Here is a 118,570-nt window from a genome sequence, read left to right on the forward strand (position 1 = left end):
CCTCCACCATGTAAGGTCCTCCACAGGACCCTCTTGGGGTGCTCCACCCTCCCAGAGGGACCCCCCCTTGCTCAGGGTCCTCCTTGCTGGGGGGGTCTCAGGGTGCCCCACTGATTGTGGCCCCAACCCCCCCCCGAGTCTCCCCTTGCCCAAAGCCCCCCTTTGTGTGGTCTCAGCAGCCACAGAGACCCCTTTCCTGTGCTCCCTCAGGGCTGCCCCCGAGCTCAGGACCCCTCCCTGTGCTCCTGGGACCCCTTTGCTCGGGACCCCCCCGTGACCCAACTGCTCAGGACCCCCAAATCCCGTCCCCCCTCCCCCCGGAGCCTCCCCATCGCCCCCCCATGGGCACCCGTTGCCATGGCAGCGGGGACACTCCAGGCTTGCTCCGCCCCTGTTGCCATGGCAGCGGGAACGCCCTCCAATTAGGACACGCCCCTGTTGCCATGGCAACCAGGATGCTCCAGACAGGCCCCATCTCTGTTGCTCCAACAGCAGGATGCTCCCGTGGAGCCCTCCTGGTTGCCATGGCAGCGGGGATGCTTTGGGCAGCCCCCACCCTTGTTGCCATGGCAGCGGGATGCTGTGGTTTAGCCCCGCCCCCGTTGCCATGGCAGCAGGCTGCTCCTGATTGGCCCCACTCCCGTTGCCATGGCAGCAAGATGCTCTGGTTTTGGCCCTGCCCCCGTTGCCATGACAGCAGGATGCTATGGTTTGGCTCCACCCTTGTTGCCATGGCAGCAGGACGCTCCTGTTTAGCCCCGCCCCCGTTACCATGGCAGCAGGACGCCCCGGTTAGGTCCCGCCCCCGTTGCCATGGCAGCAGGACGCCCGGTTAGGTCCCGCCCCCGTTGCCATGGCAGCAGGACGCTCCGGTTTGGCCCCGCCCCCGTTGCCATGGCAGCAGGACTCTGTGTTTTAGCCCCGCCCCCGTTGCCATGGCAGCAGGACGCTCCGGGTTGGCCCCGCCCCTGTTGCGATGGCAGCAGGACGCTCCGTTTTGGCCCCGCCCCGTTGCCATGGCAGCAGGACTCTGTGTTTTAGCCCCGCCCCTGTTGCGATGGCAGCAGGACGCTCCGGGTTGGCCCCGCCCCTGTTGCGATGGCAGCAGGACGCTCCATTTTGGTCCCGCCCCGTTGCCATGGCAGCAGGACGCTATAGTTAGGCCCCGCCCCGTTGCCATGGCAGCAGGACGCTGTGGTTAGGCCCGCCCCCGTTGCCATGGCAGCAGAGGCCGATGGCGGCCCCGGGCCCGGCGCTGCAGGCCCTGTACCGCTGGCTGGACTCGGTGCCGCTGTCCCGGCCCCGCAGGAACATCGCCCGCGACTTCAGCGACGGGGGTGGGCCGGGGGGGCCCGGGAGGGGCCGGGGGTGCCCCGGGAGGGTTCGGGGGTGCCCGGGGTGCCCGGACTCCGGGCAGGGTTCGGGGGTGCCGGTGTCCCCCCCAGCCCCGCCCGCTGTCCCCCGCAGTGCTCGCGGCCGAGGTGGTGAAGTTCTTCTTCCCCGCCATGGTGGAGCTGCACAGCTTCGTCCCCGCCAGCTCCACCGCCCAGAAACTCGCCAACTGGGGGCACCTCAACAGGTACTGCCGGGCCGCCCCGCACCCAGCCTGGTGCCACCCACCCCGGGGGCACCGGGCTGGGGGCACCTCAACAGGTACGGCCGGGCCACCCCTCACCCAGCCCGGTCACCCCGTGCCACCCACCCGGGGGTCTCTGGGGGCACCTCAACAGGTACGGCCCGGCCACCCCGAACCCAGCCCAGTGCCCCCCCGGTGCCACCCACCCCGGGGCCCTCTGGGGGCACCTCAACAGGTACTGCCGGGCAACCCCGACCCAGCCCGGTCACCCCGGTTCACCCACCCCGGGGGCCTCTGGGGGCACCTCAACAGGTACGGCCGGGCCTCACCCCAGCCCGGTCACCCGTTCCACACACCCCGGGGCACTCTGAGGGCACCTCAACAGGTACAACCGGCAACCCCCTCACCCAGCCGGTGCCCCCCCGGTGCCACCCGCCCCGGGGGTCTCTGAGGGCACCTCAACAGGTACGGCCGGGCCTCACCCCAGCCCGGTCACCCCGGTTCACCCACCCCGGGGCCCTCTGGGGGCACCTCAACAGGTACAGCCCGGGCAACCCCTCACCCAGCCCGCTGCCCCGGTTCACCCACCCCGGGGGCCCTCGGAGGGTCCCCCCCGCCCCGGGAGCTCCGTGCCCGCCCCCTCAGGGGACCCATCCTGGGGGGCGGTGGGCACAGGGGAATGGCCTTAAAATCTGTGTTATAAATAATAGAGATCATCTGTATAATCTAGTATATAATATATGAAAGTATAGTATATGATAAAATATAATGTAATATATAAAATATAAATAGAAACGTAAATATTTTATAAATGTAAATAAATAATATGTAAATATATAAATATGAATAAATATATAAATATAATAAATTTATAAATACATATAAATATATAAAAATATATATTATAGATGTAAATAAATAATATATAAACATATAAATAAAAATAATTATATAAATATAACAAATATACAAATATATAATTTTTATAAATGTAAATAAATAATATATAAATATATGAATATAAATAATTATATAAATATTATAAATATATAAATATATAAATATATAATTTTTAAATGTAAATGTTTTATAAATGTAAATAAATAATATATAAATATATAAATAAAAATAAATGTATAATATAATAAAATAAATATATAAATATAATAAATATATGAATATATATAAATATAAATAAATATATAAATATAATAAATGTATAAATACATATAAATATATAAATATATAATTTTTAAATGTAAATGTTTTATAAATGTAAATAAATAATATATAAATATATAAACAGAAATAAATATACAAGTAAAATAAATATATAAATATTATTAATATATGAATATATAAATATATAAATATATAAACATTATAAATATATAAATATATATAAAATATATAAATATATGAATTTTATAAATGTAAATATTTTATATTATATAAAATAGAATATATGATATACATATTAATATTGATACATTACATTACGTATTAATATCTATAAACACTTTGTTTTATATTAATATCTTATATATTATGTCGTGTTCATCTACGATACAATGCTGTATTATATACAACATACTGCATTATAATACTGATATATTATAATATATAGTAGTCAGTCATTATAATGTATAATAGTATTATACTGCAATATAATAGTGATACATTATAATATATATTTTATCTGTATCAGCCAGTCAGCATTATAATGCATTATGTTGTATATTATACAACATTGTATCATAGATGAACACAACATAATATATAGATATAAGATATAAGATAAAGATATATAATATATAATATATAATATATAATATATAATATATAATATATAATATATAATATATAATATATAATATATAATATATAATATATAATATATAATATATAATAAAACAGAGTGTATTAGAGATGTTAATACACAATATAATATATTAATATTAATACATATATTATATATTAATACATATTTTACATATTATATTTTAGATATTTTATATTGTTATATAGGTATATTTTTTTATCTGCATCATATACTTTATATCTATCAAACCTGCGCAATGATTTTTTTATATATATATATATAAATTTATATATATAATATTTATATAATATTTATGAAATATTTATAAAATATTTTATTTTATAAATATTTATGAAATATTTATAAAATATTTTATTTATAAAATTTATAAATTTATAACATAAATAAAATTTATAAAATAAAATAAATGTATAAATTTATAAATTTATAAAATATTTATAAAATTTATAAAATATTTACAAAACAGCTGATCTACATTCTATATAACCCACACTGCATATAACGTATCAAAAGCAGTCCAGAGAGTTATTTCTGTGATTTTAGGCACTGAGTACCTGCCCCCTGTGCCCCCCTCCCCCAGGAAGGTGCTGAGCAAGCTGAATTTGCGGGTGCCCGAGGAGCTGCTCCGGGAGCTGGCACAGGCCCGGCCGGGCAGGGCCGAGCAGCTGCTGCTGCTGCTGCGGGACAGGATCCAGGAGCGCCGGGGACGGACAGACGGCACGGGAGGGGCCGGGCAGGTGGGCACTGCCAGGGACGGACAAACGGCACGGGAGGGGCCGGGCAGGTGGGCACTGCCAGGGACGGACACACGGCACGGAGGGGCCGGGCAGGTGGGCACTGCCAGGGACGGACAGACGGCACGGGAGGGGATGGCAGGTGGGCACTGCCAGGGACGGACACACGGCACGGGAGGGGCCGGGCAGGTGGGCACTGCCAGGGACGGACAGACGGCACGGGAGGGGCCGGGCAGGTGGGCACTGCCAGGGACGGACAGACGGCACGGCCGGGCCGGGCAGGTGGGCACTGCCAGGGGGGGACACCGGGGGGACACCAGGGGGGACAGCAGGGGGGGCACCGCGGGGGACACCGGGGGGGGACAAACGGACCAACGGCACGGGAGGGGCCGGCAGGTGGGCACTGCCAGGGGGGGACACCAGGGGGGACACGAGGTGGGCACTGCCACGGGGGACACCGGGGGGGACACCAGGGGGACACGGGGGGACAAACGGACAAACGGCACGGGAGGGGCGGGCAGGTGGCAGTGCCAGGGGGACACCGGGGGGACATCAGGTGAGCAGTGCCAGGGGGACACCGGGGGGACAAACGGACCAATGGCACAGGAGAGGCTGGGCAGGTGGGCACTGCCGGAGGGGGGGGGGACACCGGGGGGACACAGGGGGACAGCAGGTGGCAGTGCCAGGGGGGACAGCAGGGGGGACACCGGGGGGGACAGCAGGGGGGACACCGGGGGACACCAGGGGGGACACCGGGGGGACAGCAGGGGGGACACTGGGGGGACACCAAGGGGGACACCAGGGGGACAGCAGGGGGACAGCAGGGGGACACCAGGGGGACACCAGGTGGGCAGTGCCAGGGGGGACACCAAGGGGGACACCAGGGGGACACCAGGGGGGACACTGGGGGGACACCGGGGGACACCGGGGGACACTGGGGGGACACCGGGGGGACAGCAGGGGGACACAGGGGGACACCAGGTGGGCAGTGCCAGGGGGGACACCGGGGGGGACACCGGGGGGACACCAGGGGAACACCAGGGGGGACAGCAGGGGGGGACAGCAGGGGGACACCGGGGGGGACACCGGGGGGACACCAGGGGGGGACATCAGGGGGGACACCGGGGGGACACCAGAGGGACACCAGGGGGGACACCGGGGGGACACCAGGTGGGTAGTGCCAGGAGGGACGCCGGGGGGACACCGGGGGGGGGACACCAGGGGGGACACCAGGGGGGCCTGGGCCACCTCCTGACATCCCCGGGAGTGTCCAGGCCGGGCTGGACAGGGCGGGGAGCAACCCGGGATAGTGGGAGATGTCCCTGCCCAGGGCAGGGGCTGGGAGTCAGTGGGATGTGGAATCCCTCCCAACCCAACCCAACCCAGGATCCTGGAGCCCCTCTGCTCTGGAGCCAGGCTGGGAGAGCTGGGGGGGGTCATCTGGAGGAGAGAAGGCTCCAGGGAGAGCTGAGAGCCCCTGGCAGGGCCTGAAGGGGCTCCAGGAGAGCTGGAGAGGGACTGGGGACAAGGCAGGGAGGGACAGCACACAGGGAATGGCTTCCCGCTGGAAAAGTAAAGATTTAAATGGGATATTGGGAAGGAATTGCTGGCTGGGAGGGTGGTGAAGCTCTGGAATGGATTTCCCAGAGAAGCTGTGGCTGCCCCTGGATCCCTGGGAGTGTCCAAGGCCAGGCTGGAGCCACCTGGGACAGTGGAGGTGTCCCTGCCCCTGGCAGGGGTGGGTGTCCCCAGGGCCCCCCCAGCTCCTGGCCGGGTGTGCCGGGTGTTTTCCCTCCTCTCCCAGTTTTCCCGTCTCCCTGCAGCCCCCGGGAGCTCCGGCAGTGCCAGAGGAGGGCGGATACCTGGACACAGGTGAGGAGGGCGGATACCTGGACACAGGTGAGGAGGGTGGATACCTGGACACAGGTGAGGAGGGCGGATACCTGGACACAGGTAGGGCTGCGGGAAAGGGGGTCCCAAATCCCCCTGGCCGTGATGTTTGTGGTCCCCAGGAGGGGACACAACCGGCCCTGGGACACCCCAAAAGCACCCCCGGGGAGCCCTGAGGGGGCAGGGGAGGGGACAGAGGGGTTTGGGTGGGTGACAAACTCCCTGCTGGGTTTTCCAGGCCATTCCCAGGGCAGGAGCGACGTGGGAGGGGGCTGCTCCTGGGAGGGGGCTGCCAGGTAAGGGCTGGGCAGGGGACGTGCCCCTCCTGGGGCCCTGGGGGTCACTCTGTGGGTCAGGGGGTCCCCAGGGGGGGCCTGGGGGTCCCTGTGAGGGTCTGGGGGGTCCTTGTGGGGTTTGGGTGGTCTCTGTGGGGCTCTGAGTGGCCCCGTGGGGGTCAGAGGGTCCCTGTGGGGGTCAGAGGGTCCCTGTGGGGCTCTGGGGGACCCATGTGGCTTTGGGGGACCCCGTAGGGATTTGGGGGTCACTGTGGGGGCCAAGGGGTCCCCATGTGGTTCTGGGGGTCCACGGGTGTCTCTGGAAGCCCCATGTGGCCCTGGGGGTCCCCATGGGGGTCAGGGGAGTCCCTATAGGATCAGGGGCCCCCCATGTGGCCCTGGGGGTCCCCGTGGGGGTCAGGGGAGTCCCTATAGGGATCAGGGGGTCTCCATGTGGCCCTGGGGGTCCCCGTGGGGGTCATGGGATCCCTGTGTGGATCAGGGGGTCTCCATGCAGCCCTGGGGGTACCCATGGCACCTGGGGGGTTCCCGTGGGGGTCTGGGGGTCCCCGTGTGTCCCTGGGGGTCCCCATGGGGGTCAGGGGATCCCTGTGTGGGTCAGAGGGTCTCCGTACAACTCGGGGGTCCCCATGGGGGTCTGGGTGTCCCCGTGTGTCCCTGGGGGTCCCCGTGGGGGTCAGGGTAATCCTGTGTGGGTCAGAGGGTCTCCATACAGCTTGGGGGTCCCCGTGGGGGTCAGGGGGGTCCCCGTGGGGGTCTAGGTGTCCCCGTGTGGCCCTGGGGGTCCCCATGGGGGTCAGGGGATCCCTGTGTGGGTCAGAGGGTCTCCATACAGTTTGGGGGTCCCCGTGGGGGTCTGGGGGTCCCCGTGTGTCCCTGGGGGTCCCCGTGGGGGTCAGGGAAGTGCTGAGCCATGGGGAGGGGGCAGCAGGACGTGGGGACCCCCCCCCCCCCAGCCCGTTGCAGCTCCGGGGCCGCGGGAGGGGCCGGTGCTTGTCCCCCCACAGCCTGTCCCGCGCCAGGGGGGTGCCGAAGCCCCCGGGGGGGTGCCGGGGGACGCTGCCATGCGCCTGCAGCTGGTGGAGCGGGAGCAGGCGCTGCGCCCTGGCACGGGAGACCATCCAGGTGAGCCGATCCCGGCGGGACGGGCACGGGGGGCACGGGGGGGCACGGCCGGCCCGCTGCGACCCCTCCTCCCGCCGCGCCAGACGGCGCTTTCCCCGGCGTTTATCCCGCGAAATCCCTCGGAAAGTCTCTCCCTCCCCGCGGATCGCTCCCCTCTGGGAGCAGCTTTTCCCTTTCCATCCCTCGCTCCCGGCCGTGCCCTCGTTCCCTGTTCCCAGCGCACCCACAGCCCCTCCCCGCGGCTCCAGGAACCCCCCTGGGTGGGTTTGGGGGCGGCTTCACCCCGAAAACTGCCTAAAATCGTGGGGTTTTTTTCCCCGCTGGAAAACATCCGGGATGTAAAATGCAGGAATTCTGTGGGATGTCTGGAGTGGGGGGAAGTTTTCCCCGGGGCCTGGGAGGGGCTGGGACTCCTGATCTGGGGGGGTTATATCGATGTGGCGTGTGAGGGCTGCGATTGGGACCCCAAATCTGCCTCTGCTCCTCCCCAGTAAAGGTGAAACCTCCGTGTCCCCACATTCCCTGTCCCCACATTCCCTGTCCCCACATTCCCTGTCCCCACATTCCCTGTCCCATCATTCCCTGTCCCCACATTCCCTGTCCCTCATTCCCTGCCCCACATTCCCTGTCCCCACATTCCCTGTCCCAGCGTTCCCTGTCCCCACATTCCCTGTCCCACATTCCCTGTCCCACATTCCCTGTCCCCACATTCCCAGTCCCCTCATTCCCTGTCCCCACATTCCCAGTCCCCCCATTCCCTGTCCCAGCGTTCCCAGTCCCCACATTCCCTGCCCCACATTCCCTGTCCCTCATTCCCTGCCCCACATTCCCTGTCCCAGCGTTCCCAGTCCCCGCATTCTCTGTCCCACATTCCCTGTCCCCACATTCCCTGTCCCAGCGTTCCCAGTCCCCTGTCCCAGACAGACCCCCCGGGATGGGTCTGGGGTGGGTGGAGGTGCCTCCCACCGCCCCCCCAAACCCCCCCGGGGGTTCCCCCAGATCCTGCAGGCGAAGGTGGAGCGGCTGGAGCAGCTCCTGCTCCTCAAGAACCTGCGGATCGACGACCTGAGCCGGCGGCTGCAGCAGGGACGGGGACAGGGACAGGGAGACGGGGACGGGGACAGGGACCGGGACAGGGACCGGGACAGCAGCGCTGAGGGGCTCTCGGGACACCTCCCACCACCGAACGGCCTCCCAGTGCCTCCCAGTGCCCTCCAGTGCCTCCCAGTGCCTCCCAGTGCCCTCCAGTGCCTCCCAGCGCCTCCCAGTGCCTCCCAGTGCTTCCCAGTGCCCTCCAGTGCCTCCCAGCGCCTCCCAGTGCTTCCCAGTGCCTCCCAGTGCCTTCCAGTCCCTCCCAGTGCCCTCCAGTGCCTTCCAGTCCCTCCCAGTGCCCTCCAGTGCCTTCCAGTCCCTCCCAGTGCCCTCCAGTGCCTCCCAGTGCCCTCCAGTGCCTTCCAGTGCTTCCCAGTGCCTCCCAGCACCTCCCAGTGCTTCCCAGTGCCTCCCAGTGCCCTCCAGTGCTTCCCAGTGCCATCCAGGGCCTCCCAGTGCCTCCCAGTTCCCACCACGGGCTCCCGCTCCGTTCTCCTCCCACGTTGGGAATTAAAGTCCTGGATGGTCGCTGGGATGAGCTGGAAGTGCTGTGGGGTGGGTTTGTCGCCAGAGGGAGTGTGGGGACACTGTGGGGTGGGGACATCACTGTGGGGTGGGGACATCACTGTGGGGACACTGTGGGGTGGGGACATCACTGTGGGGACACTGTGGGGTGGGGACATCAGTGGGGGGACAATGTGGGGTGGGGACATCAGTGGGGGGACACTGTGGGGTGGGGACATCAGTGTGGGGACACTGTGGGGTGGGGACATCACTGTGGGGACACTGTGGGGTGGGGACATCAGTGTGGGGTGGGGACATCAGTGTGGGGTGGGGACATCAGTGTGGGGACACTGTGGGGTGGGGACATCAGCGTGGGGACAATGTGGGGACAGCGGGGTGGGGACATCAGAATGGGAGGAGGGACAGCAGGATGGGGATGGCAGTGTGGGGACACTGTGGGGACAGCGGGGTGGGGACATCAGTGGGGGGACACTGTGGGGGCAGCGGGGTGGGGACATCAGAGCAAGGGCAGAGGTGTGGGGACACCGTGAGGACATCAGAATGGGAGGGGGGACGTCAGTGTGGGGACACTGTGGGGGCATCAGCGTGAGGACAGCAGGGTGGGGACATCATTGTGGGGACATCAGCGAGGGAGGGGACATCTGTGTGGGGCTGGCAGTGTGGGGACACCAGTGTGGGGACACTGGTATGGGGCCAGCAGCGTGGGGACCCTGTGGGGACAGCAGGCAAGGGCCAGCAGCGTGGGGACAGCAGTGTGGGGACAGCAGTGTGGGGACAGCAGTGTGGGGACAGCAGTGTGGGGACAGCAGGCAAGGGCCAGCAGTGTGGGGACAGCAGTGTGGGGACAGCAGACAAGGGCCAGCAGTGTGGGGACCCCGTGGGGACAGCAGGCAGGGGCCAGCAGTGTGGGGACCCCGCGGGGACAGCAGACAAGGGCCAGCAGCGTGGGGACCCCGCGGGGACGCCGTTGGCTGCTCAGCCCGACGGACGCTGGGATTTAATCCCTTCCCAAATCCGTTTGTTGTTGTAATCCCGGAGCAAATCCGACCCGGCACATGGAGCTGGGGGGGACAGGGACCCCAACACATGGGGATGGGGGGATAGGGACCCCAATACACAGGGATGGGGGGGACAGGGACCCCAACACACCGAGCAGGGGGGACAGGGACCCCAACACATGGGGCTAGGGGGGACAGGGACCCCAACACACAGAGATGGGGGGACAGGGACCCCTACACACAGAGATGGGGGGACAGAGACCCCTACACAGGAAGCTGGGGGGGACAGGGACCCCAACACACTGAGCAGGGGGGACAGGGACCCCAATACACAGAGATGGGGGGAAAGGGACCCCAACACACGGGGATGGAGGGACAAGGACCCCAACACACAGGGCTGGGGGGACAGGGATCCCAACATACGGGGATGGGGAGACAGGGACCCTGGGGGGGGTGACAGGGCCCCCACAGCTCAGCCTGGCACTGAGGGACCCCCCCGTGTCCCCCATTCCACCTCTTGTCCCCCCCAGGTGACATCCCCGGCCGTGGGGACGTGCCTGGGGGTGGCTCTGGGACCGTCCCTGTGCCAGGGGCACTTTTTAGGGCAAACCCGGTGGGTTTGGCCGATGTGGGTGTGGGGTGTCCTGGCAGGGGACGAGCCAGGCCCTGTGTCCCCTGCTGTGTGTGGTGTCCCCGTGCCAGTGGTGAGGACACAGCTGGGGCTCTGGGAGCCCCGGGAATGTGGATCCCGGAGTTTTAAGCTTTCTGGCAGCTGGAGCTGCCGGGCTGGGGGGTCAGCTCGGCCCCCTGGGGTGACATGGACCCCCTGTCCCTCACGTGTCCCCTGTCCCTCACGTGTCCCCTGTCCCTCATGTGTCCCCTGTCCTTCACTGTATCCGGGATCCACATTCCCAGGAATCCACGGACATCCTGGGGGAGCTGGGCCAGGGCTCACACTGAGGTCCCTCCCTGGGACCCCACTGTCCCCCTGGGGTGTCCCCTCTCCCCTGTCCCTCACGGTGACCCCTGGCCCCGTTCCCCCAGGATGTCCGTGGATCCCTGGGAATGTGGATCCCGGTGTTTTAAGTGGTCTGGCAGCTGGAGCTGCCGGGCTGAGGGGTCAGCTCAGCCCCCTGGGAGTGACATGTCCCCCCTGTCCCTCGTGTTCCCTGTCCCTCATGTCCCCCCATCCCTCATGTCCCCCCCATCCCTCATGTCCCCTGTCCCTCACGTCCCCCCCTGTCCCTCATGTCCCCCTGTCCCTCATGTCCCCCCCTGTCCCTCATGTCCCCCTGTCCCTCATGTCCCCTGTCCCTCATGTCCCCCTGTCCCTCATGTCCCCCCATCCCTCATGTCCCCCCCTGTCCCTCGTGTCCCCCTGTCCCTCATGTCCCCTGTCCCTCATGTCCCCCTGTCCCTCATGTCCCCCCATCCCTCACGTCCCCCCCTGTCCCTCATGTCCCCTGTCCCTCATGTCCCCCCCTGTCCCTCATGTCCCCCCCTGTCCCTCATGTCCCCCCGTCCCTCATGTCCCCCTGTCCCTCATCTCCCCCCATCCCTCATGTCCCCCCTCCATGACGTGTCCCCCTGTCCCTCATGTCCCCTGTCCCTCATGTCCCCCTGTCCCTCATGTCCCCCATCCCTCATGTCCCCCCTGTCCCTCATGTCCCCTGTCCCTCATGTCCCCCCATGTTCCTCATGTCCCCCCCTGTCCCTCATGTCCCCCCTGTCCCTCATGTCCCCCCTGTCCCTCATGTCCCCCCATCCCTCATGTCCCCCCCTGTCCCTCATGTCCCCTGTCCCTCATGTCCCCCCATGTTCCTCATGTCCCCCCGTCCCTCACGTCCCCCCGTCCCTCACGTCCCTCTGTCCCTCATGTCCTCCTGTCCCTCATGTCCCCCCATCCCTCATGTCCCCCGTCCCTCACGTCCCCCTGTCCCTCATGTCCCCCTGTCCCTCATGTCCCCCTGTCCCTCATGTCCCCCGTCCCTCATGTCCCCCCCTGTCCCTCATGTCCCCCTGTCCCTGATGTCCCCCGTCCCTCACGTCCCCCCCTGTCCCTCATGTCCCCCTGTCCCTCATGTCCCCCTGTCCCTCCTGTCCCCTGTCCCTCATGTCCCCCTGTCCCTCATGTCCCCCTGTCCCTCACGTCCCCCCCTGTCCCTCCTGTCCCCTGTCCCTCACGTCCCCCCCTGTCCCTCATGTCCCCCTCCATGACGTGTCCCCTGAGCCAGCAGGGAGGGACAGGAGGTCAGCACGGAGCCAGCCAGGCCCTGGGACATCCCTCGGGATGGGACTGGTTGTTCCCAGGCTCAGCTGTGTCCAGGGGTGGGGTGGGATGGGGTAGGATGGGATGGAACTGAGATTAAATGGGGTGGGAGGGAGTGGGGATGGAATGGCGTGGAATGGAGGGGGACAGGAAGGGGTGGGATGGGATGGGATGGGATGGGATGGGATGGGGTGGGATGGGATGGGATGGGATGGGATGAAATGTGATGGAATTGGGATTAAATGGGATGGGGTGGGGATGGAATGGGATGGAGTGGGGTGGGATGACAAGGGACAGGGTGGGGATGGGATGGGACAAGATGGGATGGAATTGGAATTAAGATGGAGTGGGGATGGGATGGGAGGGGAGGGAGGGGAGTGGAGGGAGGGGAGGGGAGGGGAGGGGAGGAGAGGAGATAGGATGGGATGGGGATGGGATGGAAGAGGATGGGATGGGATTTGATGGGACGGGATGGGATGGGATTTGATGGGATGGGAGGGGAGGACAGGAGATAGGATGGGATGGGGATGGGATGGGATTTGATGGGATGGGATGAAATGGACTGAGATGGATTGGGATGGGATGGATTGGGATGGGGTGGGGTGGGGTGGGATGGGGTGGGATGGGGTGGGGTGGGATGAAATGGACTGAGATGGATTGGGATGGGATGGGATGGGATGGGATGGGATGGGATGGGATGGATTGGGATGGGGTGGGGTGGATTGGGATGGGGTGGGATGGGGTGGGGTGGGATGGATTGGGATGGGATGGGGTGGGGTGGGGTGGGGTGGGATGGGATGGGATGGGATGGGATGGGATGGGATGGGATGGGATGGGGTGGGGTGGGATGGATTGGGATGGGATGGATTGGGATGGGGTGGGGTGGGGTGGGGTGGGACGGGCCCTCCCCGCGGTGTCGCGGCGCTGTCGCGATCGGTGTCGGAGCCCCCCGACCCCGGGCCATCGCCCCGTTTCCATGGCAACGGCCCCGCGCGCCGGGGGTCCCGCCCACCCCCCGCAGTTCCCCCTCCGCCCGCAGGGGGCGCCCTCGCCGCGCGCGCCCGCCTCCCATTGGCTGCCGCGGCCCCGGCCCCGCCCCCAGCAACGGTCCCGCCCCCCGCAACGCTCGGGGAAGGCCGTTGGGGGGCGGGGCCCGGGGGCGTGACCGGCGGGGCCGCCGACCAATGGGAGCGGCGCTGGGGGAGCGCTGGCCAATGGGAGCGAGGGGGCGGGGCCCGGCAGCGGGAAGCGGGGACCGGGAGCGGAGCGGCCGCGGAGGGGACGGAACGGGGGTGAGAGGGGATGGGGGATACGGGGGGATACGGGGGAATACGGGAGGTGAGAGGGGACACCGGGGGGGTGAGAGGGGATGGGGGAAACGGGGGGAAACGGGGGGTGAGAGGGGAGGGGGGAAACGGGGGTATACGGGGGGTGAGAGGGGCCACCGGGGGGTGAGAGGGGATGGGGGATACGGGGGGATACGGGGGGTAAGAGGGGACACCGGGAGGTGAGAGGGGACGGGGAGGAACGAAGGGACAGGGGGGGACACGGGGAGTGAGAGGGCATGGGGGGAATCCCTGCCCTTTCCCAGAGCCACGGGGGGAGTTCCCTGCCCCTTCCCTGCCCTTTCCCTGCTCATTCCCTGCCCGCTCCCTGCCCATTCCCTGCTCATTCCCTGCCCTTTCCCTGCCCCTTCCCTGCCCTTTCCCTGCTCATTCCCTGCCCGCTCCCTGCCCATTCCCTGCTCATTCCCTGCCCTTTCCCTGCCCATTCCCTGCCCTTTCCCTGCTCATTCCCTGCCCATTCCCTGCCCTTTCCCTGCTCATTCCCTGCCCTTTCCCTGCTCCAGCTCCGTTCCCGGACGATGCGCCCCTGCTCCAGCAGCTGAAGTTGGACACACGGACAGCAGGGGGGACACCAGGGGACACACATGGCGACGGCCGGCAGGGGTGAGTCCGGGTCCCGTGTCCCCTGCCGGGATCCCTGCCCGGATCCAGGGCCAGGCTCGTGCTTTGCTGTCCCTTCCCCAGGCTCCCCCCTGGCCGTGGCCTTCCCGGGGTTTCCCTCTGCCCCATAATCCTGCTGGGGGGTCCCTCTTCCATATCCAGGAGTTCAAGAGCTGCCTGGAGCTTTTGGGGTCCCCTCTGCCCTGCTGGGGGGGTCCCCTCTGTCCCTATCCAGGGATTCAGGGGCTACCTGGAACTTTTGGGGTCCCCTCTGCCCATAATCCTGCTGGGAGGTCCTTTGGCCCTGCCAGGGGGTTCCATTGTCCATATGCAGGGGTGTGAGGGGCTACCTGGAGCTTTTGGGGTCCCCTGGCCCTGTCTGTGCCAGGGGGTCCCTCTGCCTGTATCCAGGGATTCAGGTTTCCCTGGAACAGCCCATGGAGGGGATGAGCAGGTCGGTGGCCATGGGGGTCCCTGCTCCCCGCTCCAGTGACAGGCACAGCCCTGGCACCCCCCCACCCCCGGGATGCTCCTGGATCCCAGTGCCTCCCAAAAGGCTCTGGCAGTGCCAGACTGGGGGGTCTGGAGGGGCCCCCCAAAGGCCCTTGGTGACACAAAGCCCGAGGGGGCTCTTTGTGCCATTCCCAGGTGGGATTTGGCTCCTCTGTGCTCCCAACAGCCCGGGGGGAGCAGGGCTGGGGCAGGGCTGGGGCAGATCCCTCCTGAGGGCTTCCCTCTGCAGCCTCCTCCGGATTCCCGGCAGGATGAGGCTGGAGAGCAACAGGAGAGGGGCTGGGGGGGGTCCCTGAGCCCCTGGGGACACCTGGGTGTGTCACTTCAGGGGACACGGTGAGTCCGAGGGTCCGACAGGTCCCAGGGACCCTCCTGCCGTGGGCACAGGGGGGAAATGCCAGATCCAGGGGATTTCCTGCCCGGCCCCCCTGGCCTGGGACCCCTCCAGTGCCACTGTCACCCCCCCAGGCTCTTCCAGGGCTGTCCCCACCTACCAGGTCCCCTCCGGAGCCAGGACAGGGCCGTGGCAGGGGCAGCCAGCCGAGGTCACCGGGGTGGGACCCCGGGATGTCCCCGGTGCCAGCTCCAACTCCTGCAGCTCCAACTCCTGCAGCTCCAACTCCTGCAGCTCCATCCTCCTGCAGCTCCATCCTCCTGCAGCTCCATCCTCCTGCAGCCTCCCCGTGCCGGGGGCTCCCTGGCCGTGCCAGCCCGGAATGGGGTGGCCGTGCCCCTGTGGCCCCCCCCGGGTGCTGTCCCCAGGTGTGCCCCGTCCTCCCGTGTGACAAAGGCTCCTTTGGGATTATCCCTGCCTCGAGCCGGGACTCGGCACCGGCGTTCCGGGAGCTCCCCCGTCCCCGCCGGGATGGGGACGTGGGATCCGCCGGGATCCGCCGGGATCCGCCGGGATCCGCCGGGATCCGCCGGGATCCGCCGGGATGGTGGCGCCCGGGCGGGGTCGGCGGGGCGGGGGGTGGCCGTGCCCTGTCCCAGGGGGTCCCCCGCGCGTCCCCGTGTGTGGCCGCGTCCCTCGCGTGTCCCTCCCGTCCCTGCGTGCGGAGGGGATTTCGGCCGCGCTGTTCCGGCTGAACAATGCCGGGTCATTAAATCCCGGGATTCCCGGCGCTTCCAGCACAAAGAGCCTTTTCTTCAGGCAAGGAGGCGACAATCTGCTGCCGGCGCTGCCAGATGGAGGCAGCGGGGCCGGGGGCTCGGGGGGAGGAGGAGGAGGAGGAGGAGGAGGAGGAGGAGGAGGAGGAAGAGGAGGAGGAAGAGAGGCTGCTTTTCCTGGGAAGCTCCCACAGAGCCTGATGGAACCGAGCACGTGCAAATCCCCCCGGGGGCTGTGCCCGGGGGTCCTGCGTCACCTCCCAGGGCCCGGGGGTCCTGTGTCACCTCCCAGGGCCCGGGGCCGTGGGGGCTGCTCCCCAGAACCCTGGCCCTGGGCTGTGGGGGAGCCCGTCCTGCCCCCCGGCCTTGTCCCACCCGTGTCCCCTTCCCCAGGAGGGCCTGGCTGGGGGCAGAGCCGATGCTGCCGAACCCGGGGGACCCTTGGGGACCCTCTGAGCATCAGCTGGTGGCAGGTCCCTGCTCGGAGAGGAGCTCCCTGTGTCCCCTGTGTCCCCGTGTCCCTGTGTCCCCGTGTCCCAGCCTGTGTCACCGCCTGTCCTAAGGCAGTCACAGCAGAGAGCAGATGCTGCCGAGCCCGGGGGACACCTGGGGACCCTTGGGGACCCTCTGGGCATCGGGTGGTGGCAGGTCCCTGCTCCCTGTGTCCCCGTGTCCCCGTGTCCCTGGCACAGGGAGTGGGGGGACGGGGAAGCCCCCCCGTGTCCGGGGACACTCCGGCCTCGGTCCCTGTCCCCCCCCGGCCCCCGGTGGGGGGTCCCGGCCCCGGGGACACGGGGGGGGGGCCGTGACCGGGGGCTCTGTGACCCGCAGGCAGCAAAGGCAAGGGGGGCTCGGTGCGCTTCGCCCCCAGCCCCCCCCCCGAGGGGGCCCACGTGCACTTCCAGGAGCAGCTCCACGACTCGGCCGTGATGGTGACCCAGGAGAAGGACGGCGGCTTCCTGGTCAAGGTGGGCACGGGGGCGGGCACGGGGGCGGGCACGGGGGCGGGCACGGGGGGGGCCGGCTCACCCCGGGCTCATCCAGAGGGGCCGGGGCCATCCCGGGGGGCTCCGGGGGGTGTTCCCATCGCTCCGGTGTCCTCACGGTCCCCAGCCCTGGGGGGGGATGTTCACACCCCCCGAGCTCCCCGTCACACCCCGGGGGGGCCCGGGAGCCCCCCAACCCCCGCGAGCTCCCCCGGGGGTGGCCGTGACGCTCCCGAGGGCACCGCCGGGGGCTAGGGGCTGGATTCTCCCGTTTTCCCCCGGATCCATCCCCGGGAGCAGATTTGGGAGCTGCTCTGGGGACCCACTGGGTGACATTTGGGACACGTGGCACCGTCCCCTCTGCCCCGTTCGGGGGGGATGAGCCGGGTCCCACCATCGCTCCCTCTGGGATCGTCCTGGCTCGTCCGGGGGCGGGGACAGGGAGGGGACAGGGGACAGCGAGCCCCCCGGCTAGGGATGGACACAGGGAGGGGACAGCGAGCCCCCCGGGTGGGGATGGACACAGGGAGGGGACAGGGGACAGCGAGCCCCCCTGGTAGAGATGGACACAGGGAGGGGACAGGGGACAGCGAGCCCCCCGCCATGGGGGAGGTGACAGGGAGGGGACAGCGAGCCCCCCGGGTGGGGATGGACACAGGGAGGGGGCAGCGAGCCCTCCGTGATGGGGGCGGTGACAGGGAGGGGACAGCGAGCCCCCCGCGGTGGGGGAGGTGACAGGGAGGTGACAGGGAGGGGACAGGGGGGGGACAGCAGGAGGCCCCCGCGGTGGGGGAGGTGACAGGGGGGGACAGCAGGAGCCCCCGCGGTGGCACCTCGTGCTCCGCCCGCGGCTGCCGGGGCTGAGTCAGCGCTGTGCAGGGGTGGCTCCCGAGCAGGGGGGGCTCCTGAGCAGGGGGGGCTCCCGTGCCGGGGGGGCTCCCGAACAGGGGGGGGCTGCTCCTGTTCCCCCCGCACGGCGCGTGACGGACACCCCGTGACGGGTCCCTGATGGGGTTATGGGGTCCCTGATGGGGATATGGGGTCCCTGATGGGGATATGGGGTCCCTGGTGGGGCCATGGGGGTCCCTGATGGGGTTATGGGGTCCCTGATGGGGATATGGGGTCCCCGGTGGGGCCATGGGGGTCCCTGATGGGGTTATGGGGTGTCTGATGGGGTTATGGAGGTCCCTGATGGGGATATGGGGTCCTGGTGGGGTTATGGGGTCCTGATGGGGATATGGGGTCCCTGATGGGGATATGGGGTCCCTGGTGGGGCCATGGGGGTCCCTGATGGGGTTATGGGGTGTCTGATGGGGCCATGGGGGTCCCTGATTGGGATATGGGGTCCTGGTGGGGTTATGGGATCCTGATGGGGTTATGGGGTCCTTGATGGGGTTATGGGGTCCTGATAGGGCTATGGGGTCCCTGATGGGACCATGGGGGTCCCTGATGGGGTTATGGGGTGTCTGATGGGGTTATGGAGGTTCCTGATGGGGACATGGGGTCCCTGGTGGAGTTATAGGGTCCCTGATGGGGATATGGGGTCCTGGTGGGGTTATGGGGTCCTGATGGGGACATGGGGTCCCTGGTGGAGTTATAGGGTCCCTGATGGGGATATGGGGTCCTGGTGGGGTTATGGGGTCCTGATGGGGATATGGGGTCCCGGTGGGGTTATGGGGTCCTGATGGGGATATGGGGTCCTGATGGGGATATGGGGTCCCTGATGGGACCATGGGGGTCCCTGATGGGGTTATGGGGTCCCTGATGGGGTTATGGGGTGTCTGATGGGGTTATGGGGTGTCTGATGTGGCCATGAGGGTCCAGGACAGGGCCAGCAGGTCTGGGGTGCTCCCGGCCCTCCAGAGAAAAGGCTCCTTAGGGCTGGTGCCAAATGGTTTCCCATGGTTTGAAATGGATAAGTCATGGAATGGTGTGGGACCTAAAGCCTGCTCAGAGACACCTCCCACCAGCCCAGGAGGCTCCCAGCCCTGTCCAGCCTGGCCTTGTACACTCCCAGGGATCCAGGGGCAGCCACAGCTTCTCTGCCCAACCTGGGACAGGGCCCCACCACCCTCCCAGCCAGGAATTCCTTCCCAATATCCTACCTATCCCTGCCCTCTGGCACTGGGAAGCCATTCCCTGTGTGCTGTCCCTCCCTGCCTTGTCCCCAGTCCCTCTCCAGCTCTCCTGGAGCCCCTTCAGGCCCTGCCAGGGGCTCTCAGCTCTCCCTGGAGCCTTCTCTTCTCCAGGTGCAGGGGCTGAGCCCAGGACGGGGGTTTTGGGGGGATTCCCAGTGCCGGATCCCGGCCCTGCTCCGGGCCCTCCCTCAGGAATGGGTTGTGTCACACCCAGAGCTCGCTGCTCCCTTCCCAAAATGGCCTTTTCCGAGGCCCCTGGAGGGCTCTGCTTTTTGTCAGGGCAGGGCAGGAATTCCATGGGAGACACTCCTGCTTTTCCAGCCCAGGAACGGCTCGTGCTGGAAAACTGCTCCCGTGACACCCCTGGGTTGTTGTTCCCAGGGTTTGACACCCTCGGGTTGTTGTTCCCAGGGTTTGTCACCCTCGGGTTGTTGTTCCCAGGGTTTGTCACCCTCGGGTTGTTGTTCCCAGGGTTTGACACCCTCGGGTTGTTTGTTGTTCCCAGAGTTTTGCCCCAACCCGGGTGGTTTTGCCCCTTTTTTTGTCCCAAACGATCACATTTGTTACGTTTTCCCAACTATTTAGGGCAGGAATTCCCCCCCCCCCAGGATTAATCAGGGGGATATTTAGGACACAACGACCCCCCAGGATTAATCAGGGGGATATTTAGGACACAACGACCCCCCAGGATTAATCAGGGGGATATTTAGGACACAACGACCCCCCAGGTGCCCCCCCCCCCTTTCCTGGGGACAATCCAGGATGGTGCCAGTGTGGGGCCACCCCTGGTGCCGTGGGGTGACCCCCCCGTGCGCCCCGTTCCAGGTGGGATTCCTGAAGATCCTGCACAAGTACGAGATCACCTTCCTGCTGCCCCTGGAGCAGAGGGGGGCGGGGGACGTCTGTGCCCTCCCCGTCCCCAACCCCAACCTGCGGGTCCTCAGCGTCACCCCCCTGCCAGAAGGTAACGTGGCCCCCCCTTGTCCCTCCCCCTTCGTCCCCTCCTGGCCCCACAGCAGCCCCTGTGCCCCTCCCGAGGTGGGCACAGCCAGAGTCGGGGGGTCCAGAGCCCCCCAAATTCCTCCCTCCTGGAGCCCCCCACATTCCACGGGGATGGATTGGATTGTTGGAATGTTCCCTTCCCGGGGGTGGGGTCTCCAAATCCCAAGGCCTTGTCCTTTCCTGGCTCACAGGGACGGGGGTGTGCCCAGCCTGGGGGTGGCACGGGGTGCTGGCAGTGCCCGGGGTGGTTGTGCCCCCACTGGGACCGTGTCCCCGTGGCCTGGGGGAATGGGAATGGGGGGTCCCTGGGATTTATCACCTGGAACTGGGGGGTAAAACCCTCTTTAGGACCAAAATGGGGCTGCTCCAGGTGGGTTTGGGTCAGAGCCCAAGGACTGGGGGGACAGGGATGGGGTTTGGGACAGGGACAGGGGACAGGGATGGGGTTTGGGACAGGGGGGATAAGGACAGGGTTTGGGACAAGGAAGCAAGGACAGGGACAGGGTTTGCTCCAGGAGGGCAGGGACAGGAATAGGGGTTGGGACAGGGGGAACAGGGACGGGAGTTGGGACAGGGACAGGGTTTGGGACAGGGGGAACAGGGACAGGGGTTGGGACAGGGACAGGGATGGGGTTTGGGCACAGTTTGGTGCTGGCACACCCCTGGGAGACGAGAGTGGGACTGTGTGTGGTGGCACTGGGCCAGCTCAGTGTCACCCTGGGCTGGGGGGCAGCTCTTTGGGGCCACGGGGTGTGCTCTGAGGACACAGCAGGTCCCTTGGGCCACCTCTGCGGTCCCATCCAGCTGTGACACAGCCAGGAGCTGCTCTCTCACTCATCCCTGTCCCTGGGTGTCCCTCCTTCCCACATCCCTGTCCCTGGGTGTCCCCTCTTTCCCACATCCCTGTCTGGGTGTCCCTTTTCCCACATCCCTGTCTGGGTGTCCCTCTCTCCCACATCCCTCTCCCTGGGTGTCCCCTCCTGGCCGTGGGCTCAGGGCTGGGCTGTGTCTCTCCCCACAGTCCTCTGGCCCCATCCCAGGAGAGCTGTGCAGCTCTGGTTGGAGCTGGCACCCCGGGCTGGCACGGCCAGGAGCCCCCGGGGACCCCCGGCAGCTCCGGGGGCCCTGGGGGGGTGGGCACTCCCTGTGGTGCCTGTCCCCCAGGCCCTGGGGACACCAGGGCTCTGCTCCAGGCTCTGCTTCCCGGATCCTGGGCTGGAGCAGTGCCAGGAGTGCCCGGCCAGGGGCCAGACCCCGTCCTGGGATCTGGGTGGGGCACGGGAGGGGTGGGATGGGCACAGGAGGGGTGGGATGGGCACAGGAGGGGTGGGAAGGGCTTGGGAAGGGTGGGATGGGCATGGGAGGGGTGGGAAGGGCTTGGGAAGGGTGGGATGGGCATGGGAGGGGTGGGAAGGGCTTGGGAAGGGTGGGATGGGCATGGGAGGGGTGGGAAGGGCTTGGGAAGGGTGGGATGGGCATAGGAGGGGTGGGAAGGGCACGGGAAGGGTGGGATGGGCACAGGAGGGGTGGGATGGGCTTGGGAAGGGTGGGATGGGCACGGGAAGGGTGGGATGGGCATAGGAGGGGTGGGATGGGCACGGGAAGGGTGGGATGGGCATAGGAGGGGTGGGATGGGCATAGGAGGGGTGGGATGGGCACGGAAACGGTGGGATGGGCACAGGAGGGGTGGGATGAGCACGGGAAGGGTGGGATGGGCACGGGAAGGGTACAGGGGACATCCTGGGAGGATGGAAAGGGTGCAGGGTAGGGCAGGTACAGGCAGGGTGGGAAGGGTGCAGGCAGGGCACAGGCAGGGCGGGGAAGGTGCAGGAAGGGCAGGGAAGGGTCAGGCAAGGCAGAGCAGGCGCAGGCAGGGCAGGGAAGGGTCAGGCAGGGCAGGGAAGGTGCAGGCAGGGCGGGGAAGGTGCAGGCAGGGCAGGGAAGGTGCAGGCAGGGCAGTGAAGGGTCAGGCAGGGCGGGGAAGGTGCAGGCAGGGCGGGGAAGGTGCAGGCAGGGCAGGGCAGGGTCAGGCAGGGCAGGGAAGGTGCAGGCAGGGCAGGGAAGGTGCAGGCAGGGCTCAGCCCCCCCTGTGTCCCCAGGGCTGAGCGTGCACTGCGAGTACACGGCGCACAAGGAGGGGGTGCTGAGGGAGGAGCTGCTCTTGGCCACCCCCGGCCACGGCCACGTCAGGGTCACCGTCCAGGCCCGGGTCATGGGTAAGGGGCAGCGCCTCGGGGGGCCTGGGGGGTCCCGGGGCTCTGCCTGTGCCCCCAGCACGGCCCCTCTGCCCCCATTCCCCCAGTGCCAGTGTCCCACCCCTCGGGAAAGGGCCTAAACCGGGGGGTTTTCACCCCAAAATCGCCGCCCTGAGGGCACCCTGGGAAGGGGTGTGGGGAGGGGGGTGTGACCCCAACATCCCCAGTGTCCCCATGCCCGGCCAGGCTGGGGTTCCTCCCCCAGCCCCCCCGTGTCCCCAACCCTCGGGGACTGTCCCCTCCCCTGGGCAGTGCTGAGGAATTGCCTAAACCAGGGGGGTTTCACCCCAAAATCTCCACCCTGGGAAGGGGTGCAGGGAGGGAGGGAGGGGGGTTGGGTGACCCCAGTATCCTCGGGGTTGGGACCCTTTCCAGACTGGGGTTTCCCCACAGCACCCCCAGTCACCCCGTGCCCCCCAACCCTCAGGGGTGTCCCCACCCCTGGGCAGTGCTGAGGAATTGCCTAAACCAGGGGGTTTCACCCCAAAATCCCCACCCTGAGGGTTGAGGAGACCCTGGGAAGGGGTGCAGGGTGACCCCGGGAAGGGGTGCAGGGTGACCCCGGGAAGGGGTGCGGGGTGACCCCGGGAAGGGGTGCAGGGTGACCCCAGGAAGGGGTGCGGGGTGACCCCGGGAAGGGGTGCGGGGTGACCCCGACATCCCCGGGGTTGGGATCCTGCCAGGGCCGGGGTCCCTCCCGTGTCCCCCTGCCCCATATCCCGGCCACCCCCAGTGCCCCCCGTGCCCCCCGACCCTCGGGGGTGTCCCCACAGTCCCCGGCAGTGACACAGGGACGGGACTCGGTGTCCCCTCCCGGGGCCAGCACCGCCCGTGGGCGTCCCTTGGGACGGGGGGCGAGCCCCAAAACTGCCCCGCCCCGCCCCAAAAAGGGGTGTTCCCCCCCCACCTCTGTGCAGCGGCCCCCGCGGTGTCCCCGGGGCTGTCCCCAAGGCCGGGGCTGTCCCCAAGGCTGTCCCCAGGGCTGTCCCCTGTCCCCAAGGCTGTCCCCAAGGCTGTCCCCAAGGCTGTCCCCAGGGCTGTCCCCAAGGCTGTCCCCTGTCCCCAGGGCTGTCCCCAGGGCTGTCCCCTGTCCCCAAGGCCGTCCCCTGTCCCCAAGGCTGTCCCCATGGCTGTCCCCTGTCCCCAGGGCTGTCCCCAAGGCTGTCCCCTGTCCCCAAGGCTGGGGCTGTCCCCCAGGCCGGGGTGTCCCCAAGGCCGGGGCTGTCCCCAAAGCTGTCCCCAAGGCTGTCCCCTGTCCCCAAGGCCGGGGCTGTCCCCAGGGCTGTCCCTAAGGCTGTCCCTAAGGCTGTCCCCAGGGCTGTCCCCAGGGCTGTCCCTAAGGGTGTCCCCTGTCCCCAAGGCTGTCCCTAAGGCTGTCCCCTGTCCCCAGGGCCGGGGCTGTCCCCTGTCCCCAGGGCTGTCCCCAAGGCTGTCCCCTGTCCCCAAGGCCAGGGCTGTCCCCAGGGCTGTCCCCAAGGCTGTCCCTAAGGGTGTCCCCTGTCCCCAGGGCTGTCCCCAAGGCTGTCCCCTGTCCCCAAGGCCGGGGCTGTCCCCAAGGCTGTCCCCAAGGCTGTCCCTGGGGCTGTCCCCAAGGCTGTCCCCTGTCCCCAGGGCCGGGGCTGTCCCCTGTCCCCAAGGCTGTCCCCAGGGCTGTCCCCAAGGCTGTCCCTGTCCCCAAGGCTGTCCCCAAGGCTGTCCCCAAGGCTGTCCCTGTCCCCAAGGCTGTCCCCGAGGCCATCCCCTGTCCCCAAGGCTGTCCCTGTCCCCAAGGCTGTCCCCAGGGCTGTCCCCAAGGCTGTCCCCACGGCTGTCCCCTGTCCCCACGGCTGTCCCCTGTCCCCAAGGCTGTCCCCAGGGCTGTCCCCAAGGCTGTCCCCACGGCTGTCCCCTGTCCCCACGGCTGTCCCCTGTCCCCAAGGCTGTCCCCAGGGCTGTCCCCACGGCTGTCCCCTGTCCCCAGGGCTGTCCTCAGGGCTGTCCCCAAGGCTGTCCCTGTCCCCAAGGCTGTCCCCAAGGCTGTCCCCAAGGCTGTCCCTGTCCCCAAGGCTGTCCCCATGGCCGGGGGTGTCCCCAGGGCTGTCCCCAAGGCTGTCCGTGTCCCCAGACCGGCACCACGGGACGCCGATGCTGCTGGACGGGGTGCGCTGCGTGGGCGCCGAGCTGGAGTACGACTCGGAGCAGAGCGACTGGCACGGCTTCGACTGAGCCCCCCCCGGCCCCGGCGCGGGGTCGGGGGGTCCCCACAGCGCGGGGGGGGTCCCCACGGCCCGGGGGGGGGACCCCGATTGCTGCCTCCAGCTGCTGCTGCTGCTGCTGCCGCTCCCCCCTCCCCGCCGTGCCCCAAAATCCGGGGGGGATTTTGCCTCCTGGGGTGGGATTTTCCCCCCGGGGAGGGATTTTGCCTCCTGGGGTGGGATTTTACCCCCCCCGGGGAGGGATTTTGCCTCCTGGGGTGGGATTTTCCCCCCGGGGAGGGATTTTGCCTGTGGAATGTGGGGCTGAGCTGGGGCGGCAGTGGGGGAGCCGTGGCCCCCGTGGCTCCGTGGCCCCGTCCGTGTCCCCGTGTCGCTGCCAGCGCCTCGTCTCCCCCCCCCTTCTTCTCCTCCTCCTCCTCCTTCTCCTCCTCCTCGTTCCCCTCCCCTTGGGCTTTTTTCCCCTCCCCTTTTCCTGTTTTCCCGCCTCTTGTTGTTATTTTTTCTGCTCTTTTCCCCCCCCCCCCCCTCTTTTTCTCCTCGTGGTACAAGGACCAGGAGAAGTTTCTGAAGCAACAGGAGGCTTTATGTGCCTATATATATATATATATATATATATATAAATATAGAGTTATCTTACATGCCTGGGGATGCACGAGGGGGGGGCCAAAGTACAAAATGCCACCTTGGGAAATAATAAAACCCCCCTGGGAAGGGGCTGGAGCCCAGTTCCCCTGCATTAACCCCCCCGGGAGCACAGGGTGGGGGGACAGGGGACACCCCCAGGCTGGGGGGGGGGGGGTCAGGGACAGTGATTTGTGCTCCCTGGGGTGTGGGGAGGGGTGTCCAGGGATGATCCCAAACAGTCCTGGGTGGGGTGGGGGGCGAATTCCAGTTAAAGGGGGGCAGGGGGAGGGTGGGGGCCCATGTCCCCCCCGTGTCACTGTCCCTGTCCCGGCTGGGAGTGTGGGGGACATGTAATATATATATATATACAAACACAGCAAGGGGGGCCTGGGGGCTCCATGGTGCTCCTTACCTGTGTTTGGGGCCCCCCCTTGGAGTGCAGCCCCCCCATCAGACCCCACTGGGTGGGAGGTTTCGGTGCTGCGCTCCCCGGCAGCACTTTTGGGGTGTCCCGGGGCAGGGGGGCCCAGGGGGGCCCAGGGCCATCAGTGTCCCCTCTGCCCGGCCCTTTGTGCCCAGGGGGGGCCCAGAGCGGGGCTGGGGGGGTCCAGAGGGGCAGGCAGGTCCTGGGTGTCCCATGGGGACAGGGGGGCTCAGCTGGGGAGGTCCTGGGGTCCCCACAGCTATGGGGGGGCTCAGCTGGGCAGGAGGGTGATGGTGGCACTCCCGGGGGTCTCAGCTGGGCAGGAGGGTGATGGTGGCAGCTCCAGGGGGTCTCAGCTGGGAGGGAAATGGGTGGTAGCAGGTCAGGGCCTGGGGGGTCTCAGCTGGAGTGACCAAGTGGGTGGCAGATCCTCGGGGTGCCCACAGTGACAGGGGGTCTCATTTGGGGAGGAAATCGATGGTGGCAGGTCCTGGGGGGTCTCGGGTGGAGGGGAAGTCCATGCTGGCCCTCATGGTCCCAGGGGTCCCCGTGATGATGGGGGGGGTCTCAATTGGAGAGGAAGTTGAAAGTGGGGGGTGTCCTGGGGGTCTCAGGTGTCAATTGGAGAGGAAGTTGGTGGTGGCAGGTCCTGGTCAATGGTGGCAGTCCCGGGGTGTCTCAGTTGGACAGGAGGTTGATGATGGGGCTCAGTTGGACAGGCAGTTGATAGTGGGGGCTCAGTTGGACAGGAGGTCGATGGTGGCAGTCCCAGGTGTCTCAGTTGGACAGGAAGTCAATGGTGGCAGTTCCAGAATGTCTCAGTTGGACAAGAAGTTGATGGTGACAGGTCCTGGTAGATGGTGACAGGTCCTGGTGGATGGTGGCAGTCCCAGGGCTCTCAGTTGGACAGGAGGTCGATGGTGACAGGTCCTGGTGGATGGTGGCAGTCCTGGGGTGTCTCAGTTGGACAGGAAGTCAATGGTGGCAGTCCCAGGGCTCTCAGTTGGACAGGAAGTTGATGGTGACAGGTCCCGGGGTGTCTCAGTTGGACAGGCAGTCGATGGTGGGGCTCAATTGGACAGGAGGTCAATGGTGGCAGTCCCAGGTGTCTCAGTTGGACAGGAGGTCGATGGTGGCAGGTCCTGGTCAATGGTGGCAGGTCCTGGTAGATGGTGGCAGTCCCAGGGCTCTCAGTTGGACAGGAGGTCGATGGTGGGGCTCAGTTGGACAGGAGGTCGATGGTGGGGCTCAGTTGGACAGGAAGTCGATGGTGGCCCGCACCGTCCGCGCCGTGCGGGTGTCCACGGCGGTGACCTTGATCTCGGTGTCCCCGAACTGCATGCTGGCCCGGATCTCCCTGCGGCCCCGCGCCGGGCCGGCGTCCCCCCCGCGCCCCCCGCGCCCCCCGTCCCCGCCGTCCCCGTCGAGCTGGAGGCTGATGGTGCCGCAGTGGCGCACGCCGGGGTCGGTGATGTAGCGCACGTCGTCGCGGGCGCTGCAGTAGATGTTGATGAGGGTGCGGCGCTGGCCGGGCCGCGCGGGGCAGTAGCTGCGCTGGACCACCTCCCCCAGCGCCACCGACTGGTCCACGGACACGAACTTCTCGAAGACGTCGGTGCACCAGTTGCGGCCCTCCTTGACCAGCAGCTTCTCCCGCGGGTGCTTCCCCTCCACGAACTTGTTGAGGACGCCCACGCCGTAGGTGAGGGGCGAGCGCCGCACCCGCACCACGCCGGGGTCGAGGCCGAAGAGCACGGCGCCCTTGAGGATGGTGAGCCCCACGTCCTGCGGGACGACGAGGCGGCAGCGGGCGCCGAAGGCCGCCTGCACCGCCCGCTGCAGCACCGGGGACTCCGCGAAGCCCCCGACCAGGAACAGGAACTTGACGCCCTCCACCTCCGGCTTCTTCAGCAGGGAGTCTGCAGGGAGAGGGGTTGGGAGCTGAGGGGCCGCCCTGGGGGGGCTGAGGGGTGAGGGGGTACCAAGGATTGGGGGCTGCCAGGGATGGGAGAGGTTCCGGGGACAGGGAGGGGCCCAGGGATGGAAGGGGGTCCCAGAGATGGGAGGGGGTCCCAGAGACAAGGGGTCCCAGGGATGGGAGGGGGTCCCAGAGATAGGGGGTCCCAGGGATGGAAGGGGGTCACAGGGACAAGGGGGGTTCCCAGGGATGGGAGAGGTTCCGGGGATGGAGGAGCTCCCAGGGGTGGAAGGCTCATGGGGACAGGGAAGGTCCCAGGGATGGGGTGCTCCCGGAGACAAGGGGTCCCAGGGATGGGAGAGGTTCCAGGGATGAAGGGCTCACAGGGATAAGGGGGTTCCAGGGATGGGAGAGGTTCCAGGGATGAAGGGCTCAGAGGGACAAGGGGGTTCCAGGGATGGGAGAGGTTCCAGGGATGAAGGGCTCAGAGGGATAAGGGGGTCCCAGGGATAGGAGGGGTCCCAGGGATGGGGGTGGTCCTAGGGGTGGAGTGCTCATAGAGAAGGGTTCCCAAGGACAGGAGGGCTCCCAGTGACAGGGGAGGTTCCAGGGACAGGGGGGGATTCCAGGGATGGGGGTGGTGCAAGGGACAGGGGGGGATTCCAGGGATGGAGGGCTCACAGGGATAGGGAGAGTCCCAGGGATGGAGGGCTCCTGGGGATAGGAGGAGTCCCAGGGATGGGGGTGGTCCCAGGGATGGAGGGCTCCTGGGGATAGGGGGGATCCCAGGGCAAGGGTGGTCCCAGGGACGGAGGGGGGTCCCAGGATCAGGGAGGGGGTCCCATGATCAGGGAGGGGGTCCCAGGATCAAGGAGGGGGGTCCCAGGATCAGGGAGGGGGTCCCAGGATCAGGGAGGGGGTCCCAGGATCAGGGGGGGTCCCCGGGCCACACCGATGTGCTGGATGATGTGGGTGATGGTGGGCTGGAAGAGCTCGTTCATGGCCTCCGGGGACATCCGGAGCATCCCCTGCGACGACCACTTCACAAAGTTCACACTGGGGAGGGACAGGGGGGCTGGGGGCTCCCACCTGGTCCTCCCTTGGCCAGGACCCCTGTCCTTCTGTCACCCCCAATCCACCACCCCTGTCCCTCTGTCACCCCCAACCCAGCACCCCTGTCCTGCCTGACCCCCTCTCCCACCTGAAGTCCCCCAGCCCACCACCCCTGTCCCACCTGAGTCCCTGTCCCACCAGAGACCCCCCAGCCCACCACCCCTGTCCCACCTGAGTCCCTGTCCCATCTTGTCCCCCCAGCCCACCACCCCTGTCCCACCTTATCCCCCCAGTCCATGACCCCTGTCCCGCGTTGGCCCCCCAGCCCAGCCCCCCGCTCTTTCCCTCTCCCCCTTCCCAGTTCGTGCCCCTCCCCGTCCCCGTGGCCCCGGGGGTGTCCCCAAGCCCCTCCTGCCCCTCCCTGCCCCCGGGGGTGTCCCCAAGCCCCTCCTGTCCCTCCCTGTCCCCGGGGGTGTCCCCAAACCCCTCCTGCCCCCGGGGGTGTCCCAAGCCCCTCCTGTTCCCGGGGGTGTCCCCAAGCCCCTCCTGCCCCTCCCTGCCCCCGGGGGTGTCCCCAAGCCCCTTCTGTCCCTCCCTGCCCCCGGGGGTGTCCCCAAGCCCCTCCCTGCCCCAGGGGGTGTCCCCAAGCCCCTCCGTGTCCCCGGGGGTGTCCCCGAGCCCCCCCGCCCCTCTCTCCCCCCTCACTTGCTCTTGCGGAGCGCGGTCTCCACGTTGTGCCCGCGGTGTTTGCGGTAGAAGTCGATGAAGGAGAAGGGCAGGGAGATGTTGAGGGGGCTGGAGCGGGACGGGGCGGCCGCGCGTTTCCGCGCCTCGAAGGCGATGGTCAGGTCCACCCAGGCGGCGGGGCGCCGCGCCTTGAACGTGCCGATGAAATCCTCCCCGAAAATCTGGCACAGCAGCTTCTCGAACGCCAGGTCCACCCCCACGGCCCCGTAGGGACCCCCTGAGCGCGCGGGAGGGGGGGTGCCGGGTCAGGCGATGGCCCCCCTGGCACCCGTGTACCCCATCTCCGTGTCCCCATGTCCCCCGCGTGCCCTACACCCCCCTGTCCCCGTGTCTGCCGTCAGCACGTCCCTGGGACACCCACAGCGCCGTGGCACTTTAGTCCCCTGTCCCTGTGTCCCCCATCCCCCTGTCCCCATGAAACCCCCATCCCCATGTCCTCCATCCCCCTGTCCCCATGGAACCCCCATCCCCGTGTCCCCTCTATCCCCATGTCCCCATGGAACCCCCATCCCCATGTCCCCCATCCCCATGTCCCCATGGAACCCCCATCCCCATGTCCCCCATCCCCATGTCCCCCATCCCCCTGTCCCCATGGAACCCCCATCCCCCTATCCCTTCCATCCCCATGTCCCCCCCATCTCCATGTCCCCATGGAGCCCCCATTCCCATGTCCCCCATCCCCCTGTCCCCATGAAACCCCCATCCCCCTGTCCCCATGGAACCCCAGTCCCCATGGAACCCCCATCTCCATATCCCCCATCCCCATGTCCCCATGAAACCCCCATCCCCATGTCCCCCCCATCCCCATGTCCCCATGGAACCCCCGTCCCCATGTCCCCCCCATCTCCATGCCCCCATGGAACCCCCATCCCCATGTCCCCTCCATCCCCAGGTCCCCTCTATCCCCAGGTCCCCCACACCCCTGTATCCCCCCATCCCGTGTCCCCATGACACTCCCCCATCCCCATATCCACGCTGTCCCCTGTCCCCAGGTCCCCCCTGTCCCCATGTGGCCCATCCCCACGTCCCCAGAGCCCCCCAGCCCCATCTGGCAAACCCTGGGGCCCCTCCCAGGCAGGCCCCCGACCCCCAGTGCCCCCGGGGCTCTGCCCAGGGATCAGGGGGGAGGGACGTGGGGGAGCCCCTGTCCAGGATTCGACCCCGTCACCCTGAGCCCCTCCCAGCCCTAACCCTAACCCAGCCCCCTCGTCCCCCTGTCACCCCATAACCCAGTGCCTTGTCCACCCTAACCCCCCCAATCCAGGTCCCCTGTCCTACCTGAACCCCCCAATCCAGCTCCTTCATCCCACCTGAACCCCCCCAATCCAGCTCCCATCCTACCCAAACCCCCCAATCCAGCTCCCTCATCCCACCTGAACCCCCCCAATCCAGCTCCCCCATCCTACCCAAAACCCCCAATCCAGCTCCCCCATCCCACCTGAACCCCCCCAATCCATGTCCCCTGTCCTACCCGAACCCCCCAATCCAGCTCCCCTGTCCTATCTGACCCCCCCAGTCCAGCTCTCCCATCCTACCCAAACCCCCCAATCCAGCTCCCCTGTCCCACCTGACCCCCCCAATCCAGCTCCCCTGTTCCACTTCCTCCCCTCCCAACCCAGCTCCTCTGTCCCACCTCGTGTCCCCGCCAATCCACCCCCGTCCCCCCCTGTCCCCCCAGTCCACCCCCTTCCCTCTGTCCCCTCCCGTCCCCCCCTGTCCCCCCCGATCCACCCCCTTCCCTCTGTCCCCTCCCACCCCACCCCGTCCCCCCAATCCACCCCCTTCCCCCTGTCCCCTCCCACCCTACCCTGTCCCCCCAGTCCCCCCCGTGTCCCCCCGTCCCCCCCCGTCCCTCTGTCCCCTCCGTCCCCCCCTGCAGTTCCCCCCGTGGCCACAGGATGGTGCCCCATCCCCGGCCACGACCCCCGGCGGCGGGCGGGGGGTCCCGGGGGTGTTTTTGGGGTGGGGTTGGGGGTCCGCGGCCCACCCGAGGCTTTGTACAGCTCCTTCAGCGTCCCCTGCGGCTTCTCGATCTGGTGCACGGTCAGATCCACCGTCCCCCCGCCGCAGTCCGCCACCACGTACCTGTCACCTGCGGGGGGGGACGGCGGCCGGGTGGGGGTCCTGGTCCCCCCCCAGCCCCGGGGATGACCCCCCGGAACACCCCCCCTTGGGCTGGGAGCGGCCCCCGGGACGCGGGGCTGCGCCTCCCCCGGGAAAACGCAGCTTTAACCAAAATATGGGGGTTTGGGGTGGTTTTCCCGCCCCAAAAAACAGCCGGAGGAGTTTGGGGGGGCCGGGCTGGGCTGGTGGCAGAGGGACCCCGCCCTCCCGGCATCATCGGGGGGGTCAAGGGACACACCGGAGCCGTGTCACCCCCGTGGCAGGGGCACCCTCGGGTGCTTGGCGGGGGCTGTGACACAGAGGGGACATCCAGGCCCCCGTCCCCTCGCCCAGGGTGACCCGGGGGTCGGGCAGCACCGGGGGGGGCCCTCTGGTGTCCCCTCGTACCTGCCTGCATCTCCGACCACAGCTCCCCCACGCCCGACTCCACCAGGAACGTGCGGCTGTGCCGGGACCGCCGGAGCTGCTCCCGGGCTGCGGACAGAGCCGGGGGTCGGCAGCGGGGCCGGGAGCGCCCCGGGGATCCCCCCCCGTACCCCGGGAGAACCCCCCTTCCCGGGATCCTCCCCGTACCCCGGGAGCACCCCCCTTCCCGGGATCCCCCCCGTACCCCGGGAGCACCCCCTTTCCCGGGATCCTCCCCCGTACCCCGGGATCACCCCCCTTCCCGGGATCCTCCCCCGTCCCCTGGGAGCACCCCCTTTCCCGGGATCCTCCCCCTTCCCCGGGATCCCTGGAGGGCGCGGGGAGGGGCTGTCCCGGGAGCACCGGCGGCCGCTCCCCTCTGCCGGGACCCCGCCCGGCCCAGCTCCACCCCGGGGCTCCTCCAGCCTTCCCGGGGCTCATCCAGCCTTCCCGGGGCTCCTCCAGCCTTCCCGGGGCTCCTCCAGCCTTCCCGGGGCTCCTCCAGCCTTCCCGGGGCCCTGCCGGCATCCCGCGGGATCCCACCGTGCCCACCCGGGTGCCCCGAGCGATGCCACCCCCCGCCCCCCCAGCCCGGGCGGGGTTTCCTGCGCTGCCCCAGTCCCGGGACATCAAAGCCGCCCGGAAGGGCGAGGTGGCGTTGTCCCGGGATATTTCTGGCACGCCGGGATGGTCACGGCGCTCCAGTTCCTTACCCTCAGCCCCGGGGGCAGCACCAGAAATCTGGCGGGACCCCCAATCTCCGGCCGGGGCCAGGCTGTGGCCACGGAACATCCGGTCCCAACTGGGCAAACTGGAGCTGCCCCAGTAAAGCCCCAGCTCTGGGGAGTGAGGGGACATTCCCCGGAGGTGGCCCGGGGTGGCAGGGGGGACACACGGCCTGGGGGCTTCCCGGGAAAGCCTTCACGTGTGCCCCGGCCGTGGGGATTGGGGGAAGGGGAAAAGGGAATCTGGGGCTTCCCGGGGCTGCCAGGGAGGGGAGGTGCCCCCTGGGCACGGGGTCCTGCCCCTCCGGGCCTCGGTTCACCCCATCCCTGGGTGATGCCGTGGGAGGGAATCCCCGGGCTGGGATCTTGATGGAATTCGATAAAGTACCAGGAAAGGGAAAATGATGGGGAAAAGGAGACGGGAAAGCGGAAAAGAGGGATGGGGAAGGACTCAGACCCTGGTGAGGGGCTGAGGGGCCAGTGCTGGATCCCGGAGAGGACGGGGGGGCTCTGGGGATGGGGGTCTCTGGGGATGGGGGGGGGTCTCTGGGGATGGGGGGGAGTCTCTGGGGATGGGGGGGGTCTCTGGGGATGGGGGGGAGGGTCTCTGGGGATGGGGGTCTCTGGGGATGGGGGTCTCTGGGGATGGGGGGGGTCTCTGGGGATGGGGGGGGTCTCTGGGGATGGGGGGGTCTCTGGGAATGTGGGGGGTCTCTGGGGACTTCCCCAACCGTGGCAGCAGATGGAGCATCCAGACCTGGAATGTGGGGCTGGATCCCTGCCTGCTCCCTGCATCCCTGCCTGCTCCCTGGATGCCTGCTCCCCGGATCCCTGCCTGCTCCCCAGATCGCTGCCTGCTCCCCGGATCCCTGCCTGCTCCCTGTATCCCTGCCTGCTCCCTACATCCCTGCCTGCTCCCTACATCCCTGCCTGCTCCCTACATCCCTGCCTGCTCCCCGGATGCCTGCTCCCCGGATGCCTGCTCCCCGGATCCCTGCCTACTTCTCAGATCCCTCTGCCTGCTCCCTGCATCCCTGCCTGCTCCCCAGATCCCTGCCTACTTCTCGGATCCCTCTGCCTGCTCCCTGCATCCCTGCCTGCTCCCCAGATCCCTGCCTACTTCTCGGATCCCTCTGCCTGCTCCCTGCATCCCTGCCTGCTCCCCGGGTCCCTGCCTGCTCCCCCCTGCTCCCCCAGCCCCAGGGCCCTGCCCGCTCACCCTGCCTGAAGCTGGAGTCGATGTGTGGGGCCTCCAGGCCGTTGCTGGGGGGGCGGCAGCTGAGCTCGACGAGCTGGTGCAGCCGCAGTTTGCGGCAGTAGATGGAGGCGGCCTCGGGCTCCAGCGCGATCAGGAGCTGCTCCGGCTCCTCCGGGGACACCAGCCCGGCCTGGGGACACAGTGGGTCAGGGAAGGGGCACGGGGGGCTCCCAGGGCACGGCCCAGGGACACCAGCCCGGCCTGGGGACACAGTGGGTCAGGGCAGGGGCACAGGGGGCTCCCAGGGCACGGCCCAGGGACACCAGCCCGGCCTGGGGACACGGCGGGTCGGGGAAGGGGCACAGGGGGCTCCCACCCTGGGCACACCCAGCTCGGGAATCGGGGAATCCTGGAGCACCAACGAACCGCGCAGCAGCCGCTCCAAAGGTCACCAACCGCTCAGCTGGACAACTGCTCCAGCAACCAGCACCAACCGACCACCCAACCAAACAACCACCCAACCAAACAACCACACCAAACAACCACCCAACCCAACCAACCACTCACCCAAACAACCACACCAACCGACCACCCACCCAAACAACCACACCAAACAACCACCCAAACAACCACCCAACCAATGACCTGAGCACCAAACCAACCACCCACCCAAACAACCAACCAACCAAACACCCACCCAGCCACCAAACAACCACCCACCCAACAACCTGAGCTCCAAACCAACCACCCACCCACTCAGCCAACCACTCAACCACCCATCAAACAACCAACCACCCAACCACCCACCCACCCATCAAACAACCACCCAACCAATGACCCAACCACTCAACCAATCACCCACCCACCCACTCAACCCCTGCACCGCCCAAACAACAACCAACCAGCCCTCCAAGCACTCGACCACTGACCCAACTGTTCACCCAGCCACTCAACCACCCACCCACTGAACCACTCAACCAACCACCCAACAAACCACTCAACCACCCACCCAACGAACCAACAAACCACCCACCCAACGAACCAACAAACCACCCAACCACCCACCCAACAAACCACCCAACCACCCACCCAACAAACCACTCAACCACCCACCCACTGAACCACTCAACCACCCACCCAACAAACCACTCAACCACCCACCCACCGAACCACTCAACCACCCACCCACCAAACCACTCAACCACCCACCCAACAAACCACCCAACCACCCACCCAACAAACCACTCAACCACCCACCCACTGAACCACTCAACCACCCACCCACCAAACCACCCAACCAACCACCCAACAAACCACCCAACCAACCACCCAACAAACCACTCAACCACCCACCCAACAGATTATCCAGCCACCCAACCAGCCAACAGCTTTGGGGTTGGGTTGGGTTGAAAGGGACCTCAAATCCCACCCCTCTCCCCCCCGTGCCGCGGGCAGGGACCCCTCCCACCGTCCCACCTTGTAGGCCGCCTCCCGCATGAACTGCTTGGCCGGCTGCTTCCAGATGGCGGGCACGGTGAGCACCCAGCGGATGGCACCGCGCTCGGGCAGCGCCGGGCACTGCTCCTGCAGCTCCTGCCGGGACAAGGGGGGTGAGCCCCGGCTGGGGGGGGCTCGTGGGAATCATGGAATGGGTGGGGTTGGGAGGGACCTGAGAGCTCATCGATCCTGCCACGGGCAGGGACACCTCCCACCAGCCCAGGTGGCTCCAACCTGGCCTTGGACACTTCCAGGGATCCAGGGGCAGCCACAGCTTCTCTGCCCAACCTGGGACAGGGCCTCCCCACCCTCACAGCCTGGAATTCCTTCCCAATATCCCACCTAGCCCTGTGCTTTGTCCATGTGAAGCCATTCCCTGTGTGCTGTCCCTCCCTGCCTTGTCCCCAGTCCCTCTCCAGCTCTCCTGGAGCCCCTTTAGGCCCTGCCAGGGGCTCTCAGCTCTCCCTGGAGCCTTCTTTTCTCCAGGGGAACCCCCCCAGCTCTCCCAGCCTGGCTCCAGAATCCCGGAAAGGTTTTGGTTGGGAAGGACGTTACAGCCCACCCCGTGCCACCCCCTGCCCCGGGCAGGGACACCTCCCACTGTCCCAGGTTGCCCCCAGCCCCGTCCAGCCCGGCCCGGTGCCCACCTGCACCGCGTGCTGCTTGAAGAAGCGCAGGGCGTGGGCGAACACCTCCAGCGCCGGCATCTTCTTCCCGTTGACGGCCTCCAGCTCGGTTTTCATGGTCAGATCCTGCCGGGAAGAGCACAGGGGTCACACGAGGCGCTGGGAGGTGGCCGAGTGCACCAGGAAATCTCGGGAAGGTGCCCATTCCCCCGTGCCAGCCGGAGCAGCCGGAGCACCTTCGTGCAGCCGCATCCCCCTTCCCCGGGGGAACCACAACGTCACGCCCTGAAATGGGCTGAAAGGGGGGTTTTGCCGAGGTCACAACCCCCATCCCGGCCGGGGGGACCCCGAGGGGGTGGGGTGGGAGCAGGGACTCACGCTGGTGCTGTGGATCTTCATCTTGAACTTCTCGAAGTAGAGCCACTCGCGGGCCTCCTCGGGGTCCAGGTCGTGGTAGGTGTCGCGGGCGGTGTAGCCGAAGCTGTGGAAGGCGCCCTCCGGGGTCAGCAGCAGGCTGGTGGGGGTCTTCTGGTTGGCCACCCCCGGGTCCCCCCCTTCCCATTTCCTGCAAAGAGGAGCCGGAGCAGGTGAACCCCCAGGTCAGGGAGGTCCTGGAGGGTTTAATTTGTTTATAGGGGCGTGACCTCGAGCGCCTCAGAGGGACGGAGAAGGGAGGGAAGGGGTGGGTATTGCTCCCTCCTCCTGCTCCCTGGGAGGAATTTCGTAGAATTCCACACTGGTTTGGGTTGGGAGGGACCCTAAAGCCCACCCAGTGCCACGCCCTGCCATGGCCAGGGACACCTCCCACTAGCCCAGGCTTCTCCAAGCCCCATCCTTGGACACTCCAAGGGATGGGGCAGCCACAGCTTCTCTGGGAAATTCGTTCCCCACCCTCACAGGGAAGAATTTTGCCTCAATATCCCACCCCTCCTTTTTCCAGTGGGAAGCCATTCCCTGTGTGCTGTCCCTCCAGGCCTTGTCCCCAGTCCCTCTCCAGCTCTCCTGGAGCCCCTTTAGGCCCTTCCAGGGTCTTTCAGGTCTCTCTGGAGAATCCTCTTCTCCAGGCTGGACATTCCCAGCTCTCCCAGTCTGGCTCCAGAGCAGAGGGGCTCCAGCCCTCGGAGCATCCTCCTTCCACAGCAGCCTCTCCCCGTCGCTGCCCGGCAGCGTCGCCGACCTCCCATGGATTTCCCACCCCAGCAACCCAACTTCCACCCATCTGGGGGCCAAAGGAGCCCTTTGGCAGCGCCGGGAGCAGCCCCTCACCTCATCATGTGGATGGCCTCGGGGTCGCTGGTGAAGCTGAAGGCGTAGCCGCTCGACGTGGTGCCGAAGTCGATGGCCACGACCACGGCGAAGGAGGGGCCCTGCTGGGAACGGGCCTCGCTCCTCTGCGGGGCAGGGCCGGCGTCAGGGCCGGGCTGCAGCACCCCCCCGGGGCTGCCCGATCCCAAAAAAGGGGGGAAAACCCCGGCAAGGGGCTCGTTTGGCCGGGATGGAGCCCGCGGGCGCTGAGGTGGCTGCGCGGGTTCGGTGGTTCCCTGGTTTCCTCAACCCCCGGGAATTCCCCTCCCACCCGGGAATTCCCCCTCCCACCCAGCTCCACAGCACTGGGAAAAGGGGCTCCCGGGTCCGTGCCTGGGGTGGCTCCAAGGGGACACAGGGATCTGGGCAGCCCCTGGGAGGGAGGGGTTCCCACAGCCCGGGGGACCCGACTCCCTGCTTTTGTCGTGGTGCTGAGCCCTCCTCACCTGAGCCCTGGAATCCGAGCTGAGCTTGCCCAAAACCTTCCCTGTGCCCCATCTCACTCCAAGGAACTTTGTCCCAGCTGTCCCCAAGGGTCACCCAAACCAGAACCTTCCCTGTGCCCCATCTCACTCCAAGGGACCCTGTCCCAGCTGTCCCCAAGGGTCACCCACCCCAAAACCTTCCCTGTGCCAATCTCACTCCAAGGCAACTTGTCCCAGCCATCCCCAAGGGTCACCCCACCCAAAACCTTCCCTGCTCCCCCTCTCACTCCAAGGCACCCTGTCCCAGCTGTCCCCAAAGGTCACTTAAACCCAAACCCTTCCCTGCTCCCCATCTCATCCCAAGGAACTTTGTCCCAGCCATCCCCAACGATCCCTTAAACCCAAAACCTTCCCTGCTCCCCATCTCACTCCTTGTCCCAGCTGTCCCCAAGAGTCACTTAAACCCAAACCCTTCCCTGTGCCTCCTCTCACTCCAAGGGACCCTGTCCCAGCTGTCCCCAAGGGTCACCCAGGCAAACCCCTTCCCTGTGCCCCATCTCACTCCTTGTCCCAGCTGTCCCCAAGGGTCACCCACCCCAAAACCTTCCCTGTGCCCCATCTCACTCCAAGGAACCCTGTCCCAGCCATCCCCAAGGGTCACCCCACCCAAACCCTTCCCTGCTCCCCATCTCACTCCAAGGCACCTTGTCCCAGCTGTCCCCAAGGGTCACCCAAACCCAAACCCGGGTGTTTTGTGGGGTCCCCGCCGCTGCTCCCCCCGCTGGATTCCCCGTCCCCGCTCCGTGCCGTCCCTCCCCGCCCGGCACGTCCCGGAGGATCCGTGCGGATGCGACAGGCGCCGGATCCGTGTCAGCTCCTGCACGGCGGACACGGGAAGCTAAAAGCCCTCGTTAACATTTAATGCCCGGGATTTGCTAAGTGCAGCCCCTGGAAAAGCGGGATCGGCGGGGCCGAGGCGGCCGCCGCAGGAATGTGCAGGGAGGATCCGGCAGGAACGGGAACGTGCCCTCCCTCCCACCCCGGGCAGGAGCGGCCTGGGGGCAGCGGCTCTGCACCGACACTGATCCCGAGCTGGAAAACCCCTCCAGCCCCGAAATCCCACGGACAAGGGGCCTGGAGAGGGACCGGCCCGGCCTGTGGTACTGGGGGGTGAGGGTGGCCGGACTGGGGGGGGGAGCAGCGGCCAGGGGAGGATCGGGGGGCAAGGACAGGGACACAGACCCCGGCAGCCCCCGGGGACCCCACAGCTGCCTTACTGGGGACCCCATAATGGCCTTACTAGGGGCTCCACAATGGCCTTATTGGAAACCCCAAAACTGCCTTACTGGGGACCTCAACAGCGTTACTGGGAGTCCCACGTCCTTACTGGGGATCCCACAATTGCCTTACTGGGGCAACACAACGACCTTACTGGAGACCCCACAACGCTGTTACTGGAAACCCCACAGTGGCCACACTGGGAAGCCACAACCACCTTACCGGGAACCCCACAATGGCCCTACTGGGACCCCCAATGGCCCTACTGGGGACCCCACAATGGCCCTACTGGGACCCCACAGTGGCCCTACTGGGGACCCCCATGGCCCTACTGGAACCCCACAATGGCCCTACTGGTAACCCCACAATGGCCCTACTGGGACCCCCAATGGCCCTACAGGGGCCCCCCAATGGCCTTACTGGGACGCCCCACTGTCCCTGCTGTGCCCCCCCACTGTCCCTGCTGTGCCCCCCCCGGCCCTGCTGTGCCCCCCCCACTGTCCCTGCTGTGCCCCCCGGCCGTGCTGGTCCCCAGTGACTCACGGGTGACTGGGAGGGCGTCAGGGGGGCGATGCTGCAGCTCTCGTGGGGGGTCCCGGGCGTGCCGGGGGGGGTGGGCGTCGGGCCCCGCTCGCCGTTGGCTCCTGGGGACACAGACGGGGCACTTTGGGGTGGGAAGGGGCCCCAGACCCCCCCGGAGACCCTTCCCCAGGGTGAGGGAGGACCACGGTGGGGTCACCCCCTGGGCTGAGGGGGCACAGTCACTGTGGGGGGGGTTCCCACACCCCGTGACCCCCGTGTGAGGGTCTCATCAGCACCGGGTAATTAGCAAGGTTAGTTACTGATATTGTTAATGATTGTTGATGAGGGATCAGCTCCTGGAGAGGGCAGGGCCGGGTGAGCAGACACGGGTTCAACGTCTCCATCACCGGGGGGGTAAAACCAGCACAGGGGGGAGGAGACCCTCGGCCTCTTCCCCTGCTGGGGAAAATGATTCCGGGGTCCTGCAATCCCAGTTCATCCCCACCGACCCCGGAGACTCCCTGGGTGAGCCAGAGAGGTGGGAGGGAAACGTGAGGGTCACGGGATCGTGGAGTTGTGGGATGGTCGGAGTGGGGAGGAACCCTCACAGGTCACTTTGTTCCACCCCACCACGGGCAGGGACAGCTCCCACCATCCCACATTGCTCCATCCAACCCGGCCTTGGGCACTCCCGGGATGGGGAAGCTGCTCTGGGCAAGCAGCTGGAAGGTTTGTGTCCGGTGGGAATGGGGGAAAACTGGGAAAGAGCCACCACGAGCTGCTGAGTGTCTGTTATAAATCCACAGAGCCCCAGTTCCCGAGAGCCCCAGCCGTGTCCCAGAACATCCCAGTTTGCTGGAGACCCTGGAAGCCGCGGTGATGCCAAGATATGGGGGTTCAGCCTCTGTGGGGGGCTCAGGGGGCTCCTGCTCTCTCCAGGGATCCCTGAGGTGTTGGGCACAGGCTCCTGTTGCCTCCTCCTCTCCCTCCCCCTGGAGCCCCCCCGTCCCCTCCCCATCCCCTCCCCGTCCCCTCCCTGTCCCCTCAGTGACCCCCCGGCTGCTCCGGCAGCAGAATTCCAGCCTGGGGACCCCCCCGCACCCCAGTGCCAGGACGGGGGGAGCCCCGGGGCCACCCTGCCCACGCTCCCCGGGACACAGGGATCCAATTAACAGCCGGGACTAATCACTGCCCACGGCAGGGCCGGACAGGCTCCAGCTGGAGGGGGCGGCCGGGAAGGGGCTGCTGGAGCTGCTGGAGCGGGACCACCTTTCCCGAGGGATTGGCCGGCTCTGGATGGGGGGTGGTGGGAACGGGACACAGGGGAGGTGGAGGGACCATCCACCCCACGGGCACTTTGGGACTGCCCCTCCCGCCAGGATCCTGCCGGGATCCGACCGTGGGAGCCGGGATGAGCAACCCCCACCCACAGCCGGACTCTGGAGGGATTTGGGAACAGAGGAGGCTCCTGGGTCTTTCCTCAGGGAAGCACAAAACTCCATCTCCTTCACCGGAGGGTGTCCAGGCAAACCCACCCTCCCTCCCAGTGCCACCAGTTTGCACCAGGACGCCCCAGGGCAGCTCCTTAAATCCCTCTGGCAGCCCGGGAGCCCCGGGCTCTGCAGAGGGGGTGCTCCAGGACCCCCCAAGAGCAGCCGCCGTGGGGTTGGGGTCAGGCCGATCCCGACTTTCCGGGATCCCGTGTCCGGGAAGAGCCGAGGCAGCGGCACACCGCGGAGTCGAGGACAGGGATTGCCACGTCCCCCCCGGGATTTGGGCCGGGGGGGCTCCGCTCCCCCCCGTGACATGTCTCCCGTCCCTTACACCTGCTCCGAGAGTGCCTTTCCCTGTCTCCCGCGCCCGTGCCATGAATATTTGATCCCGGACAGACCGGGATGTCTCTCCGGTGTCTCCTCGTGCGGCAGAGCCCCGCGGGGAAGGGGCGGGGGGGGGGGGAGCGGTGACCCCCCGGGGGTCCTGGAGCCCTGAACACGAAGGACCGTTCCGGGGGGGGGAGGGCCGAGGTCCGGGGGGCTGGGGGACCCCGCAGGGCGGTAATTCCTGCCGCGGCCCCCGCGCTCCGGCGGCTCCCGGGGTTGGGATGCCGGGATCAGGTTTCCTCCCGCAGCTGGTTCTGGTTACCCCGGGGCGGGAGCGGCTCGGGGGCTGCCGAGGGGGCGGCTCGGGGGGACACCCGAGTGTGGGAGGGACCCCGAGCTCGTCTGGGGAGCCGGGGGGCCCCCCACGCCGCGCCAGCCCCGCCAGGACCCCCCTCGGGCCCATCCTTACCCATCCGCGGGCTCTGCATCCCGGGCTGCAGCAGCATCGCCATCGCCGCGCTCCCGCCTGCAAGAGAGGACGGACGGTGGGACGGGGGGCCGGGGGTCCCCTCGGCACCGGGGGGGTCCTCTCGGCACCGGGGGGGTCCGCGGCGGCCCCTCAGAGCGGGGCTGGGGGAGCACAGACGCGACGCCCCCTCAAAAACCCACCAGGGACGGGGCCAACCCTTCCCAGGACCCCAAAACCCAGGTCCCAGTGGGCTGTGGGAGGGGGGGGGGACAGTTGGCACCGGTCGGGGTGTCACCGACTGCCACGGCCACCCTGGGAGCAGGATTGTCCTCTCGTGGGGCAGGTCAGGAAGATGTGTGGGATACAGATGTGTGGGATACAGATGTGTGGGATACAGATATGTGGGATACAGATGTGTGGGATACAGATATGTGGGATACAGATATGTGGGATACAGATGTGTGGGATACAGATATGTGGGGGGATACAGATGTGTGGGACACAGATATGTGGGATACAGATGTGTGGGATACAGATATGTGGGATACAGATATGTGGGATACAGATATGTGGGATACAGATGTGTGGGATACAGATGTGTGGGATACAGATATGTGGGATACAGATGTGTGGGATACAGATGTGTGGGACACAGCTGTGCGAGATACAGATGTGTGCAAAGTGCTGCTCCAGCACATTTTTAGGCTCCAAGAGGTTATTTTTGGGGTTATTTAGGAAACATTTAGACTTGTTGTCTCGCTGGAAGCGCTGGCTGAGGAGCAGGAACGGCCAAAGGGATCCCGGCTCATCCCAGGGGCTGGGACCCAGCGCCGACCAGCTCCAAAACTGCTTCCCGGGATAATCACCCGGCTCCCGGCTCTCTGCCCGAGGCCAGGGCATCCCAGCACCTCCGGGGCTCCTCTCCAGCCGCTCTCATCCCGCTCTTATCCCCCTCGGATCTCTCTCCCATCCCGCTCTGATCCCGCTCCCATCCCGCGGGCTCGGGACAGGGCTGAGCTCATCGGGAGAGGCCTCGCCCTGAGCCAAAGTCCCCCCCGCGCTGCCCCCCCCGCCTGCTCCGGGCAGCCTCCAGCCCCCAAAAAAGCCTCAGGATGAAAGGGCCGGGTGGGGAGTTTTCCCTGGAATGCGGAGTTCGGCTCCGGGTACCCCGGGGTGGGAGCAGCGGGGGTTGAGGGGCAGAGCACAGCGGGGAACACGGGGCTGGGGGGCCTGGCAGGGCACGGGGGGGGTCCTGGCAGGGCACGGAGGGCGGTCCTGGCAGGGCACGGAGGGGGGTCCTGGTAGGGCATGCAGGGGGGTCCTGGCAGGGCATGGAGGAGGGTCCTGGCAGGGCACGGAGGGGGGTCCTGGCAGGGCACGGAGGGGGGTCCTGGCAGGGCATGGAAGAGGGTCCTGGCAGGGCACGGAGGAGGGTCCTGGCAGGGCATGGAAGAGGGTCCTGGCAGGGCACGGAGGAGGGTCCTGGTAGGGCATGGAAGAGGGTCCTGGCAGGGCACGGAGGGGGGTCCTGGCAGGGCACGGAGGGCGGTCCTGGCAGGGCACGGAGGGGGGTCCTGGTAGGGCATGCAGGGGGGTCCTGGCAGGGCACGGAGGGGGGTCCTGGCAGGGCACGGAGGGGGGTCCTGGCAGGGCATGGAAGAGGGTCCTGGCAGGGCACGGAGGGCGGTCCTGGCAGGGCACGGAGGGGGGGCCTGGCAGGGCATGCAGGGGAGTCCTGGCAGGCTGGCACTGTCACAGGGGCTTCTCCACTTAGATGGGGCTCTCCAGGATGTTGTCCCACAAGGACCCGCTCCAGGGATCGGCCCCCAGCGCTGGGATTTGGGTCCCCTCCGGCAGAAACGCTGCCTGGGGCTTGGACCCCCTCAGGGCTGGGTCGGGGGGTGACCCCAGGAGTGTCCCCCCCCCTCCATGGGGGCTGTGCAGGGATGTCCCGTGTCCCCAGCCCCGGGGCGGAGCTCCCCCGTCCCACGGACAGACGGGGCCATCAGCCCGAGCCGGGGGGACTCTCCAGCCCTCGGTGGCTCTTGGTCCTGTCCCCTGTCCCTCCGTGGCCGGGGGGGGCCCGGGGGGTCTGTCCCAAGCCTGTGCAGCCCCTCAGGCTCCAGTGGCCCAAATCCTCCACCCGGCAAAGCAGGGCTGGCCCCGGTGGGTGGGCACAGGTGGCCCCCCCTCCTCGTGCCCACACCAGCCCTGGTGTCCCCAGCGCTGGCCCCAGGCTGGCCCCGGGCAGTGACCGCGCGGGTGTCACCCCCGGGGGACACAGGGCCGAGCCCCCAGCCCTGGGGGTCCCTGCAGTGCCCCCAGGGCCAGGACCCCTGGAAGATCCCGACCCCCCCGCAGCAGCTTGTGCAGGAGCAGCAATTCGGAGGACTTTCCACCATTTCCGCCTCTGGAGGAAACGGGGAGAGGAAACAAGTTTGGGAAGGGAACAGGGCGGTGGGGCCGGGAATGACAGCGGGGCAGTGGCACCGGGGCCTTGGCACGGCTGAGCACGGCACGGGATCTCTGGGCACGGTGACCCCGCACTCGGGGTGTCCCCGCAATCGGGGTGTCCCCACAACGGGGGGTGTCCCCCGGGGCTGGGGCCCTCGGGGGGGCTGTGGGGCTCAGATCCAGGAGCCGGGGGAGGTGTCTGTCCCCACATCCCTCCTGTGCCAGGGCTGAGCTCGGCTGTGGGGCTGGGGAGCCCCCAGACCCTCCAGGCAGAGCTCTTGGGGTTCCGTGGAGTTTGGGGGATCCTTCCCCGTCCTCTCTGCACGGCTGGGACACGGGAGTCACCGGCTGTCCCTGGCACGGGCTGTCCCTGGCACGTCCCCAGCCCCTGCCCGGCGCTGGCACGTCCCGGTGCTGTCCCTGCGGTGCCCCCGAGGGTCACAGCAGTGTCCCCCAGGACAGGGGACGGGGCGCAGGGGACAGACCCCACTGGGAGCGTCCATCCCCACTGCCACCCGTGCCCACAGCCCCCATCCCCACCGCGGGCAGGCCCGGGAGTCCTGGCACCCCCCAGCACCTCTGTGCTCGCTCCCCAGTGTCCCCAAACCGGGCAGAGCCCCCAGGGGAGGCGTCACCCTCACCTCGAGCAAGGGACGAGGCCGATCCCCTGATCCCCTCGCTGCCCCCCCCCCACTCCCTCCAACCCCCCCGCTTACCGCTAAGGGAGGGGGGACACGGGCCGGGGACCCCTCGGCGCAGCCGCCGCCGTCCCGGGCCGGCTGTGCCCGCGGGGTGGTGGCTCCGGCCCCGTCCTGCCCCCGGGGTGGCCGCTCCGTCCCCGTCCTGCCCGCGGCTCCGTCCCCGCCCGGGCCCCCGCAGCCCCCCGCGCTCCCGCTTCCTCCCCCTCGCAGTCCCGGCCCAGGCAGCGCCTCAAATTGCAATTCCAGCTGCAGATGTGGGAGCGGGAGGAGGAGGAGGAGGAGGAGGAGGCAGGGCCAGCACCGCCGGGCGCGGAACCTCCGCTCCCCGCTCGGGGCACCGCGGCCATCGAGGGGGGACGGACTCCCCCCGAGGGGGGGCAGGGGGGTCCCAAACCGGCCGGGGTGCGGGGACACCCCCGGGGGGGACACCCCCAGCGCCCCCAGCACTCCGGCGCCCCTGCATTTGTCTGAATCGGCGCGTTTCTCTCCCGCTTTTGTCCCTCTCCACCCTGGGGGGGCACCGGCACAGCCCCGCGACTCCGTCCATCTGTTCGTCTGTCCGTCTGTCCTGACATCCAGCCCCAGCCCGGCTCCACAGCCCCCCCGGACCGTGCCCCCCCCAGAGGGGGTCCTGGCTTGGGCTGTGCTGGGGGATCCCGGGGGTGGGGGGCAGCCCAGGGCTCCGTTCTGCCTCTCCCACAGGTCTCTGGGGTGGGAACACACTGGCCGGGGGGGCCCCAAAACACAGGCAGAGCTCCGGGATCATTGGGATCATCCCGGTAACTGAGACACTCGGGAGCATTGGGATCATCCCGATAACTGAGACACTCGAGATCGTTGGGATCATCCCGATAACTGAGGCACTCGGGATCGTTGGGATCATCCCCATAACTGAGACACTCGGGATCGTTGGGATCATCCCGATAACTGAGGCACTCGGGATCGTTGGGATCATCCTGGTAACTGAGACACTCGGGATCATTGGGATCATCCCCATAACTGAGACACTCGGGATCTGAGAGAGCTGAGGTGGTTGGGAACACCGAGATAATTGGGATAGTTGAGATAATTGGGATCACTGAGATAGCTGAGGTTGCTGGGATCATCGAGATAATCGGGATTGTTTAAATCATTAGGATCACTGAGATAACTGGGATCGTTTGGATCGCTGGGATTGTTGGGATCATTGAGAGAGTTGGGATCATTTGGGTTTTTGAGGTCACTGTACCGGGGCTGTACTGGAGCTGTACTGGGGCTGTACTGGAGCTGTACTGGAGCTGTACTGGAGCTGTACTGGGGCTGTACTGGAGCTGTACTGGGGCTGTACCAGGGCTGTACTGGGGCTGTACTGGAGCTGTACTGGGGCTGCTGGGGGTCGAGGTGGCCGGGGGGCGACTCAGCCCCCCCAGCCCTGCCTGGCATCGCCGCCCCGGGGCCGGGGAAGGTTCTGGAGGGGGGGAGGTGGGTGTGGGGGGGTCAGGGCGGGGGCTCCGCCCGTGTTTGCGTCCCCGGCTCCCGCCAGGGATGAGGTAGCGCTTTCCGGGAATTGAGGCCCGGCCCATGGAAATGCCGCCCGGACAGGAAACCTGGGAGAGGACGGGAACGGGGCCGGCAGCGAGCTCCAGAGCCAGCGGGGCCGGCAGGGACAGGCCGGGCTGGTGTGTCCCCACCGCGGTGGCATCGCTGTCCCCGGGCCGGGACAGGCGCCGGGCAGCCCAGTTCGCCCAGTTTGCTGCTCCAAAGGCAGGCAGCTTCTCCCGGGGGCAAACTGGGCCTTCCAGAGCCGGGACCTGCAGCGTGAGGGGGGGAAAATCTTCCTCAGCACCATCTCCAGCACCAGCAGCACCAGCAGCACCATCAGCACCATCTCCCAGCCCAGCACGGAGCTGGAGGGCCGGGGTGGAAGAACTGGTGCCAACGTGGGTGGAGGGCGATGCCCCAAGCAGACCGAGGTCCTTGGTGCCCTCAGTGCCAAGGGGACCCCCCCCGGGGAGGGGCTCCCGCGTGCCCCCGGCCCGCGCTGGCACACCGGGAGCAGGGATGGATCCCACCCAGCCTGGGAAGGGCTGGATCGCTTCCTTCCCACCGCGCAGCCCGGCCGGGGGGGCCCGGCCCAGGGGAGGGGCAGGCGGGGACACGGTGCCAGCACAGAGGGGACACGGTGCCAACGCAGAGGGGACACGGTGCCAGGGCAGTGGGGACACGGTGCCAGGGCAATGGGGACACAGTGCCAGCAGTGGGGACACGGTACCAGAGCAGTGGGGACACGGTGCCAGCAGTGGGGACACGGTGCCAGCGCAGTGGGGACACGGTGCCAGTGCAGAGGGGACACGGTGCCAGCACAGAGGGGACACGGTGCCAGTGCAGAGGGGACACGGTGCCAGCACAGTGGGGACACGATGCCAGTGCAGTAGGGACACGGTGCCAGTGCAGAGGGGACACGGTACCAGCAGTGGGGACACGGTGCCAGCACAGAGGGGACACGGTGCCAGCACGGTGGGGACACGGTGCCAGTGCAGTGGGGACACGGTGCCAGCACAGTGGGGACACGGTGCCAGTGCAGTGGGGACACGGTGCCAGCACAGAGGGGACACGGTGCCAGTGCAGTGGGGACACGGTGCCAGCAGGTACCACCCAAATTCCGCATATTCCCAGCGTTGCCCACTCCCCCATCTCGCCGCTCCAGGCAGAGCTGCAGCCCGCGGGCGCTGCCCGGGTGCCCCCCGAGGTCCTGCCCTGAGCAGTGTCCCACCCCCCCGAGTGCTGCCCACCCCCGGGGGGGCTTTTTGGGATGGAAGCCCCGCTGTGGCTTCCCACGGAAGCGCCGCGGATGCCGCGGAAAGCCCCGGGCCAGCGGGGCCACCCGGGCCAGCGGGGCCACCCGCGGGCACCGGGCACGCGCCTCAGGGGCCCCCCGTGTCGGGGGGGCTCAGGGCTGGCTCTCATCGCCCCAACCCCACAGAGCCGCTCCCCAAAACCCCCCGACCCTGCCCGGGGGGCAACTGAGGGAGGCTCGGGGGGGTCCCAAAGGGGTGACACCCCCCTGTCCCCCCCCGAGGTGTGGGATTGGGCACTGGGGTTCAGGGGAGGGATGGGGGGCTGTGACACCCCCAGCTGTGACCCCCCCAGCTGTGACCTCCCAGCTGTGACCCCCCCAGATGTGACCCTCCCAGATGTGACCCCCCAGCTGTGACCCCCCCAGATGTGACCCCCCCAACTGTGACCCCCCCAGCTGTGACCCCCCAGATGTGACCCCCCAGATGTGACCCCACCCAAGTGTGACCCCCCAGGAGTGATCCCCCAACCCCCCAGCCCCAGGCTGATGATGTGAGAGGGGCGGCCCCACATGTGCTCCTGCACACACACACACACACACACACGTGTTCACACACACACACGTGTGCTCACACACACACACACACGTGTTCTCACACACACACACACGTGTTCACACACACGTGTTCTCACACACACACACGTGTTCTCACACACACACACGTGTTCTCACACACACACGTGTTCACACACACACGTGTTCACACACACACGTGTTCTCACACACACACGTGTTCTCTCTCACACACACACACGTGTTCTCACACACACACTCACGTGTTCTCACACACACACGCACACACATACACACACACGTGTTCTCACACACACACACACGTGTTCTCACACACACACACACATGTTCTCACACACACACACACACACCTGTTCTCACACATACACACGTGTTCTCACACACACACACACATGTTCTCACACACACACACACACACACGTGTTCTCACACACACACGTGTTCTCACACACGCAAACACACACACACACGCACGCTCTTGCACACACGTCTCCATCCCTTTGCACACCCCTTGCCCATCCTCTCAGACACGCCCTTGTCTGCCGCCCCCCAGAGCCGGGTCCCCCCAGAGGCGGGTCCCCCCAGAGCCGTGTCCCCCCCGTGTCCCCCCAGAGCTGTGTCCCCCCGGTGTCCCCCCCGTGTCCCCCCCGTGTCCCCCCAGAACTGTGTCCCCCCCGTGTCCCCCCAGAGCCGTGTCCCCCCAGAGCCGTGTCCCCCCCGTGTCCCCCCCGTGTCCCTGCCCCGGCCCGCTGCCCCTGCAGGAGGAGGAGGAGGGGGGGGCTGAAGGGGGGAGGCAGCAGGGAGGCGTTAGGAGGGCAGGGGGCTGCCCGGGGGTCCCGCCGGGCCCCCCGCTCTGTTCCCTGCGCTGGGGCAGCCGGAGTTCTCCAGGAAAGGGAAACAACCCCCCGAGGGGACGGAACGGGGGGCACGGGCTGGGGGGGCTGCAGCAGCTCCACCTCGGGAATGGAACGGGGGGCACGGGCTGGGGGGGCTGCAGCAGCTCTGCCTCAGGAACTCTGCGGTGTCCCCAGGGCCGGCTCTGGGGTTGTGGATGACCCCCCGTGCCCAGCTGTGCCCAGCTGTGCCCAGCTGTGCCCCGGCCTCCACTTCCACCTCCCTCCAGTGACAGTCCCCAGTCGGGTGGCCCCGGGTCCCCAAGGCCATCCCTGGGCTCTGGGCTGGGTCCCCAACACCCCATTCCTTCCCTGGCCCCCGGGAGCAGGTGGCCACAGGGCTGTGGGGATGGAGGAGCCAGGACAGCTCAGGGCTGTGGGGATGGAGGAGCCAGGACAGCTCAGGGCTGTGGGGATGGAGGAGCCAGGACAGCTCAGGGCTGTGGGGATGGAGGAGCCAGGACAGCTCAGGGCTGTGGGGATGGAGGAGCCAGGACAGCTCAGGGCTGTGGGGATGGAGGAGCCAGGACAGCTCGGGACTGGGGGCCTGCAGCCTGCAGCTGGGTTGTTTTTCACGGGGATTTTTGCCACCACCCCCCCAAAGATCTGGACGTTTAAATCCAGACAATCCCACCACACGGTCGGGATGGGGAGGGTGGGAAGGTGTCTCTCCCTGCCTGGTACCTTTGGGGTGCTGGGAATCCCTCAGGATGTCCCGGGGACCGGGGCTGGGCACCCTCAGCATCCCGGGGAGGAAAACTGAGGATTTGGAACAAAAGTGGCTCTTCCCGCCCCCCCCCCGGCATCCCAGGCACCCGCAGAGGCCTCCAGCTCCCAGAACTGATGTTTCAGGTCCTGAAAACCGTGAAAAGTGCGAAAACGGGTGAGCAAAATGCAAAACGATGTCGCAGAGCGGCCGCCGGCGGGAACACGGGCCGGGAACACGGAACGGGAACACGGAGCGGGCCGGGGGGGCCGGGCTGGAGCCGCCGCCCCCGCCCCCGATCCCGGCGCCGCTGGAAGCGAGAGCCGTGTCGGGGACATCGAGTTGACAGCGGCCGTCCCCGAGCGCTCGGAAACACGTCCTGCGCTCCCGGCTCCGCATCCTGGGCCCGGGCACGGCTGGCAGGGGGTGGGAGGGGGTGGGAGAATCCTGGAACCCCCCCCCCCGGCAGCCGAGCGTGGCCCCGACAGTTCAGCTCCGAGCGCCGGAGGGGGGTTTGAGGAGGGAAAACGTCCCCGTGTCCCTCGCAGGGACAGCCCTGGGGTGTCCCCCCGGGGTCGGGCAGTGCTGGGGTGAGGACACCCTTCAGGGAGCACCGTGGTGGGGGGAGGATGCCCTAAACATCCCCCGGGAAGCTGCTTTCCCGAAACTGCTTTCCCGAAGCTGCTTTCCCGAAGCTGCTTTCCCTGAACTCCCCCGCAAGCGCCGGGAGCTCCGAGCCGCTGCGTCCCTGCCAGCAGTTTTGGCAGGAAGGGCCTTTTCCCTGCCAGGAACCCCACACTGGGATGTTTCCATCCCCAGCTGCTGTTGTTGTTCCTCCCCGAACCTCCCGTGGGTGGGAAAAGCCGTTTCTCGCCCTGCTCTGCTCCGTCCCCCGGTGTCACCGCGCCGGGATGTCCCGGCACCCAGGGGCCCATCCCACAGATCCCGAGCAGCTCCCGGGGCTCCAGGTGGGCACTGAGGGGATGGGAAGAGTGAACACGGCCACAACCCCCGGAGGAGACGAGCTCTTGGGTCTGTGAGATGATTTTCCACCAGGAAAATGCCTTCAGCCCGTCCCAGCCTGAGCACGGCTGGGAGTGAGGGGGAATCCCGGTGGTGCCGGTGGTGCCAGGCAGCTCCAGAGACCAGGAATGGCTCCTGCCTCTGGAGAGAGCCTGGGAATGGCTCCTGCCTCTGGAGGAGTTGGGGACTGAGGGTTTGGCCCCTCGGGATCGTGGCCAGGGTGGAACAAGGGTAGCTCTGCATCCAAGTGCTCTCAGATCCTGGTGCTCGAGCATTCCATGGCCTGTGGGATGCTGGAATGGTGGGACCCCCACGTGCCAGAGCCGGGTCCATCCAGCCCCTCCCTGGGCTTGGAAGAGCCTGGTCCTGCCCGTGGGGACGGAGTGAGGCCTCAGATCCCAGAGCACAACCTTCCCAAGTCCCTTTGTCACCCAGCACGGGACCTGGGGGTGCTCAGGAGCTCCTGGAATGCTGCTGGATGTCCTCGGGAAGCTCCTGGAGCAGCCTGGATGTCCTCGGGAAGCTCCTGGAGCAGCCTGGATGTCCTCGGGAAGCTCCTGGAGCAGCCTGGCTGCCCGTGGGACGGGGCTGCTAAGCCAGGCCCTGCCCCTGCCACGGCGGCAAGGCTGGAGCATCATCCCGAGGAAGGATGGGAATGTTGTGGCTCTGGGATGGGGGACTATCACCCTCAGGAAGGATGGGAATGTTGTGGCTCCAGGGGGGAGGATGGAGCTTCATGCCAAGCCAGGATGGGGCAGCGGTTCCTCCGGGTCTGGGAGGATGATCATTACCCCGAGGAAGGGTGGGAATGTCATGATTCAGGTCCAGGAGGATGGAGCATCATCCGGAGGAAGGACAGGGCTGTGCTGGCTCCAGGTGTGGCAGGACACAGGATGCTCCAGGATGGAGCCCCAGCCCAAGCCAGGGCAGCCTGTCCTGCTGCCAGCTCTGGGAGGGGGGAACAGCAGCCCAGGCCAGGATGGGGCTGTCGTGGCTCCGGGTGGGGGATGAAGGAACATCATCCTGAGCCAGGACAGGGCTGGAGGGATTGGGGTCCCCTCGGGGACAGGGGACCACGTGGGCTCTGGGTGGGAAAAGCAGATTTAGGCTGAGCTGGGTTTGGTGTCCGGACTTGTCTGGACCCACTGGGTTGGGAGCGATGCCGCAGGTCCCTGCAGTGTCCAGGATGTCCCTCCCTGGGTGTCCCAGACCCCTGCAGTGCCCAGGATGTCCCTCCCTGGGTGTCCCAGGTCCCAGCAGTGCCCGGGATGTCCCTCCCTGGATATCCCTGCAGTGTCCAGGATGTCCCTCCCTGGGTGTCCCAGGTCCCTGCAGTGTCAAGGATATCCATCCCTGGATGTCTCAGGTCCCTGCAGTGCCCAGGATGTCCCTCCCTGGATGTCTCAGGTCCCTGCAGTGCCCAGGATGTCCCTCCCTGGATGTCCCAGACCCCTGCAGTGCCCAGGATGTCCCTCTCTGGATGTCCCTGCAGTGTCCAGGATGTCCATCCCTGGATGTCCCAGGTCCCAGCAGTGTCCAGGATGTCCCTCCCTGGGTGTCCCAGCAGTGTCCAGGATGTCCCTCTCTGCATGTCCCAGGTCCCTGCAGTGCCCGGGATGTCCATCCCTGGATGTCTCAGGTTCCTGCAGTGCCCGGCATGTCCCTCCCTGGATGTCCCAGGTCCCTGCAGTGCCCGGGATGTCCCTCCCTAGATGTCCCTGCAGTGCCCGGGATGTCCCTCCCTGGATGTCCCAGGTCCCTGGATGTCCCCGCAGTGCCGGGCTGTCCCTCCCTGGGTGTCCCAGGTCCCTGGATGTCCCTGCAGTGCCGGGCTGTCCCTCCCTGGATGTCCCATGTCCCTGCAGTGCCCGGGATATCCCTCTCTGGATGTCCCCGCAGTGCCGGGCTGTCCCTCCCTGGGTGTCCCAGGTCCCTGGATGTCCCCGCAGTGCCGGGCTGTCCCTCCCTGGGTGTCCCAGGTCCCTGGATGTCCCCGCAGTGCCGGGCTGTCCCTCCCTGGGTGTCCCAGGTCCCTGGATGTCCCCGCAGTGCCGGGCTGTCCCTCCCTGGGTGTCCCAGGTCCCTGGGTGTCCCCGCAGTGCCGGGCTGTCCCTCCCCTCCCCTCGGCGCTCCGGGGCCGGGGGTTTTGCGGGGGGAGCAGGAGCGGGGCCGTGTCATCTCCCATTACCTCGGCCCGTGTCGCCGCTCGTGTCGCAGCAATAATTCAGAGCCCGTCCCTCCCCCGGGGCCGCTGGAGCCCGGCTCGTTCCCGAGCTAATGAGGCGGCCGGGATCGGTGGCTCGGCTCGGCCGCTCCCCGAATGTAAAAGTCAGGTTCGTGCATTAGGAACTGATTTTTCACTTGAAAGCTCACCCCGCTGCCTTCGCGGGAGCGGAGCCGACCCGCCGGGACGTGTTAAACCAACCCAAAATGTTTCCTTGGAGAGGAGCACCAGCTCAGCCCGAAGCTCCTGCGGGCACGACTGTGGGCACCGGTGGCACTGAACCCCCCCCAGGCGCTGGGACAGAGCTGGGGGCTTGTGCACCCCCGGACTTCGGGGGGTCTAAACCCCCCCAGGGTGCTCCAGGGGGAGCTGGGGCTCGTGTACCCCAGATCTGAAGGATCTCAAACACTCCCAGGGCGTTCAGGAGGGGCTGGGGGCTCACACTCCCTTGGGTTTAAGGGGGACCAAACGCCCCCAGAGTGCTGGGCAGGAGCTGGGAGCTCGTGCCACCCCGGATTTGGGGGGCCCAAACATCCCCAGGGTGCTCGGGAGGAGCTGGGGGCTCCTGCACCTCCAGGTCTGAAGGGTCCCAAACATCCCCAGGGTGCTCAGGAGGAGCAGGGGGCTCGACCACCCCTGGATTTGGGGTGGCCCCAACACCCCCAGGGGCTGGGTGGCAGCTGGGGGCTCCTGCACCCCGGATTTGGGGGGGCTGAGTGGGGGGGATGCTCTGCCTGTCAGCTGCAGGGGAGCCGGGGGGAGATGGGGGGAGCAGGAGGAGTCGGGGGGAGATGGGGGGAGATGGGGGAGCAGGAGGAGTCAGGGGGAGATGGGGGGAGATGGGGGAGCAGGAGGAGTCGGGGGAGATGGGGGAGCAGGAGGAGTTGAGGGGAGCCAAGGGGAGCAGGAGGAGTCGGGGGAGATGGAGGGAGCAGGAGGAGTTGAGGGGAGATGGAGGGAGCAGGAGGAGTCGGGGGAGATGGAGGGAGCAGGAGGAGTTGAGGGGAGATGGAGGGAGCAGGAGGAGTCGGGGGGAGCCAAGGGGAGCAGGAGGAGTTGGGGGGAGATGGGGAGAGCAGGAGGAGTTGGGGGGAGATGGGGGAGCAGGAGGAGTCAGGGGGAGCGGGGGGGAGATGGGGGGAGCAGGAGGAGTCAGGGGGAGTCAGGGGGAGCAGGAGGAGTCAGGGGGAGATGGGGGGAGCAGGAGGAGTCAGGGGGAGTCAGGGGGAGCAGGAGTAGTTGGGGGGAGATGGGGGGAGCAGGAGGAGCTGGGGGGAGCCGGGGGGAGATGGGGGACCCCCGAGGGTCCTCACTCCCCTCCCCAAAGCCGGCACCTCCCCGGCGCTGCCCCGGGCCGGGCCACGTTCCCAGGGCTGGGGGGGGGCAGCGGGGGGGACCCGGCGCTGGGGGAGCCCGACCCGGCTCGGGGGGGCCGGGGGAGGATGAAATCATTAAATCTCTGCCCCCCCCCGGTCCCCCCCACATTCCATCCGGGGGGGTCCGGCCGTGCCGCGGGCTGTGCTCTCTGCCGGGGGGGTCCCCAACATCTCTCTGACTCCGAGGGCAGTCCCGGGGGTGTCCCACTGCCCCCGGAGCATCCCAGCCCCGGGAATCCCAGGAGCGCCCCCGGGTTGGACTCGGCGGACCCCCCCGGCCGGGACAGCCCTTCCCAGCTCTTCCCAGCCCTTCCCAGTCCTTCCCAGCCCTTCCCAGCCCTTTCCAGCCCTTCCCAGCCCTTCCCAACCCTTCCCAGCACTTCCCAGCCCTTCCCAGTCCTTCCCAGCCCTTCCCAGCACTTCCCAGCCCTTCCCAGTCCTTCCCAGCGTCCCGGCCAAAGAAAACCAGCGTGTGTTGACTCAGGTGGTGGCTCTGGGCCGGTGCCGCCGGGCGCGGTGTCACCCCCTGTCCCCGCTGTTTGCTTTATTTGCTTTGTTTGCCCTTTTCCTCCAGCCTTTCACCCCAGGAAGGGCCGGGGGGGGCCGTGGGGGCCGCGGGGGGATCAGCCCCGTCCCACAGCGCTGCCTCCCCCTCCTCCTCCTGCTCCCTCCACTTTTTCGGGAGGGTTTTGCCCTTGGGAATTTTGCTCCCCGTTCCCACTGAGGGTCTGGATTTGGGCTGAGGAGGGGGGGTCCCTGGCACAGCCCCCAGCCACGACAGGACGGCTGATTTATTCCCACTCTTCCCATCACTGTTTTTCCCTCTTCCCGACAGCCCCCACCTGGAATTCCTGGTTATCTCTCCCGTGCCCAGCCCACATTCCTCCTGGGCACGGAACGAGCTGCTCCCTTTGGACTGAGCTCCACCCGCCCTGGGAATGAGGGCTGGACACGGGGGGGGTGCTCGGAGACACGGGGGGGACCCCCGGAGCAAGGGGGGAGCTCCGACCCCGGGAGGGGGCTGGTCCCACTGAGGAGGCTGGTTCCCAGCAGGATGCTCGGATGCTCGTTCCCAGCAGGATGCTCATTCCCAGGAGGATGCAGGTTCCTGGGAAGATGCTCATTCCCAGCAGGATGCTTGTCCCCAGGAGGATGCAGGTTCCTGGGAAGATGCTCATTCCCAGGAGGATGCAGGTTCCTGGGAAGATGCTCATTCCCAGCAGGATGTTGGCCTCCAGGAAGGTGCTCATTTCCAAGTGGATGCTGGTCCCCAGGAGGACACAGGTTCCCAGGACAGTCTTCATTCCCAGGAGGATGCTCATTCCCAGGAGGAGGCTCATTCCCAGGAGGAGGCTCATTCCCAGGAGGATGCTCATTCCCAGGAGGAGGCTCATTCCCAGCAGGATGCTCATTCCCAGGAGGAGGCTCATTCCCAGGAGGATGCTCATTCCCAGGAGGAGGCTCATTCCCAGGAGGATGCTCATTCCCAGGAGGAGGCTCATTCCCAGCAGGATGCTCATTCCCAGGAGGAGGCTCATTCCCAGGAGGATGCTCATTCCCAGGAGGAGGCTCATTCCCAGGAGGATGCTCATTCCCAGGAGGATGCTCATTCCCAGGAGGAGGCTCATTCCCAGGAGGATGCTCATTCCCAGGAGGAGGCTCAATCCCAGGAGGAGGCTCATTCCCAGGAGGATGCTCATTCCCAGGAGGAGGCTGACCCCCAGGCTGTGGGACAGCACCCATCCCTCTCCGGGAGTAGCCCCTGGATCTGGTTGTCCCTTTGCTCACTTTCCCTGATTTCCCTGATTTTTTCATCCGTTTTGGCTTCCCTGGCACGTTCCCCTTCGCAGCTGCTCCCCAAGCCTGGGGATGTGCCCCGGGCATGGAAAGAGGAACTGGACAGGGCTGTGCCCTGGGAACTGCCACTGCCCACACACAGCGTGGGCACAGGGCAGACACAGGGTGGGGACAGGGCATAGCCAGCATGGGAACAGGGCACAGAGTGTGGGGACAGGGCACACACAGAGATTGGGGACAGGGCACAGAGTGTGGGGACAGGGTACACACAGAGTGGGGACAGGGCACACACAGGATGGGGACAGAGCACACAGAGCATGGGGACAGGGTACAGAGTGTGGGGACAGGGCACACACAGAGTGGGGACAGGGCACACAGAGCATGGGGACAGGGCACACACAGAGTGGGGACAGGGCACACAGAGCATGGGGACAGGGTACAGAGTGTGGGGACAGGGCACACACAGATTGGGGACAGGGCAGACACAGAGTGGGGACAGGGCACACAGAGATTGGGGACAGGGCACACACAGACTGGGGACAGGGCACACACAGAGATTGGGGACAGGGCACACAGAGTGTGGGGACAGGGCACACACAGGGTGGGGACAGGGCACACACAGAGTGGGGACAGGGCACACCCAGGGCAGGGACAGGGGGTTGTGGAGCTGCCCTGCTGACTCAGCACTGGCCTGGCAGGGCCGGGGAGGGCCCGAGGTCCCCGAGGGCACGTTCCCACACTCCCGGGGCACAAGGTCGAGCGCTGACCCCGAGCTGTCCCCACGTGCCAGCTGCACCCAGCGCCCTTGATGCCACCCCCCCGGCTCTCTTTGCTGTGGGGGAGGTTGGATCTGGACCTGGATCCTGCCCCAGGAGGGTTGGGAAGCTGCTGGGTGCAGCCTCTGGCACAGCCTTGGTGCCCAGCTGGGAATTCCTTCAGGAGGGTTGGCAGAGTCCTCTCCTCGTTTTAGGGACGCCTCCCACTATCCCACATTGCTCCAAGCCCCGTCCAACCTGGCCTTGGACACTTCCAGGGATCCAGGGGCAGCCACAGCTTCTCTGGGCAACCTGGGACAGGGCCTCCCCACCCTCCCAGTCAGGAATTCCTTCCCAATATCCCACCTATCCCTGCCCTCTGGCACTGGGAAGCCATTCCCTGTGTGCTGTCCCTCCCTGCCTTGTCCCCAGTCCCTCTCCAGCTCTCCTGGAGCCCCTTCAGGCCCTGCCAGGGGCTCTCAGCTCTCCCTGGAGCCTTCTCTTCTCCAGGGGAACCCCCCCAGCTCTCCCAGCCTGGCTCCAGAGCAGAGGGGCTCCAGCCCTGGCAGCACCCTGGGCAGGTGTTGGGCACTGCCAGCCGGGACCCACCGGCTGTACCAGTGACCTGGGAGGACAAAAAACATCACCCCCAACGTCCCCCCTTCCTCCTTTCCCAGCTCTCTCTGGGCACAACCCCCCGTGCCCCGGGGTGTCCCTGGGCTGGGCTGTCCCAGCCGTGTCCCCCCAGCCCCGGAGCAGCCCCTCCCTGGCAGGGTGGGAGCAGAGCAGACCTTGGCTGGTGCAGACGCTGCTCAGTGACCCCAAAACTGTCCCTGGATCGTCAGCCCTGATCCAGCACAACCCCCAGGCAGCCCCAGAGCAGTGCTGGGGACAAAGGGGACTCTGCCCCAGCCAGAGCAGCCCAGGGGCCCGGCAGGACCCCGAGCCCAGAGCCCTCCCCCCTGGGGGGCTGCAGAACCTGCCGGGGGGGCCACCCCAAAAGCGCCCACCCCAAAAGCGGCCACCAGCAGGGACAGGCAGGAGGGAGCTGCCCATGTCACCACTTCCCAAAAGCAGGGGCAGGGACGGGGCCCTGAACAGGGAAGTGCTGTGGTTTGGGGCTCCTCACCCCCCCAGCAGATAAAGAGCTGCCCCCGAGGGCAGGGACAGCACCGGCCCAGGGCACCCCCCGGAGCTGGCACGGCCAGGGGCACCCCCAGGTAACAGCTCTGCCCCCAGGGAAGGGCCAGGCTGGGAATGCCGGGCACAGGGAGGGGGGGGCACCCCCTGGGGTGGGATGGGAGCTGGCACGGCCAGGGGCACCCCCAGGTAACAGCTCTGCCCCCAGGGAAGGGCCAGGCTGGGAATGCCGGGCACGGGGAGGGGGGGGCACCCCCTGGGGTGGGATGGGAGCTGGCACGGCCAGGGGCACCCCCAGGTAACAGCTCTGCCCCCAGGGAAGGGCCAGGCTGGGAATGCCGGGCACGGGAGGGGGGGGCACCCCCTGGGGTGGGATGAGACCCCCGGGTGATGCTGTGGGGGGTGGCATTGGGGTGGCAGGGGGGGCAGCAGCCCCTCACGGGGGGTGGGGGGTGCAGAGGTGGAACATCCCCGTGGGCTGAGCCCCCCCTGCCTCCTTCAGGCTCGGGGGAGTTGCTCAGACACCTCCAGGGGTCAGATCCAGGCTGGGGGGGGGGGGGGTGTTAAACCCTGCCCTTATCCCGGGGGAAGGGGATCCCACCCCCCCTTGGGCCCCATTTCTCTCTGTGCTGGGAGGTGGGGGAGGCTGGGGGGTCCCACCCCACGAGTGTCCCCTCCTCCTGCTCATTCCCACCCCACGAGTGTCCCCTCCTCCTGCTCCTTCCTGGGCCAACAGGTGATTTTGAAGCTGCCAGAGGGCAGGATTAGGAGGGATTTTGGGAAGGGATTCCTCCCTGGGAGGGTGGGGAGGCCCTGGCCCAGGTTGCCCAGAGAAGCTGTGGCTGCCCCTGGATCCCTGGGAGTGTCCAAGGCCGGGTTGGAGCAGCCTGGGACAGTGGGAGGTGTCCCTGCCCGTGGCAGGGGGTGAGACTGGGTGGGATTTCAGGTCCCTTCCCACCCAACCCGCCCTTAAATCCCACCTAAGGACCCCGGGGACACCTTCCCCAAGCCCCGGCTGCCCCGTCCAGCCCCTTCCAGCCCAACCCACAGTGGGTTTGTCCATGAACTTTCCCAGCCGCTGGAATTCCCGGCTGAGGAGCAGCAGGACCCACCACAGGGCACTGGCCCGCCCTGGGGAGGGGTGTGTGGGGCCCCCCACCCTGCCCCGAGGGTCCTCCAGAGACCGAAACCGGGACAAACTGGGGAGAAGAAACAAAACTTGGCTCGGGCCGGGCCGGGGCTGGACCCCGGCGCTTCCTTCCCCCCCCCGCCGCCCCCGGGGCCATCCCCGCCGCTCCCGGGGCCATCCCCGCCACCCCCGGGGCCATCCCCGCCGCTCCCGGGGCCATCCAGCCGCTCCCGGGGCCATCCAGCCGCTCCCGGGGCCATCCCCGCCGCCCCCGGGGCCATCCCCGCCACACCCGGGGCCATCCCAGCCCCTCTCGGGGCCATCCCAGCCCCTCTCGGGGCCATCCCCGCCACCCCCGGGGCCATCCCCGCCACCCCCGGGGCCATCCCAGCCCCTCCCGGGGCCATCCCAGCCCCTCTCGGGGCCATCCCCGCCGCCCCCGGGGCCATCCCAGCCCCTCTCGGGGCCATCCCCGCCGCCCCCGGGGCCATCCCAGCCCCTCTCGGGGCCATCCCCGCCACCCCCGGGGCCATCCCCGCCGCTCCCGGAGCCATCCCCGCCACCCCCGGGGCCATCCCAGCCCCTCCCGGGGCCATCCCAGTCCCTCCTGGGGCCATCCCCGCCACCCCCGGGGCCATCCCCGCCGCTCCCGGGGCCATCCCAGTCCCTCCCGGGGCCATCCCAGCCCCTCCCGGGGCCATCCCCGCCACCCCCGGGGCCATCCCCGCCGCTCCCGGGGCCATCCCCGCCGCTCCCGGGGCCATCCCCGCCGCTCCCGGGGCCATCCCAGTCCCTCCCGGGGCCATCCCCGCCACCCCCGGGGCCATCCCTCCCGCTCCCGGGGCCATCCCCGCCACCCCCGGGGCCATCCCCGCCACCCCCGGAGCCATCCCCGCCGCTCCCGGCGCTCCCCCCCCCCAGTTTGGCCGGGAACATCCCAAGAAAAGCTCTCCCGATCGCCCCGGAGCGGGAAATCCCTCCCCGAGCCGAGGAGCGGAGGGGAAATCCAAAGCAGATGTGGGAGAACAAGGTGTGGGCGAAGGAGGGGGGAAAAAAGGGGGGCAGGGAACTGCCTCGGTGCTCCCGGACACGTCCAGGAGGGCCTGGGTAAAGACGGCAATTCCCGTCGATCAGTTCGTTCGTTTCCATGGCAATGCAAAAAAAAAAAAAAAAAAAAAAAGGGAGCAAAAATGTTCTGGTTTATCAGAGAATATCGATTTTTAAATTTAAAAGGAATGGCAGCAGTTTGCTCGGTGTGGAGCTGCAAAAAAACCACGGGACCTTGTAAACTTCTTAAAACTTTTTAAACTTTTTAAAACTTTTTTAAAATTTTTAAAACTTTTTAAACTTTTTAAAACTTTTCTTTTTCTTTTTTCTTTTTAGTTTTTTTTCCTTTTTCTCCTTCCCCCCTTTTTCCTTTTTCCTTTTCTTTTTTCTTTTTTCTTTTTCGTTTTTTTTTCCTTTTTCTCCTTCTCCCCCCCTTTTTCCTTTTTCTTTTCTTTTTTTTCTTTTTTTTTCCTTTGTCTTCTTTTCTGCTTTCCCCTTTACCCTTTTTCTTTTGCCTCCCTTTTCCTTTCCTTCCCTTCCCAAACCTTCCATTCCCAAACCTTCCCAAACCTTCCCAAACCTTCCCTTCCCAAACCTTCCCAAACCTTCCCTTCCCTTTTGTTTTCCTTTGTTCCACTCTTTCTCTTCGTGTTTCTTCGCTTCTCTTCGAGACCCTTTGTTTCGATTCCTGTTCCTTTGCTTTCATCCCAGTAATTTCATTTCCCTTCCCCCCCCGACCCCCCCAGCCCGCATCTGCTGCCTCAGCGTTATCCTTCCTTATCCTTCCTCTTCTCCCCGGGGAAACGCAGGAATAACTTCCCCAAACCCTCTCCCGTCACCGCAAACCCCGGAGCAGCTCCTGAACCCCCCCTGAGCGCTCAGGGGACCGGGGGAGCTCTGGGAGGGGCCCGGGGGGGGTCAGGGGGTGCTGGGGAACCCCCTCAACCCGCCCCCCCCCCCCGGGCTCTGCTGCCCGCGGGTTTTATCCCTCGGGATTTCTCCCGCAGGGACCCATCGCGCTCGTGTCCCGAGCTCCTCGGCCGCCTCTTCTCGTCCCCAGGGTCCCCCCGTGCCCGACGCCCACCCCGAGGAGCGGCCGCCTCCCCCCGCGCCCCCCCGGCGGTGCCACCATGTGCCTGCCCCGCTGCCTGGTGCTGCTGGCCGGCCTCGTGCCCCCGGGTACGGGACCCCCTGCGCGGGCGGAGGGGGGGTGTGCCCCCCGGGATGGGGGGTGTGACCCCCGGGATGGGGGGTGTGACCCCCGGGATGGGGGGTGTGCCTCCCGGGATGGGGGGTGTGACCCCCGGGATGGGGGGTGTGACCCCCGGGATGGGGTGGGAGCCGTGCACGGTGCCAGGGGATGGGCAGGATGTGCCCCAGGATGGGGCTGGGATCTGTGCACGGTACCCATGGGATGGGCAGGATGTGCCCCCCGGGATGGGGGGTGGGAGCTGTGCACGGTACCCATGGGATGGGCAGGGTGTGCCCCCCGGGATGGGGGGAGCGGGATCTGTGTGTGGTGCCAGGGATGGGCAGGATGTGCCCCCCAGGATCGGGTGGGAGCCGCGCACGGTGCCAGGGGATGGGCAGGATGTGCCCCCCGGGATGGGGTGGGAGCCGTGCACGGTGCCCACAGGATGGGCAGGATGTGCCCCCTGGGATGGGGCTGGGATCTGTGCACGGTGCCCATGGGATGGGCAGGATGTGGCCCCCGGGATGGGAGGAGCGGGATCTGTGCATGGTGCCCATGGGATGGGCAGGATGTACCCCCCGGGACGGGGTGGGAGTATTGCACGGTGCCCAGGGGATGGGCGGGATGTGCCCCAGGATGGGGGTGGGAGCCGCGCACGGTGCCAGGGGATGGGCGGGATGTGCCCCCTGGGATGGGAGGAGCGGGATCCGTGCCCAGTGCCCATGGGATGAGCAGGATGTGCCCCCTGGGATGGGGGGAGTGGGATCTGTGCACGGTGCCCGTGGGACGGGCAGAATTTTGGGAGCTCCCGAGGCTTCTCCCGGCTCTCCCGCGGGACACGGCACAGCAGATGTTCCGGGGGGGGTCTGTGTGCCCCCTCCTCCCGCCGGGCAGGGATGAGGTGCCAGGGGACATGAGAGAACAAGGGGCCGGGGGCAGTGGGCTGAGGAAATCAGTTGTGAGGGGCCGGGGGGGGGCAATTTCCCCCCTTTTCCTTGTTATTTAGGCTGTTCAAAGCCAGCCCCCCGAAAGATCCAGCTTTTCTCCATTACCTCCCCCTTCTCCCCCTCAAAATTTCCTCTTGGGGGGGTTTATCCCACCCCCACCCCCTCTCCCACCCCCCCCGAGCCCCCCTGCCCGTCGCCCCCTCAGCAGAGGTGCCGTGGCCCCGGGGGGTCCCGGGAGGGGAGCGGGGCCCCCCCAACCCTCTGACCCCCCTTTCCCCGGCACAGCCCTCGGCTCGTGGGGGGTTTCCTACCCCCAGGCCGTGCGTGGCCTCGGGGGGTCCTGCGTGGTGGTGCCCTGCACCCTGAGCTACCCCGAGGACGTGGCGACCGCCCGGGGCATCGTGGCCATCTGGTACAAGGACTACGACGGCCCCCGGACCCCGGTGTTCCACTCGGCCGCCCCCCAGGAGGTGGACGCCCGGTTCAGGGGCCGCGCCGAGCTGCTGGGGGACCCCTCTGCCCGGAACTGCACCCTGCTGCTGCGGGGGGTCACCCCGGGGGACGGGGGGCCCTACAGGTTCCGCTTCGAGATCGTGGGCGGTGACCGGTGGTCGGCGGCGCGGGACGTGGTGCTGAGCGTGTCGGGTGGGTACGGCCCCCGGGACCCCCCCGCTCCCTTCACGCCCACCCCGCGGGCACATCCCACCCTCCGCTCTCCGTCCCAGAGGAGCCGGAGCCCCCGAGCGCCGCCGCCCCCCCGGAGCTGAGGGAGGGGCAGAACTCCAGCCTGGAGTGCTCCACGCCCTACGCCTGCCCCTGGGGGGACACCGTCCTGCGCTGGGAGGGACACGACCCCCGCGCCGCCACCCTGGCCGGCCGGCTGCGACTGGACACCCGCGGGGTGGGCCGGCAGCTGACCCTCAGCACCTCCTTCTCCTGGAGGGACCACGGCAAGAAGCTGCTCTGCGAGGTCTCCCACGGCTCCGGGAGGGCGAGCACAGAGGTCGTGCTGCGGGTGAGACGTACGTGGGGCAGCTCGGTGAGGGGACAGGGGGCACCTCGGTGGCACCTCGGTGTGGGGACAGGGGGCACCTCTGTGTGGGGACAGGGGACATCTCACTATGGGGACAGGGGACATCTCACTATGGGGACAGGGGGCAGCTCGGTGAGGGGACGGGGGGCAGCTCGGTGAGGGGACGGGGGGCAGCTCAGTGAGGGGACGGGGGGCACCTCGGTGTGGGGATGGGGGGCAGCTCGGTGTGGGGACGGGGGACATCTCACTGTGGGGACGGGGGGCAGCTCGGTGAGGGGACGGGGGGTACCTCAGTGTGGGGACAGGGGACATCTCACTGTGGGGACAGGGGGCAGCTCGGTGTGGGGACAGGGGGCAGCCCGGTGAGGGGACAGGGGGCCGCTCTGTGAGGGGACAGGGGACATCTCACTGTGGGGACAGGGGGCAGCTTGATGTGGGGATGGGGGACATCTCACTGTGGGGACAGGGGGCACCTCTGCCACGCCCAGGCACCCAGGCCCCCCTCCCGGCACCCACCCCCTTCCCCGCGCTCCCTGCAGGAGCCAGAGCAGGTCCCTCCCGCTCCTCCCCCTTCTGCTGCTCCCTGGTCCCTCCGTGGCCGTGTCACCCCACGGATGTCCCAGCTCCTGGCACCTCCTGGCACCCACAGCCGTGCCCTCCCCGCTTTGCTGCCCACGTGGCAGCTTTCCTTCCCTTCCAGCCCCCCTCTTCCCTGCCCCAGGCCCCAAAAAGGGGCTGTGGCAGCGCCCCGTGGGTCCTGCCCACCCTCACCCCCCCCCGCCGTGTCCGTGTGTCCCCCCCGCAGATGCCCCCAAGGACGTCCAGGTGCGGGTCAGTCCCTCCTCGGGGAACATCCACGTGGGTGCCACGGTGTCCCTGAGCTGCGAGGTGGGCAGCAGCCACCCCCCCGTCTCGGGGTACCTCTGGCACAAGGACGGGGCCGCCGTGGGCAGCGAGAGGGTGCTGACCCTGCGGGGGGTGCGGCGGGAGGACCACGGGCGGTACCACTGCCAGGCCCTGAACGCCCTCGGGGCTGGCACAGCGCCCGCCACCACCCTCCACGTGTTCTGTGAGTGCCAGGGCAGCAGGGAGGGGGGAGAGGGGCTGGGTGTGCCCGGCCAGCCCGGACGGGGTGGGCAGTGAGGTGCCAGTGCTGCTGGGGGGTCCCTGGGGCAGGAGGGTGAGGGCTCTGTCCTGCCAGCCCTGCTTCCCTCACCTCGGGGATCCCAAGGACACGGCCCTGCAGGGATTTCCAGCCCAGCACTGGGAAGGGGGTTGGCAGAGCTTGTGGGGATCCAGAGCCAGGGTGGTCTGGTTTGGGTGGAAAGAGACCTTAAAGATCCCCCAGTGCCACCCCATGCCATGGGCAGGGACACCTCCCACCAGCCCAGCTTGCTCCAAGCCCCGTCCAACCTGGCCTGGGACACTTCCAGGGATCCAGGGGCAGCCACAGCTTCTCTGGGCAGCCTGTGCCAGGGCCTGCCCACCCTCCCAGGGGAGGAGGGTCCTCCACCAGATCCTGCAGCAAAGACAAGCCCCAGCCCTGCCTGTCCCTGTTGGAGTCCCACGGGGAGCATCTCCGCCCGGATGGGAGCAGGGGGGGTCACTCTGCTCCCCCCAACCCCCCGTGCACACCCCGAGGGCTGCAGGACCCCACTGTCCCCCCCAGGAGTTTTGTCCCCGGCGCTTTGCACTAAAAGCAGAAGGTGCCCCCCTGCCCAGCTGGGAAGGTGCTGGCGACAGGGGACAAACCCAAACGCCTCCCACCTCTGTCGTCACCCCCGGGGGGGGCAGAGGGGCTCTGGGATGTGGGATTGGGGGCGGGGGTGCCTCTCTCCTGCCCCCCGGCCCGTGCTGACCGTGCTCCCACCCCCCTCAGCCGCAGAGGTCTCGGCGAGCCCCGCGGCCGAGGTGCGGGAGGGGACGGCCACCACCCTGTCCTGCGACGTGCCGGGCCGGGAGGGGCAGGACCTCAACTACACGTGGTACAGGAACGGCGCCTGGCTGCGGGAGGGCACTGCCCACACCCTCCTCTTCCCCGCGGTGGCCGCGGGCGACGCCGGCTACTACTCGTGCCAGGTGGCGAACGCGCAGGGCAGCGACACGGCCCAGCCGCTCCGCCTCAGCGTGACCTGTGAGTGCCCCCCGCCCCTGCCGGGGCCGCCCCTCCCAGGGGCTCAGCGAACCCCCAAACCCTCGGCGAAGCCTCTTCCCGAGTGCCCCGGGGGCAGCTGGGAGGGGCGTTCAGCCCTCGCGGTCGAATCCGCCCTAAATCCCGCGATTCCCGGCCCTGAGCCACGTGGGAAGGGGTTTGGGAGGGGGGTTCAGCCCCCCCGACTGAGTTTGGGGTAAATCCCGCAGTTCCCAGCCCTGAGCCGCGTGGGAAGGGGTTTGGGAGGCGGGTTCAGCCCCCCCGACTGAGTTTGGGGTAAATCCCGCAGTTCCCGGCCCTGAGCCACGTGGGAAGGGGTTTGGGAGGCGGGTTCAGCCCCCCCGACTGAGTTTGGGGTAAATCCCGCGATTCCCGGCCCTAAGCCGCGTGGGAAGGGGCCGTTTGGAGCATCTCCCGCTGATCTGCTCCAGCCGTAAGCTGGGGGGAGTTACTGACGGAGGAGGGGGGGGATAAGAACAGCTCGGGAGGTTTTGCAAGTCAGGGGGGAAATAAAACAGCCCCGGGCTTGGCTTTGCAAGGTCTGGGGTAAAATAACCCGGTGACGCAGGGGGGGGAGCTCCTGAGGGCGGTGAGGGGACGTGTCCCACCCCCGGAGGTGTCCAAGGCCGCGTTGGACGGGGCTTGGGGCAGCCCGGGCCGGGGGAAGGTGGCCCGGGCCGGGGGGAGGTGGCCCGGGGCGGGGGAAGGTGGCCCGGGGCGGGGGAAGGTGGCCCTGCCCGTGGCAGGGGGTGGCACTGGCCGGGGTTTAAGGTCCCTCCCAACCCGAAGCAGTTTGGGATTCCACGTGTGGCCGCCCCACGGGGACCCCCCGAGCTCAGCCCCCTCCCCTGTCCCGCAGATCCCCCCCGGACCCCCACCCTGACGCTCTTCCAGGAGACCCCGGGGGGCCGGCTGGCCATCGTCCGCTGCGCCGTGGACAGCCACCCTCCGGCCACGCTGGCCATCGACCGCGACGGCACCGTGCTGGCCACCAGCGGGCCACAGGTGGCCCCGGCCCAGAGGTTCGGGGTGGCCGCCTCCCGCAACGCCCTGCGGCTGGAAATCCGGGCTGCGGGGCCCCGGGACAGCGGGAGGTACCGCTGCACCGCCAGCAACGCCCTCGGCAGCGCCAGCGCCGCCAAGGACCTGCTCACCCGCGGTGAGGGACGAGCTCTGGGCGGGGATGAACCCCCGCGGCTGCTCCTCGGGGCTGGGGGCACCCCCTGGCACGGGGGGACGTCGGTGCCTCGGGGTCCGTGTGGTGGCAGCGCCCTCCCCGCAGTCCTCCCCCTCCTCGGGGGGCTGGAGCAGCCGGTGGAGCTGGAGATGCTCCCGGGGGTTGTTTTCCAAAGTACCACAAAATCAGGAGCGACTTCGTCCGAACTTTTCTGCCCCGTTGCTCCTCCCCCCCCGCCCCCGGAGGTTCTGGGAGGGTCTGGGCACACGGGGGGGCCCTGCTCTGTCCCCTGAACCCCCAGCATGGATGGTTTGGCATGACAGAGGCAGCAGAGGGAGAGAAAAGCCCCCCAGGGTGCTGGGGCTGGGCTGGGGGGTCCTGGGGCTGCCAGGGGGTCCTGGGGCTGGGCTGAGGGGTCCTGGGGCTGGGCTGGGGGGTCCTGGGGCTTCCAGGGGGTCCTGGGGCTGCCAGGGGGTCCTGGGGCTGGGCTGGGGGGTCCTGGGGCTGCCAGGAGGATGTCCAAGAGGAACATCCCTCTTGGGATGCCAGAAAAACCCAAAACAGACCTCAAGGTCCAATCCCAGAGAAACCAACCCCGGGTTTGGGTGTCCCAGAGGGGAGTTGGGCTCCGTTAGAAGTGGCCAAGGTGCCACCAGCCCAACCTGTCACCTGCCAGAGGGCACCGGGGCTGTCCCGGGAGCGGCTCGGGATGAACCGGGATGCCCTGGGTGAACCGGGATGCCCGGGGTGAACCCGGCACTTGGAGAGAGTTGGGCAGGGTCGGGAAAGGCCCCCCTTGCCTGGCAGAGCTCTGGGGTGATGTCCAGTGTCCCCAGGGAACCCCACCCAGTGAAGAGCCCCAGATCCCACGGGCTCCGGAGCGAGAGGGGGCTGAGGGAAGCTGAGGGCGGGGGGGGGTTTAGCTGGATGGAGCCACGGGAAAGGTGAAGGTCTGCAGCAGGGATTTCCCTCCCTCCCTCCCTCCCTCCCATCCCTCTCCCTCCCCTCCCGCAGCCGCAGAGCTCCGGATCCAGCCCTCGGCGGAGGTGCCGGAGGGGACGGCGGTCACCCTGACCTGCGTGGGGACGGGGGAGGCGGCGGGGGAGCCCCTCTACACGTGGTACCGGAACGGGCAGAGGCTGCGGGAGGGCCCGGCCCCGACCCTGAGCTTCCCCTCCGTGCGCGGGGACGACGCGGGCGCCTTCCAGTGCCGGGTGCGGGGCAGCAACGGCAGCGACAGCGGCGCCTCGGGGGCCGTCCCGCTCCGGGTGCTCTGTGAGTGCTGCCCGGGGCTGCCGGGGGGGCCTGGGGCTGGGCTGGGGGGTCCCGGGGCTGCCGGGGGGTCCTGGGACTACCAGGGGGTCCCGGGCCTGCCAGGGGGTCCTGGGCTGGGCTGGGGGGTCCTGGGGCTGGGCTGGGGGGTCCTGGGGCTGCCAGGGGGTCCTGGGCTGGGCTGGGGGGTCCTGCGCTGCTCCCACCCCGGGGGTTCCCCCCTCACCACCGAACGCAGCCGAGGGGCCCTCGGGCAGGAACGTGGAGAGGATGGAAAATTCCCTCTGGCGGGTAAATCTGGGGGAGGGGAAGTCTGGGGACATCCCGAATTCCCGACATTCGGAGAGTTTTAACAGCAATTAGCGTTTTAAGAACAGTAAACGATCGCGGAACCGTGAATGGTTTGGGTGGGAAGGGATCTCAGATCCCCCCCGGTCCCACCCCGTGCCCCGGGCAGGGACCCCTTCGGCCACCCCAGGCTGCTCCGAGCCCGTCCCACCTGGATGCCCGGGAGCAGCTCACGCGGCACCGGGGAACAGCAACCCCTCGGGTTCTGGGGGTTCTCCCGACCCCGTGGATCCAGAATATTCTCCCCGGCGGTGCTTTCCCCCCGCAGACCCCCCGAGGCCGCCGGTGCTGAGCTCGTTCCTGCAGAGCCGGGGCGGGCGCCGGGGGATCCTGCAGTGCTCCGTGCAGAGCGACCCCGAGGCCAACCTGACCCTGCGCAGGGGGGACGCGCTGCTGGCCTGCACCGGGGGCTGCCCCCCGGCCCCCCGCGTCCGTGTGACCCCCTCCTACAACAGCCTGAGGGTGGAGATCCGGGACGTGGTGCTGGAGGACGAGGGCACCTACGTGTGCCAGGCTGGGAATGTGCTGGGCAGCGCCAGTGCCGCGCTGGAGTTCAGGGCTGACAGTGAGTGGGGACGAGGGACCGGGCACGAGAGGGAGGGCGGTGAGGGCCACACATCCCCACGGCATCTGGGAACGCCCCGGGAAGGGAATGCCAGGGAAGGGGATGAGCCCGGGGGGTGTTGGCAGAAGGACGGGAGGAGCAGAAATGAGCCGCGTGCCCGTGAAATTCAGGGGTCCAGCGGCTTCTGCCTCCAGAAACTGCCATGAGTGGGACCTTTGGGGCAGGGGTGGAGGGTGAGTGGGTTTAAAGAGGGGGCTGTCAGCCCCTCCTGGTGGGTTTGGAGGCTCCCGTGGCCACGGCAATGGTTCCATCCTGGTGGGGATTGTTCCAGCCCCTGGTGGGGATTGTTCCAGCCCCTGGTGGGGATTGTTCCAGCTCCCGGTGGGGATTGTTCCAGCCCCTGGTGGGGGTTCCCTGCCTGTGTGTGACGGGGACACCGAGCAAAACGTGGCCGAGGGAGTTCCCACGGGCCCCCTCCTGCAAGTACCCCCCTCCCTGGGCTGGTGGCACCCCACTGCCAGCTCAGAGCTGTCCCTGGCACGGCACTGCAGGAGCAGCTGGAATTTGCCCTCTGGAGTAGCCACAATGTCCCTCGGTGACATAACCCCCATAACCCCCTCGGTGACACAACCCCCTCGGTGCCATAACCCCCCTGGTGACACACCCCTGGGCTGGCTCTGGGGGGGTTGTTCCTCCCAACGCTGATGCCGGACGCCGTTTCCCCCCCAGCCGCCACCGTCACCGTGTCCCCCTCGTCCCGCCTGCCGGAGGGCGACAGTGCCAACCTCACCTGCCACCTGAGCAGCGACTCCCCAGCCACGCCCAACGTCACCTGGTACCACAACGGGCGGTGGGTGGCCGAGGGCAGCACGCTGGTGCTGGGGCGCGTGGCCAGCGCCCACTCGGGGCTGTACCGGTGCCAGGCCAGCACTGGCAGCGGCACCAGGAGCTCCCCGGACGTGCTCCTGGATGTGCTGTGTACGTACGGGACTCCCCAGCCTGGTGGGGATGGGTGGGGGTGCCCTGGACATGGCACAACCTGTAGATCAGGGTGCCCAGGGGAGCTGGGGCTGCCCCGTCCCTGGAGAGCCCCAGGCCGGGTTGAGTTGGAGCTGGAGCAGCCTGGGACAGTGGGAGGTGTCCCTGGGATAGTGGGAGGTGTCCCTGGGACAGCGGGAGGTGTTCCTGGGATAGTGGGAGGTGTCCCTGGGATAGAGGGAGGTGTCCCTGGGATAGAGGGAGGTGTCCCTGGGACATCGGGAGGTGTTCCTGGGACAGTGGGAGGTGTTCCTGGGACAGTGGGAGGTGTCCCTGGGACAGCGGGAGGTGTCCCTGGGACAGTGGGAGGTGTCCCTGGGACAGCGGGAGGTCCCGGCTCAGCCCGTTCCCCCGCAGTTCCCCCCCGGGCCCCGCTGCTCCGGGCGTTCCTGGATGCGGAGCGGGGCCGCCTGGCCGTGCTGGAGTGCTCGGTGGGCAGCAACCCCCCGGCCCGGCTGGCGCTGCTGCGGGGCCCGGACCCGGTGGCCACGGGCGCGGGGGGGAGCGGCCCCCGGGTGCGGGTCAGGGCCGCCCCCAACTCCCTGCGCGTGGAGATCCGGGAGGTGACGCCGGCGGACGACGGGACCTACCGGTGCTCGGCCAGCAACGCGCTCGGCACCGCCGAGACCGCGCTGTACCTGCGCGTGCAGGGTGAGCGCCGGGGGCGGGAACGGGGTCTGTGCCGGCACCCAGGGCCATCAGATCCCACCCAGGGCCACCAGATCCCACCCAGCACCATCAGATCCCACCCAGCACCATCACATCCCACCCAGTGCCCCTAGATCCTACCCAGTGCCACCAGATCCCACCCAGAAACATCAGATCCCACCCAGTGCCCCTAGATCCTACCCAGTGCCACCAGATCCCACCCAGTGCTCCCAGATTCCACCCAGTGCCCCCAGACCACACCCAGTGCCATCAGATCCCACCCAGTGCCCCTAGATCCTACCCAGTGCCACCAGATCCCACCCAGTGCCACCAGATCCCACCTGGTGCCATCAGATCCCACCCAGTGCCCGCAGATCCCACCCAGTGCCACCAGATCCCACCTGGTGCCATCAGATTTCACCCAGCACCATCAGATCCCACACAGTCCCCCCAGATCCCACTCACAGACACCAGATCCCACCCAGTGTCACCAGATTCCACCCAGTGCCACCAAATCCCACTCGTTGCCACCAGATCCTACCCAGTGCCATCAGATCCCACCCAGTGCCACCAGATCCCACCCAGGCTCCGGCTGCTGCTCCGGAGGTCCTGACTCGCCCCCTCCCCTTGTTCCAACCCCTCAGCCACAGTGACCGGGGGACACACAGAGGGGGACAGGGAGCCCCAGTGCCACCCCAGTGCCACCCCAGGGCTGTGCCAGCTCCCGGGACAGAGCAGGAGCATCCCACCCCACAGGGGGCCATGGGAGTGACGAGGGGACAGGAGAATCCCACCCCACAGGGGTTATGGAAGTGATGAGGGGACAGGAGCATCCCACAGGGGTTATGGAAGTGATGAGGGGACAGGAGCATCCCACAGGGGGTTATGGGAGTGCTGAGGGGACAGGAACATCCCACCCCACAGGGGATCATGGAAGTGATGAGGGGACAGGAGAATCCCACAGGGGTTATGGGAGTGATGAGGGGACAGGAGCATCCCACCCCACAGGGGTTATGGGAGTGATGAGGGGACAGGAGCATCCCACCCCACAGGGGTTATGGGAGTGACGAGGGGACAGGAACATCCCACCCCACAGGGGGCCATGGCAGTGACGAGGGGACAGGAGGGTCCCACCCCACAGGGGATCATGGGAGTGACGAGGGGACACTGGAGGTGCCGAGGGGACACTGGAGGTGCCGAGGGGACAGCGGCAGTGCCAGCTCTGCCCCGGTCCCTCTGAGCCGGCCCCGTGTCCCCGCCCCAGCTGCCCGCGTCCTGGTGTCACCGTCCTCGGAGGTGCTGGAAGGAGCCGACGTGTCCCTGACGTGCCAGGTGCCCGGAGAGCCGCGGGGTGACACCGTCTACGCCTGGTACAGGGACAGCCAGCGGCTCCAGGAGGGCCCCGACCCCGTCCTGGAGCTGCCCCGTGTCCCCAGCGCCGCCAGCGGCTCCTACCACTGCCGGGCCCGCGGCCCCGCGGGGACCAGCCTGGCCCCCCCCCCTCACCCTGAGCGTGGCCTGTGAGTGGGACAGGAGGGGGGACGGGGGATGGGGGCTGTGGGGAATGGGGGCTGTGGGGTGGGGATGGAATGGGATGGGGCGGGATGGGATGGGATGGGATGGGATGGGATGGGATGGGGTGGGATGGGATGGGGTGGGATGGATGGGATGGGAAGGGATGGGATGGGATGGGATGGGATGGGATGGGATGGGATGGGATGGGATGGGATGGGAAGGATGGGATGGGGTGGGATGGATGGGATGGGAAGGATGGGATGGGATGGGATGGGATGGGATGGGATGGGATGGGATGGGATGGGATGGGGTGGGATGGGATGGGGTGGGATGGGATGGGATGGGGTGGGATGGATGGGATGGGATGGGATGGGATGGGAGGGATGGGGTGGGATGGATGGGATGGGATGGGATGGGATGGGATGGGATGGGATGGGGACTGTGGGGTGGGGATGGGATGGGATGGGAGGGTTTGGTTCCAATGGGGTGGTGCTGGGGATGGGTTGGTGCCGGTGGGATGACACCGGGATGGTGCCGGTGGGATGGTGCCAGTGGGATGGTGATGGGACGGGATGGTCCCCATGGGATGGTGCCCACGGGATGGTCCCCATGGGATGGTGACACTGGGATGGTCCCCATGGGATGGTGTCAATGGGATGGTGCCAATGGGATGGTACAAGTGGGATGGTGCCAGTGGGATGGTGCTGGGATGGGATGGTGATGATGGGATGGTGCTGATGGGATGGTGACACTGGGATGGTGTTGATGGGATGGTGACACTGGGATGGTCCCCATGGGATGGTGCCAATGGGATGCTGGGATGGGATGGTGCCAATGGGATGGTACCAGTGGGATGGTGCTGGGATGGGATGGTGATGATGGGATGGTGCCGATGGGATGGTGCCAATGGGATGGTTCCAGGGTGGGATGGCACTGGGATGGGATGGTCCCCATGGGATGGTGCCAATGGGATGGTGTCGATGGGATGGTGCTGGGATGGGATGGTGCCAATGGGAAGGTACTGGGATAGGATGGCACGGGGATGGGATGGTGCCGATGGGATGGCACTGGGATGGGATGGCACTGGGATGGGATGGCACTGGGATGGGATGGCACTGGGATGGGATGGTGCCAATGGGATGGCACTGGGATGGGATGGTGCTGATGGGATGGCACTGGGATGGATTCTGGCCCCAAGGTGGGCCCTGGGGCTCTCTGGGTGCTTTGCTCACCCTCCGTGTCCCCCGGGCAGACCCCCCGCGGGTGCCGGTGCTGAGCACCCTCCTGGAGCCCCCGTCGGGGCAGGGGGGGGCCCTGCAGTGCTCCGTGGACAGTGTCCCCCCGGCACGGCTCGCCCTCCTCAAGGACGGGGCCCTGGTGGCCTCCACGGGGCCACCACAGCCCCACCCCGGGCCACGGCTCAGCGTCACCGCGGCCACCAACGCCCTGAGGGTGCAGTTCCAGCCCGTGCTGCTGCAGGACGAGGGTCAGTACCGGTGTGTGGCCACCAACGCCCACGGCAACGCCAGTGCCACCGGGAACCTCACAGCGGGCAGTGAGTGAGGGCTGGGAACCGGCACGGGCTGGGAACAGGCACGGGCTGGGAACGGGCACGGGCTGGGAGTGGGGACGGGCTGGGAGTGGGGACGGGGGGGCGTGGGAAGGGGATGGAGAGCTGCAGGCAGTGGGGCAGTGATGGAATTGGGGGGATGGAGAGCTGCAGGCAGAGGGGGAGTGATGGAATTGGGGGGATGGAGAGCTGCAGGCAGAGGGGGGAGTGATGGAATTGGGGGGGATGGAGAACTGCAGGCAGTGGGGCAGTGATGGAATTGGGGGAGATGGAGAGCTGCAGGCAGCGGGGGGAGTGATGGAATTGGGGGGATGGAGAGCTGCAGGCAGCGGGGGGAGTGATGGAATTGGGGGGATGGAGAGCTGCAGGCAGTGGGGCAGTGATGGAATTGGGGGAGTGATGGAATTGGGGGGGATGGAGAGCTGCAGGCAGTGGGCAGTGATGGAATTGGGGGGTTCTGTGAAGGCAAACACTGCTGGAGGGAGGGCAGAGAGGAGCTGGAACAGGGTGGGCAGGGTGGAAGCAGAAGGAAAAAGGGGGGAAATGCACCTTTCTGGGGGTGCAGTGCTGGCCTGGAGGTGTTCCCAGAGAACTGCACGTGCGCCCCACACCCGGCAAAGGAGACACAGCTCCTCCTGGGGCTGATGCCAAGGCTGGCTCTGCCCTGTCCATCCATGGCACCGTCCTGGCTGTGCTCACACAGCCCAGGAATCGCGGAGTCGGACAGTTTTGGGGGGGAGGCGCCTCAAAGCCCATCCATTCCACCCCCTGCCATGGGCAGGGACACCTCCCACCGGCTCAGGTTGCTCCAAACCCCGTCCAGCCTGGCCTTGGACACCTCCCGGGGTGGAGCATCCACGGCAAGACCCTCAGGAGCACCACGGGAACGGAACCACCTTTTAGTGTCCTGTCCCTCCCTGAGCTCCCCTGTCCCGGAGAGGGGGTTTCACCGCCGCCTCCCTTCCCTCGCAGCCGTCCGGGTGCGGATCCTGCCGGGGCCGGAGGTGCGGGAAGGCGGCAATGCCACCCTCAGCTGCGCGGTGGCGGCCGGGGCCGAGCGGGTGCTGAGCTACTCGTGGTACCGGGACGGGCTGTGGCTGCGCAGCGGCCCCTCCCCGGCCCTGCCCCTGCCCCGGCTCTCCGCCTCCCACTCCGGCTCCTACCACTGCTCCGTCCGGACCCCCGCCCGCAACCGCAGCGCCGCCCCCGCCCCGCTCCGCGTCCTCTGTGAGTGCCCCGGGCCGGGGGGCTTCGGGCCGGGGGGGCGCGTCCAGGGCGGGGACCCCCGGGAGTCACCGGGCCCTGGGCTGTAGAGAGGGGGCACAGCAAGGCCCGGCTTCGTTTGGAGGTTTAGCTCAGTTTTCCGTGAAAATCAGTCTTTGCCCCGGGGGATTAACTTAAGCCGAGCTTTACACCCCTGTCCTGCTCATCAGGCCCGGCCAGAGACCCCCCCCACAGCACCCGCAGAGCATTTTGGTGAAGCTTCTCCAAGTTCTCTTGTGCTTCCTACCAAACTGCAGCGGGAAAAACTCAGGCTTTCAGGAACTAGGACAGGATTGGGGAGATTTTTATATTTTTTTTAGCCCTCATTTGGAAAATGAAAACCGGGTTTTGTTTAAAAACGGGGGGAAAAAATGTAGTTGCAAGTGAGAGTGTAAGATTCCCCCCCCCCTCTTTTTATGAGAAAAAGGTGGGGTTAACTTATAGATCTGCATGAGGAGAGTCGGGGACAGCTCCTGGAGTGGCCTCCGGAGCCGGGGACCTCACAGGGCCTTCCCTCCCTCCTCCTGCTTTGGGATGGGGAATGTGGGGTGGAGCCACCGAACCCATCAGAGCAGCCCGGGCTGGGGACGCTCCAAGAGGAAGGGGCTGGAGCAGCAGGAGCAGCTGAGGGAGCTGGGGGGGCTCAGCCTGGAGAAAAGGAGGCTCAGGGGGGACCTTCTGGCTCTGCAACCCCCTGACAGGAGGGGGGAGCCGGGGGGGGGTCAGGCTCTGCTCCCAGGGAACAAGGGACAGGAGGAGAGGGAACGGCCTCCAGCTGTGCCAGGGGAGGCTCAGGGTGGATATTGGGAAGATTCCCCCTGGAAAGGGCTGTGCAGCCCTGGCACAGCTGCCCAGGGCGGGGGGAGTCCCCATCCCCGGGGGGATTTAAAAATCCCTGTGGATGTGGCACTGGGGGACCCGGCCAGGGGTGGCCTGGGCAGTGCTGGGGGAACCCGGTGGGCTCAGAGGACTTTTCCAACCCCAACAATTCCATGACTATCCTGTGCTCCATCTCGTCTCCCCCGTGGTTTCCCCCCCCCCCCCGCAGACCCCCCCCGGAACCTGCGGGTGAAATCCTTCGTGGAGAGCAGCGAGGGCAGCGCCGTCATCCTGCTCTGCTCCGCGGACAGCGACCCCCCGGCCCAGCTCACCCTGCTCAGGGGGGGGCAGCCGGTGGCCTCCAGCCCCCCCTGGGGAGGGGACCCCCCCCGGCAGAGCAGCCGCGTGTCCCCCTCTCCCAACGCGCTGCGGTTGGAGCTCCGGGAAGCGTCCGAGGAGGACGAGGGCGAGTACGAGTGCCGGGCACGGAGCCCCCTGGGCAGTGCCCGCGTGTCCCTGACCCTCCGGGTGCAGGGTGAGTCCCGGGGGGCACAGAGAGGGGCTGGGGACCCCTCCAGTGGGTTGGGTGGGCGTCAAGGGGAGAGGGAAAGGGGATGGGAACCCCCCCGACGGTTGGGGTGGGCGTCCCGGGGGGCAGCCTTTGGGGGGACCCGATATCAGGGGGGTCTGGAGCGGGGCAGGGCTGGGGAAGGACAGGGGGGTCCTTCTGGGTGAGCGCCCACCCTGAGCACCCACCCTGTGCCCCCACCCAGGGCACCCACCCTGAGTGCCCGCCCTGTGCCCCCACCCTGAGCACCCATCCTGTGCCCCCACCCTGTGCCCCCACCCTGTGCCCCCACCCTGAGCACCCACCCTGTGCCCCTATCCTGTGCCCCCACCCTGTGCCCCCCACCCTGAGCACCCACCCTGTGCCCCTATCCTGTGCCCCCACCCTGTGCCCCCAGCCCTCTGAATTTGGGGTGGGGGCTTCGGGGTGCAAACGTGCTGCTGGTCACGGCCGCCTCCTCCCCCCGCAGCCGTCAGGGTGGTCGTGCGCCCCTCGGCCGAGGTGGCGGAGGGGACGGAGGTGACCCTGACGTGCCAGGCCCCCCGGGCCGCCCCCGGGACGCCGTACAGGTGGTTCAGGAACGGGCGCTGGCTGGCAGAGGGACTCGCCGCCTCCCTGGGGCTCCGCGGCCGCCGCTCCGACGCGGGGCTCTACTCCTGCCAGGCGGGCGGGGGGCAGCGGGCCCCCCCCGCCGCCCTCAGGGTGCTCTGTGAGTGAGGGGCGGCCGCTTTCGGGGGCGGGGGGGACACCGCGGGTGCTGCCGGCGCACGGGACCCCCTCGGGGGGGCGGCTGCCCGGTCTGTGTCGCCACCTGGTGACATCCCGCCACACGCCGCGACATCCCGGGCCCTCCCTCGGGGAGCGGGGGGTCCCGGTGCTGCCGGGCATCGCGCCCCCTCCCCTGCCGCTCGTCACCCCCCAGCCCCCCCGGCCGGTGCCGAGCCAGCAGCGGGGCAGGGGGGGGACACGCGCCGTCCTTGTCGCCGCAGACGCCCCCCAGGAGCCCACCTTCACCTCCCTGCTGGACCCGCGGGGGGGGGCGACAGGCCGTCCTGCTCTGCTCCGTGGACAGCGTCCCCCCCTCGGAGCTGGCCGTGAGCCGGGGGCCCGGGCAGCCCCCCCTGGCCTCCTCCCGCGGCCCCTCGGCCCCCGGGCTGGACGTGCGGGCCTCGCCCAACGCGCTGCGGGTGGGGCTGGGGCCGCTGGGCCCGCGGGACTCGGGGCTCTACCTGTGCTCGGCCAACAACAGCCACGGCGCCGCCGCCGCGGCCCTGCAGCTCCCCGGGGCAGGTGAGGGGGCCCCGAGCCCCCGGGGGGGTCCCGGGGGTGCCGACGGGCCTCTCGGGAGCCCTCGGGGGGGATTTTGGGGGCGGTGTCCTGGGCATCCCTGGACTCCCCGTCTCCCTCCCACCCCGCAGGGGTCACGGTCACGGCCGAGCCGTCGCCAGAAGTGCCCGAGGGAAGCAGAGCCACCCTGACCTGCTCGGTGCCCCCTTGGTGGGGCGAAGGTGCCAACTACACGTGGCACAGGGACGGGCGGTGGCTGCGGGAGGGACCGTCCCCCTCCCTCGTCCTGCCCCGCGTCTCCAGCGCCGACTCGGGCTCCTACGGCTGCCTGGCCAGCGGGGCCTGGGGCGCGGCCAGCTCGGCCCCCCTCGCCCTCAGCGTCCTCTGTGAGTGTCCCCAGCCCCCCCGAGGGCAGCGCGGAGCCCCCCCGGCGCCCCCGGCCCGGTGCCACACGTGTCCCCTCCACACGGGCGAGGCACCGTCCTCCTCTTCCTCCTCTTCCTGCCCGGCTCCTCTCCCTCTGGAGCCGGGGAAGGATTTTCCAGGATTGGCCCCTCTAAAGTCAGATTGGAGCCGAGATCGGGGGATTCTCCGGTTAGGGGGGAGTGAGGGGCTGGAGAGCAGGGGAGGACACCAGCCCCGGGGTGGGCGGGGTGGGGGTGGTCCGGGCTGGAGCAGGGATGGGTTGGGCAGCCCTTGGTGACCCAGGGAAGGGGACATCGGGTTTTTTCCTAGGACTGGCCCCTCAAAAGACAAATTTGGAGCTGAAGAGCTCCAAGCCCAGGGGATTCTCCAGCCATGGCAGGGGGGAGCAGAGGGCTGCAGAGGGTGGGGATCTGCCAGCCCCGGGTGATCCAGGCTGGAGGAGGGATGCCCTGGTCAGCACTGGTCAGCCCTTGGTGACCCAGGGAAGGGGACGTCGGGTTTTTTTCCAGAACTGACCCCTCAAAAGTCAGACTCAGAGCCAAGGGGGGATTCCCCAGCTGTGGGGGAGAGAAGGGCTGGACAGCTCAGGAAGCCACGAGCCCCGGGGTGGGTGGGTGGGATGACCCAGGCTGGAGGAGGGACGTGTCCAGCAGCCTTTAGCCCCTGTCCAGGCCAGTGTGGGGGTTCCCCCGCCGTGCCCCGCTGACCCCCCACCTCTGCCCCGCCAGACCCGCCCCGGGACGTGTCGGTCAGCACCTTCCTGGAGAACCGCGGCGGGCGGGCGGGCATCGTGCTGTGCAGGGCCGACAGCCACCCGCCCTCCTCCCTGGCCCTGCTGCACCGGGGCCGGCTCGTGGCCTCCAGCCCGGCCCCCCCCGCCATCCCGGGGGTCCGCGTGTCCCCCTCGCACAACGCCCTGCGGGTGGAGCTGGGGGCGCTGGGCCCGGGGGCCGCCGGGCAGTACCTGTGCGTGGCCACCAACGCCCTGGGCAACGCCACGGCCAGCGCCCACTTCGACGTGAACAGTGAGTGGGAGGGACCCCGGGGGCGGGGGGGCCGGCAAGGGCCGGGAAAAGGGCTCAGGGAAGCGGCAAAGGGAGCTGGGGGCTGGGGGTGGTCCAAAGTGAGGGAGGAGGAGGCGGCTCGGGGTCAGCGAACAGCGGGATGGGGGGGGGGGCTGCTTGGGGCTGTGCTGGGGACACCCCCTGTGCCCAGGGGACACTGCCCCTCCTGGGGTGGCACCCAGCACTGTGCCAGCCTGCCCGACCCTCAGGGCAGGGGACAGCGAGGTGTGCAGGGACAGCTGGTCCCAGTGGGGTCCCAGTGGGGTCCCAGCATGGAGCCCCTGACACCCCCACACGTCCTCACCCCAAAGACTCTCCCCACCCCTCTGGACCTGGCAGTGGCACCACCTGCAGTCAGATGTCCCAGACACCACCCCAGGGTCCCCTTCACCCCTCATGAGTCACCCCAAGTCCCAGTGGGGTCCCAGCTTGGTGTCTGTGACCCCCTGTGTGCCCTGGACCCACTGAGTGGCTGTTCCCAACCCTGAGGATCTGGCAGTGCCACCAAGCCCCCCCCCCCTGCGTTTGGCTGTCACAGCCACCACCCCAGGGTCCCCTTCACCCCTCGGGGGGCACCCCAAGGTCTGGGGGGTCCCACGTGCACTGACCCCCTGGTGTGGGGATGTGCCCACAGCCCTCACCCACCTGCTGACCTTCACCATCCTGGCTGGGCTGCTCGTGGCCCTCGTCTCTGTGGCCACCCTGGGCCTGCTGGCTGTGAAGATGTGGCCCAGGTAACGTCCTGGCTGGGGCACGGGGGGGGACAGGGAACCAAGGGGGGGACAGGGAACCAAGGGGGGGAGAGACAAGGGACTCAGGATGGGACAGGAACCCTGGCATCAGGACAGGGCCCCTGGTGTCAGAGCAGGTACCCCAGGGTGGGAGGACAGGAACCCCAGGGTGGCACAGGGACCCCAGGGTGGCACAGGAACCTTGGGGTGGGGCCCAGGGATCCTGGGGTGGCACAGGGACCCCAGGATCAGGGGGACAGGGATCCTTGGCATCAGGACACGGACCCCAATGTCAGGGCAGGTACCCCGGGGTGAGGGGACAGCCCCTCGGGGGCAGCAGGGCTGGCAGCTCCCTGTCCTCCCCTGCAGGATCAGGAGGTTTTGGGGCTGGTCGGGTGCCGAGGAGACCCTGGAGCTGAGGAGCAAACAGGAGCCAGCACAGGTAGGGAGGGGCCTCGGAGGGGCCAGCTCTGAGGACCCCCCACCCTGAGCTCCTGAGGGGCCCCTGGGGGGGTCCCCGGTGCGGGGAAGGGGATGTGGGTCTGGGATCTGCCCCAGCCAAGCTGCTCCAGGTGCCACCACAGCCTTGGCTGTCACTGCCGGAGCCAGGCAAGGGGCAGGAGGGGCAGAGCCTTGTGAGGCCCCAAAATCCCCCTCCCAGGCTGGTCCCAGAGGGGCTCCACAGCACAGGCAGTGCTGACCCTCTGGGGGTGCTCTGGGACGGACGGGGGGTCCCAGCCAGTCCCAACCTTTTCCAGGTGGACAGAGCGTCTTAACCTGGTGGCTCTTGGACCCAGGAGCATCTCTGGCAGCTGGTGCTGGTCCTGGCCTGGCTGGATCCAGGCAGCCCCCCTGGGGCCCCCCAGCCCTATCCCAGCCCCTGCCAGCCCCCCCGTGCCCCTCATCCCTCCCCAGGGGATGTTCTCTCGTGGGGCACGGTTTGGGCTCCCCACGTCACGTGCCGGGCCCTGCAAGCTGTGACTGCTCAGAGCTGTGAAATCCTGGAAACACAATAAAAGCAGATCTCCCGGTGCTGGTACGAGCCTGGGGACACCCTTTCCACGGCCACTGTCCTGTCCCCACGGCAAAGCCACCCCCCGGGGTGCTGCCCACCCGGGGCAGGCGGGACACGGGGGACAGCCCAGGGGCACAGCACCCCTTTCCCTGGCATCCCTCCCGGGGGCCCTTCGGAGAGGAGGGCAGAGGTGTCCCCAGGCCACGCGTGTCCCCTCAGTGCCCGGGAAGGGGCAGGGGACAGGAGGAGCTGGGGAGGGGGCTCCCCTTGCGGGATCGCAGCCCCCCGGGACAGGGGCTGGGCCGTGTCCCCTCCTGGACCGTGGCCATTAGAGGTCACTCTGCGGCCACCTCAGCACCGGACGCGGCCTCGGACGCGGGTCTGCAGCCGGACGGGGCTTCCGAGTGTGGAGCTGGAGCTTCCCGAGCACGGCTGGGGGGGCTCAGGGCTGAGGGGGGCCGGGGCTGAGGGGCTGGATGCTCACGTGGATGCTTAATCCGCTCTTATCCACCTGCTCTGACGCTCCCGTTCGTGTACCAAAGCAGGATGCTGCTGTTCCCGTGGGTTGTCCCCATCCCTGCCACCATCCTTGCCCCCATTCCTTGCCCCTGTCCCCATTTTATGTCCTCATCTCCATCCCCATCCCATGTCCCCATTGCCACTCCTCTCCCTGTCCCCATCCCTGTCCACATCCCCATCTCCATTCCCGACTCCAGCCCCATCCCCTTCCCCACCCCATCTTCATACCCATCCAAACCCACATCCCCAGCCCCATTCCCATTCCCATCCCCATTCCCATTCCCATTCCCGTCCCGTGCCGGGGGGTGGTGGCAGGGCGCTGACAGGGTGACACGCAGCGTGGCAGGGCGGCAGCAGGACGGTGGCAGGGTGGTGGCAGAGCGGTGGCAAGGTCGCGGGCAGGGTGACGGGCAGGGTGACGGGCAGGGTGGTGGCACGGAGGTGGCAGGGTGACATCGGCCCTCCCCCCGTCCCTCCTCGCCGAGATGCCCCCGAGCGCGGGGCAGGGAGGTCAGAGCCCGTCACCTGCTGCTCCCGCCGAGCGCGGCCGGAGCGGGGCCGGCCTGGCAGGTCCCTCCCTGCGGCTGGGAATCACCTTTCCGCGGTGCCTCGCTGGCAGAGCCTTCACCCCCCCCCGTGCCACGACCCCGCGTCCTCCTGCGCCACCTGAGCCCCCCCTGGAGCCGCCGGGCCCGGCGCGGGGTCCCCGCACATCCCGCCCTCCCCCCCCGCCTCTCCCGGCCCGCAGGTCACCATTCCAGCCCAGAGCTCCAGCTGCCCGCCCTGCCGGGGGGTCAGGGCAGATGTTGCCGGCTGGGACACACACGTGGGCCCCCCGAGCCGTGCGGGGCAGGGCCGGCCCCGATCCCGGCTCTTCCCAGCAGAGCAACTGGTGCGGGCTGGTCCCGGGGGCGCGGGGAAGGGGGTGCGGGGACGGTCCCAGCGGTTACAGGACCCGCATCCAACCTGGAGCACGAGCAGGATGGAGAGAGGCTGGGACGGGGCAGACGGGTTGTTCCCGCGATCCTAAACCTCCGCCGACGCCCCCGGAGGGGCCGGGAGAGGTGGGGAGCAGTGAGGGGCAGGGATGGGGGTGCCCGGGTGCCTTAATCCACCCCGGGGCTGCAGGAACGCCTCTGCGCCGGGCGCGGAGCCAGCGATTACCTCCCGGCCCTCTGAGCTCCTTCTCCTCCTTCCCTTCTGGAGCAACACACATTAAGCCAAATCCTCCCGTCACATGGTTTGAAGGCAGAGCGAGGGAATAAGGGCAGGTCAGGAGGTGAACTGGAGGCCGCGGATTTGCCACCGGGCGGAGGGACCGGGCAGAAACGTGCTCGGCATTTCCCCGTGGATTGAGGGAGTGCGCGCCGTGATTCGCTGGTCCCCTAATCCCGGGGCCGGCACCGCGCCCGGCGCTGGCACCGGGACTGAGCCCGGGGCCGGGCTCGCTGCCCTCGCCCGGGGCTGGCACCGACCTGCCGGGCTCCAAGGGCTCCTTGGGTGGGGGAACGAGCCCAGGAGCTCCGGGCCAGAGGTGGGGTGGTGTCCCCGTGCGGGTGGGACCCTGTGAGTGGGGGTGTCCCCGTGCAGGCGGGACCCTGGGACCGCTCTGTGAGCGGTGCTGTGGTGTCCCCACGCAGGTGTGACCCTGTGATCCCCTGTGAACAGTGTCCCCATGCAGGTGTGACCCTGTGATCCCCTGTGAGCAGTGTCCCCATGCAGGTGTGACCCTGTGATCCCCTGTGAGCGGTGTCCCCATGCAGGTGTGACCCTGTGATCCCCCGTGAACAGTGTCCCCACGCAGATGTGACCCCGTGGCCCCCCTGTGAGCGGTGTCCCCACGCAGATGTGACCCCGTGGCCCCCATGTGAACAGTGTCCCCACGCAGATGTGACCCTGTGATCCCCTGTGAGCGGTGTCCCCACGCAGATGTGACCCCGTGGCCCCCCTGTGAACAGTGTCCCTATGCAGATGTGACCCCCCCATCCCTTCAGCTCCGTGGTGGGACCCGCTCCGATCTCACCGGGGAGGAACGAGGGGGTTCTGCCGAGACAAGACGAGGCAACACCACCGTGCCCCCCCCCTGCACTTCCCAACGTTCCCCCCTAAACTGCCGGCAGCCAAAACCCTCCGCCAGGACCCCCGGTGTCCTCCCCGCCCCGGGGTGTCCCCAGCAGTGTCCTCTCTCTGTCCCCCCGAGGAGCTTTAGTGCCCCACGGAACACCCGCGAAATCCATCCCGCTTTTCCCTCCCGCCGTCCCCGGGGATCCGGTACCCGAGTACCACGGGGATCGAGTACATCGGTACCACGGGGATCCAGCACATCGGTACCACGGGGATCCAGTACCCCAGTACCACGGGGATCCAGTACATCGGTACCACGGGGATCCAGTACCCCAGTACCACGGGGATCCAGTACATCGGTACCACGGGGATCCAGTACATCGGTACCACGGGGGTCCAGTACATCGGTACCAGGGGGATCTGTTACATCGGTACCACGGGGATCCAGTACATCGGTACCAGGGGGATCTGGTACATCGGTACCACGGGGATCCAGTACATCGGTACCACGGGGATCTGTTACGTCGGTACCACGGGGATCTGTTACGTCGGTACCACGGGGATCCAGCACCCCGGTGATCCGGGGGCGGCCGTGAGCTGGTCACGGCAGAGCTCGGTGGCTGCGGTGGGACCCCGTGCGGGGACCCGAGTGCGCGGGGATGGGCACAGGCCGGGGCACCTCCTCCCCTGTCCCCTGTCACGGCCGGTGCCCCACGCGTGGCTGCCCCCGTGGTTGCGCTCCCGCGGGGGGTGTCCCACCCACGCCCGGCGGGGTGAGGGGTCGGTGGTTCCCCGACCCTCGCAAACCCCCTCCCTCACCCACGCCAGCCCTCCCGTGCCGTGGGAAACAGGAGGGAGCCCGGGCTCTGCCCTCCCCTGGCAGGGAGGGTGGGCTGGGTCCTGCCCGGCCCCCAGGAACCCCCTCCCCTCTTCCCTGCCCGTCGCCCCAAAACCCACGAGGGTCTGTCCCATGCACTGCCTGAACGCCGTGGGGATCCCACTGCTCCTCCCGAGAGCACAGGAGGTTTATGGGGGTCCCTCGGGGCCCCCTTTGTCCTCCTCATGTCCCCTCTCGGGGACCCCCAGCCCCGAAGGGGCGGCACCAGTGACCCAGCAGCGGAACGGGGGGGCCGCAGCCCCCCACCCTCCCCACGGGTCCTGTGAGCCCCTGGAGAGGGTGAACAGAGGCACCGGTAACAGAATCTGCGGCTGGGGGGCTGTTGGGGGACACAGCCAAGGCATCCCACCCCAATTCCCCAAAGCAGGGTCTGGGGGGTGCCTGGAGCAGGATTCCTGGAGCGGGGATCCCTGAAGGGAACACCCCAGGAGCCGGGATCACAGAGATGAGGAGGGACAGGGGATCCCAGAAATCGGGGGGCTGGGCGAGAGGAGCCCGGGAGCAGGATGCCAGAATCCCAGGAGTGGGGATGCTAAAGGAGGAGATTCCAGGAACGGTGGTAAAGGAGGAAATTCCAGGAGCAAGATCCCAGGAGTAGGATCCTGGAAGAAGGATCCCCCAGTAGATCCCAGAAGCAGGATTCCAGGACTGGGATCCCAGGAGCACAGATGCCAGAGGAGGAGATCCCGGGAACAGGGATGCCAGAGGAGGAGATCCCGGGAGCGGGGTCCCAGGAGTGGGGTCCCAGGAGTGGAGATAGTGAAGGAGGAGGCCCCAGGAATGAGAAGTGATCCGGGGTGCCCGGACCCGCGCCCCACTCGCGGAGGTGGCCCCGCCGCCGCGGCCCCGTTTGGGGTGGGGACCCCCGAGGCGGAGGCGCTGGCCGGGTCCCCCCGGGGCCGGCAGGCTCGGCCGTGGGCGGGGTGTGGGGGCGGCCGTGCCGGGGGGGGCTGCGGTACCGGGGCCCTCTGATTTCGTTTGAATTCCCTTAATTTCGTTTGATTTCGTTTTGTCAGAGCGGGTGCGGCGGGGCCGGGCGGGCCGGGCCGGGTGGAGCGCGCCCAGCCCGGGGAGAGCTCGGCGGGTCACCCCGATCGCTCTAAAAACAACCAACCCCCCCCAAAGCAGCCACCCGCGGGGAGGGAAGGGAGCCGGGACCGGTCCCACCGTGCCCACGGGCGGCTGCCCCGTGCCTGTGTGCCCGTGTGTCCGTGTGGGGTGGGCACAGTCCCACTGCACTCGTGGACATTTCCCCCGTGTCCCCGCACAGTCCCCCCGCGGTTTCGCACCTTTCCCCGTGTCCTTACACGGTCCCCTCGTGTTTCCGCGGCTCTCCCGTCCCGTGCCCGGTCCCTCCGTGTCACCGCACGTCCCCCCACGTCCGTGCCCCGTGTTTTTGCGCGGCTCCCTCGTGTCCGTGCACGATTACCCGTGGCCCCGCACAGTCCCCCCGTGTTTTCACTCGGCTCCTTCGTCTCCCCGGACAGTCCCCCCGTGTCCGTCCACAGCCCCCCGTGTGTCCATGCAGTCCCCCCGTGTTTTCACTCGGCTCTTCCGTGTCCCTTCACAGCCCTCGTGTCCCTTAACAGGACCCCGTGTTCCCTCACAGTCCCCCCGTGTTTTCCCTCAGCTCCTTCGTCTCCCTGGATAGTCCCCCCGCGTCAATACCCAGCCCCCGTGTTCCCACACAGCCCCCCCTGTTCCCACACAGCCCCCCGTGTCCATACCCAGCCCCCCCGTGTATCCACACAGCCCCCCGTGTCCATACTCAGCCCCCCGTGTTCCCACACAAACCCCCGTGCCCGTACCCAGCCCCCCGTGTATACACACAGCCCCCCGTGTCCCCTCACTGTCCCCCCGTGTCCATACCCAGCCCCCCGTGTTCCCACACAGCCCCCCGTGTCCATACCCAGCCCCCCGTGTTCCCACACAGCCCCCGGGTTGCCTCACAGTCCCCCCGTGTTTTCCCTCGGCTCCTCCGTGTCCCCGCGCTGTCCCCCCGTGTCCATACACAGTCCCCCCGAGTCCCCGCACGTTCACCCGTGTCAGTCCACAGCTCCCCTGTTCCCTCACAGTCCCCCCGTGCTCCCACACAGTCCCCCCGTGTTCCCACACAGTCCCCCCGTGTCCCCTCACTGTCCCCCCGTGTCCATACACAGCCCCCCCGTGTCTCTGCGCGGCTCCCCCGAGTCCCCGCACGTTCACCCGTGTCCGTCCACAGCCCCCCTGTTCCCACACGGTCCCCCCGTGTTTTCGCACGGTTCCCCGTGTCCCCCTCCGTGTTTTCGTACGGTTCCCCCGTGTCTCCTCGCAGCCCCCCCGTGTCACCGCACAGTCCCCCCGTGTTCCCACACAGTCCCCCCGTGTTCCTGTACAGTCCCCTCGTGTTCCCACGCAGTCCCCCCATGTTCCTGTACAGTCCCCCCGTGTTCCCACGCAGTCCCCCCGTGTTCCCACACAGTCCCCCCGTGTTCCCACGCAGTCCTCCCGTGTTCCCACACAGTCCTCCCGTGTTCCCACGCAGTCCCCCCATGTTCCTGTACAGTCCTCCCGTGTTCCCACACAGTCCCCCCATGTTCCTGTACAGTCCCCCCGTGTTCCCACACAGTCCCCCCGTGTTCCCACACAGTCCCCCCGTGTTCCCACACAGTCCCCCGTGTTCCTGTACAGTCCCCCCGTGTTCCCACGCAGTCCTCCCGTGTTCCCACACAGTCCCCCCGTGTTCCCACACAGTCCCCCCCTGTTCCTGTACAGTCCCCCAGTGCCACCGCACAGTCCCCCCGTGTTCCCACACAGTCCCCCCGTGTTCCTGTACAGTCCCCCGTGTTCCCACGCAGTCCCCCCGTGCCCGCCGAGGCCCCGCACCGTCCCCGGGCTCTCCGCGCTCTCCCGGCCCTGGCCCGGCCGCGGCCTCGCTGCTCCGGCCCCAGGACCCTCGGCGGGGCCCCCGCCCGGGAGCACCGGGCCGGGCCGGGGGTCTGCGGGGCAGCCGCTCCTTCGCGGGGAAGGGAAGGAGCAGGAGGGTCCCCCCCGGTGCCCCCCGGTGCCCCCCGAGCCGCGCTCGGTGTGAGCCCAGCGGGCCGGGACTCACCGGGGGCGGCCGGTTCGGGGGCTGGGGAAGCCCCCGCTCCGCTCCCGGCGGACACCGCACCCCCCGCAGCCGGGCCCGGGCCGAGCCGAGCCCACCGAGACGAGCCCATCGAGCCGAGCCGAGCCCACCGAGCCGAGCAGGACCCACCGAGCCGAGCCCACCGAGCCGAGCCCCCCGAGCCGAGCAGGACCCACCGAGCCGAGCCCCCCGAGCCGAGCCGAGCCCCCCGAGCCGAGCCGAGCCGGGCAGGCACGGGCCGGCCTGGCCTTACCTCCATCTCTGGCGGGATCGGGAGCACCGGGGTGCGGGCCCGGAGCGCTCCGGGCGGCGGCTCAGGCTGCAAACCAGGAAAATAAAGGAATTTTGTGGTTTTTTCGCTCCATGACCGCCCCCGGAGCGGCGGGAAGGGGGGAGATGGAGCGGGGCGGCGGCTCCAGAGGGATGCGGGGGCTCGGCAGGGCCGGCGGCGGGGCCGGAGCGCTGGGAACGGGGATGCTCCCGGAGAGCACGGCCGCTCCCACCCGGGCCGGGCTTCCCTGGGCTGGGTCTGCTCGGCACGGCCCCGGGAGCGAGAAAAAACAGGGATACCGATAATAATAATAATATCAATAAATAGCACTAATAGCTCTAATATCGATAGCACTCATACCAATCGTACTAACACCAGTCGTACTGATACCAGCGGTAATGCTACAAATAATAGGAACACTACTAGTGACATTAATACCACTAATGTTAACACTAATTACAACAACAACAGCGGTAACAACACCACCAAAACAAACCCAACAACAGCAGTAATGATACGATAAAAAAGGGCATTTTAAAAATTATTAGTGTTATTATTATTAGTGTTATTATTTTTTTCTGAGGACCCGGCTCCGCTCTCAGCCCGCGGAGCAGCGCGGATCCCCTCGCCTCCCCTTCCCGGGGGCGGCGGAGACGGCCCGCACCCGGCATTTCCCTTTCCCCGCTTCCACTTCCCCCGGAGCAAATCCCTTCCCGTCGTTGTTAACGTTAATCGCAGGGATAACGGGAAAAAATAGCAGGAAGGGAGCGGGATCCGCGCGGAGGCGGCGGGGGCCGAGCGGGCACCGGGGGCCGAGCGGGCGGCGGGGCCGCTTCTCTGCCGGTCGTACCGCGGCCTCGGCCGCCGCTCGGGAACGGAGCTCGGCGGAGGGAGGATATTTCGTTCCGGCAGCTCCCGGTGGGCGGCTGTGCCCCTCTCCCCGGCGGGACCGGCCCGCAGGCCTCCCCACGCGTGACCGCCGGGCATCGCCTCTGCACGGTCCGGGGGGGTTGGGGTCGCGGGGTGGGGTGGGGTTGGGTTATTTTTCCCGGTTTTCGTTCAGAACCCTTTGCCGGTGCCACATCCACCCCCGGGCCCGGTGGCGGGGCAGAGCGGAGCCCGCCCGCCTTTGCCACGGCCCCGGGAGCGGGAACCGGGAACGGGGAGCGGGGTGCGGGGAACCAGGTACGGCGGCCAGAACCTACCCCGAACCGGCGGCCCCGTCCCGCCGCCCCCTTCTCGCCCCTCCGGGCCCCGCAGAACCGGGGGTGCGGGCCGGGGCCACCGGCCCTCGGCGGGGCCCGTCCTCCGCGGCCCAGCTCCCCGCTCGGCCTTTTTCGTTTGCTTTATTTTCTTTCCTTTTTTTCTCCCTTTTATTCCATTCCTTTCCTTTTACTTCCTTTATTCCCGTGACTTTATTTTTCTCTTTTGTTTTATTTTTGCCCCCAGTCTGTTTTTCCCCTCTCCGCGCTGGTTCGGCCGTTCCAGGGACGGGCCCAGGCCGCCGCAGACACGGACACTCGGGTACCACGCCAGCACAAGGCCTTGAGCTCCCGGGCGCTTCCCGCCTTGGCCGGGCTCCTTCCCGGTGCACCGGGCCGGGCTCAGACCCCGGCGGGTCCCCCCACCCCGGGCAGTGCCCGGTGCCGGGCTGCGGGAGCGGCGGGGCGCGGGCGGGTGTCGGGGGGGGTTCGAATTCTCAGGTGCGCTTGGGTTAACGGTTAATTTATTGCTTTTTAATCCGCCAGTATTGCAACGGTTTCTATTTGAGGGGGCCCGGGGGGGTAACGGGGAATGGGGCGGCCGCCCCCGCCCGCTCCGGGGACGTGTCGCCGCCGCTTTTCCGCCGGGTTTTGCCCCGTTGCGGAGAGAGGCGGAACGGACCCCCCCGAGGCGGGGGACTGCCCGGGACACCCCCCGGAGTCCGTCGGCCCCCGCTGGACACCGGGAGCCGCCTCCCTCGGTCCCGGTGCCGGTGTCGCCTCCGCTGCCGGGAGCGGCCGTGCCGCTTAACGGGGATTTCGGGGCTCCCCCGCGGCCCCATCCCTGGGAGGCGGTGGCGTAATTGCGGGAGCAGCGGGCGCTCTTTGGACCGCCGGGCTGCGGGGCACCGCGGGGGAGAGGAAACGGAGCCCCCCGCGCCCCCCCCGGGGAGGGGCAGAGCGAAGGGGGGGATTTTTTATTCGTTTCCACCTCGGCCGGCCCTTCCCCGGCCCGGGGGGTTCCCGTGGGTGAGCCCCGCGGGAAGGCGGCACCGCCGCCGCTGCCGGGGCCGGAGCCGGGGCCGGGCGGCCGCCGTTGCCGGGGCTCTTTGTTTACCAATCGGTGTCACGGCACGGGAGAGCAGGAAATTGCGTCTGTACCGGGCCGTTAATTTAAAAGCGGCCCTTTCCTCCCCCCGGCCGCTCCCCGGCGCGGCGGGGGCTCCGCCGCCCGCTCCCCGCTCCCGGCTCCGGCGGCGGCCGGGGATGCGCAGCCGAGCGCGGCGGCGGGAGAGGGCCGGGCCGGAGGAATAAGGACCCGGCTTCTTCCCCGGTCCCACCCCCGGCCGCTTCCTCCGCAGCTCCCTCCCCTCGGCCTCCCCTTCCCCTCCCGCCCCCCACTCCCCCTAAAATCATCCCCCCATCTCCCGGTATTGATTTCCCCGCACGCCAATCCCAGCGCGGCGCGGCGAGCCCGGGCACCGGCGGCTCCTTCGCCCGCTCCCGCCGGGACCGGCATCGGGACCGGGACCCGCACCGGGACCGGCGCCCCATGGAAGGGCAGCGGCTGCGGCCGGAGCGGCTGAAGTTTGCCCGGAGCGAGGTGCCGCGGGAGGTGGAGCTGGGGAGGGGGCGCGGGGGGGGCTCAGCCGCCTGTCAAAGTTTTAAACTCCTTTTTTCCCCCCCCTCGCACCCTCTCGGGACGCCCCGATGGGTCCCCCCCCACCCTCCCCACCCCGGTACCACCCCCGGCCGGTGGAGCGGGGAGGGGAGCGCGCTTTAAATGCCGTCCCCCCGGGTGGGAGCGGGCGAGAGGCGGGAGGTGACGGCCCCCGGCGGTCCCCGGCCATGGGGGTGAGCTGGGGCGCCGAGCCCCGGGGGGGCCGGGGAGGGGCGGGGAGGGGAAGGGGTCTGGGGAGGGAGGGGGGGCTCCCTCCCACCCCCCCCCGCCTAGTCTTGCCTCCTGTCTCCCTCTCCCCGTCTCTCTCTCTCCCTCCTGATGTTTGATCCCGCCGCGGCGCCCGCAGGGATGAGCGATGGAGGGGCCGAGCCCGGCGGGAGCCCCGTGCTGCTGGCCGAGCCCGCGGCCACCGGGCGGGCCCGGGAGAAGGCGCCGACCCGGGCGGAGCTGGAGAGCGCCCTGCGCGGCGGTGGCGGAGGCGGCGGCGGCGGCGGCTTCAAGGACATCCCCGGAACGTCGGCGGTCAGCCCCGGCTCCTCCAAGGAGTGCGCCCCGGACACCGAGAGCCCGTCGGGGACCGGCGAGGCGGATTACTGCCGCCGCATCCTGGTGCGAGGTACGGGCAGGGTCCCCGCTCCCGGCCCCCGCTCCCCGCTTCCCCCTCCGGGACTTCCCGCTCCGAGGACGGGGAATCCCCGGCACCGCTTCCAGCGCATCCCGGGCGCTGCCCGGCTGCCTGCTCCGATCTCTCGGCCCCGCCGCTTCCCGTGGCTCCGCTCCGTGCCGCACGGACCGGGCCCGCCGCCCCAGCCCTGCTCCGCCGGGAGCGGGCTCCGAGCGGGGCCGTGCGTGCCCGGCGGGGTCCGGGGGAACGGGTGCGGGGTCACGGACCCCCGGGCCGGCTGAGCCCCGCGGGGACGCGCGGGCGGCGGGAGAGGGGGGACAGCATCGCGTTTGAAGCGATGTCGCAGGAGAAAAGCGTCACGGAGCGGCGGCGGGCGAGGGGGGGGTATTTTTTTTTTTCCCCTTTATAATATCCCCGGCTCGACCGGGGCTGGGGCACGGCGGGACCCGGAGACGCCGCGTCCCGCATCCCGGATCCCGCCCCGCCGCCCGCGCTCGGTCCCCGCCGGCCCGGGGCTCGCCGGGGCCAGCTTGGCTCGTGGCGAACCCCGAGAAGTTTGGGGCGCCTCGGAGCGGCTGCGGCAGGCGGGCAGGGACCGAGCGCTGCTCGGCTCGGGGCTCCCGCGGCTCCGGGGATGCTCAGCGTCTCCCCCGCTCCCGGAGCCCGGAGCAGCTCGGCGGCCGCCCGGCGATCAGGGCTGAGGCCTCCCGGTCCCCAGCCCAGCGCTCGGGCAGGGCGGCGGGGACCGGAGCCGCGGCCGTGAATTCCCTCCTCGCCGCCTCGGGGGCGGCGGGGACCGGAGCCGAGTCCCCGTTCGATCGCCACCCCGGGCCGGGCATCCCGGCAAACGGCCCCGCCGCTCCCGCAGCCTCTTCCCGGCTGTGGCGATGGGCGCCTTTCGCCGACAGCCCGGCTGCCGCAGTCCGAGCCCTCCGAGCCCTCCCCGGGCACCGCGGCGGGGCAGCGGGCAGCGCTCGGGGGTGAGCCCGGGGGTCCCGCCCGGGGTATCCCCCCGTCCCGGGGGTCGCCGAGCGGGGCCGCCGCCGTTCCCGCCGGGGTCAGGCCGGGGTCAGGCCTCTCCTCCGCCGGTTTCAGTCCTACCCAGGCCCTCCCGACGGTCCCGGGGATGGGAGCGGGGCGGGGGTCGGTGCCCAGGCCCGGGGCAGGGTCCCCGCTGCCCCCGGCCCCGGGGACCCCCACCCGGGAGCGCCCGGTCTCACCATCTTGCTGCAGCCGCCACGGTGCGGACAAAATGGTGGCGGGGAGAATCGCCGCAAATAACCGGGAACGGAGCCGAAATGAAGCGGGGGGGACGCGGCGGGGACAGCGGGTGTGCGGGGCCACGGGCCCGCCGCTCCCCGCCCGCCCCCGGCCGGGGTCCCGCAGCCGGGCAGGGTCGGGGCCGAGCACCGGCCAGGCCCGGGCAGAGCTCCAGGTCGGTTCTACGCGAAGTGGGAGGTTAAAATGCTTATTTTTACATTTTTAAAATGTAATCTTCGATATTTTTAATTCCGCCCTCGCCGCCAGCCCCGGGGAGGGGCCGCATCGCCCCCGCCAGCCCCGGCCCCGGTGCGGGGCGGCTGCGGTGGGGCGGCTGCGGCGGAGCTGCCGCGACCCCGCTCCAGCCCCGGGGTTCGCCCGCGGTGCCTTCGGTGAGGACGGGGGTCCTGGGAAGCCCCCCGCTCCGGCGGGGCTCTCTCGGGGTCTCGGTCCGCCGCCTGGCACAGCTCGGTACCGGGGACCGGCCGTGCGGGACGGGGCCGCTTCGTCCCCGGCCGTCCCCATCTCACCGGGCCGGTGGCTCCCGGCCGCCTGCGGGTGGTTTTTCCCGGGGATAACCGGGAGAAGGGCTCGGCGGCGGAGGGAGCCGGGCAGCCCCGGGGCCGGTCCCGCTGCCAGCGCGGCCGCTGCAGTCCCGGGGGCGGCGGGGCGGGGTGGGGGCACATCCAGGGGTGCTTCCCCCTTCCTCCCGGTCACCTCTGCGGGCCCGGGGGTCGCAGAGCACGTGGGGGGACCCCGGTGGTGTTTGGGATGCACTGAGAAGGGCTGCAGGTTCCTGTGCCCCTCAGCCTGTCCCGAGGTGCCACCAGGGCCTCCCCATGGCACGGAGAGGGATTGGGGAGACGTGCTGGGGAGCTGACAGGGCGAGGGGGGGCCCCAAAATGTCCTGGCAGCTGCGTTGATGTAGAAACCCTCGTGCACAGCAGGGTGTGTGGGATGTCCCTGTGCCAAGGAGAGGTGTCCCTGTGGATATGGGGGTGTGTGGCATGGCCCTGTGCCAGGCAGAAGTGCCCCTGTGGACATGGGTGTGCATGGGGTGTCCCTGTGCCAGGCAGAGGTGTGCCCTGTGCACACGGGTGTCCTGGGCTCTTCTGGGGGATTTCAACCCCAGGCCTTGTCCCGGACCCGCTGCCATCAGGTGTATCCCGGTCCCCAAGAGCAGGCCGTGCCACCAGGGCCCCAGCGAGGCCGGGGGCTGCGGGAACCCCCCGGGCAGCCACGGCAGGACCTGGCGGGTGTTGGGGGTCCGGGATCGGGCAGCTGATGGGGGAAGGCTCTGCAGAGGGGGTCCCGCAGGCAGGGTGGTGCTGTGCCCTTCCTGGCACGGGGGGACGGCCGTGGGCCCCCAAAACCCACAGCGGGGAAGGTCTGTGGTGCCCGGCAGGTTTTGGGGGCGAGGGTTTTGGGGACGAGGGTTTTGGGGGCGAGGGGTTTGCCTCTCCTCTGCCGAGCTGGCACCGTGGGCTGTGCCCCTTCCCTCCCTCCCCCCCGGTGCTGCTCCCCCACCCGCGGCCCAGCTGCCGGGGGGATAACAATAAATAATGCCCGAGCGATGCCGGCGCGGCGAGGGCGGAGGGCAGAGCTGCAGCTGCGGCTCCGAGGCCACCAGCCCCGGCTGTTGTTGTGCCGCGGGGCCGGCGTGGGCACGGGCATGGGCACGGGGGTGCGGACGTGGTCTGGGCATCGTCTCTGCCGCCGCTCTCCCCTCACAAAATGGTTCCCGGGCCCGCGTCCCCATCCCGCCGGAAAAGCCGCCGATCCGCCCACAGCCCGTTTCCTTTCCCGCGGCCCCGTGCCCACCCGTGGGCTGTGGGGTGTGGGTCTGGTCCCACCGGACCCTCTCCCACCCTGGTTGTCCCCGGTGACTCCTTCGGTGCCGCCCGGAGCCAGCGCGGCCCTGCCGGGATGGCACCTCTGCCATGTGGTGGGAAACCGGCTTCGGGAGTGGGGTCCCTCTCCCAAACCTCCCAGATCTGTGCCTGCTCCCCACTCCCACCATCCCCATGCCAGATCCACCATTCCCATCCCAGCTCCACCATTCCCATCCCAGCTCCACCATCCCCATCTCAGTTCTGCCATCCCTATCCCAGCTCCACCATTCCCATCCCAGCTCTGCCATCCCCATCCCAGCTCCACCATTCCCATCCCAGCTCTTCCATCCCCATGCCAGATCCACCACCCCCACACTGGTTCCTCTGCCCTCATCCCAGCTCTGCCATTCCCATTCCAGCTCCACCATTCCCATTCCAGCTCTGCCGTCCCTATCCCAGCTCTGCCGTCCCTATCCCACTCCCACCATCCCCATTCCAGCTCTGCCGTCCCTATCCCACTCCCACCATCCCCATTCCAGCTCCACCATTCCCATGCCGGCTCTTCCATCCCCATTCCAGCTCCACCATCCCCACTCCAGCTCTTCCATCCCCATCCCAGCTCCACCATCCCCACCCCAGGTCTTCCATCCCTATCCCAGCTCTTCTGTCCCCATCCCAGCTCTGCCATTCCCATCCCAGCTCCACCATCCCCATCCCAGCTCTGCTGTCCCTATCCCAGCTCCACCATTCCCATCCCAGCTCCGCCATTCCCATCCCACTTCTTTCATCCCCACCCCAGCTTCACCATCCCCACCCGAGCTCTGCCGTCCCCATCCCGTCTCCGTCACCCCTTCCCAGGTTTCTCCTGGCTCTTTCCCCCCTCCCTACCCCAGCACTTTTCTAATCCCTTCCCGTCTGAGGCAGCCGGAGGGAGGGAAAGCCGGTGCCCTCCAGCCAGGGCTGCTGGGGACCCTCTGACCTTGGGAACCAGCCCCCCAAAACCAGGGCCTGGCACGGGGCTGCTTCCCTGGAGCAGTTTTTAACCCTCTGGAAAAGCCACGGGGCAGGAGCAGGGAGCTCTGTGGCCAGGGCTCACCCAAACCAGTTTGCCACTGGTGTTACTGGAGCTCGGGGAGGGTCAGCACGAGGAGCACGGGGGGTTTGGGGTCCGGCAGGACCCGGCGGGTGATTTCCAAGGCTCCTTTTAATTCCCGGTGCCACGTTGGGAGCACCAGCAGTGCCACGGCACAGCACAGAGGGCTGGGACAGGTTCTGGCACTCGGGGGGCTCGGGGGGTTTTTTGGGAGAGCTGCTCCTTTGCCAGTGGGAATCGAAGCCACGGCGGCTCCTTCGGAGTGGCCACGAGCCACGGAGCCACAGCCCGTGGCACGGACGGAGCCGACGTGGGAGTTAAACCCTCCGGCTTTGGTTTCCCTGGAGAGTCTCAGCCTTTCCCAACCTCGGAAAATTGGCTGCTGGAACAGGTCAGGGCCACAGCACTTCCCAAACCGGTCCCTTAACGGTAAAACTGCCCCAAAATGGGAGCTGCTGCTTTCCTGGGAAATATTCCTTTGGCGAGAATAATTCTGGAGAGAAGGGAATTGTAATAGAGGTAAATTTTTCCATTATTCCCGAGGAAGGACAAAAAAAAAAAACAACATATATTTTTAATTAAACAAACCTTTCATTCTAATTCTTCCTTGCTATAAATCTGCTTTTTGCTCCTGGCTCTCCCAACTGTTATTTCTGGAATTAAACCTGTTTTCCCGAAAAACTTTATGGTTTCTATTTATGCCTTTAAAAAAAACCCCATAATTTATGGGGATTTGTTGCCGCTCCCTGGGTATTTATAAACTTAGGGCGTTTGGTGCCAGAGGGGAGAACCAAACTATGGGATGGTGCCCGTTTAGCTCCAGCTTGTGGGATTTTCATGGATATTCTGCATCCAGCCCCGACCCTCGGGGCGGCACCGGGGAGGTGATGCAGGGCTGGTGGTGCAGCCGGTCTTTAATTCGATTTAATTAACTTTTCCTGCCCCGACAACTGGGCTTTCTGGACCGGTTCCACCAGCCCCCGGAGATGTTTTTTTTCCTGACGGCTTTTCCCGCTCTCCCCCCGCAGATGCCAAAGGGACGATCCGGGAGATCGTGCTGCCCAAGGGGCTGGACCTGGACCGGCCCAAGCGGACCCGCACGTCCTTCACGGCGGAGCAGCTCTACCGCCTGGAGCTGGAGTTCCAGCGCTGCCAGTACGTGGTGGGCAGGGAGAGGACGGAGTTAGCGCGGCAGCTCAACCTCTCCGAGACCCAGGTGAGGCTCGGGGGCTCCCCCGGTGGCCGCGCTCCCCAACCCCGCGGGGGGATCGGAGCTCGGGGGAGGGATGCGGGGACGCTGCGCTGCTCCGGGGGGACGGGTCTCCCCCACCCCCCTTTGTCCCGAGCCCGAGGATCGGCTGGTTTGGGGGTGGGGGGGGGTCTGTAGGGACCCCCCGACGGGCAGCACCACCCCGGAGGGTCCGGCAAAGGGTCAAGGTCAGGCTGGACGGGGCTCGGATCCGCCTGGGCCGGTGGAACGTGTGGGTTTAGGGGCCCTTCCAGCCCAAACCATTCCATGATCCTGTGAAAGCCGGGAAGAGGAAAGAGCAGGAGGGTGTCAGTGGGGAGCCGAGGTCCTCAGGCAGCACCCACGGTGGGGTGGGGCAGCGGGGTGGGACGGGGTGGGTGCCGGGGGGTCGGGCCGTGTCCGAGCCGGTGGGTCCCGCACGGCCCCTGCCCCCGCCGCTCCCCAATCCCGGCGGGATGGGGACCCACGGGGGATTCTCCCTGTGGAACAGCGGCCCGGAATGTCCTCTCCATCACCTCCCCGTGCGGATCTCTGGCGCTGGGGAGGGATGCTCCCGGTTTTCCTCCGCTGTGCTTGGGGAGGTGCGGGCGGGCGGGGCGGGACGGGCTGTGCCGTGTGCCGGGGTCGGTGCGTCTGCTGGGGCTGGGACGGCTTCGGCTCGGAAATGTACGACAAAATAGTAACAATAACTAATAACTTAAATTAAAATACAATAATAACAACAACAACAACAGTGCAGTGCAGAGCAGCCAGGGCCGCCCCGTCCCTGCCCAGCCCGGCGCAGCGGGGGACGGTGACACAGTCCCATCGATCCACGCGGGCAAGAATTCCAATTTTTCCGACCCTTTTGTGGAACAGCCCCGTCCTGGGGGTCGGCAGCCAAGCCCCTGCCTCCAGGCTCCCCTTGTTTCCCAAGGGGGCTGATTTTGGGGGGATTGTGCTGCTCTGAGGTGTTCTGGCACTGGGTGTGAGGAGTTTTGGCACTGGGTATGTGGTGTTTTGGCACTGGGTGTTTGGTGTTTTGGCACAGGGTGTTTGGTGTTTTGGCACTGGGTGTTTGGTGTTTTGGCACAGGGTGTTTGGTGTTTTGGCACTGGGTGTTTGGTGTTTTGGCACTGGCTCTGTGGTGTTTTGGCACTGGCTCTGAGGTGTTTTGGCACTGGATATGTGGCATTTTGGCACTGGGTGTGTGGTGTTCTGGCACTGGGTGTGTGGTGTTTTGGCACTGGATATGTGGCATTTTGGCACTGGGTGTGTGGTGTTTTGGCACTGGGTGTGTGGTGTTTTGGCACTGGGTGTTTGGTGTTCTGGCACTGGGTGTGAGGTGTTTTGGCACTGGCTCTGAGGTGTTTTGGCACTGGGTGTTTGGTGTTTTGGCACTGGGTGTGTGGTGTTTTGGCACTGGCTCTGAGGTGTTTTGGCACTGGTTGTACGAGGGGGAGCCGAGCTGTGGGGAGCAAAAATAATTCTTGGGGGTTTTTTTGGCGGCAGAACGGGTGGGGTTTGGTAAAGGAAGAGGATTTGGTGTGGGAGGATTTGTTGGTGGCTGTGCCATAGTTAGAGCAGAGTGTCCCTGCCTCCTGGGATCCCCCTTCCCGGGGTGCCAGTGTCACCTCCGTGGGGCTGGGAGCTGCACGGGTGGGCTTGGCTGCGCCGTGCCAAGGAAGAGCTTCATCTCCCCGACACAGGGAGCTGGTTAGGGGTCCCTCTTCTTGGAGCCCCTCTTTCTGGGGTCCCTCTTCCCAGGATCCCTCTTCCCAGGCTCCCAGGGTCACCTCCGTGGAGCAGGGAGGGTCACAGGTGGGCTTGGCCGTGCCACACTGCGGGAAGAGCTTTGTCTCCCTGGCGTGGGCAGCATCTTCTCAGGGTCCCTGTTCCTGAGATCCGTCTCCCAGGGTCCCATTGTGACCTCCATGGAACTGGGAAAGGCTGTGGAAGGCAGGAACAAAGCTTCCCAGTGAGCTGGGCACTGCATAAGGGTCCCTCTTCCCGGGGTCCCTCTTCCCAAGGTCCCAGTGTCACCTCCACAGAGCCAGGAATTCCAAGGGTGGGCTTGGTCATGCCATGATGGGAAAAGCTTTGTGTCCCAGCCTGGGCAGCCGGAGTGGGATCCCTCTTCCCGAGGTCCCTCTTCCCAGGATCCCTCGTTCTGGCATCCCAGTGTCACCTCCCTGGAGCTGGGAGTGACCCAGGTGGCCCTGACCGTGCCGTGCCAGGGAAAGGGCTTTGTCTCCCTGGCATGGGCAGCCGGAGTGGGGTCCCTCTTCCTGGGGTCACCCTTCCCGGGGCCACCCTTCCCAGGGTCCCAGTGCCAGCTCCATGGGCACGGGTGGGCTTGGCTGTGCCCCCAGGGGGGAAGAGCTGTGTCCCCGTGCCATGGGGGCACAAGGGACACGGGCAGGGGACCGGCTGCCACAGCCCGGGGCTGGGAGGGCACAGCCTCTCCGCAGGGACTGGATTCCCCTCCTTTCCCGCTGTTTGGTGCCTCATTCCTGCCTTCATCCCCCGGTGAGAAAATCCCCCCCTCCCCACCGTGGGCTGGCGCTGCCTCCTCCCCTCCCTCCTTCCCTCACCCTCTTTTCTCCTTCAGCTCTGTCTTTTTAAATCCCTTTCTGTGCTTTTCACACCATTTCCTTCCCTGCAGCGAGTTCCCAGCTGTACCTTCCCAGCTCCCCCCGGCTGCCAGTCCCTCCCCAGCCCCTGCCATCCCCAGGGATCGTCATTCCGGGCTCCCTGCCCGGCCCCCTCCCCTCTCCCTCGGTGGGTGCAGCCCCCCGGGGATGGGGTCAGGCTCTCTGCACACTCGGGTGCCTCCCGCCCCAGTCCCTGGCTGTTCCTGCCTGGCACGTTTCCCCAGGCATTCCAAGAGCTGGGGGACCGAGTTTGCCAAGACCCCCGGGGTCTGGAGGGCGCTGATCCCACCTGGATGTGGCCTGGAGAGGGACAATCACCACCAGCCCCTCCCGTCCCACCCAGCTCACCCACCCACGGGGCAGGCGGGGATGAATCCAACTTCTGCAGCAATCCCAGTGTTTTGGGTACTTCCGGTGATTTCCCTGCCGGTGTTATCCCGGAGCAGCTCCCGGGATTTAGGGCCGCCCGTGATTTAATGGCTCAGTTAATTGAGGGCTCAGTTAATTGATCGGGTGTTTTGGTGGAAGGTCCCGACCAGCAGCATCTCGTGGCTGTTTGTTGGTTGGTGCTGGAGGTTGGCACAGCAGGACGGATCCTTCCCGGCCCCTCCCTGGGTCATATTTTGATCCCAAGGTCGGGACCCCGCTCCAGGTTTCTCTCCGTGCCGGGAGCCCTGGATGCGATGGGAACCCGCCGTGTCCCGCCACGGGAGGGACGGAGGGAGGGGCCGCCAGGGACGGGGGTTTTTGTGCCCGGGAATGTTTGGGGGGGACGGGATGAGTCATCCCCGCGAGGAGGGAGCACCGCACAGCCCGTGATGAGATGGGAAGAGACGCGGTGGCAGCGCGGCCGGGGAGCGGCGGAACAGCCGAGCGTTCCCGGCAGCACCGCCGACACCCGGCCGGGGGGAGAGGGCCCTTTTTGGGCTCTCAGTTCTCCTCCCCGGCACCTGAGCCCGCTGCTCGGCAGAGTTCCAGGCGGGAGGGTCTCACTGCCCGCTCAGGGGAGCCAGGACGGGGTGGGAAGGAGGAGATTCCGGCTCTCTTGGGTCTGGATCCAACCCCGGGGTGAGGGGATCAGCCAGGGAGAGAGGGGGATCAGCCAGGGAGAGAGGGGAGGATCAGCCAGGGAGAGGAGGGATCAGCCAGAGGAGAGGAGGGGGATCAGTCAGGGGAGAGGGGGATCACCCAGAGGAGAGGAGGATTGCACAGAGGAGAGGGGGATCACCCAGGGAGAGAGGGGGATCACCCAGAGGAGAGAGGGGGATCAGCCAGGGAGAGAGGGGGATCACCCAGAGGAGAGGGGGGGATCACTCAGAGGAGAGGGGGGGATCACTCAGAGGAGAGGGGGATCACCCAGGGAGAGAGGGGGATCACCCAGAGGAGAGAGGGGGATCACCCAGGGAGAGAGGGGGGATCAGCCAGGGAAAGAGAGACTTGCTCAGGGGAGAGGGAGGATCACCCAAGGGAAACAGAAATCACCCAGAGGAGAGGGGAGGATCACCCAGGAGAGGGGAGGATAATCCAGGGAGAGGGGGCATCACTTCAAGGAGAGGGGATCATCCAGGGAGAGGGGGGATCACTCAGAGGAGAGGGGAGGATAATCCAGGGAGGGGGGGGGATCACTCCAAGGAGAGGGGATCAGCCAGGGAGAGGGGGGATCACCCAGAGGAGAGGGGAGGATCATCCAGGGAGAGGGAGGGAATTTCGGAGCCAGGATGCTTCTGCCCGCCCAGGGAATTCACCTCCTCCCTCCGGGGATCCCTGTACCTGTTCTCCCCGCGCCCTCTGCGCTTTTCCTAATTAATCCACGGCCGTGATTAGCGTTAAACGGGTTTAATTAACCCGGGGAACGTTTTCACTGGGGAACGTTTCCCTGGGGATGTGGAGCTGCCGGCGGCTGATCCCGGGAGAGCCCTCAGGGCCCTGGGACGAGCTGGGGGGGCTGCCCCAGCCCACCCCAAATCCAGAGAGCAGCCGTGTCCGTGTGTCCGTGTGTCCGTGTGTCCCTGTGTCCCTGCGTCCGTGTGTCCACGTGTCCATGTGTCCCTGTATCCCTGTGTCCCTGTGTCCCTGTGTCCCTGTATCCCTATGTCCGTGTGTCCCTGTATCCCTGTGTCCGTGTGTCCATGTGTCCGTGTATCCCTGTGTCTCTGTGTCTCTGTGTCCGTGTGTCCCTGTATCCCTGTGTCCGTGTGTCCCTGTGTCCCTGTGTCCCTGTGTCCCTGTGTCCGTGTGTCCACACATCCGGCTGTCTCCGGGAGGCTCGACCCGATTCCTCGGGGGAAGAGTTCCCTCCTCAGTGCCCTTAAGGGCTGGAATCTCCGGGCAGGGCGGGCAGCAGGACCCCGGGGGATGGCAGGGGGGGATAATTCCCACAAATCCCTCCTCGGGAGGGATGGGCTGGGCTGGACTGGCTGAGGGGATTTGCTCTCTGGGTCAGGAGTTCAATGCCAGGCTCAGGTTCAAGTGACCCGGAGTGTTTTCCAGCTCTCCCTGCCCTCCTGGGAGCGGGGACGGGGCTGGGACACCCCGGACAGGGCCCTGAGCCTTGTCCCTGTGCCAGGACACAGCTCCCCCCTCCCCAGGGGCTGCAGGGGGGGCAGGGGATCCCCCACTCGAGGGGATCGTGCCCTGGGAACTCCTGGGAGACACTGGGATGGGGCACAGAGCGTGGAGGGGTCAGTGGGGCACTTCCAGGAAAGGTTCAGGTTGGATATTGGGAAAATTCCTTCCTGCCAAGGGCTGTCCAGCCCCGGCCCAGCTGCCCAGGGCAGTGCTGGGGTCCCCGTCCCTGGAGGGGTTTAAAATCCCTGTGGATGTGGCACTGGGGGCCGTGGGTCGGTGGTGGCCTCGGCAGCGCCGGGGGAATGTTGGACCCGACGGCCTCGGGGGGCTTTTCCAAGGTAAATGATTCAGTGATTCCATGATTCCTGCCCGGCTGCTGGCACGTCCATGGGACTCCCCTGGAGCTCCCCTGGCTGGGGTGGGCTCCATCCCGACCTTCCTGGGGACGATCTCCCAGGATCTCCCGGGATCTCCCGGGATCTCCCGGGCCATCCTGGTGGAGGTTGGGACAATCTCCTGGGCCATCCTGGCGGAGGTTGGGCTCCTCCAGCTCTGGAGCCCCCTGTGACCCCCCAGCCCGGAGCAGGACGTGTGGGAGAGGCAGCCGAGGCAGAGGAGGAGCAGGAGGGGCTATTTATAGCCTGGCAATTAAGATGATGCTGTTAAAAATTAATCTCACCTCAGGTTAACAACCCTCAGTCCCCGCAGCGAGAGAACGAGGGAGCGGGGGGTGGTGCTGGTCCAGGATTCCTCTCCCAGGGAGAGGAGCGGGGAAGCCGAGGGCAGGAGGAGGAGGTGGGAGTCCCCTGGGGCCTGAGCACCCCCTGACCCCCCTGGGACACGGGGCAGGACGAAGGGACCCCCGCCAGGAGTGTCCCCTCCTCGTGCTCAGCCCCCCTTGTCACATCTCTGGGCAAACAGGTGACTTTTAAACGGCCAGAGGGCAGGGGAAGGTGGGATTTTGGGAAGGAATTCCTCCCTGTGAGGGTCGTGAGGGACTGGAATGAATTTCCAAGGAAAGCTGTGGCTGCCCCATCCCTGGAAGTGTCCAAGGCCAGGTTGGACAGGGCTTGGAGCAACCTGGGCTGGTGGAAGGTGTCCCTGCCCGTGGAACAAGAGCTTTAAGGTCCCTTCCAAACCAATCCAGTTTGGAATTCTGTGATTCAGTGGTTCTTTTCTGAGGAGGCCTCCATCTCTCCCTCCATCCATCCATCCCTCCATCCATCCCTCCATCCCTCCCTCCATCCATCCCTCCATCCCTCCATCCCTCCATCCATCCCTCCATCCTTCCATCCATCCCTCCATCCCTCCATCCATCCCTCCATCCATCCATCCCTCCATCCCTCCCTCCATCCATCCCTCCATCCCTCCATCCATCCCTCCATCCCTCCCTCCATCCCTCCCTCCATCCCTCCATCCATCCCTCCATCCCTCCATCCCTCCATCCATCCCTCCATCCATCCATCCCTCCATCCATCCCTCCATCCATCCTTCCACCCCTCTCTCCCTCCATCTCTCTCCGGGTACTTTCCCGGGAGCTGGACTCGCCCCTGGAGCAGGAGCCCGCCCCGTTTCCCTGGAGCAGTTCCCTGACCCAGCCCCTCGAGGGATCTGGGATATTCTGAGGGATGTGGGGGCGGGATCTGGGGACAGTGTCCTGCTGCCAAAACCTTGGGCGTGGGTGGCCGTGGGGGACATCAGCCCCAGTGACTCCACTCACTGAGTGACCCCAGACCAGCCCGAGTGACCCCACTCACTGAGTGACCCCAGACCAGCCTGAGTGACCCCACATCAGCCTCAGTGACCCCACTCACTGAGTGACCCCAGACCAGCCTCAGTGACCCCACATCAGCCCGAGTAACCCCACTCACTGAGTGACCCCGTATCAACCCGAGCGACCCCACTCACTGAGTGACCCCATATCAACCCAAGTGACCCCACATCAGCCTGGGTGACCCCATATCAGCCCAAGTGACCCCACTCACTGAGTGACCCCAGACCAGCCCGAGTGACCCCATATCAGCCCGAGTGACCCCACTCACTGAGTGACCCCATATCAGCCTCAGTGACCCCACATCAGCCCCAGTGACCCCACTCATGGAGTGACCCCACATCAACCCGACTGATCCCACTCACTGAGTGACCCCACATCAACCCCAGTGACCCCATATCAGCCCGAGTGACCCCACTCACTGAGTGACCCCACACCAGCCCGAGTGATCCCACATCAGCCCCAGTGACCCCACTCCAGCCTGAGCAATCCCACCTTCAGTACCCCCCGGGTGGGATCCGGACAGGGCGGGCACCGGGAGGGCGGGAGGGGGTCCCGTGTCCCGGTGCCCCCGGCGATGCCCAGAGCAGCGGGGTGCCCTTCCCACCTGCCAGCCTGCGTCAGAGCACGTTGGTGGAGTGGCCCGGCCCACGTGGCCCCGCTAATCCGGCCCCTCCTCGCCGCGGGGGCACAGGGGGGTCACCCCGGGGCCGCGGGGCCCTGCCCGGGGGGCAACAAACCCCCACGGGGGCAGGACCGGGCTGGCACAGCCCCCCCAGACCCTCGGGAATGCTCCTTTTGGGTCCCAAAAGGGAGCTGGGGAAGCGGGTTTGGGGCTCTTGGTGGGGATTGGGGAACATTTCCAAAGAGGGGAGAGCAGGGACAAAGGGACCCCGGGAAACGGGGCTCTGCCACGGGGCAGCTGCCCCGGGATGGGCTGGGTACGGGGTACCCCAAAATATCCGGGTGCTCTGCAGCTCCCCGAGCTCAGCTGGCACCGGGTGAAGGGACTGATGGAAACGAACGGGAAACAACGGACTGGGGTTTTTAGCGTTGGGCGTTTTCAGTCGAAAACATCCCCCAGTTTCAGAACCTGTGGTGGAAAAATCCGGTTCCCAATGACGCGGGAGAACTGGGTGTTCCCAGAGCGACCTCCAGGGCTTCCTCAGCACCCTCCAAATGGACACCATTTAAATATCTTCCTAAAAACGGTGGGAACTGGGTTTGGTGATGGTTTTGGAGCTGGTCCTGATGCTGGGACAGGAACCCCAAACACCCACCCGCACCCTCTGAGGGGGTGTGGGGTGCCCCTGCAGGGTGGTGTCTCCCACCCATCCCAGTGCTCCCTGCAGCCCCAGGGAATGGGGGAATTCACCTTCCAGGCTTTGCCGGTGCCCCCAAGGCCAGCGGTGGCCTCTGCCCCGTTTCGGGGTGTCCGAGGACGGTCCCTCGGGGTCACCTCGCCCTGGGACCCCCAGGCTGGGTGGGGGAGGACGTGTCACCCCAGCAGACCTGCCTGCAGAGCCCAGCCCCAAACCCGATCTCCTTCCCTGCTCCTTCATCCGAGTTTTCCATCTCCCAGGGGTGCCGGAGGACCCGGGGGGTTCCCCGGCCGTGAAGTAGAAAACATCCCGAATTTTGGAGGAGAAGCAGGACATTTTTGGGTGGAATTTTGGATCAGTGGAGGGGAAGGGGCCGGGATGAGGTCCTGGCCAAGGGCACGGCCCTTGGTGGCTTGGGGACAATCCCCACGGCGCGGGCGGAGCTCGGCGTGGCTGGAACCACATTCCCACCCGTGCCCTTCCCGGGCCGTGGCAGAGGTTTAGGGGGTGGCACAGTGGGGTGACCCCAGGGGGTGTCGGGGCCAGAGGGGGAGCTGAGGGATGGATCCATCCCCGGGGAGAGGCAGAGGGCTCATGGGGCCATCCCGAAAGCCGTGGGTTGGGGCGGCAATCCCGGCTTACACAACGCGCCGAGCCCCACCAGGAACGGAGGGAGGAGGAGGAGGAGGAGGAGGAGGAGGAGGAAGGTGCCAGGCCACGATGGCGGGTGCCAGGCCGGGTCCCGGCGTGCCCCGCGCTGCAGTGGGTGTCAGCTGATGGTGGTGGGAGCTAATCCCGGCCAGGAAATGGCCCCGCTCGGGAGCTGGGAATAGCCTGGGATGGCGGCTCCGGGGGCCGCACGTGAGCGTGGGGCGCGTGACGGCAGCAGGGTCAGCGCCGGGGCAGCGCCGGGGCAGCGCCACCGAGAAATAAACACCACCAAAGACCCCAAACATGGCCCGGCCCGGCCAGGATCGGCCCGTTCGGCCGCCGAGCACCCGGAGATGGGGAGCTCCGGTGGTTTGGGAATGCTGCCCTGCTGAGCGCCCGGAGATGGGGAGCTCCGGTGGTTTGGGAATGCTGCCCTGCTGAGAGCCCGGAGATGGGGAGCTCCGGTGGTTTGGGAACGCTGCCGTGCCGGAGCGTGGGCTGGGGGAGTTCCCGCTGCCCGGGAGCTGGGTGGGCAGGGATGGGGGCCTTGGGATCCCACCAACAAACCGCGCTGGCTCCGGAGCCACGTCCCGGCGCGGCTCAGCCCCGAGCCCGTGGGGTGATGGAAAACACGAGGGGGAAAGAGAGGAGGGCACTGTGTGATCCCCCCGGCTGGAATGTGGGGATGAGGGGCAGGGGATGGAAAACACGAGCGGGAAAGAGAGGAGGGCACTGTGGGATCCCCCCGGCTGGAATGCGGGGATGATGGTCGGACGATGGATGGATGATGGATGGATGATGGATGGATGATGGACAGGGACGTGTGAGGTGGTTGCTGGACCCAGACCCTCCACAGATCCCGGGATCTCCGAGCGCCGTGGGATGAGGAGCTCCCACCCTTTGCCTTTCCACCCCCGGAGCGTGCGGGGGGCTCGGCCTGCCGGGAAGGGTCTCCGTCGGGATTAACTGCCTGGAGATCACTCCCCGTGGAGCTCCAAGGTGTGTGAGGAGGGGCGGGGTGGGAGCAGCATCCCCGCTCCCGCGTGGCAGGCGGGATGAGGGGCCCAGGCCCCGGCGCTCCCCAAGATCACGGCATAGGATTCCAGGATCAGACCCCTCGTGTGCTCCGTCCCGGCGCCGGCAGACGTGGAAAACCACGCTTGTGGCACAGGATGGGCTGCTGGGAGCAGGGCTGGCAGCTCCCGGCGTGCCCTGGCACGGGTGCTGCGTGTCCGGAGCCAGTGCCAAGGGCTCGGGATGGTGCCGTGGGTTCAGGATGGTGCCGAGGGCTCCGGATGGTGCCGAGGGCTCGGGATGGTGCCGTGGGCTCTGGACAGTGCTGTGGGCTCGGGATGGTGCCGTGGGCTCGAGATGGTGCTGTGGGCTCCGGATGGTGCTGTGGGCTCCGGATGGTGCTGTGGGCTCCGGATGGTGCCGAGGGCTCGGGATGGTGCCGTGGGCTCAGGATGGTGCCAAGGGCTCGGGATGGTGCCGTGGGTTCGGGATGGTGCCGAGGGCTCCGGATGGTGCCGTGGGTTTGGGACCGTGGCGAGGGCTCAGGATGGTGCCCTGGGCTCAGGATGGTGCCCTGGGCTCGGGATGGTGCCGAGGGCTCGGGATGGTGCCGTGGGCTCGGGATGGTGCCGTGGGCTCGGGATGGTGCCAAGGGCTCGGGATGGTGCCGTGGGCTCGGGATGGTGCCCTGGGCTCAGGGTGGTGCCAAGGGCTCGGGATGGTGCCCTGGGCTCGGGACGGTGCCGAGGGCTCAGGATGGTGCCGTGGGCTCAGGATGGTGCCGTGGGCTCGGGATGGTGCCGTGGGCTCCAGACGGTGCCGTGTTCCCGTGTTTGTTCCCCTCTCCATGTGCTGCCTCCCACCCCCTGCCCGGCACCGGGGAACCGGGGGGCTCAGGGGGACGTGGGAGACGTGACCCCATCCCAAGGCCCCGCTCTGGGAGCTCGCCCGGCCCCGTGTCCGTGTGCTCCGAGTCGAGCTCCGGCGTTCCAAGCTCAGTGACATTTGGGATGACATTCCAGGTGCGAGGGAGCGGGGGGGTGACGCTCCCCTGCCTTCCTCCCGCTCTGGGGGGGACAGGATGGAGGGTGGGGGGTCCAGGGAAGGAGATCCGGGCACAGGGAAGAGCAGCGGGAGGAGAAATCTGGGGGGAACTCGGGGGCTCGTTGTGTAACGGGGGGGGATAAAAGAAAATAAATAAAATAAAATAAAATAAATAAAATAAAATAAATAAAATAAAATAAAATAAATAAAATAAAATAAATGAAATAAAATAAAATAAATAAAATAAATAAAATAAAATAAATAAAATAAAATAAAATAAAATAAAATAAATAAAGTAAATAAAATATATAAAATAAAATAAAATAAATAAATTAAATTAAAAAAATAAAATAAAATAAAATAAAATAAAATAAAATAAAATAAAATAAAATAAAATAAAATAAAATAAAATAAAATAAAATAAAATAAAATAACTAAAATAGGGATCAAATAAAACAACAGGAAATAAAAGGAAGTAAAAGCAAATTTCCCAAAGGAAAAGGAACAGAAGAGGATAAAGCAAAGTAAAATAAAATGGAATAAACCAAGATAAAAATGGAGTAGGATAGAACCAAAATTAAATGGAGTAGGATAGAATGAAGTAAAATACGATAGAATGGAACAAAACAAAATGAAATACAGTAAATAAAAATAAAAAATAAAGTACAGTGAATAGAGTAGAACAAAATAATATAAATGCAGTAAATAAATAAAAATATAAAATAGAATAGGACAGATTAAAATGTAATTCTGTACAATTCAATAGAATGCAATAGAAAAATAAAGTAACGTAATTATTTAAATAAAATAAAATAAAATGAAATTAAATTAAACAGCTCCTGGCTGCCTGGGTTGGACGCAGGAGGTGACACAGCTCAGGAGGGACTCAGGGACTCCTGCCGGGCTCTCCAAGGGCTCCACATCCCATTTTCCTGTCACTGCAGGAAAAGCTGTTGGGAGTGCAGGGAATCGCAGGATTTGCTTTTCCAGCAGCAGTCAGGGCTTTCCCTGCCCTTCTCCTCGGAGGGAATGGGGAGAGCGGACGAGGAGGAGCTTCAGGGGGAAGGAAAAATACCAACTTCGTAACATATAAATATAAAATATAAAACAAAATATATCGCATAAAAATACAGTATATGGAATACATTACATATTTTATATAACACATATATTAGACATTATATATTATATATAAAGATAATACATAGACTGTGAAATATTTATTAGAAAATAAAAATAATGGGTAATACAAAATAGTATATATATATATATAATTTTCTAATTTTTTTTATTTGCCCCATTCCCATAACTGGGGATGGGATGGGATCACACAGCTTTTGGGGGGTGAAGCCCCCCCATGCCCTGGTGACGCCAGGGGTGGTGGGACAAGGGGGAGGGGCTCTGTGGGGACATGGGGAGGGGTCCCAGCTGGATTCCCCCCCACGCTGGGAAGGGTCTCCCAAAAGGACCAGGCTGCGGGGTTGGACCTTCCAAATGGCTTTTTTCCCAAAAAAATGCCGTGAGGTCTGACATTGCTGACACCCTCCGGAGCCAGGCTGGGAGAGCTGGGGGGGTTCCCCTGGAGACGAGAAGGCTCCAGGGAGAGCTGAGAGCCCCTGGCAGGGCCTGAAGGGGCTCCAGGAGAGCTGGAGAGGGACTGGGGACAAGGCAGGGAGGGACAGCACACAGGGAATGGCTTCCCAGTGGAGAAATGGAGATTTAGGTGGGAAATTGGGAAGGAATTCCTGGCTGGGAGGGTGGGGAGGGGCTGGAATGAGTTTCCCAGAGAAGCTGTGGCTGCCCCTGGATCCCTGGGAGTGTCCAAGGCCAGGCTGGAGCAACCTGGGATAGCGGGAGGTGTCCCTGCCCATGGCAGGGGTGGCTCTGGGTGGGGTTTAAGGCCCTTTCCCCCCCAGACCAGCCTGGAACTGTGGGATCTGCAGCTCTGCAGGTCCCCCTCCCGCCTCACCCGGTGCCGTGTCTCACACTCCGCGTCTCCCGGGGCTTCCCGGCTCCCTCCTCCCTGTCCTTGGCGAGTCCCCTTCCCTTCCCGCTGCCCCCGGTCCCGCTGTCCGGGCACAGCCGGGCCCTCCTGCTCTCCCTGTCCGTGCCCAGCCCGGCCCTGCCCGGAATGTCCCCCCCGGGCCCGGGTCCCAGAGCCCCAGGGTGGGCACTCGGAGCCGCCAGCAGCCCTGGGCAATTCCCGGGGTTTGTCCCCCTCTCCCTGTGCCCTCCCGGCCTGATGTCCCGGCTGTCCCCAGAATGGCACGGCTGGGAATTAGCCTTCCTAGGGAAGGGATGTCCTTGCTCTCCCTCTCCCCTTCCAGCCACGGTCTGGCAGGAAACGAGATATTCCAGAGGGCTGCGTCCCCTCCTCCCTGGATGCTGGAGTGGCGCCCACCGGGAACGTCCCAGCCTGGTGCTCCCTGGCCCCTCCAGGGTCAGTGCTGCGACACCGGCGCAAGGAAAGCGAGGAAGCTGCTTTTTGTAGGGGAGGAAAAGCTCATCCATCGGGAGAGATTCGGCAAAGCCGCGGTGGCCGAGGGGGCTGTGAGGGAGCGCGGAGTGAGGGAGGAGGAGGAGGAGCCGGAGCTGAGGGGGGACGAGGAGGGAGGCTGAGGCTGGAGGGGAATTACTCACGGAGCTGTCAAGGGCTGCGTCTGGCTGAGCTCATCCCCGTCCTCCGAGAGGGACTCGGGGCTGAGCATAATGGAGGGTGAAAAGGACAGGGAGCCACTAATTAGGGACAAGTTGCAGATGAACTTCAGCCGCCGAGGCAAACGCGGCCCCGCTCCTCTGCCGTGGCACCGGGGCGGGCGGGGAAGGGCTCCTGTCACCGGGCCAGCCCCGAGGGGACAGGGTTGGTGCAGAGGGCTCGGGTGGGGAAGGGATCCTGTCACCGGGACAGGGTCAGTGCAGAGGGCTCGGGTGGGGAAGGAATCCTGTCACCGGGACAGGGTTGGTGCAGAGGGCTCGGGTGGGGAAGGGCTCGGGTGGGGAAGGGATCCTGTCACCGGGACAGGGTTAGTGCAGAGGGCTCGGGTGGGGAAGGGCTCCTGTCACCGGGACAGGGTCAGTGCAGAGGGCTCAGCCAGGTCGGGCTCTGTGGGGTGCTGGGTGCAGGGGAGAGGCACAGAGGGGAGTCCGGGGTGGGAGAACCTCCTGGGAGAGGGTGGGGTGCAGAGGGAGGGCAGGGAGGGCCCCAGAACGTGTTTCTGTCTGTGCCTGCAAGTGCAGGTGCATCACCCCCGGTGGCATCAGCCAGAGCTGGTGACGGCACCGGGAGCACGGGATATTCCAGCTGGGAAGGGGCTCGGTGCCGGGACAGGCTCCCGGCAGCAGCACTGGGAAGGGGGAACCCGGTGGATCCTCTTCATGTAAGGAGCATATTTCCACCCTTCCACACTGGAACCCATGTCAGAATTATCAGTCATGGAATGGTTTGGGAGGGAAGGGACCTTAAATCCCACCCAGTCCCACCCCCTGCCATGGGCAGGGACACCTTCCACTATCCTACATTGCTCCAACCTGGCCTTGGACACTCCCAGGGATCCAGGGGCAGCCACAGCTTCTCTGGCCAACCTGGGACAAGGCCTCCCCACCCTTCCAGCCAGGAATTCCTTCCCAACATCCCACCTAACCCTGCCCTCTGGCAGTGGGAAGCCACTCCCCCTTCCACTGTCACCCCATGCTCCTGCCTTGACGGGTTTCCAGTCCATACCTGCTGACCTCACCTGATGTCCCCAAGTCCTTGCGTTCCCTGAACCCCTGTGGCTCTTCCCTGTCCTGCCCCAGCCGATGCTGCACAGTGGGATCAGCTGCACCCGCCCCTTCCCGAGGGATTTGGTCCTTCCCTCGGGATGCTCGGGAGGCTCCTGCTCTGACGTGTCGGGGCTGTGGCTCTGCTCGGGTGGCTTCTGACAGCAGTGAGAGAGGGAACTGATCCCTGGTGTCAGGCTGGATACTGGGATAGGAATTGGAAAGGAATATTGGGAAGGATATTGGGAAGGAATTCCTGGCTGTGAGGATGGAGAGGCCCTGGCCCAGGTTGCCCAGAGAAGCTGTGGCTGCCCCTGGAAGTGTCCAAGTCCAGGCTGGACAGGGCTTGGAGCAGCCTGGGCTGGTGGGAGGTGTCCCTGGGCAGGGGTTGTGTCAGGGGGGCTCTGGAGCATCCCCTGGTTTGGGGCTCAGGGCTGGAAGTGCCCCTCAGCCCAGAGGGTGGGATCCAGCACATCCCATCATCTCTGATCTCCCCGGCACAGGGGTGGGGCAGCTGCACCCAGGAGATGCCAGACCTGACCCGTGGGCTCCTCCTGCCCATCCCTGAGGACATAATCCCACTGACGGGGATTTTTTTGAGCTCCTGCTCTTCCGGAGTTGCTGCCTGGGGGATGTTTGGAGCAGAGAGTGCCAGGGCTGTGTGTTCCTGGCTGGATTTGTGCTGGCCCTTTGTTAAGGTGTCACTGCTGAGCTGGTTTGAGGGGCTCTGTGGGCCCTGTTTGTCCCCACCCACTGCGTGTTTGGGGTCTGCACTGCCCAGGATTCGGCAGCTCCAGGAGGTCCCCACGGGAGGAGCTGGTGGGATGGCGGTTCTGCCTCGGGCCATGCCCAGGGACACGGGACTGTGCCCAAAACCACCCCAACTGCCAGCACGGAGCGACACGGGGGCGGTGGGGTGGGGACATCAGCCCTGGGGGCCCGGCCGGGCTGTGCCACCGCCCCGGGCAGGGAGGGACATTCCCGTGGGGGTGTGTGTGGGCAGGGGATGCCCTTGGGAGCTTCCACGTGGGACGAGGGGGGTAGGGCGTCGGCCGGCAGCACCGGTGGTCCCAGGGGGTGCTGGCCCCGCGGTCCTGGTGTCCCCCATTGCCCGGGAACTCCTGCCCAGCCTCCAGCCGCCCGGGCCGGCGGCAGCTCCTCTGTTGTGTCCCTGGGAAGGGGCCGGGGCGCCGGGACCTCCTCCACCCCCACGCTCCATTAGCTCTGCACTGTGGCTCTATTGTGCTGGGGACGCGTGAGGGCCGTGCCACCGAGGGACTGTCCTACCCCCGCGAGCTTCCGATGACTCCGAGGGGTCCGAGACCCGCTGGCCCCGGAGCGGGGGGGACGCGGCCCGGCCGTGCCTTACCCCGGGGTCCCGCCAGCGCCCGGCCCGGCCCCGCTCGTGCCGCCCCCCGCCCACCGCGCTCTAATCCGAGTGTCTTCCCATCCGTCTCCTTCCCTCACCTCCGTCTCCGTCTGTCTGTCTGTCCCTCACGCCTCTCTCTGTCTCTCTCTCTGCCTCTCCTACCCCTCTGCTCTGCCAGGGAGGGAGCGAAGGGGGGCTGCCCTCCCAGCTCAGGGGGGGACCCGCGGGCTGGGGGCCGGGTCCCACCCGAGGGAGGCAGGGGCAGTTTTGGGGCAGTTTTGGGGCAGGGGGATCCCGCAGGGCTTCAGCCCGGGCTCGTTCCCGACCGTGGCCAGAGGCAGGTTGGGGTGGGGGTGTCCCCAGCTGGGTCCGTGCCCAGAGATCCAGGGCCACCAGGAGCCACCCTGTCCCCTCACGGGGACCCCAGCACGGCCGGGTACCCTCCCCCTGCCCCGGCGAGGGAAGGGTTTGCAGGTGGGGACATAAAGTGGGGTCTGAAGAGCATCTGCGAGGAGACCCCAGCACGTCCCGTAGCTCAGCATTCCCGGGAGAACCAGCACAGGCAGAGCCGGGCACGGCGGGGGGGGCTCAGCCCCGGGCTCTGCGCTCCGGGCCGCTGTCCCCAGGGTCCCATCTCTGGGGTCCCACCCATGGGGTCCCACCCATGGGGTCCCATCCCCAGGCTCCTGCCCCTGGGGGCCCATCCTCGGGTTCCCAATTCTGGGCTCCTGTCCCGAGTCCCGTCCCTGGGATCCCATCCCTGGGGTCCCATCCCTGGGGTCCCATCCCCGGGGTCCCATCCCCAGGCTTCCGTTCCCAAGAGTTCAGTTCCTGGGCTCTCCTCCCCAGGCGCCCTTCGCTGGGCTCCCAGCCCCGGGGTCCCAGCCCCAGGCTCCCGTCCCGCTCCCTCCCGGCGCTGCAGGAATTCCGCTCTCCCCGGGAGCGGCAGGCGGGGGCGGCTCTGCGCAGTTCCCCCGGCGGAGGATGGATCTCGCTTGGGCGTTTATTTTAATACGTCTCTCTCTCTTTCTCGTATCTCTCACTCTCTCCTGGTTCTCGCCTCTCTCTCCCCGGCCCCCCCGCGCTCTCTTTCCGTCCGTGCCTTTCTGTCCCCCCTCCCTCCCCATCCCGTCCTCCCGCTCCCCCCCCCCAAGGTCAAGGTCTGGTTCCAGAACCGCCGCACGAAGCAGAAGAAGGACCAGAGCAGGGACTCTGAGAAACGCTCCTCCACCACCTCCGAGTCCTTCGCCACCTGCAACATCCTCCGGCTGCTGGAGCAGGGCCGGCTGCTGTCGGTGCCGGCCCCCCCCAGCCTCCTGTCCCCCGCCTCCAACCCCCTCGCCAGCCCCGCGGGCAGCGGCTCGGGCCTGGCCACGCCGGGCCCCGCGTCCCCCGGGCTGGGCGGCGGGAGCAGCCCCCCGGCACCGGCGGCCTTCAGCCTGCAGGTCCCGTCTCTCGCCTCCTCGTCCTCCTCGTCCTCCTCCTCGCCGCGGCTGCCGGGGGGGCCGCTGTGCTTCGGGGGGCCGCTGCTGGGCGGCCTGCACGACCTGCCGGGCGCCTACGGACTGGGCACCTCCGCCTTCGAGCCTTACACGCGGCTGGAGAGGAAAGACAGTTCTATACCCAGCAAGAAGCCGAGCCCTTAAATCAAAACGAGTGTCAAAAGGTGTCCCCCCCCTTCCTCCGCCGTCCCCTGCGCCCCCCGCGCCCCCCGCACCCCGCGCCCCGCGCCGGGGCCTCGTTGGGCTCGTGGGATGCGGGAGATGGCTCGTCCCGGTGGGAATGTGCACGCGCGGGGGGCCCCGCCCCAGGCACAGCGCCGGAGCCGTGGATGTCACACGCGGGGGGTCCCCGGGGGTCCCGTGTCACCGGTGCCGCCCCGTCCCTCACCGACGCCGCTGGACCTGCCCCCGCACCCCCTCCAGGTACCGCCCGCGGGCTGTGCCGGGACAGCGGCACCTCGGGGGGGGGCGGGGGGTCGCCGCTGCCCCGTGGGCTCTCGGTGCCTCTCACGGGCGGGACCGCGGAGCTCTGACCCCCCTGGACTGTCCCCCCGGGGTCTGCGGCGTTGGGGTCACCCCGGGGGCAGGAGGGCACCCCAAAAGGGAGAGCGCAGGGCGGCGCCGGGCTCTGTCCCCGCCCGGCCGGGGAGTCCCTGGATGAGGGTCGTGCCTCAGTTTCTCCACCCGCGAAGGGCTGCGTGTCCTGCCTGAGGTCTCCTCGCAGCATCCCGGTGGCCGTGGGCTCCAGGCGCTGCTCCCATGGGATACTGGTCCTCCGAGGGCACATCGCCGGGTCCGGGGGGTGGGTGATGTCCCCAACCCCCCCAGGGGTCCCTGTGATCGGACCAAGACGCTGCCCCTACTCGTGGGACATCCCCGGGCTCCTCCTCTGCTCCTGCAGAGCCAAAGCACCGCCCCGCACCCGCTTCGGTGCCGTCCCAGCCCGGCAAACCCCTCAGGGACCCCCTCCGACCTCCCCGAGGGGGCTGTGGGGAGCCGGGGACCGCCCACCGTCCTGAGCCCCCCCAAGGACACCCCCCGAGGGAGACGTGGCAGAGCTGTGGACAGTTGTGACACTGGGATCTGCCCCTCTGGGTCGGGTCTTTGCCACCGGCGGGGGCCCGAAGCCCCCCCAGACCCAGCGCGGGGTGCTGAGCGCTCGGCGCGGGCACTGGGGGAGCCCCACCCTGAGCACGGGCCTCGCAACACCCCCCCCACACCTCGATCCCCCCCCCCCGGCAGACCCAGGGTCCGTCCCAGAGAGGTGCTGAGCCCCCCGGGCGGCCTCTTCCCGCCCGGCCCCTGATCCCGGAGGTTCCCGCGGGGCAGGATCCGGCCTCGGGCGCGATGTGGCTCCGTGGGGGCGAGAACCAGAGGGGCACTGCCTGAGGTGGCCTTTGGGGACAGGGGCAGCGCGGCCCCCCCGGGCCCTGCTGGGGGAGGGCAGGTCCGTGGTGTCAGGACGCTCTGAGGGGTCATCGCTGTGACGGGATCGGGGGGACGCCCCGAGCCCCCTCCCCAAGCCCAGGAGCTGCCATGGGGGCTCACACCCCCCCACACTCCCCAAACCCGGGGGCGGCAGCCCCCTCCCGCCGCCCTTTAATAGTTAACAACGATAATTAACACCGGGCGTCCCCCCCGGGCTGCTGCCCCGCCGGGACCGCTCCCTCCCGGGCACGCAGCCCCCACCCGCGCGTTCCCGGGGGTTTGCAGGGAAATATTTAAAATAAATGATTTTATGAGAAGGTTTCGGTGATTTTTATTTTTTTTTTTCCTCAAAACGGAGCCTTTCTATGAAATAGTATTTATTGTTCCCTCCCTTCGGAGCTCTTAAGGGGAGCTCGGGGGGGGTCGGCACCCCCGAGGCAGGTGGGGAAACTGAGGCAGGAGCAGGGACAGGGTTTGGTTGGGGGTCCCGAGCCCCCCCGACCCCCCCCCCGGCTCAGAGCACGGCTCGCCGCCAACATCTCCCTTCTTCTCCCTGGAATTCTCCGGGTGCTCCCGGGGTGCTCCAACCCCGCCACCCCAACGCCGTGTGTGAGGTTTGGGGTTTGCCGGGACCCTTCGCCCTCCCCCTCGTCCTTAATTTATATTTATCCCGGCGGGCGGGGGCTGCGGGCGGCGGGGCAGCCGTGCCCCCCCCCGGGCGTGGAATCCTGCCCTCAAACCCCCTTCGGGACTCGCTTTGCTTTGGTTTTCCCCCTTCCCAGCCGAACCGCAGGGATTTTCCAAGCTTTCCCGCCCCGCTTCCTCCCGCTCTGGGCTCGCCGGGAGGAACCCGGGGTTTGCCGGAGAAGGGAACCCCCCTCAACCTTCTCGGCTGGAGGAGGTTTGGGGGCGTTCCAGAGAAAGCGAAGCCCGGTTCGGTTTTGGGAGGGTCCCCGACGTGTTTTCCCGGCCCGGAGCATCCTCGTGGCTCTCCCGCATCCTCCTCCCGCTGCTCCACACCCCGAGGGATCGGCGGGCAGCACAGCGGGGAGGCCGCGGGCCGCTCTTCCCGCCCCTTGAAACCCAAATGCTGCTTTCACAGGGGTCCCACATCGGATCCAAAGCTGCTGCTTCTCCAAAGTTCCTTCTCCAAAGCGAAGCTGTCCCGGGGGCCTTGGGGGGCCGCGGGGACACCCGTTCCCCCCAGTCCATCCCAATCCAGCGGCTCCTCCAGCCTGAGGGGATCGGGGGAAGAGTTAAAAAACCCCAGCAACTACTGGATGTAAAACTTTAAGGAATAATGTGGTTTCTTATGGTTTCTAATGGTTAATAAAAGTCACGTCCTGCCTCCTGCCTCCTCCTCGTCCTCCATCGCCTTTGGGATCCAGGGCTGGGAATCCCTCGCCCCCTGCTCCGGGTGCCACCAAACCTTGTGGGTGTCCCCAGCCCCGTGGGTGTCCTGTCTCGTGGGTGTCCCCAGCCCCGTGGGTGTCCCCAGCCCCGTGGGTGCCCCCAGCCCCGTGGGTGTCCCCTCTCGTGGGTGTCCCAGCCCCGTGGGTGCCATCCCAGGGTGGCATTTCGAAGCCCATTGTGTCCTGCTCTCCTCAGAGCCCCTCGAGAGTGAACCCCCCCCATCCGGGGACACTTCCACTGACCCCCCCAGAATGGATTCCCCCTCCACGGGGATACCTGCACCCTTCCCCCCTGGAATAAATCCCCCTCCCCCGGGATTCCTGCACCTCCCCTCCCCAGCAGTGCCCCCAGTCCCCCCCAGTCCCTGGCCCTTAGCCCCCCCCGGCCCTACCCCCAGCCCTGCCTTGCCTCTGGGGAGTTGCACCCACCGTACCCCCGCCCCCCCCAAATTACCTCCTGCCCTGCCCTTGGCACTGCCCCGAGCTCCGCCTGTCCCCTCACCTGTCCCCTCACCTGTCCCAGCCTTGTCCCCTCACCTGTCCCAGCCCTGTCCCCTCACCTGTCCCAGCCCTGTCCCCTCACCTGTCCCCAGCCCTGTCCCCTCACCTGTCCCAGCCTTGTCTCCACCCCACCCCTGCTCCCATCTCCGTTCCCCTCCCCATCCCTATCGCTACCCATATCCCATCCCCATAGCCTTCCCTATCCTTTATCCCTACCCTTTATCCCTAACCCTATCCCTGTCCCTTGGCACTCCCTTATTCCTTATCCCTTTCCCTTATACCCATCCATTTTCCCTTCTCCTGTATCCCTATCCCAACCCCTGTCCCCACCCCTGTCCCTACCCTTATCACTGGCCATGTCCCTGTCCCCATATCATTCCCTAGCCCTTACCCCTACCCATACTCCTTATCCCTATCCTTATCCATTATCCCTACCCCATCCCTATCCCTTATCCCTATCCTTATCCCTTATCCCTACCCCATCCCTATCCTTATCCCTACCCCATCCCTATCCCATTCCCTATCCCATTTCCTATCCCTTATCCCTACCCCATCCCTATCCCATTCCCTATCCCTTATCCCTATCCCTTATCCCAATCCCATTCCCTATCCCATTCCCTATCCCTTATCCCTATCCCTTATCCCAATCCCATTCCCTATCCCATTCCCTATCCCTTATCCCTATCCCTTATCCCAATCCCAATCCCAATCCCAATCCCAATCCCAATCCCTTATCCCTACCCCATCCCTATCCCATTCCCTATCCCTTATCCCTACCCCATCCCAATCCCATTCCCTACCCCATCCCTATCCCATTCCCTATCCCTTATCCCAATCCCAATCCCAATCCCTTATCCCTACCCCATCCCTATCCCATCCCTATCCCTTATCCCAA

General features: G+C 66.4%; 6 protein-coding genes across 11 annotated transcripts; 5 read left to right on the forward strand and 1 right to left on the reverse strand.

The window, feature by feature from the left end:
* Positions 1 to 1,192: 1,192 nt before the first annotated feature.
* On the forward strand, positions 1,193 to 8,737 carry SPEF1 (sperm flagellar 1). Its single transcript, XM_064653631.1, is given in 10 exon segments — positions 1,193 to 1,337; positions 1,468 to 1,579; positions 4,000 to 4,159; positions 4,161 to 4,203; positions 5,977 to 6,025; positions 6,282 to 6,339; positions 7,362 to 7,442; positions 7,444 to 7,464; positions 8,464 to 8,572; positions 8,575 to 8,737. Coding segments are annotated over 10 exon segments (783 nt in total). The 5' UTR covers positions 1,193 to 1,234; the 3' UTR covers positions 8,622 to 8,737.
* Positions 8,738 to 9,045: 308 nt separating this feature from the next.
* On the forward strand, positions 9,046 to 25,129 carry ADISSP (adipose secreted signaling protein). Of its 2 annotated transcripts, none has more exons than XM_064653629.1 (6): positions 9,046 to 9,111; positions 14,198 to 14,297; positions 16,749 to 16,885; positions 19,867 to 20,005; positions 22,143 to 22,259; positions 24,403 to 25,129. In XM_064653629.1, exons 2-6 carry the CDS (start codon positions 14,279 to 14,281, stop codon positions 24,501 to 24,503), a joined length of 513 nt encoding a protein of 170 aa, XP_064509699.1. In that variant the 5' UTR covers positions 9,046 to 9,111; positions 14,198 to 14,278; the 3' UTR covers positions 24,504 to 25,129. The 2 variants fall into 2 exon arrangements, with proteins under 2 accessions (XP_064509699.1, XP_064509698.1); XM_064653628.1 differs by lacking the exon at positions 9,046 to 9,111 and adding an exon at positions 13,289 to 13,640.
* Positions 25,055 to 45,027, reverse strand: HSPA12B (heat shock protein family A (Hsp70) member 12B). Of its 4 annotated transcripts, XM_064653626.1 has the most exons (15): positions 44,824 to 45,027; positions 41,654 to 41,710; positions 39,386 to 39,486; positions 37,101 to 37,225; positions 36,213 to 36,399; positions 35,856 to 35,960; positions 35,188 to 35,304; positions 33,733 to 33,901; positions 31,771 to 31,857; positions 31,247 to 31,351; positions 29,218 to 29,476; positions 28,412 to 28,515; positions 26,802 to 27,460; positions 26,570 to 26,594; positions 25,055 to 26,427 (listed from the first exon to the last, which is right to left on the reverse strand). In XM_064653626.1, exons 2-14 carry the CDS (start codon positions 41,694 to 41,696, stop codon positions 26,583 to 26,585), a joined length of 2,073 nt encoding a protein of 690 aa, XP_064509696.1. In that variant the 5' UTR covers positions 41,697 to 41,710; positions 44,824 to 45,027; the 3' UTR covers positions 25,055 to 26,427; positions 26,570 to 26,582. The 4 variants fall into 4 exon arrangements, with proteins under 4 accessions (XP_064509696.1, XP_064509694.1, XP_064509695.1 ...); XM_064653624.1 differs by having other exon boundaries at positions 25,055 to 26,594; XM_064653625.1 differs by lacking the exon at positions 26,570 to 26,594 and having other exon boundaries at positions 25,055 to 26,515; positions 26,747 to 27,460.
* Positions 45,028 to 51,549: 6,522 nt separating this feature from the next.
* On the forward strand, positions 51,550 to 80,741 carry SIGLEC1 (sialic acid binding Ig like lectin 1). Its single transcript, XM_064653925.1, is given in 26 exon segments — positions 51,550 to 51,676; positions 55,454 to 56,127; positions 59,273 to 60,328; positions 61,276 to 61,447; positions 62,693 to 62,984; positions 63,035 to 63,429; positions 64,246 to 64,509; positions 65,320 to 65,574; positions 66,452 to 66,751; positions 67,784 to 68,044; positions 68,658 to 68,954; positions 69,684 to 69,932; positions 70,350 to 70,643; positions 71,905 to 72,133; positions 72,135 to 72,160; positions 73,408 to 73,710; positions 74,698 to 74,952; positions 76,037 to 76,342; positions 76,845 to 77,084; positions 77,365 to 77,405; positions 77,407 to 77,665; positions 77,794 to 78,048; positions 78,817 to 79,113; positions 79,787 to 79,886; positions 80,253 to 80,325; positions 80,642 to 80,741. Coding segments are annotated over 26 exon segments (7,038 nt in total). The 3' UTR covers positions 80,660 to 80,741.
* A 1,161-nt stretch (positions 80,742 to 81,902) lies between these two features.
* On the forward strand, positions 81,903 to 90,275 carry LOC135413785 (collagen alpha-1(I) chain-like). The gene is made up of 6 exons (XM_064653927.1): positions 81,903 to 81,983; positions 83,627 to 84,106; positions 87,197 to 87,719; positions 88,823 to 88,944; positions 89,209 to 89,283; positions 89,508 to 90,275. Exons 1-6 carry the CDS (start codon positions 81,903 to 81,905, stop codon positions 90,273 to 90,275), a joined length of 2,049 nt encoding a protein of 682 aa, XP_064509997.1.
* On the forward strand, positions 90,081 to 115,796 carry VAX2 (ventral anterior homeobox 2). Of its 2 annotated transcripts, XM_064653633.1 has the most exons (4): positions 90,081 to 90,564; positions 90,989 to 91,258; positions 96,481 to 96,607; positions 113,987 to 115,796. In XM_064653633.1, exons 2-4 carry the CDS (start codon positions 90,991 to 90,993, stop codon positions 114,993 to 114,995), a joined length of 1,404 nt encoding a protein of 467 aa, XP_064509703.1. In that variant the 5' UTR covers positions 90,081 to 90,564; positions 90,989 to 90,990; the 3' UTR covers positions 114,996 to 115,796. The 2 variants fall into 2 exon arrangements, with proteins under 2 accessions (XP_064509703.1, XP_064509704.1); XM_064653634.1 differs by lacking the exon at positions 90,081 to 90,564 and having other exon boundaries at positions 90,946 to 91,258; positions 96,481 to 96,668; positions 113,987 to 114,553.
* The last annotated feature ends 2,774 nt before the right edge of the window (positions 115,797 to 118,570 follow it).

Source organism: Pseudopipra pipra, chromosome 4, assembly GCF_036250125.1.
Source record: "Pseudopipra pipra isolate bDixPip1 chromosome 4, bDixPip1.hap1, whole genome shotgun sequence".
Classification (NCBI taxonomy): domain Eukaryota; kingdom Metazoa; phylum Chordata; class Aves; order Passeriformes; family Pipridae; genus Pseudopipra; species Pseudopipra pipra.

Excerpts from the sequence above, each read along its gene's own strand:
- HSPA12B (XM_064653626.1), bottom strand. The coding sequence starts at position 41,696 with ATGGCGATGCTGCTGCAGCCCGGGATGCAGAGCCCGCGGATGG. Across the intron at positions 36,400-37,100 it reads GAGGCCATCCACATGATGAG|GAAATGGGAAGGGGGGGACC; the intron begins GTGAGGGGCTGC and ends TCCTCTTTGCAG. Across the intron at positions 35,305-35,855 it reads TCAAGCAGCACGCGGTGCAG|GAGCTGCAGGAGCAGTGCCC; the intron begins GTGGGCACCGGG and ends TTGTCCCGGCAG.
- VAX2 (XM_064653633.1), top strand. The coding sequence starts at position 90,991 with ATGAGCGATGGAGGGGCCGAGCCCGGCGGGAGCCCCGTGCTGCTGGCC. Across the intron at positions 91,259-96,480 it reads CCGCCGCATCCTGGTGCGAG|ATGCCAAAGGGACGATCCGG; the intron begins GTACGGGCAGGG and ends CTCCCCCCGCAG. Across the intron at positions 96,608-113,986 it reads CTGGAGTTCCAGCGCTGCCA|GTCAAGGTCTGGTTCCAGAA; the intron begins GTACGTGGTGGG and ends CCCCCCCCCAAG.
- LOC135413785 (XM_064653927.1), top strand. The coding sequence starts at position 81,903 with ATGCCCCCGAGCGCGGGGCAGGGAGGTCAGAGCCCGTCACCTGCTGCT. Across the intron at positions 81,984-83,626 it reads GCCGGAGCGGGGCCGGCCTG|TGCCCCACGGAACACCCGCG; the intron begins GCAGGTCCCTCC and ends GAGGAGCTTTAG. Across the intron at positions 84,107-87,196 it reads GGCAGAGCTCGGTGGCTGCG|TCCCCCGTGTTCCCACGCAG; the intron begins GTGGGACCCCGT and ends GTTCCTGTACAG.
- ADISSP (XM_064653629.1), top strand. Across the intron at positions 16,886-19,866 it reads ACGGCGGCTTCCTGGTCAAG|GTGGGATTCCTGAAGATCCT; the intron begins GTGGGCACGGGG and ends GCCCCGTTCCAG. Across the intron at positions 22,260-24,402 it reads CGTCCAGGCCCGGGTCATGG|ACCGGCACCACGGGACGCCG; the intron begins GTAAGGGGCAGC and ends CCGTGTCCCCAG.